At 51.1% G+C, this 143,506-nt stretch overlaps 1 protein-coding gene across 1 annotated transcript; it reads right to left on the bottom strand.

The window, feature by feature from the left end:
• Window positions 1–74,087: 74,087 nt before the first annotated feature.
• SENP5 (SUMO specific peptidase 5) lies at window positions 74,088–135,640 on the bottom strand. The gene is made up of 10 exons (XM_048506172.1): window positions 135,403–135,640; window positions 113,497–115,040; window positions 107,630–107,735; window positions 106,740–106,887; window positions 98,661–98,708; window positions 92,961–93,038; window positions 84,398–84,535; window positions 81,875–81,958; window positions 74,806–74,856; window positions 74,088–74,694 (listed from the first exon to the last, which is right to left on the bottom strand). Exons 2-10 carry the CDS (start codon window positions 115,007–115,009, stop codon window positions 74,584–74,586), a joined length of 2,277 nt encoding a protein of 758 aa, XP_048362129.1. The 5' UTR covers window positions 115,010–115,040; window positions 135,403–135,640; the 3' UTR covers window positions 74,088–74,583.
• Between the last annotated feature and the right edge of the window lie 7,866 nt (window positions 135,641–143,506).

The following is a 143,506-nucleotide window of genomic DNA, read 5'->3' as shown; positions in this document are numbered from 1 at the left end:
CTAGCAGTGAGGCATGGATTGGGAAGAGTTCCCCCCCCCCCCAACACACACACACACACAAACACACCTATCATATAGGGAAGACACTTCCTATTTGTAACAGAGAATGGAGATTTGCAGTTCAGGTCAGATTATACTTATGAAAGATCAGAGATTCCATCTGAAATCTTGAGATACAGACAAAAAATTCCACCTGCCTTCCAATTTGATTTGTTTAATGGGTAGCTACGAAAAGCCTATTTGTTATTTAAGGGCGTATTCTTATTTACTTAGAACTGTCTGAGAAGCCTTCTGTCTTTTCTCAGGGAACGAATAATGTCTTTTTAAGCAAATCTCGGTTGCCTGCACGCATACCCACCCAGACACATCCGTGCAATTTAATAAGAAATAGCTGTCAGTGTCAGAATATATTTACCGTGTATTAGCTTTGAAGAACTGCAGGATGTGTTTCCCTCTTACTAAGTTCTACTTTATATAAAATGTAGCACATGAACTGCGAATATGTGGACAGCGAGCAGGCTGTATCAATGGATTTATCTTCACCTGGGGGGAAGAATTCGCTGACAGTGGCAAGAAACGCTCTCTAACAGGGGAGAAAAAACCTGACACCATCAAAGGAAAACCTTTGACAGCTGCCAAAGTATCCCAGCCTATTGCCTTCTTTGCATTATTTTTTTTAAAAGAGGAAACAAAAAAAAAACCCAAGTCTGCCGTTCTGCGGGCAGGGTAGCCTGCTGAAAATAGCAACTTGGAGCCGTTTCTTTAAAATATGTAGACTGTGTTTGGTGCTGAAGAGGGTGAGCTACAGAAGACATGTTAGAGAAATGGAAAGGGGCATTTGCGGGACTTGCGAGATGTCTCCGCTTAATATCGTGTGTATCGTCCAATAGAGGCCCAAGAAATTAATGGTAACCTCCTTCTCACAACAGGAGGAGCTGTAGCTCCATGGTAGAGCCTCTGCGTGGCAATGCAGAATATCCCAGGTTGAAATCCCGGCATCTCTAGTTAAAAGGAATCAGGTACTAGATATTAAGAACATAAGAACATAAGAACAAGCCAGCTGGATCAGACCAGAGTCCATCTAGTCCAGCTCTCTGCTACTCGCAGTGGCCCACCAGGTGCCTTTGGGAGCTCACATGCAGGATGTGAAAGCAATGGCCTTCTGCGGCTGTTGCTCCCGAGCACCTGGACTGTTAAGGCATTTGCAATCTCAGATCAAAGAGGATATTGTCAAACACCTTTACCTGAGACCTGGAGAGCTGCTACTAATCTCTGTAGACAATAATGACCCTAAGGACAGAAGGTCTTATTCACTGTAAGGTGGCTTCGTCGGTCCACATGTCTACCCTTGAATGATAAATTAGCCATTATCCAGTTATCAAGGTGAACGTTGTTTGTAGCATTTGGTGAACAGGGTGTTCCAGCATAATGCTTCAAAAACTTTACAGAATTCAAAGGATTGTACTCAGTAAATATTGGGGCACAGCAGGGGCTTGTTGTTAGGAGAAGGCAGCATGGTTAAGAGCAGGTGGACTCTAATCTGGAGAACTGGGTTTGATTTCCCACTCCTCCATATGAGCAGCAGACTCTTATCTGGTGAATCAGATTTGTTTCCCCACTCCTACATTCCTGCTGGGTGATTTCGGACTAGTCACAGTTCTCTCAGAACTCTATCAGCCCCACCTGTCTCACAAGGTGTCTGTTGTGGGAAGAGGAAGGGAAAGGAGTTTGCAAGCCATCTTGACATTACAGGAGAGTCACTACTATTACTACTACTACTACTAGTAGTAGTAGTAGTAGTAGTAGTAGTAGTAGTAGTAGTAGTAGTAGTAGTAGTTTTCCTCCTCCTCTTCTTCTTCTTCTGTAACAAGCCATTCCCACCCTTCCTCCTTCTACTGAGGAAGCTTTTTAATTCAGCGAAACAGTTTATCTAGCTAGCTTTTCTCTTTGCTGTTGTGTTTTGCATTTGTAATTGTAAACACATTGTTAAGTGTTATTTATTGCTATTGAGGTTTGGCACGTGTGAATGGATTTGTCATTTTGCTTTGGTTGATTGCAGGACTTCGGTCCTACGTTCACTTGGAAAGCACCAAGTGTCCAGGAGCATATTCTGTGTAATACATATCGTTTCGCAACGAGGGTGGCTGCATTTTAAGTTTCATGAAGTAGTCTTCATTTATTATTCAGAACAGATTATTTTGTCTAGCCTCTTCACAGCTCAGTGGGTTGTTTTTGCTTATCCTTGAATGATACGTAACCGTCACTTCTGTGGAGGTAAGCATTACAATTTACCAGCGACTCCAGAAGAGAGAAAAATGTCTCTCTCTCATAATACAAAGGAGGAGGGAAGGGAATGAAAGCATACATTAGGCAGTTTAGGATTTTAAAGTAAAGGGGAATTAGATGAAGTCATGGAAAATAGGTCTATTCCTGAATATTCACCACAATAGCAAAATAGAACCTCTGAGTTCAGAAGGTGTCTGGCTGAACATAATTTGCTGATGGAATGAAATAAAAAGGGATGTCTCTTTCATTTCCTGCTTGTAGACTCTCTAGATGTGTCTAGCTGGGAACAGTGTGCTGGATGGGATGTGAGGGGTAGGCAACTTTTTTCTAGCAATTTTTGGGTTCAGCTTTAAAAGGCCTGAACATTTTCAGGAAAGCCAGAAAGAAAAACAATACCCGGTCAAATTTATAACGATTGGTGTTATTATAGAAAGTTGTTATTTATGTTTTTAAGGTTTGTGTTTAAATGTTTTATGGAATTATTATATACTAGTAGTAAAGCCCGCTGTAGGGTAAGCAATGTAGCAGGCTTAGATAGGGCAGGAGGTGAAAACGGGACAGGGGACTGATGAGCGGGCTGGTAGGGATAAGCTGAAGGGTTAGGCTTAGGCTTAGGTTTAGGTTTAGGCCTTGCTCTGCCTGTAGATCCTCTGATCCATGGGCAGGGAAGCTTGCTGGGGGTGGGGGGGAGGCGGGCAGGGCTGCTCTGGGACTCAATTTGTGTCCTGTTCCCTTATTGGTGGAGAGTTTGTCGTCGGACATTCCATCCCTTAGCACTTGATTATTGGTAAGATATGAAAATATTGTTTGTCAAGCTGAGCCTGGCTTGTGCTGGGAAAGAGTGGGATTGTAAACTGAATAAAATAAAAAATACTCTTCAGAAACCCAAAGCCGAGAAATAAAATTCCCGCACAGTTGAATTCAGGGCTAAGATGACCCCATTTGCAAAGTTGGAAATGGATCGCAAGTGAGAAGACAGGACTGCCTGTGGGATCAGGAATCCTCAAACCCGCAGGCAGGTAGGAAAAAGCAGAAACTTGTTCTTTGGGGGGCAACAAACCCTGAAAAAAATGTCAGAATGACTGGGGGGTGGGGTCATTTGGATTTACTGAATGTTCAGCCCTAATGGGGGTTTACAGGTCCCTCACAATAGGAGTATCAGCCAGAGCAACATCATTTATAGGTTCAGCCATTGCTGGGGATACTCAGGGGACAAAATGTCCCTTCATAGGGTTGCCAGACAGCAACTGCAGAGACTGGGAGCAAGGTAACCATTGTGTAGATGGCATGACATCATTTCCAGAATGAGATCAGAAGCGACGTCACACTGGTAGAGAATCGAGCAGAAGCTCAGTGGTAAAACTATAGGGTGTGATATCACTTTCAGGTCTTTATGGAAGGCATGTCTACCCATTCCTTTCAATCATGGGGAACTGGCTCTCCAGAGGGCTGGTCTACCAGCCATTTAGAAGATGTGGTTGACCTGGCCTCCATAGAACCCATTGTTTCTTATTGGTTGATAGACCAGCCCTCCAAGTGATGGTGGTTTCCTGCTTTGCAAAGGGGAGGCCTGGGCATCCTTAGGCAAGTAGCGCCTGTGTCCCATGCCCTGAGTTGCCCCATCCTAAACACACCAGTGCTACAAAGTGGGGGTTGCCAGCTTCTACACAGGGCCTGGAGATGTACAAGAATTTCAACTGACCTTTGGACTATAGAGATAAGCTCCCCTAAAAAAAATGTCTGCTCTGGACGGTGGAGTCTGTTGCACTATGCCCTGCTGAGGCCCCTCTCTCTCCCCAAACCCCACCCTCCCCAAACTCTGCTCCCAGATCTCCTGGGATTCCCCAACCTGGAGTTGGCAACTGTATCTCGAGGAAATGGCAGCTCTGGAAGGCAAACACTATGGCACCCCATTCCCAATCCCCTCCTCAAACTCAACCCTCTCCAAATAGTAGTAGTAGTAGTAGTAGTAGTAGTAGTAGTAGTAGTAGTAGTAGTAGAAGAAGAAGAAGAAGAAGAAGAAGAAGAAGAAGAAGAAGAAGAAGAAGAAGAAGAAGAGGAGGAGGAGGAGGAGGAGGAGGAGGAGGAGGAGGAGGAGTTTGGATTTATATCCCTCCTTTCTCTCCTGTAGGAGACTCAAAGGGGCTGACAATCTCCTTGCCCTTCCCCCTCACAACAAACACCCTGTGAGGTGGGTGGGGCTGAGAGAGCTCCGTAGAGCTGTGACTAGCCCAAGGTCACCCGGCTGGCGTGTGTGGGAGTGTCCAGGCTAATCTGAATTCCCCAGATAAGCCTCCACAGCTCAGGTGGCAGAGTGGAGAATCAAACCCGGTTCCTCCAGATTAGATACACGAGCTCTTAACCTCCTACGCCACTGCTGCTCTCAAACACCCTGTGAAGTAGGTGGGGCTGAGAGGTAGGTGGGGCTTGGGAAATCCAAGGATTTCCCAAGCTGTAGTTGGCAACACTGTTGTCGGGGGTGATGGAAGAGGAAACAAATCCTCCTCGCCTGCAGACTGTGAAAAACCCTCAAGCTCCAAATCCTGCCTTCGCAGCATCCCTAAATACCACTGCTTTAGCCAGCGCACCGACTGCAAACATCCAGCGTTATTCGCGATGGAATAACCCAGTCTGTTTTTGTGTTTTCGTTTGAAATCCAGCTACAGCACTTGACTCCGCGGCTTCCCCCGGGTGATGAGTTTCACCGGCTGTGCAAAGGAGCAGAGTTACAGGTCCCTGTAGCGTCTTGACCATCTGGAAGGAATATGGAAATGAGACTCCGGCTTTCAGTGAATATTTCTCCCCCTCCCCTTTTCCCCTCTGGATAAATGGGCAGAGGGTTTTTCAAAAAAGCAGGTAGAACAGAAGGAGAAATACACTCCAAACGCACTAATGAACTGGAAAGATGAGGTCACAGACGCAACCCCACCGCTTTAATGCATGCGCTGCTGTCAAAGTCACCCCATTATTTATGAAGAGCTGGGCTGTTAAGTATTGGCCTTTGATTCTTCAGCTGGAAATAGAGGTTGGGGCTCTGATGCCGCTGTTGCCGAAGGCAGCCTCCCACATCTCCCCTGCTGACCCCAAGTATGGGTACCACGGGATCAATCCACCGCGACTGCTCCAGCCCCAGAAAGCAGCCGGTGAAATGCTGATGCGGAGGAGAGAGACCGCCAAGCACGCTGACATCTTTTGGAGCACCAGACGTTGACGAAGGACAAGGAAGGGAAGACCGCAGCTGCTTTCCATAGTAGCTGTGGGTGTGCCATAATGCCTAGTGCGGAAGTCCCCGATGTGGTGTCCATAGGCCACAGCCAGTGGTGGGATTCAGGTAATTTAACAACTGGTTGTTTAAAAGCACTCTTTTAACAACCGGTTCTGCCGAAGTGGTGCGAACCGGCTGAATCCCACCACTGGCCACATCATGCATGCTGACACCCACCAAATGCTTTTAGGAAGTGGGTGGGCCTAGGTAGTAGTAGTAGTAGTAGTAGTAGTAGTAGTAGTAGTAGTAGAAGAAGAAGAAGGAGGAGGAGGAGGAGGAGGAGGAGGAGGAGGAGGAGGAGTTTGGATTTAAATCCCCCCTTTCTCTCCTGCAGGAGACTCAAAGGAGCTTACAATCTCCTTGCCAGGCGGCAGAGCTGGGAATCAAACCCGGTTCCTCCAGATTAGATACACGAGCTCTTAACCTCCTACGCCACTGTGTAAGACTTTTGTACAGCAAGATTTCTGATTGGCAATGCAGATTAAAAGACTTCCTGTTAAATCCCCCTGGTGGGGTTTTACCATTGAGTTTCTAGTGATTCCTAGAGAGGTGTGACTCCTTTTCAATTTTCCCTAGAAGTGACTTTGCTCTGCGGTTATTGGCTGCTCATCCATATCCCCCACCCCACCCCCAAGTCTCCCATTGGTTGTCAGGCCCAGCCCAGGACATCACCTGATATCAGACCTAAACAAAAATGGAACCAGGAGCAAAGAGAAGGAGCAAGATACAGGAGGAAACGTTCCCTGCATGAAGCTGACATGTATAATAAATGAAAGCTCTTTGCATCCAGAAGCTATATTGGGTGACAGATGGGGACTTTCAGAGGGCTGGGTGGAGCTCCCAGGCAGTCAATCCCAATTAAGGATGCAGCGACTTTTGCACACATGTGCTAGCGTTGTGCTTACCATGTTCAGTTGTGATGATCAGATGTGAGTTGATTACCAGGTAATGAGTTCAGTCCAGCAGCAAATGACTTGAGCATCGATTGGACCGGTTTGCATCAGGTTATTTCTAAAACTCTGAATGCATTAAAAAAACCTGCTGATCCAAACAACAGTCACAAAGGGATAGTGTAGTAGTTAAGAGCAGGTGCACTCTGATCTGGAGAACCAGGTTTGATTCCCTGCTCTGCCGCTTGAGCTGTGGAGGCTTGCCTGGGGAACCAGATTAGCTTGCGCACTCCAGCACATGTCAGCTGGGTGACCTTGGGCTAGTCACAGTTCTTCGGAGCTCTCTCAACCCTACCCACCTCACAGGGTGTTTATGGGGGGTGGGGAGGAAAGGAGATTGTAAACCCCTTTGAGTTTCTATAGGAGAGAAAGTGGGGATATAAATCCAAACTCTTCTTCTAAACATCAAAATACAGATTTTTTTAAAAAAAAATTCATATCTCTGACGATTTATATGATTGGTGATATGTTTTAATATCTGTCTTGATTTTAAAAAAAAGACATTTCAACCTTGTTTGGGTCAAAGCACTGGCGTAGGAGGTTAAGAGCTCATATATCTAATCTGGAGGAACCGGGTTTGATTCCCAGCTCTGCCGCCTGAGCTGTGGAGGCTTATCTGGGGAATTCAGATTAGCCTGGGCACTCACACACATGCCAGCTGGGTGACCTTGGGCTAGTCACAGCTTCTTGGAGCTCTCTCAGCCCCACCTACCTCACAGGGTATTTGTTGTGAGGGGGGAAGGGCAAGGAGATTGTGAGCCCCTTTGAGTCTCCTGTAGGAGAGAAAGGGGGGATATAAATCCAAACTCTTCTTCTTCTAATGAGGCAAGACTCATAAATGGATCTTCCCAGCATTTTTCAAATGAAAAAAAAAACTTTTTGGAGGCTGGTTCAGAGTGGGATGCAGCGCTTTGGGGAAAGGGCATTTCACTCGTTCTCCATTCCTGCTTCTCCATGCAGTTTTGCCAACCAAAACCAAACCGTGTCTCCTTGGGATGCTATTATATCTAAAACGTTAAAAAGACAGGCTATATGTGCCTGTCTTTTTTCTCCTCCAAGGTAATTAACAGTCCAGAGTGGACGTCTATCTTGATTAGTGAAATTACGCAGTAGGATGCAGGATTAAATGTACTGGTCTCCATCACACATATACATCACTTGTGCGATTATTATTTCCATTTTTAAAATGCTAGGTCGGTCTTGACGGCCGTGACCTTTTTTATGTTGGCTCTGCCGGTAACGAATATTGCAAAAGCATTGAGCAGGCAGATGTGTGATGGCTGGGTGAACTAGTTAAAGCTTTTCTTGGAGAGACAATCAGTTTCTTTTCGCTCGTAAGTACTGGGCCATTACGTTTCTAGCTAGCAGAGGCTGCCCATCAAGGCCTTGTATTTTCCTGTTCCTAACACGAGGATACATTTGTCAGAGGGACCAGGAAGCTATTATTTAAAGTGCAGAGTCACAATTAGTTCTCACAAATATATCTATTATTGATATGGAATACTGAGATTAGCCTTGAGACCTGGAGGAAGGGCTGCCAGCTATCTCGTCAAAGCAGAGGTGAGATCCAGCAGGTTCTCACAGGTTCCCGAGAGTAGGTTACTAATTATTTGTGTGTGCCGAGAGGGGGTTACTAATTGGTGATTTTGCCACGTGATTTTTGTCTTAGTTACGGCCCTCCTCTCAGCAGTAGTGTGCAGAACTTGAAGCAGTCTAGCAGGAGGTGCACCGGTGTGCGTGGCAGCCTGTGCCTGCGTGCATTCGTTTCCCGCCCAAGGACCGGTGCAGCGGCTGCGTCCTTGCCACAGCCCCACCCAGGAATGCCCCACCCCCGGAATGCCCAGCCACGCCCCCGTCGTGCCCCGCCCAGCTCCATTGGCGCTACGCCACTGTTTGAATCCCACCACCATGGGAACCTGTTACTAAAATGTTTGGATCCCACCACTGCGTCAAAGGTATGATGTCTTTCCTGTGAGACCCGAATGTGATGTCACGCCCGTCTAGGATTCAGTGGAAACACTATGGTAAAACTTTATGGTTTTACAATAGTTTACATTGAATCCTGGCTTGACATCACTTCCCTGATGTCACACTATTGAGATAACCAGTAATTTTTTCAGCATTTTTCCTAACCAGGCTACTAAGGAACATGGGGAAACTCCACGGAGAATCTGCTGCAGTACACAAAATGGCAGGTACCACTGTAAAAGTGGCAAGAGCTCCTTGTAGCAGGCAGGAAAAAAAATCCATTTTGGTGGCAACGTTTGTGCTCTCCTGTGCTGTGGGAACACAAAATCTCAACATGGGGTTTTTTTTGTAACATTACTAGCGGGCCCGGCCATGCGTTGCTGTGGCTGAGTCTGGTGAAGTGGGAAAGAAAGAAAAGGGGAAGCGAATGGTTCGAACATGTGTCACTGCACAATGATTGCAAGGAAGGGGAGAGGCAAGGGGCCCCTCTCTCCCCTCCCTCTCTTCCGTTCCCTTGCATGGCAACCCTGCAGGTCCCTCCCTAACGTTCCCCTTCCTCTGCTAGTGTGGGTGGGCTATGTCCAGGTGGGCTAGTCCTGTCCCTTTCACTCCCTTCCCTTGCAGGTGAATTATCTAGCGTAAAACATGCTGGGAGGCATGAGCTACGTTGTGTTCAAATTTCAGAGCGTTTGGTCCAGCAAACCCCTGGACCCTCCCTCACCTTCCCCTTCCTCCGCTAGGGTGGGTGGGCCATATGCAGATGGCCTGCCCCATCCCTTTCACTCCATAAGACACTGGTTTTCAAGGAAGGCATGGTTGGTTCCCTTGTATCAGAGGGTGTTGCTTTGACGGCCAGCAGATGGCGCTGTTGCGGAATGGAACGGTGGTTCCAACTGTCACAGGTGTGGCATGTACACAATAACTGGCACAATTGTGATATATACACAACAGGAGGTGTGGAAACAGTATGGAAACCTGGCCACACGCGAATGTGACGTATGAAAATTTCAAAGCAATTGGTCTAGTAGTTTGGGAGATTACCTGTCAGCAGCAAAACGCACTGATAGATTTTTATATATATAGATAAAGAGGTTATATTGACAGGATAGTCCTGTTTAGATATTTGAAGGGATGTCATGTTAGTGAGGGAGCAAGCTTGTTATCTGCTGCTCCAGAGACTAGAACCAGGAGTCATGGGTTCAAGGTGCAGGAAAAGAGATTCCACCTAAACATCTGGAAAAACTTCCTGACAGTAAGGGCTGTTCGACAGTGGAATGCACTACCTCAGAGTGTGGTGGAGTCTCCTTCTTTGGAGGTTGATTCTATGATATTTATGCTGTACAGAATCTACCCTTGTGATGCAGGTGAGCCTGATTGAGTTCAGACAACTGTGGCCACCTAGCAGGCTTCATGTGGAGGAGCAGGGAAACAAAGCCAATTCTCCAGGTAAGAGTACACTGCTCATGAAGAGGAGAGGGGAATCAAGCCCCGGTTCTCCAAATCAGAGTCCACTGCTCTTAATCGCTGACTCTCTCAAGGGGCTTTCTTAAAAACACTGGTCTTTATCTAGCTCAGACTGACCTTTGTTCAACCCCAACCTCTCTGGTCCCAGGATAATCTCTGCAGGGCTTGCTTGGTGTGTAACTAGCTGACCAGGTGCTATAAACAGCTCCTTGGAAGTCATCAACCCAGCTGGCCCAGAGGGCTTAGCAATGAGGTCACTCGCACTCCCGTGTCACTTAGCAACCCGAACTTTCTCCTCCCCACCTCCTCGTCCCTTTCCAAGGGCTGCCTCTCGGATTGGGGAATAGTAACATGCAGAACTTCGTCATGCACAAATAACTCTGGTAAATTGAAGAGATTTGGGGGAAGAATTTATTGGCCACGGATGACGGCCAGCGGGCAGTTCTCGTCTAGGTAGGACGTGCGCGAATCGAACATCGTTTGTCCGTATCCACAGGCAGGGCAAGCCGTGCAAACCCCAAAGAGGGCAATTTAGGATCCTACTCTTGACTGTTTTACTTAAGCCGTGACGAAAACAAAGCCTAGGAAATTGGGTCTGGTGCTTAAATAAAATACATGTTGTGCCTTCAGAAATAGGAATGAAGAGCCAATACTTTGTTGGTTGCTGTTTCTGGAAGGGTATAACCCCAGAAAGGGGATATGATGTGTTTTCCTGTGTTATCGGCACTGGGGTTTTCAGCTTTCAGCTCGCAACTTCTAGGAGCAATTCAGGGGCAGAGGCTGGAGAGGGGCTACAGTACAAACGCCATGTTGAGTGTGGGGAAGTGATGTTACAGTGCCAAAAATATTCTAGGACTTCCTCTTCCTCTTCCTGCCCCAAGGGTGGGTGGGCCATGATCGGATGACATGACCCCTCCCCTCCTGAGGCTGGGCCTCTTCCCCCTCCGCCCTTCCCTTCCCCACCCCCCAGGATGGGTGATCTATGATCAGATGCTGGACCAGGACATCACCAGATGTAATGACATCACTTCCCCCTGCTCATCCAGAAGTGATGCCATGGCATCACACATTCCTTTTTTTCCCCCTTCTACTACTCCACAGAGAGAATCAGGAGCCATAGAATAATAAAGAAGAGGAGGAGGAGGAGGAGGAGGAGGAGGAGGAGGAGGAGGAGGAGGAGAAGAAGAAGAAGAAGAAGAAGAACAAGAAGAACAAGAAGAACAAGAAGAAGAAGAAGAAGAAGAAGAAGAAGAAGAAGAAGAAGAAGAAGAAGAAGAAGAAGAGTTTGCATTTATACCCCACCTTTCTCTCGGCTTACAAGCTTTTTTCCCTTCCTCTCCCCAAATAGACACCTCGTGAGGCAGGTGGGGCTGAGAGAGTTCTTGAGAAAACTGTGACTAGCCCAAGGTCACCCAGCAGGAATGTAAGAATGTGGAAACACATCTGCTTCAAGAAGAAGAATAACAGTTTGGATTTATAACCCCCCTTACTCTCCTGTTGGAGACTCAAAGTGGCTGACAATCTCCTTTCCCTTCCCCCCTCACAACAAACACCCTGTGAGGTGGGTGCGGCTGAGAGAACTTTGAAGAACTGTGACTAGCCCAAGGTCATCCTGCTGGCGTGTGTGGAAGTAGTGTACAGGCTAATCTGAATTCCCCCGATAAGCCTCTGCTACTCAGATGGAGGAGTAGGGAATCAAACCCGGTTCTCCAGATTAGAATCCATCTGCTCTTAACCACTACGCCGCGCTGGCTCTCGATGGTGGAACATTGCCAATGGGCAACTTGGTAAAACTAGTTGGCATGCGTTGGTGTGTGCCTTTGTGTGTTCTCACTTCCGTTGCCTGAGTGTAGCCTCCTATTTGGTGGAACAGCCCCTCCACTTACACGTCTTGGTACAAAAAATTATAATTTTAAAGAACTATCTCACTAATGATCAGAAGTTAAACTAAAACCACATGGGGGGGGGGGAAGGTTGCAGAGCACATTTTTCCGACTGCTCTTCAGGCTACCGGCTGCCAGAAAAACTTTGCGAACCAAATCTGCCCATCAGACGCGGGTGCCAAGTCTCTGTGACATCGAGAACGCAACAAATTCATATGTGCTGATAACATTTTCCTGCACGAGGTTTCGTCTCATTACTTCTCAGAGCCAAGGGTCCTGGAAATAGTCTTTTGTTTTGCTTCGTAATTTTTACAAAGTATCCTCATACTTCAAGCGTCTGGGGCTCCTGAATCTCCTGCTAGCTCCACGACAGGCAAGAAATTAGCTGAGTTTCCTAGAAACCAAAAGAAAATAAGGCAATTAAAAGGAATCTCAGGAATAGATACATTTACAGTGTAATTCGCTGTTTTTAGGGAAGAGGTTTTGGTTGCTGCCTCAGCAGTTTTTCGGAAGAGCCGAACCAAGTGTTGTGAAGACAGTACCAGAAGAATTGGGAAAAGCTAAGAAGAAGAAGAAGAAGAAGAAGAAGAAGAAGAAGAAGAAGAAGAAGAAGAAGAAGAAGAAGAAGAAGAAGAAGAAGAAGAAGAAGAAGAAGAAGAAGAAGAAGAAGAAGAAGAAGAAGAAGACAACGACGACGACGACGACGACGAGGAGCAGGAGGAGCAGGAGCAGGAGGAGGAGCAGGAGGAGTTTGGATTTATATCCCCCCTTTCTCTCCTGCAGGAGACTCAAAGGGGTTTACAATCTCCTTGCCCTTCCCCCCCTCACAACAAACACCCTGTGAGGTGGGTGGGGCTGAGAGACCTCCGAGAAGCTGTGACTAGCCCAAGGTCACCCAGCTGGCGTGTGTGGGAGTTTACAGGCCCTTGTGACTCCATGACTGTATTTTTGAGCTGCAATCCCCATATCGTTGAACATCATGCTATTGTAATTGGTCACCTCCTAGATCTGAAGTAAATGGTTACTACAGTGTAATATACAACCGTGTGTGGATCCTACCCAGGTTTTCCTGTCACACTTAACGCCACTTTTACACAGCTCACGCGCTTTGTGAATGTACTCTTTTTCACATGGTGAGATTGTTTTTGTAAACGCTTCCCCATGTGTGACTTTAAAAAAAAAGAAGAAATTCTGAAATTATACGTGACTGACAGGGTTTTTTTATTCCCCCATAAAAAAATCCACCACATGAGGCCGAGAAAGCGAAATTAAGGATGGGATTCCGTCTGCTTGTTTTGTTCCACACGGTGCTACTAAATGAACTTTTTATCACAGAGTGTCAATTGTTTCTGAGCCGAGAAAAAAAACGGCTTTCATGGTCAAGTCGAAGAGCAACGTCTGACATCTGGAAAGGTGATCACGAAAGCTACGGTCGAAACTCCAGGGAGGGCCGTTGCTACACTCCTGTGTAAAATGCCAGCTTCGTTTCAAAGGAGACCGTTGTGGAAAGGGACAGGAAATGGAAGCAAAGGTGTATTACCTCAGAAACATCCCTAGACCTGCTGAGGTACCAGACACCAACATCCTGCAGGTCTTTTGGAACGGGGCCTAGTCCCCTTTCCTTTACAACCGAAGTGACACATGAGCCTTAATGGCCTCAGAAGGTGCTCCGTTCTGTTCTCCTCACACAGGGCCGGTAATGGAGCCTTTTGTAGCTCTTGGCAGCGAAAAACAAAGTTTACTCATGGAGCAAAAATTTCTGCACGCTGTTCAGCGCCCGAGAAACCCGCTCGCGATTAATCAGCTAATGTTTTCGCAGGCCTTTTCTTCTCCGCCTCGTTTTTTTTTTTCGGGAGATGCGAAGCGCGATACCGGCGATAAAGTGTTATTTTGTGTGTTTTTTGATCGTTTTCATATTTACGCCGTCAAAGGAGCTGGAGCCGCTGTCTGGCTGATTGCATCACTGTTCGCCGAACGTTGCGGGCGCCTCGGAGGAGTGCCTCGAGGAGAGCGTGGCGCTCGCCAGACGTGCAAGTTCCCCACACCTGAGGTGGTTTCCTCTCAGATACCTACAGGAGTTTTATTAGTCCAGAAAATGGCACGTTCCCAGGTGGGTTCCCACCAGCAAAGCGAAATAGTTATTACAATCCTGGCAGAGGCTAGTCAATGACGTCGCAGGAATTTTTGGGAAAGTTGCTTGAAAAACATTTCCCAGAGAGACATAAGTGCATTGTTTAATGCTAGGCGAAAGTCCCTAAGCCAGTGGTGGCGAACCTATGGCACCGGTGCCAGAGGTGGCACTCAGAGCCCTCTCTGTGGGCACCCACAAACAGAGTTGTCATCCCCCCCATCTAGGCTGGTCTGGGCCACTGGGCTCGATTATTAGCATTAAACCTAATTTTGGGGAAGCAGTGTAGGTAACCCTGTTAAGCGCTGTTAAACCCCACTGCTTTTCATGTGAAGAACTAACGCGTGATCCTTTACCTGGGAGTAAGCTTGGTTGCTGGCAATGGGGCCTGCTTCCGAGTAAACCCTCCTCGGGTCGTGATTCACCCGTTGGAAGAGTTGCACGGTTGCTTCAAAGCAGAGCCACTGACTACCACCAAGCTTACTCCCGAGTAACGCCCGCCTTGGAGCCAATCGTTTTTTCTAAACTAAAACCTCAGTATTCAGGTTAAATTGCCGTGTTGGCGCTTTGCGACAAATAAGTGGTTTTTGGGTTGCAATTTGGGCACTTGGTCTCGAAAAGGTTCGCCATCACTGCCCTAAGCCAGAACGTTGTTTTTTAATCCTATATTTGCTATGGATCAGGGGTCCCTTAGGGGCCCACCAAGCACCGGTTGCATGCCCTGGTATTGTAAGTCACTACAGTGGCCACTCAATGTTGTTTCTGCCCCCACCCCCTGCTGGGATAAGTACCCCAGGGAGGGCAAATCCACCAGTGAGGGCTTGTGCCGCTTCTACGGCCCGATTGGGCGCCCCCTCCCCCCTTTGGATGGGGCTGAAAATGATTTTCAGGATGGTAGTCCTTGCCACAGCCCCGCCCAGGAATGCCCCGCCCCCAGAATGCCTGGTCACGCCCCCTTTGTGCCCCGCCCAGCCCCATTGGCACTATGCCACTGTTTGAATCCCACCCCCATGGGAACCTGTCACTAAAATTTTTGGATCCCACCACTGGCCAAGACTGAGAGTGTGTGACTGGTCTGGGGTCACCCAGCAAGTTCCCACGGCGCAGAGGGGATTTGAACTTGGTTTTCCCAGAACCTTAACCGCTACATCACACTGGCTCTCATAGTAGCACCTTAGAGACCAACTAGATTTTCAGAGCATAAGCTTTCAAGATCCAAAGCTCCTTTCATCAGACACCTGTCAGGGTTAGTATGACGGAATAAAACTATTCTTTTTTTCCCCTATTCCACCATTGTCCTTTGTTCTTTCGCTCCTTTAATGTCATAAGAGATTCTGAAAGTGTTTGAGCTGAGCCTGATTTCCTGACTTGGTGTGGTGTGCCGGGTATTTAGAACCGGAGAACAATTGGAACGAGTCAAAAGTTGTCAGAGCTCAATTCTTTTTTCACACGTTCATGTTGAATATCTGCAGCATGAAGGCCCCTTCCGCACGTGCAGAATAACGCACTTTCAGTCCACTGTCACAATTGTTTGCAAGTGGATTTTGCTCTTTCAAAGCTACAAAGTGCTTTGAAAGTGGATTGAAAGTGCATTATTCTGCATGTGCGGAAGGGCCCCCAAGTGACAACATACATGTGTTGGTGACCATTCCTAGCTGTTTCTCCCCCTCCAAAGCAGCCATTTTCTCCAGGAGAACGGATCTTGGTCAACTGGAGAGAAGTTGTCTTAGTGGGAGGCGCGCAGGCAGTGGTGAGATTCAAATAATTTAACAACTGGTTGGTTACAAGCACCATTTTAACAACCGGTTCTGCGGAATTGGTGCGAACCGGCTGAATCCCACCAGATGCCGCCTGGAGGTTGGCAACCCTATGAATAATTCTCTTGTTACATTCAGGCCAAATTCCCACTGAAAATTTAATCTAGATACAACCAAGTTTCCAAAGAATCGGCACCTTTTCATCCAGGTTCCAACATCCTCACTGCAGCAGGTTTCTAGTGAAGACTTCTAGGCCTGCCCCTTGGGAGAGGGGTGCCTGCTGTCAGGGGTGTAATTGTTAAGCTAGCAGCACCAAAATTTCAGAGTATCTTTGGGAGACCCTACTGATGCTACCACCCAGGTTTGGTGAAGTTAGGTTCATGGGGGCCAAAGTTATGAGCCCTCAAATGTGTAGCCCCCATTGGAAACAATGGGGCACCCCCTTTGGGAGTCCGTAACTTTGGACCCCCTGGACCAAACTTCACAAAACCCGGGTCGTATCAGTAGGAGACTCTCGTGATGATACCCCCCAGGTTTGGTGAATTTTCGTTCATGGGGGCCAAAGTTATGGCCCCTGGATATTTAGGGTGACTATCCCAGGATTAATCGCCAGTGGGAAATTGCCATCAGTTTGAATTAAACCCCACATTTATCCAAGTACTGGTCCTTGGTTTCACTTGCAAAATGAATGTAAAATGAATGCATGTTGGCTCTTTCTTACAAACGGATATACACACGTGACGTGCAGAATATGCATTTATGGTGACTTGCGGACAGGGCTAAAGTAGTTAAGTAAAGGTAAAGCAAGTCGGGCCTAAATGGGCAGGAAGCATGAATCATGCAGCACATTTAGAAAGAGGGACCGATCTTCGAAAGCCTGAGAAATCCTGAGTTAAAGGCACTGCTGTCGGCTGCCATCTGAAATATGCATATGACAAGCCCACCGTTTCCCTGAGAATTTGCTTAGGATTTCATTATTGAATCGTCGCAATATGGCACTTGCCACATTTCTTAATTAGCATCTCCTAAAAGATGAGCAGCGGAGGGGCAAACTAGGAGGGCAGAGAGCGTCTTGGCCAAACGAAGAAAGGAGAGGGGATGCGTGAGTCTGTGAATATTTTAAAGGGCTTAAAAATAAACTTAATCGTGAAGCTAAAAAACATTTTTCAAATGCCTGCCTGCCTCCTTCCCTCCCCAAAGGGTGATAAAGACCTCTTGACAGGGTGAGGTTCTGTTTATTTTGGTTTGTGTTGTGTTTGCTGCTTTGACCCCCTCAGCTGTTGGAAGGCGGCTTTGACAGCCGGCTTGTTTTTACTGGACTCTCTAGGAGTTTTCTCATCGCCGGACCGATCTGGGAGCAGTTCTGGCTGATTGCAGCCCAGGGCTCAGCCCGGCTCGCTCCAAAAGCCCTGCCTTTCACCATCGTCTGATTTCGAGCCTCCTAGGCCCAGGAGTTGGGAACGCTGCCACCCCTCGCAGCTGTTTCACATCAGCACTTTCTCCTCGTTTCACCACACAAAGGCAGAGCCGGGACGTTTTTGCTTTTCTTCTGCTGCTGAAATGTGAGTCTAATTAAATGATAACGAGGCTCTGACATTTTTCTAATTGTAATCCAAGCCCACGGAAAGCATCGTTCCGAACGCGATTCAACCCATCGATTAGGGAGAGGGGGAAGGCAGACATTTGCTTGGAAGGGCCCGGGAACCTGTGTCCTCCGTGCAAAAGGACAATAGAGCAGCTGTGCCCGTGGGTAGGGTTGCCAGTTTCCAGATGGGAGTGGAATTCTCCTAGAACATCTCCAGATGTTCATGGACTACAATTGCCATCAGCCCCTTGTAGTCCATGAACATCTGGAAAGAAGAAGAAGAAGAAGAAGAAGAAGAAGAAGAAGAAGAAGAAGAAGAAGAAGAAGAAGAAGAAGAAGAAGAAGAAGAAGAAGAAGAAGAAGAAGGAGGAGGAGGAGGAGGAGGAGGAGGAGGAGGAGGAGGAGGAGGAGGAGGAGGAGGAGGAGGTGGAGGAGGAGGAGGAAGAGGAGGAGGAAGAGGAGGAGGAGGAGGAGGAAGAGGAGGAGGAGGAGGAGGAGGAGGAGGAGGAGGAGAAGGAGGAGGAGGAGAAGAAGAAGTAGAAGAAGAAGAAGAAGAAGAAGAAGATGAAAAAGAAGAAGAAGAGGAGGAGGAGGAGGAGGAGGAGGAGGAGGAGGAGGAGGAGGAGGAGGAGGAGGAGGAGTTTGGATTTATATCCCCCCTTTCTGTCCTGTAGGAGACTCAAAGGGGCTTACAATCTCCTTGTCTTCCCCCCTCACAACAAACACCCTGTGAGGTGGATGGGGCTGAGAGAGCTCCGAGAAGCTGTGACTAGCCCATGGTCACCCAGCTGGCGTGTGTGGGAGTGCACAGGCTAATCTGAATTCCCCAGATAAGCCTCCACAACTCAAGCGGCAGAGCTGGGAATCAAACCCGGTTCCTCCAGATCAGAGTGCACCTGCTCTTAGCCACTGCTCTTAGCCACTACGCCACTGCTGCTCCAAACCTACTCTTAGCCACAGCCGCAGGTTGCAGACCCCTGTCCTAGAATTACAATGGATCTCCAGACGACAGGCCTCCTGAAAAAAAGGGCAGCGAAAGGAAGTGAACTCTATGGCACAACAGCCCTGCTGAGGCCACTTCCCTTCCCAAACCCTGCCCTCCCCAGGCTTCGCCCCCAAATCTCCAGGAATTCACCCCTAAATCTCCACAATAACTCGACATGGTACATTAAACTGAGACAGAGTTGTTGGCTCACCACCCCATCCAAGAGGCCAGGGTGCCCTCCCACTCCCAGAGAGACTTCAAGGGGCATGGAGAAGCTTCAAAAGCATAAAAGTCCCCCTGTCACCAAGAAGTCCCCATTGGGCTCAATAGACTCATGGCACCAAAAAGGGTGTTGTGAGTGTCTATTCCTGGTTGCTGGTGTAATGTGGTGAACAGCTAGGAGGGAGCCAACTAACTTCGACTCCTCCCCCAGCCGTGTCCCCAATCCACACTCACAATGGTGGTGGCGGCAGCAGTACCGTGTCCGGCGCTACATCCCAGCTCCAGGGAGGGCTGTGGCAGTCGCATGCTGACAGTTTCGCGCTTCTGCCGGGGCAAGGGCCTCAGGAGGCCAGATCCACCAGCATGGTTGTGTCCTGCTTTCATGAGCAGATCCCCCCCCCCCCTTTGGATGGGGCCATCAATCACTTAACAAGGGCCTTTTATATCCTTGTGGTCTGCCTCTCTTTAAACTCATAAGAACATAAGAACATAAGAACAAGCCAGCTGGATCAGACCAGAGTCCATCTAGTCCAGCACTCTGCTACTCGCAGTGGCCCACCAGGTGCCTTTGGGAGCTCACGTGCAGAGGTGAAAGCAATGGCCTTCTGCTGCTCCTGAGCACCTGTCTGCTGAGGCATTTGCAACCTCAGATCAAGGAGGATCAAGATTGGTAGCCATAGACCGACTTCTCCTCCATAAATCTGTCCAAGCCCTTTTTAAAGCTATCCAGGTCAGTGGCCATCATCACTCACATTTCTTTGGGTTGGATTCTCGATCGTGCCCTTATTTTGGCTTCTTCGGAAGTCACCAACTCTCAGATCAGAGAATCTCCACAGTTTCCGAAACCTGGCAAAGTACACCTTTTCAGAAGGGAATTAGGGTGTGTTACGCTTCCTTCAGGTTTTCCAACTTCTCCTGCTCACACAACAACTTTTCTGGCCAAAATTGAAAAGGCTGGGTTTTTTTTTAAAAAAAAAATCATGCTGCAGATCTCTCGATAATGCAATAGACCCGTGGTGGCGAACCTTTGGCACTCCAGATGTTATGGACTACAATTCCCATCAGCCCTTGCCAGCATGGATGCTGGCAAGGGCCGATGGGAATTGTAGTCTATAACATCTGGAGTGCCAAAGGTTCGCCACCACGGCAATAGACCCACGAAACTGACAGGGTCTGTTGCATTATCAATAGACCCAAGACAGCACCACAATAAAACAAAAAAAATCTGTCAGGCAACCTCCTCAGAGGCTGCTTGGATGGACACAGAAAGGAAGTGGTGGGTGGGCAAAATGGAGCAGCAGATCAACATGGCCGGGGATGCTTCACAGCAAGAGATTCCCCTGTAAACAGAAAACCACAGGAAAACCGCACAGCGAAGCAGACGTGCCGCAACCAGTTAGTGCACAAAAGGCCAAGAGCTAAAACAGATGAGATTAAGATCATGTCTGTCAATCCGAACATTGCAAAATTCAGGATGGTGCAGCTTTGCTTTGCCCAAAGCTGTGCAAGGAAGCCCGAAGGGTTTAACCCTTCGGCCTCCACTTGATTCTGCCACTCAAAAACAAACAACCAGGCTCCCTGCTTTGTTATGAACATTTTAAGGGGGGGAGGGAGTATTCCTGCTCAAGGCCAGGTATTTTCTCCTTTAAAATGCAGGTATCACCGATCAGAAGAGCTCATATCACAGAGCAGAAACAAGTGACTGGATTCAAGTCCAGTACCACCTTAAAGACCAACATGATTTGGGGGGGCATAAACATTTGAGAATCAAAGCTCTCTCAGACGTTCTCCCCGCCCCACTTTGCATGTTTGCACCGGATGGACATTTACCTCCACAACATGGCAGACACCTTGTGCATAATCAGTCCCTTCAGCGGTAGTTTGCCATTGTGTTCCTCTGTGTAGCAACCCTGGTTTCCTTGATGGTCTCCCATCTAAGAACTAACCAGGGCTGAACCGGCAGCAGTGGCGTAGTGGCTAAGAGCAAGTGCATTCTGATCCGGATGAACCGGGTTTGATTCCCAGCTCTGCCACTTGAGTTGTGGAGGCTTATCTGGGGAATTCAGATTAGCCTGTGCACTCCCACACACGCCAGCTGGGTGACCTTGGGCTAGTCACAGCTTCTCGGAGCTCTCTCAGCCCCACCCACCTCACAGGGTGTTTGTTGGGGGGGGAAGGGCAAGGAGATTGTCAGCCCCTTTGAGTCTCCTTACAGGAGAGAAAGGGGGGATAGAAATCCAAACTACTACTACTACTACTACCACCACCACCACCACCACCACCACCACTACTACTACTACTACTCTTCTTCCCCTCCTCCTCCTCCTCCTCTTCTTCTTCTTCTTCCCCTCCTCCTCCTCCTCCTCCTCATCTTCTTCTTCTCCTTCTCCTCCTTCTCCTCTTCTTTTTCTTCTTCTTCTCCTCCTCCTCCTCTTCTTCTTTTTCTTCTCCTCCTCCTTTTCCTTTTTCTTCTTCTTCTCCTCCTCCTCTTCTTTTTCTTCTCCTCCTCCTTTTCCTTTTTCTTCTCCTCCTCCTCCTCCTCTTCTTCTTCTTCTCCTCCTCCTCTTATTATTATTATTCTTTTCCTCCTCCTCCTCCTCCTCCTTCTCCTCCTTCTCCTCCTCCTCCTCCTCCTCCTCCTCCTCCTCCTCCTCCTCTTCTTCTTCTTCTTCTTCTTCTTCTTCTTCTTCTTCATCTTCTTCTTCTTCTTCTTCTTCTTCTTCTTCTTCTTCTTCTTCTTCTTCTTCTTCTTCTTCTTCTTCTTCTTCTTCTTCTTCTTCTTCTTCTTAGCATTCAAGATCACATGAGATTGGGCTAGCCTGGGCTAGCCAGACCAGCAGATAACATGAAAGTCATTGACTTGAGATCCTTGGGAAATGCTGCCAGTCTGAGTAGACAATACCCACCTTGAGAGACCGAAGGTCTGACTCAGCAGACAGCCACTTCCTATGTAGATGGGCTGATGGATTCATCCACTGAAAAGCAGCTGAAAAGCAGCTTCCATTTTGATGCTCAGCAGAGGCGTACCTGGGGTAAATGGCGCCCAGAGACAAATTGTCTCCAGGACCCCCCCAGGCTCTGCCCCTCCGCCCCGCCCTGCCCCGCCCCACCCCAGACTCTGCCCCCCAGGCTCTGCCCCCACTGCCCTTGACCCCACCCATGTCACCATGGACATGGGCAAGGTCTAGGGTACCCCCCTCCCCCCCAGACTCCCCCTGACAGCTGGGCTCCCAGCCGGCAGCCGGCAGTCTCTTCTGACCTCCCCTCCGGGCAGGCCAGAAGAAACTGCAGTCCTGTCCTCGGAGACCTTCTTTTGTAAGCACTGAGGTTGGGGGGGAGGCTTGGGGAGCAGAAAGGGGTGGGACTTCCTGCTCCCCAAGCCCCACCCCCAGCCTCAGTGCTTATAAAAGAAGGTCTCCGAGGACAGGACTGCAGTTTCTTCTGGCCTGCCCGGAGGGGAGGTCAGAAGAAACTGCAGGCTGCCTGCTGGGAGCTCAGCTGGCAGGGCGGGAAGGGAGGGGGGAGTCCAGGGCAGGGGTGAGGGCGCTTGGAGGCAGCAGGAAGTCCTGTTGTCTTGTCGTTTTTGCGTGCCTTGGGGTCTAGGCACGCAAAAATGACAAGACAGCAGGACTTCCTGGTCACGTGGGGGGACTGATTTTGCGGGGGGGCCCACGTGACCAGAAGAGTGGTGCCCAGGGACAAGGGGTACCCCTTGTCCTTAGGCAGATACGCTACTGATGCTCAGAAAAGGAACAAGCTAGCCTGCCACATTCATCCTCTACCTTGGACCATCAATCATAATAATTATTGTTCAATTAAAAATAATTTATGGCTTTCTATTTCATCATTTCACCCAACGCTGCTCATTGATATGCTGAGGGCTATATTATATCTTTTCAATAAAGCAGTAAAAACTTGAGTTTGGTTACATGCATTTCATTTTCTCCCAGATTCCTTTTTTTTTTTTTTTTTTTTGTGGGGGAGGAGAATAGTCTCTCTACATATTCCGACGGTTTCTGGAATTTCTTGACAGGAAGCGGAGAGCAACATGAAAAGGTGTCTCGATCCCCCCCACTTCCACACCTATATCTGTTAATGCACGATCTCGGAGGGGAAATTAGCACTTCCCATTATATGGACTTCATGCACTCCTGGAAGGTTTTCATTCCACAGAAGAAAACGGCTGCCCTGGGACACGCATCCACCTCCCGGTTCCTCTCTTTCTCGGTATTTAAAGGCAACCTTATGCCTTTTGACACGAAGCCAGCTGACATTGTTAAACCTGAGAACTGTTCTGCCTGCAGAACCATGAAAAGGGACGGTAAACCATTCCGTTCATACCCACTGGGGGCCTAAGGCTATAAGAACAGTTCCTTGCAACTAGTTTTGATTGGGCCTTCTCGACATATGCCAGGGAAAAAAAGCCTTCTATGTGACTGCAATGCCTTGTTTTGTTATCCACTGCAGTGTAATTCTGTCTGACAAGGTACAACCAGTGGTGGGATTCAAAGAATTTTACAACTGGTTGTTTACAAGCACCATTTTAACAACCGGCTCTGCCAAAGTGGTGTGAACCTGCTGAATCCCACCACTGGGTACAACCAAAAATACCAGACCAGAGGCGCATGGGGGTCAAAGAAAGAAAGAAAGAAAGAAAGAAAGAAAGAAAGAAAGAAAGAAAGAAAGAAAGAAAGAAAGAAAGAAAGAATCTGGAACTCAGAAACAAAGACAGGATTCAAAGAGAAATCAGCTGCTCAGCATGATAGATCCATTCTTTGATTATTTAATACACTGAGGAACATCGTATTAAAAATTAATACAAGTACCAATAAAGGAAACCATAGGAAAGAGGCTCTGACTTAGAAGAGGCCACCCCTCCACCGCTCTTCTCCCAAACAGGAGATATTGCTTCCTTGCTGTGATTTGTTACAAAATAGGTTTGTTTTGTTTTTCCAGGACTGCTGTCTTATATGCAAATGTATGGAAATGTAACGGAGGACTCATTAAAATTCATACCATTGATCTGCCATTCCTAATCAGCAGGCAGCCCTGGTGGAGATATCTTTTTTTTCAATTCTCACCATAGTTGTGTTTGTTTTAACAGTCCGCCGTTTTCCCTACTAACTGCGCACACTTGCTAATGCCGAGCTCGGAAAGGGGACCTCTTTCAAGCTGTGCTCTGGCTACTCCCAAACCAAGGTGAACTGCCAAAATATATACTGGTTACGATATCCCTCGGCTGGCGCTGGCGTGGGTGGCCCAACAGCCAAGACAGGAAACGCTCCAAGATGCCAAACCAGCTGTGACCAGTGACTTTAACTAAGGTGGTGAGATACATCTTACTAATGATTTATCCCTCCTGCCAAGAACCCCTTCTTTCCTTAACAGCGTGATCCTTCCTCCTTCTGGTCATTGCTAGAGACAGTTAAGCAAATACTGCATCCCGTGGTGGCGTTTGCAAACTGTTAGCGGGCAACATTGCGAAGAATATATTTCTTTGCACTGCAAACTGTTCGGCTTTGAAGAGAGCTACCTGTGGAGTCAAGTTTCCATTCTTGGAAAGGATCTGCCCTATTTGCTTACATGCTGATATTATAGGAGAGGAGGTGGTAGAAGCACGCTGCCTAAGAAAATGTACCGTGAACCAAGAAGACCCTTCTCCCAAATAAGCTGCCCCCTTCCATCTGCAATATGGTGGCAATAATTCTCTCATGGGTTTATTTGAAGTATCCCTATGCACATACCATCAAGACACAGCCCATGTATGTGTCGGTCTATGATTCATTCAATGACAGACTCCGGGTTTCATCAATCAAAAGTCTTTATTGGAACCACTGAACCACTGAACATTGAACCACTGGCGTAGGAGGTTAAGAGCTCGTGTATCTAATCTGGAGGAACCGGGTTTGATTCCCAGCTCTGCCGCCTGAGCTGTGGAGGCTTATCTGGGGAATTCAGATTAGCCTGTACACTCCCACACACGCCAGCTGGGTGACCTTGGGCTAGTCACAGCTTCTCAGAGCTCTCTCAGCCCCACCTACCTCACAGGGTATTTGTTGTGAGGGGGAAGGGGAAGGAGATTGTAAGCCCCTTTGAGTCTCCGACAGGAGAGAAAGGGGGGATATAAATCCAAACTCCTCCTCTTCCTCTTCCTCTTCCTCTTCCTCTTCCTCTCCCTCTTCTTCTTCTTCTTCTTCTTCTTCTTCTTCTTCTTCTTCTTCTTCTTCTTCTTCTTCTTCTTCTTCTTCTTCTTCTTCTTCTTCTTCTTCTTCTTCTTCTTCTTCTTCTTCTGCAAAGCCAGTTCTGACCTGCTCCCCCAAATACCCATAGAATTACTACCTCTGTCGTTCAATCCCTCCCCTGCCCCCAACTACACAAAGTAAAAGCGGGAAAATTAGAGGAAAGTGAAAGTCCATACCCAAGGTCTAGGGAAAGATAGAGAGCCATCTGGCTACACCTCCCTTCGAGGAGAAGGCCAGAGATGCCACTGTTATCTACTTTGCAAGCACAGCGAGAAAGAAGAAATGAATGGAGAGATTCAGTAACCCAAAGAGGCCCCAGACATTAAGCACCCACTGGCAGTATGGAGACCCGAGCAAAGGGGTTTCAAGGCAGGTGAGGAGCAGAGATGGTCTGCCTTCCTTGGAGGTCTTCCATCCTCCATGAACCCCGCTTGCCATCTGAGATCCAACAAGAGCTGGGCTTGCTCCTGGGTTGTGGGGAGGTGGGTGGGGGAGGAAGAAGAAGAAGAAGAAGAAGAAGAAGAAGAAGAAGAAGAAGAAGAAGAAGAAGAAGAAGAAGAAGAAGAAGAAGAAGAAGAAGAAGAAGAAGAAGAAGAAGAAGAAGAGGAAGAAGAAGAAGAAGAAGAAGAAGAAGAAGAAGAAGAAGAAGAAGAGGAGGAGGAGGAGGAGGAGGAGGAGGAGGAGGAGGAGGAGGAGTTTGGATTTATATCCCCCCTTTCTCTCCTGTAGGAGACTCAAAGAGGCTGACAATCTCCTTGCCCTTCCCCCCTCACAACAAACACCCTGTGAGGTAGGTGGGGCTGAGAGAGCTCTGAGAAGCTGTGACTAGCCCAAGGTCACCCAGCTGGCGTGTGTGGGAGTGCACAGGCTAATCTGAATTCCCCAGATAAGCCTCCACAGCTCAGGCGGCAGACAGGGAATCAAACCCGGTTCCTCCAGATTAGATACACGAGCTCTTAACCTCCTACGCCACTGCTGAGATGGAATGTTGCCCACCACTTTGTGAGTCTTCCTCACCAATTGGTGGAGAGTTCATCGTTGCGACATTGCATCGCTTAGGTGATTATAGGTCAGGATTGAGGTCCCTTCCCTTCTCAAATCCCTCCCTCCTCAGGCTCCGCCTCCATAATCTCCTGGTATTTCCCATCCCTGAGCTGCAGGGGCAGAGTGAGGGGGTTCCACCCCGGAAAGCCACACCACGCCCCCGCCTCGCCACCATCCGGGGCGTCGTGCCCCCTGCGTCCAGTGGATGCTACGCCACTGCTGAGCTGGCAACCCTGTCCCCACTGGGTTTTCAAGAACTGGATTAAGCAAATTAGGGTAAAACGAGACAAGATGCAGGACTTTTACAACTGCCTTGGTTGTGTTTGTTACTCTCGTGCAAAACCTCCCTAACGGCCCTCTCCCCTTAGAAGGTAGAAGGTAGAAAGAGAGAGAGAATGTTCCAAAGGAATAAAAAAAACGAGTACCCAGCTACAGAAAACGGTGGGGAAGGAGACGGGGGGGGGGGGGGGAGAGAGAGAGAGAGAGAGAGAGAGAGAGAGAGAGAGAGAGAGAACACCTCCTGTGTTGGTAACTGCATATTTGACGTTTTGTTTCCTGAGCTTTTCCAATATGTTTTTCATTTGCAGTAACATTTTTTGCCAGAAAGCATGTTTGAATTGCTACAGAAAGGAAATGTAAAAGGTTAAAGGGAACAAATTCACTTGAAAATTGGAACAAATAATGTAGTTTTTTTAAAAAAGAGCTGGGACAGCAACCCCCATCCAATTCTTTTTTAAAACTGCATTCTTAACACACACAAACACACACACACACATACACAGTGAGGAGGGGGGAGAGAGACTTTCTTTTTTTCCCCCCAGTGTAGTTTTTAGTTTGACTTTTGGTTAAGGCGAGCAGAAAATCAGTGGGTGTTCCACCATCTTAGAGAAGTGGACGAGGAATCAGTCAATAACTACCAGCCAAGAACCTTTGAACATCAGTACTGGAGAGGAGGCCGTATCTTCTATGCTCTGTTGGTTGACACACACACACACACACACACACACACACACACTGGCCAGGGCAAGGCAACAGGTCGGCCACTGTGTGAGACAGGAGGGTGGCCTATCAGATGTATCACTCCTCTGATCCAACAGGCCTCTCGGGTTGTTGTTGTCATATTGAGAGGCCACAATCATACACCCAGTTGGCGTATGAATGGCCATCATATGACGTCCTAGACGTATCAGAAAGCTCAGATTTCTCTGAAGAAAATGCGGCTTTCTGAGGAAAAAGAGAAAGAAGAGTTTGGATTCACACCCTGCCTTTCTCTCTTGTGAGGAGCCTCAAAACTTCTTACGGACTCCTTGTCCCTTTCCCTCTCTGCAACAGATACCTTTTGAGATAGGTGGGGCTGAGTGAGTTGTAAAAGGACTGTGACTAGCCCAGCGGTGGCGAACCTATGGCACGGGTGCCGGAGGTGGCACTCAGAGCCCTCTCTGTGGGCACGCACAAACAGAGTCGTCCCCCTCACACACACACACATCTAGGCTGGCCTGGGCCGCTGGGCTCGATTATTAGCATTAAACCGAAGACCTAGTTTTGGGGAAGCAGTGTAGGGAACCCTGTGAAGCGCTGTTGAACCCCACTGATTTTCATGCAAAGAACTAAAGTGCAATCCTTTACCTGGGAGTAAGCTGGGTTGCTGGCAATGGGGCTTGCTTCTGAGTAAACCCTTCTATGGTCGTGATTCATCCGTTGGAAGAGTTGCACGGTTGCTTCAAAGCAAAGCCACCAACGACCACCAAGCTTACTCCCGAGTAGCGCCCGTCTTGGAGCCAACCGTTTTTTCTAAACGAAAACCTCAGCATTCGGGTTAAATGGCCGTGTTGGCACTTTGCGATAAATAAGTGGGTTTTGGGTTGCAATTTGGGCACACGGTCTCGAAAAGGTTCGCCATCACTGGACTAGCTCAAGGTCACCCCAGGGACGTAGGTGTAGATTTTTTTATGGGCGGGGTTTGGGGTGGGGCAGCTCTCCGAGGTCGGGGATGGCAGACTCCCCTGCCCCTCCCCTCGGGGCAGAGGCATAGAGGGAGAATGGAGCCTGGTGCAAAATCTGAGCGCCCCCCTCCCCCGGGCAGCCGCTGTGATGCTGGAATCCACCCCCAAACAGCATCACTTTCAATGGCATTTAAACTAGAGAGCCCAAATTCTCCTTTTAAATCCACCTTAAAGGGAGAATCTGGGGCCCCTAGTTAAACAACATTGAAAGTGATGCTGTTTGGGGGTGGATTATCCCCCACCCTGAAACAGCATCACTTTCAATGTGGCGTAGTGGTTATGAGCAGGTGCATTCTAATCTGGAGGAACCGGGTTTGATTCCCTGCTCTGCCACTTGAGCTGTGGAGGCTTATCTGGGGAATTCAGATTAGCCTGTGCAATCCCACACATGCCAGCTGGGTGACCTTGGGCTAGTCACAGCTTCTCGGAGCTCTCTCAGCCCCACCTACCTCACAGGGTGTTTGTTGTGAGGGGGGAAGGGCAAGGAGATTGTAAGCCCCTTTGAGTCTCCTACAGGAGAGAAAGGGAGGATATAAATCTGAACTCCTTCTTCTTCTAAACTGACGACCTCAGATTCTCCCTTTAAATCCATGCCGAAGGGGGTGGATTTAAAAGGAGAATCTGGGGAAATTTGGGGGGTGCCTGCTGTCAGGGGTGCAATGGTTAAGCTAGAAGCACCAAACTTTCAGGGTATCTTTAGCAGTCTCTCCTAATGATATCACCCATGTTTTGTGAAGTTTGGTACAGGGGGTCCAAGGTTATGGACCCTCAAAGGTGTAGCCCCATCTCCTATTAGCTCCCATTGGAAACAATGGGGGATGGGGCACCCCCTTTGGGAGTCCATAGCTTTGGACTCAGACCAAACTTCACAAAACCTGGGTGGTATCAATAAGGGACTCTCCTGATAGTATATCCCAGGTTTGGTGAAGTTTGGTTCAGGGTGTCCAAAGTTATGGACACTCAAAAATGTAGTCCCCATCTTCTATTAGCTCCCATTGGAAAAAATGGAGGATGGGGGTATCCCCTTTGGGAATCCATAACTTTGGACCCCCCTGAACCAAAAATCACCAAACCCGGGTAGTATCATCAGGAGAGTCCCCCAAACAATCCCTGAAAGTTTGATGCTGCTAGCTCAAACAATGCGCCCCCTGTAGGCCAAAAACCGAAAAAGCACTAACATGTTTTAAAAACCCACAAATGGAGGGGCGGAGCTTCGGACATGAATGGGCGGGTTCAGACCCGAGAACCCCCCCCCCCATTACCTACGTCCATGGGTCACCCAGCAGGCTACATGCGGAGGAGTGGGGAAACAAACCCAGTTCACCAGATTAGAGTCCATCTGCACTTAACCACTACACCATGCTGGCACCTCCGCCCCCCTCCAGTTGTCAACCAATCACAAAGAGGCAGTGAGCAAATGGTTCCAGCAAGCAACAATAACAGGTTGGGATCTCTCGTAGGGCTACCAGCTCCAGGACAGGAAATACCAGGACATTTTATGGGAGGAGTCTGAGAAAGGCGGGGTTTGGGGAGGGGAGAGACCTCACCAGAGTGCATGCCGTAGAGTCCCCCTTCGAGAGCAACCATTTTCTCCAGGGGGACTGATCTCTGGGCCTTTCCCCACTTACCTTAAGCCCCGTGCTACTCTCTTCAAGTAGCGCAGGGTCCTCGGGCACTCCCCACGACAGGGGCGACCACGGCAAAGCCGCCCCGCCGCTGCCGCGGTCGCACCCCCTCAGTGCGCTGCATCCCTGGCACTGGAGAAAACGGCGCCTTTTGATGACCCTGAGCAGAGCGCGGGATTGTGGGGACGCCCCGGCGCGCACCAGGAATGCCACGCACTGAGAGCAGCGCGCCACATAGGGGGGATCGCTTCAAGTGGGGAAAGGCCCTCTGTCATCTGGAGATTAATTGTAACACTGGGGAATCTCCAGGCCCCACCTGGAGGTTGGCAACTGACTACTTCCCATTGGTATAGTCTTGGCAAAACTAAACGCAATGTGAGGAATTGATAAGCTTGGATTTCTCGTGCTGTTGGGAAGCTGATTATTCTGAATCTCTGGGAATGGTCCCAATCCCTTGTGTCGAAATCCGACATTTTGCCGTACTCAAAAGAATAAACTCAGAACGGAACGCAAAACAAGAAATTTAATGCCAAAAAAAGAGAGATTATACCCACAATGTGTTGATTTGCATAAGTAAGCGTATAATTTGAGTTTTCTGGATGATACATTTGGAGGGTTCTACTCAACCTCCCTTCCACCCCCCTGGAAAGGGCAGATTTTGCTAACCACTCAATGGATGTGTTTCTCTTCAATTATTCATCTCCAGTCAAGAGGAGGGAACTTGCCCTCATTACAGGATTTAGCATTTTTCAAGGTGCTCATAGACTGCTCCTTAGGAGAGATGTCTTCATAACTTGCTTAGAAGGACAATCTGGTAGTTTTTTCTTTCTTAAAAAAAATTATTATGAAAACTTAGGCTGACAAGCAAAAAAAGAAGGGGAAAACCCACCAAAAAAACACGTTGAACAACAGGGCTCCTAGTCTCAGTGGCATAGGAGGTTAAGAGCTTGTGTATCTAATCTGGAGGAACCGGGTTTGATTCCCAGCTCTGCCGCCTGAGCTGTGGAGGCTTATCTGGGGAATTCAGATTAGCCTGTACACTCCCACCCGCGCCAGCTGGGTGACCTGGGGCTAGTCACAGCTTCTCGGAGCTCTCTCAGCCCCACCCACCTCACAGGGTGTTTGTTGTGAGGGGGGAAGGGCAAGGAGATTGTAAGCCCCTTTGAGTCTCCTATAGGAGAGAAAGAGGGGATATAAATCCAAACTCTTCTTCTTCATCATCTGCTCCAAGTATTAACGTACTTAAGGAATTATTGCTTGCTCTCTAATTACCTTTATAAAATTAATTCTTCATTATTATTGCTAATAAGTTTCACACTTTTCTCTGTTACATTTTTTATTTAAAAAAAACAACCTTCTATTCCTCAGTTCCATAAATCATCGGCTCTTTTTTTCCTGTTTCACACAAAATGTTGAACGAGGGTTCCCAATTATTTTTCTCTCTAAATCAAAAAAGTAAGTTTAGCCGTCTCTGCCAACTCCGGCAACTTCACAAGCCGTTCTTCTGCGGTGGGCATAGATGCAGTTTTCCAATTTGGTGCATATAATATTCTCACTGCTTCTGGCAACTTTTTCTTGATCCACGCCAGACCAGAGTTTTCCGCGGAGTTGTGCCGCCCTGCTAGAGACAACAGGAACTCCGCAAGAGCTGATTTGATTTGCCCTCGCAGGCGCACCAATTTCAAGCTGTTGAAACACTTAGTAAGACCGTGTTCAGCTTGTTCGTTTCTGGACAACACATTTTACAGAGGTGCAACCTGTGGATCGTTTCATGCATCCGAGTTATAAAACTGCACTCTCTGGCCGGTGGGTAATATTGTGTTCGCCAGCGGTTCCCATTTCCCAGGGAGTGCTCTATGGTACTTGTCCCGCACCAAGCAATTTGGAGGGGGCTGAATCAATCAGTTTTTATGAATTGGGTTTCCCCATATATTAAGCTTCGGGGGGGGGGGGGGGGCAGCATAGCTTCAATCAAACCACTGTCCCAAAGTTTTTTGGGGACACTATACACATATATATACTATATATACACTATATATACACTATATATACTATATAAATATAAATATAAATATAAATTATATATATATATATAATTTTATATATATAATATATAAAGTATATATATAATTTTTATTGTATCATTTGAATATTCCATTTTGTATTAATACTCTTCTTCATTCGTTTTCAAACAATACATTTTCCCCCTTTTCCCCTCCCCCCTGTATTTTTTTCATAGTTTTATCAAACAGCAGTAAGTTCATTCTTTGTAACCTCTTCTCCCATATCTCCTCATTGACTCCAGCTTCTTTCATCCAGTCCACATATATTGTCCATAACCTCAAGATTTCGCTCTGTTTATCTTGCCACAGTTTATTTTTTCTTATTATTTCGAAAATGTCCAGTGTCACTTGTTCCCAGATATATTCCAACCATTTCTGGATTGGCCATTTTTTCTTTTCTTTCCAGACTAAAGCTATTGTTGCATGTGCTGCTTTGATCATTACTTTATACATATAGCTATATTTTTTATCTACCCTTCTATCCTCCATTACACCCATGAACATTAAATCATTATTTATCCCAATATTAACCTTCACCAGTTTCTCGATATATAACATTACGGTTGTCCAAAATTTTTTCACTTCTATACATTCCGTCCATATGTGGCTATAATATGCCTCCTGGTCTCCGCAGTGCCAGCATTTAGGACTAAGTCCTTTAATCATATATGCTAGTTGTTTTGGTGTTCTATACCATTTCAATATCACTTTTCTTTCCACTGTCCCAAAGTTTTTGAACTGTAAGCAGGGGCGTACTGCCCAGGGGGACATATGGGGTCAAAATTCCCAGGCTGTGGCCATTTAGTCACGTGGAGGGGGTGGAAAATCACCCCCCCCCCACGCCCCTGCTCCTTCCATCCCCGGGTCCATACACTGACTTCAAGACCTGGTGCAAAAAAATGTTTTTTGGTCATGGTGAGGGAGGAAAACTCATATTTTGCACTAAGCTACATTTTCCCTAGATCAGCTGTTCTCAACCTGTGGGTCGCAACCCCTTTGGGGGTTGAACGACCCTTTCACAGGGGTCACCTAAGACCATCGGAAAACACACATTTCCGATGGTCTTAGGAAACAAGACACCATAATTTTATGGTTGGGGGTCACCGCAACATGAGGAACTGTATTAAAGGGTCATGGCATTAGGAAGGTTGAGAACCACTGCCCTAGATACACCTCTGGCTGTAAGTGGACTCCCAACTGGGATAATTTTTCTGACCTGTTCATACAATGAACATGCATGAAGCAGACTTCTACTGAATCAGACGATGAGTCCATTATCCAGATAATGGATGATGAGTCCATTATGCAATCTACTCAACAGGTAGGAGCTCTCCTGGGCCTTGAGTGGAGGTCTAGCCCACCACCCAGTGCCAGATCTTTTTAAACGGGTGAGACTGAGGATTGAACTTGGGACCTTCCGCATGCCAAGGAGATAAATGCTCTATGGATGAGCCACGGCCACTCTTCAAACACACATGAAGTAGCTGCCTTACAGTGAATCTTGGTCCATCAAAATCAATATTGCCTACTCTGACTGGCAGTGGCTTTCCAGAGTCTTTCACATCACTTACTGGTCCTTTTAAGTGGAGATGCTGGGGAGTGAACCGTGGAATCATAGAGTTGGAAGAGACCTCCAGGGCTATCAAGTCCAATCCTCCTGCCATGCAGGAACACACAATCAAAGCACACCCGACATATGTTCATCCAGCCTCTCTTTAAAAACCTCCAAAGAAGGAGACTCCCCCACTCTCCAAGGCAGTGAATTTCACTGTCAAACACCCCTGACAGTCAGGAAGTTCTTCCTAATGTTTAGGTGGAATCTCTCTTCCTGCACCTTGAATCCATTACTCCACGTCCTAGTTTTTAAGGCAGCCGAAAACAAGCTTGCTCCCTCTTCGACATGGCATCCCTTCAAATATTTAAACATGGCTATCATGTCCCCCCCTTACTCTTTGCTTCTCCAGACCAAACATCCCCAGCTCCCTAAGTCTCTCCTCATAGGGCATGGATTCCAGACCTATTGCCATTTTGGTTGCCCTCTTCTGGACACGTTCCACCTTGTCAATATCTGGGATTTGGGACCTTCAGCATGGAATAGTGGTTAAGATTGGCAGACTCCGATATGGTGATCTCCCAGTGGTGGGTTAAAATTGAAGCCAAACTTAATGAGTTGGGCATTTCCTTGGAGGACCTGCTAATGTTAACAGAGCAGGAGGTCTATGGGGCTATCAAGAAGAGATTTTTTGATAGAGAGTTTCAACAGATGCTAGAGGAAGCTAATAAAACCTGTTCCCCGGTCTCTCTGGGAATACCTGTGGATAGATTAAATGTAGCCCGGCACCTTTATCTCCTGGTTGAGGCCCGGTTGGTTTAGAGCAATCACCTTAGCTAGGTGTAATGCCCTGCCTTCTTCCTTTAGCCTTGGACGCCACCTTGGAATCCCACATAAAGAAAGGAAATGCCCGTGTGGCATGGGTTCTGTGGAAACAGTATCTCATATGCTGTTGGATTGTCCTTTTTATGAGATAGATAGGAAGAAGCACATAATCCCCCTCCTGCATGGAAGTGAAGGCATTACAGATAAGCAGAAGGTTATATATCTTTTAAACAGCCACAACTACGAGCTGTTGGAAGCGGTGGCTAAATTTTTAAATGGTGTTATTTTAACTCGTCAGAAGTTGTAAAGGCTGTTGTTATCTTGCAATGTTAATGTGAAACTATTTATATGCCATTAAAGGTATTCGAAATCGATATGGTGAGCTGGATTTGTTTCCCTGCTCCTACATAGAAAGCCATCTGGGTGACCTTGGAGTACTATCAGGCCTTGAACGGAATGACCCAAGGTAGCCTGATCTCATGAAACCTTGGAAGGTCTCTGGAAGTCCAAGTTCACCATGCAGACACAAGCAGTGGAAAACCGCCTCAGAACGCCTCTCGCTCGAAAACCCTACGGAGGTCGCTCTACGCTGGCTGCAACGGGACGGCACTTTCTTTTCCCGTCGATAATTTTTAGTTTTATCCACTAAAGAAATTTGGGGGGAAGGGGAAGAAGAAGAGTTAAGAATCGAAAACAAGTAAACCTAACAGTCATATCAGTCTTCGCAACTGAAAGTAATTATAATGAGCACATAATCTCATATAATCAGAACCTGATATAATCTGTATTAAAAGTTAGTACGAGATGGATCGGCGTTTATAATCTTATTACTAAGAATACACTCAAATTAACTGGTAAACGAGATAAAAGCAATTTTAATTGTTAATCTTATTAGGAAGCCTCACTGATTTATACTACAATCTTATTTAATTAACTTAACAGTTGAGTACATGTACCTATATATACATAAAAAGAACAGTCACAACAGCTTAAGAAATCTTTGTTCTAGTCTGGTTATTAGAATGTTGTGTTGATGAGAGTCGGAGTGGTGCAGTGGTTAAGAGCAGGTAGATTCTAATCTGGGAAACCGGGTTTGATTCCCGACTCCTCCACCTGAGTGGCAGAGGCTTATCTGGTGAACCAAATGTGTTTCCGCACTCCTACATTCCTGCTGGGTGACCTTGGGCTAGTCACAATTCTTCGGAACTCTCCAAGCCCCACCTGCCTCACAAGGTGTCTGTTGTGGGGAGAGGAAGGGAAAGGAGCTTTCCAGCCACCTTGAGCCTCCTAACAGGAGAGAAAGGTGGGATTTAAATCCAAAATCATCATCTTCTTCATATATGCTTGGCTTACAATTATCTGTTAATGTATATATGTATATATGTGTATATCTGTATATATGTGTGTGTGTGTATGTAAAGCAATATTAAATATTGTTGAGCATTATGAATAGTAACATCCTAAATAATGAAGCAGATACATTACTAAATCTTTCCATCATATAACACTTAGAATACAACTCCCATTTCTCTTTAAATTAATTTTCTGATCTTCTTTCAATTCATTTTCTGACCTTCTTGAGCTGTTGTAATTGTCAATTTGGCCATAAATATTCTCTCACTTTACCCAAGTTTTCTTGATCAGGAAACCTCTCCATTTCCCAAGTGAGTGCAACTAGAACCCTGGCTGCCATCAAACCTGGCCACGCTTTCCTCCGTCACCAATATTATCAGGAGATGAATCAGAGGTGGGATCCAGCAGGTTCTCACAGGTTCCCGAGAGTAGGTTACAAATTATTTGTGCGTGCCGAGAGGGGGTTACTAATTGGTGATTTTGCCACATGATTTTTGCCTTAGTTACACCCCTCCTCTCAGCAGTAGCGCGCAGAACTTGAAGCAGTCTATCTTCGTGCATTCATTTCCCGCCCAAGGACCGGCACAGCGGCTGCGTCCTTGCCACAGCCCCACCCAGGAATGCCCTGCCCCCGGAATGCACGGCCATGCCCCTGTCGTGCCCCGCCCAGCCCCATTGGCGCTACGCCACAGTTTGAATCACACCACCATGGGAACCTGTTACTAAAATTTTTGGATCCCACCACTGAGATGAACTGCCTCTCGAATGTATTGGGAGAATTCCCGATGAACCACTGCTGTTGATAGGCCCCTGGGGAACAGAACCGAACTGCATAACCGGCACTGCTCCAAATCAGGCTGTAGCTACGACGATGCCAACAGGCATAGGTTTCCTGTGAGGAGACCCATGCCAGGTTTGCAGCGGTGCACCACCAAACACTGTTGGGGCCGGGGTGTTGTGTGGTTTCTGGGCTATATGGCCATGTTCTACTAGCATTTGACGTTTCTCCTGCATCTGTGGCTGGCATCTTCAGAGGATCCACAGATGCAGGCGAAACGTCAGGAGAGAATGCTGCTAGAACACGGCCATACAGCCCGGAAACCCCACAACACCCCAACGATTCCGGCAGTGGAAACCTTCGACAATACACCGTAGGGGCCTCTTGGCTCAATTCACTCCAGGACTCTTTAAACATCCTAGTCTACTCCCAGCTAATATATTTTACTTCTGTTCTCCTCCAAACAAACATTTCCTTTTTCCTTGTTGGATTACCTGTTTCACCTCCTATTGTTGAAACGGCTCCAACTGAAACTCCTGTAAGCCACATGCAGCTCGGACTCAGATAATAGTTATTACATGAACAGACTGAGGCTGGAAAGCTGGGCGCAACCATAACAAAAGCAGGGCACGGAGCGCGGGTCAGTTCTGGTAGCTCTGGATTTGTGTTATCTAAATATCCTTTCAGCTGGGATCTCAACAGAGCGGTAGCCATTTGTACCTGAGTATGAAAGCAGGTCAGCTTGTTTCTGCTTGGGAGCATTAAAAAAAATCCACTCCAGCAATGCTAGTGTTGTTAGATTTAGTTTAGAGTCCTAGATCTGCCCAGTAGTGTGTGTGAGTGCAGTTTATAGAAACTTCCCAAGAGATAAATGTAAAAGGTAAACTTACATTTATTCAAGCATCTCCAGTTCACAGCTTTGTTCCAGGAAAAAGGTAGATAGAAAGAAACCCTAGTCCAGTGGTTCCCAAACTTCTTTGGCCTACCGCCCCCTTTCCAGAAAAAATATTACTTAGCACCCCCTGGAAATTTTTTAAAAAATTTTTTAATAGCAATTAAACAGAAAGATATATGTATTAATGTTTCTACCTGTGGCCATCGCTTGTAGTCGTGCCCGCGAGGTCAGCGCAAGAACGAGACGAGACGCGGTGATAACATCTGGTGGAGAGCGCCAGCAGCGGGAGCGCGGGTGTCCGTGTTCCTAGCGACTCTGCCGCGTGCTGGTTCTTGGCACCTTTTATTATGATTCTAGCGGGGGCGTGTAGAAGGGCGGAACGGGGGGGATTCCGGGAGAGCGGGAGAGCGGGAGACTGAGAGATCATCATGTGATGCATGATCTCACCTGGCTGCTACGTGCGGAGAGGAGCATCAGCGTCTGGGCCTAATCCTCACCTGGGCGCAAGACCATTGTCCCTTTGTCTCACACCCGGGTGGTTGTAGAGCCAGGTAGTTCATGACCCTGCGGACTCATCGGGGGATGAGGGGTGGGGGAGCGGGTGCTTACCAGAAGGCCGTGAGGAGCGCCGGTGTTCCAGCTTCTACATTTCACGGTGCTGCTGGGTCAGCAGTTCATCCCTACATCTCCTCCTTTTTTACATTTAGAAGCGGAGGTCGAACAGTTAGGGGGCTTATTTAAGGGGACGCTCGCCTCCTCCACCGCTTGGCTGCTGGCCGAGCTGCTTGTGCAACATGAGAACTCTATGGCGATGCAAGGGAAAAGTCGAGGGGTTTTCTACACATGTTACAGGGCAAATATTAGATGACACATTGAATGAAACAAGATCCCGGACGATGAGGCACAATACAATCAAGCCAATGCAGAGCTGTACAATAGCACTTCAACCATCTCCTGCAGTAGCCAGCTCCAGAGGGTTGGCTGACCACCAGTGGGGCAAAACGCCATACCTTCAGATTAGATACAACATCTTGCAGTTCACGCGACTTTCATATGAATCAAATGGGAATTATCAGAAAGATTAAAAACAACACATATCATGTACATTCTCACAACCTTGGTGATGTAATAACAACAAATAATCAATAGCTGCAATGCATTGGCTAAAAGTCGCTTGACGAAGTTCCTGCTGCTCGGAGGCCAGGGCATCCAGAGCAATGGATGTGGAGTCGATGGACTTCGCAAGGGCACAGGCCAGCCGGCCAATGGTCCTGGCGTTGTAAGAAGCGAGTCCGGGGACTCCCACTAGGGAGGTCGTGAGGGAGCATTTATAACTCCGGCCTGAGAGAGGGCAACCGCGATCGCCCTCGCAAAGAAGGGCTTCCGAGGGGCAGAGTGGGAGCGGGCGGGCGGCGATGCTCGGCTCCCGGGTGGAGCCTGAGGCAGGACGATGGTGAGGCTGGCTAAGGCAACAGGAGAGTCCCGCAGAAAGCCGAAAGCAGGGATGTAGCTGAGTTCTCTCCCCGCAAGTCCAGGAAACCAACCCTTTGGGGAGCAAGATATTTCCGTGATACCGGGAGAATGTCCTCCCGTGGTGCATGCAGTTCGCGAAGCTGGGCCGAAGCCGCAGAAATTCGGGCCCGGGTCGGTTTCTCGCCTTGCCGCGACCGGGCAATGCGAAGCGCAGGTGTTTGACTCAGATGATTAGCGACAGTCTTGCGTGACAAGGGAGAGAACGCCGGTCCGGGAGGGTCAATTTACGCACGGGTCCCCAGTCAGCGCTCATAGAGTAATTTTGATGGGACGAAGCGATTCATAAAGGGGCTTAAGCCAGACTCCACTCAGGGAAGTCTCCAGGGGCTTTGCAACGGGGAGCAGGCAGGAGCTTAGCAGGCTCCCCGATCTCAGGGTACTCGGCCCAGGCAGAAGCGATCTGGAAATGATTGGCAGCGGGCAGCAAAATTGCTCCCAGGATGTTGGTTTGGTCAAAAGCTCATCAGGGGGTGGTCACCGCCACTGGCAGGAGGCAGCAGAGCAGGCAAAGGATGGTGGCCGCCGAGTTGGCAGTGATGATTGCAAAGAGGGCGGCACAGAGATTCTCGGGCGCCTCGCGGGTGGCCTTGCTGGCGCATGAGCAGCTGCTTTGAGCTATTGGTGGTCGCCTGACATTCCCCCAGGTCATCCGGGTCTTTTGACCATCTGGGCCGGGTGGCGGCGCTTTCCGCTGAGGCCGCTGGCTGCTGGATCCTCCAGGAGGAGATGCTGCCCATCTCTGGGATGGGGTTGGTTTCTTCCCCTGGCTGATTCCATGGGCTTTGGCCTGTCATGGCGAAGTCGGGATCCAGCAGGAGATCTGTAGAGAAGAAGGACTGAAACACACCCCCTTCCCCAGGTTATAGGAGGGGGCCGGGTCCTGCCAGGCTTGGAGAGCCGATGGCGGGAGGTCAGGATCAAGTTTTTGTTGGATTTTAGTGTTTGATATAAGAAGACTATATACAAAGGCTTATCCTGCAGCCTGCGTAGGGGTTGCTTTTTAATGCGCTCTGTTGGGGGCCGCCCACTCCTCTTTCTTTAAATTGTTTGACAGGAAGGGCAGAGAGTAGGCGATCCTGATGGAAGCTGGCTTCAGAGCGTCATCAGGGTGCGTCAAAGCGAGGGTCCGAGCCTCGGGGGAGGAGGGGGCAAGCGGACCCTGGGGGAATTGTGGGTATGCATGCTAATTTGCAACACAAAAGGGACTTTGGGAGCGCTTTTGGGGGTGACGAATACATCAGGGAGGTAAGGCGATTAGGCAATGGGGTGGATTTCCACACACAACGACAAGGGGGGTTTTCTTTGCAAGGGGATTCGAATGTGAATTTCAGAAGGCACAATCAGGGTCAGTGCCCTATGTGATGGGTTTATCCATCCCAGACTAAGGTCGTTTTGACCTGACTCATGAGGTCCCTTCCCCAGAGGTTAACATGGATGTCCAGAACGATGGGGCGGGCAGTGAGCTGCCGCTCAAGTCCTGGGCTGTGGACCGTGAGCGGGCGGATGCTCCGTCTCGCGGTTTGTTTTCCCCCCACCCCCCAGATGTGCGGACAGGTCTCGGTTGGCCATTGGTCAGGCCACTCGGCTGCCCTGATGACAGTCACATCAGCGCCGGTGTCCACCAGGCCCTTGAACAGACACCCCTCTATAGTGAGCTCCAGGTACGGGCGGGAGTTTCCGATGGGTGTTTCCACCGCTGCGATGGTGGAAAAGCTGTGCCCCTGATGGCTGCCGGGGCTCGTGGCCTTTATTGCATTGATGGCGGAGGCGCATGGGGCAGGAGGATCAGCCGCGCAGCTGGTTCCGCTTCTGCAGTCTCCTATGGATGTTTGTCCAGACTTGGAGGTGGATGGGTCCCTGGTGCGCGGGAGTCAACGACTCCGGGGATGATGAACAACCCCTGCTCAGCTGCGGAGGCCTTTTGCAGCGCCAGCCCAATGGTCCCCGGTGGGATGGGGTCGCTATACGGGGTTGGGGCAACGGTGACCCTCGTGGGGGAACTTAAAGGAGATGGGCTGGGTGCATGTGAGCGAGATGCCACGAGAGGGGGGTGGTTGGGGTGTGGGTCTTGGTGTTCGGGGCTGCTCTAGTACTCTCCCCCTTGGTCCTGGGCTGGGGAGATGCCCGGGCTGAAGTTTCCTCGACGTGGGCAATCGCTTTTCCAGTGGGAAGCCTTTCTGGCACCGGGGGCATCGGGTTTTTGGCGGCCTTGGGGGTCTTCGTCTCCTGGGGGGGATCCTCCTCCATCGGGATTGTAGGCCCCCCCGCCGGGCTGCCTACACTCCCTCCCGAGCTGTCCTGATCTGCCGCAATTGGAAGCAATCATCCTGGGGCTGTCTCCCTGGCGTGTGTGGAGAGTGCTGCGGCGGCGAGACTAGCTTGGCGGGCGTGAGGATCCGATGTCCTGGCAAAGCCTTAAGCATATCGGGCCAGTTCAGGATCTTTTGCCTAGGCCCGTGATTGCTCTGGCGGCACTCAGTGCGGAGGCTGCTTCTCCTTGGCGCAGGCACATGAGGAGCTCGCTTTGGGCCTCCTCACTATCTACCTGCCTCTTTGAGAGCCTCCCCGGAGCCTGTTCACAAATTCTGCCGTGAGGGCTCTTGGGGTTTTTGCTGGATGGCGGAGAAGCTTTGGGTCATTTCGGCCGGCATTGGGAACTCTTGATGAACGCTTTGTAGGCTTATTCAGAGGCTGCACCGCAGGGTAGCCTCTGGCAGGACAATCTGATCGCTAGCTGGCGAAGGCATCGAAGTCAGAAAGCTGGGCGCTGGCGGGTGTAGGCGCCACCGGTATGCGGCCCCCCGAGCGAAACATTTCTGGCGGAACTGGCTTTCCCAGATCACATATTGTGTAGGGCGCAAAATCATGCGAAAGCAGGTCTTCCAGTCATCCGGAACCATCAGGTGATTTCTTGCGACTGCTTCTAGCATGCCTCGGAGCATAGGGGCTGGTGATCTTTACCGCCTCGCGACGCTTTAAGCGGAGCTCAGTGAGGATGTTATAACCTAAAGGGTGGTACTCGACAACCCGCCGACACGCCACCCTCCCCCTCGGCATCCGGTGGAAGTGAACGGGGCATAGGGCGAGGATATCGGCATCGCCTTCCGGTCAGGGTTTCCTTTTTTCGCAGGTCGCGGGCTAATACGCCTCTAAGCGAGGGTTTTTTGAAACCTGCACCATTACGTGGCTGGACGGAGGTGCGGTGGCTTCCAGAAAACGAAGGCGGAGCAGTGGGGAGGTAGCGGTCGAGCCGCAGGAGAATTTGAAGGCTGAGCGGGGCTAAGGGGGGCAGAAGGAGGACAGGCGTCCAATTTAGGAGGATAGAGAAAATTCCGGGGGTGAAACCGAAGCTGAAGGGTCGAAAGGAGGGCGACATCTACAGCAAGGGAGCCATAGACTCCGCAGGCTGATGGCCACATAACACCGTCTCCATCGCCAGTAGCAGTGACATCGGCGCTCGAGGCTCTGTGCTAAGAGTGCTCCCGATGTTTTCCCCAATCCTTAAGATTCACCGTCCCCCCCTCCGGGTACCATGGACATTGAGCTTCAATCTCGAACTCAACCCTGCGCAGCTCCCCTCTCTTTATGGAGACTCCTGCCGCATTTCGCTAACGCTTTTAGTCTGCTAACGCGTTTGTCATAAGCCCTGCTTTTGCAAAGCGCCCCATACTTACCGGTAAGTTTCGCCGATCTAGAGCGTCCTAGAACTCGGGTCCCTGGATGCGCCGAGATCCAATGAGGACGGGCGATACCGACAGGTCGGAGTCCTCCTGGATGCCGCCTTGATCCAGCGGACGTCCGGTACCGCGGCCCTTTCCCAGGCGCATCGGTAAAAGCAGAGGTGGTTAAGAGGTTCGAGGATTCCCGGGTTTGGCCTGGCACCAGCTTGTAGCTCGTGCCCGCTGAGGTCAGCAATGAGACGAAGAGCAGAAGACAGCGGTGATAACATCTGGTGGAGAGCCAGCAGCGGGAGCTCAGGTGTCCGTGTTCCTAAGCTTAGCTCATGCCGCGTGCTGGTTCTTAGCACCTTTATTATTATGATTCCTAGCTGGGCGCAGAAGGGCGGAACGGGGGGGATTCCGGGAGAGTGGGAGAGCGGGAGACTGAGAGATCATCATGTGATGCATGATCTCACCTGGCTGCTACGTGCGGAGAGGAGCATCAGCATCTGGGCCTAATCCTCACCTGGGGGCAAGACCATTGTCCCTTTGTCCGGGACACCCGGTGGTTGTGAGCCAGGTAGTTCATGACCCGTGACTCATCGGGGGATGAGGGGTGGGGGAGCGGTGCGACCAGAAGGCCGTAGGAGCGCTGGTGTTCCAGCGCTCTACTTATGGTGCTGCTGGGTCAGCAGTTCATCCCTACACATCACCGCCCCCCTGGATCGCTGCAGCACCCACCAGGGGGCGGTGGCGCCCACTTTGGGAATCACTGCCCTAGTCTAAAGAGATTACTTTCCCTACGACAAGTGGGCACAACTAATGCGCCATCACGTGTGTGCAGGTGAGAGGATGCTACAGTGGGAAAGCCCCACTGTGGCAGGCTGCCATTGACTATGCGCTCAGGTCAAAGGCTAGAACAGAAGTGAAACCAGCATGGGGAAGAAAGGAAGTTAGTGGGAGGTCTCCTGGCCCAGACGAGGAGGGCAAACAAGAGAGGCAACATCACAGTTAGAGCGATATACACAGCACCCCCCAGTGTCCAGGCATGCAGAAGTTGCTTGTTCCAACAAGTGTAACCTCAGCTTGTGGGTTCTGTGGGGCAGAACTTGGAAAGCGTTTGCAAAGACTACATTTTAAACAAAATGGGATATAAATGCAAACTTCTTCTTCTTCTTCCTTGACTTCTACCCTGGAAGTGTGGGAATTTCACTGAAATGTCTACGTCTGTTTAAGGTGGTACAAAAGGTCTTGCTTTCTCACAGCAACAGATGCATGGAGCTGCCCTACCAGGACTGGAAGATTGACACAAGTTCCTTAAGGCCGGAGAGTTGTCCAGATCTGCCCAAAAACTCATAGGAAACTTTTTCCTTTTTTTTAAACTTCCCTGTTTTCTCTCATGAGAAAACGTTACGGCAAAATCATCACAGAGGTGAGGTGTTTAAGAGCACCGGTCATGACATAGTGATGTTAATGGGGCTGGTGGATCACTAAATCTTCCCCCCAAAGTTGTCTTTGTGTCTACTGAAATCCAGAACAGCTGCACCAGGCTGTTAAGGCAAGTATTTATTGCTTAATACTTTCTCCAGAGAGCTCCATTGTCTGGACGTTGTTCTTGTTCCATAAAAGGCTCTGCCACTCACCGGTCACAAAAACCAAACAGGGAAACAAATCAGACATAAAATAAAATTAGCGGCTTGTGACATAGAAGCATTCCATGCAGTTGGCGAACTTAATAGGGTCAATAGCGTCGATAGGATCATGCGCACACACCAAATTAGTATCCGGTATATGCCAGGTGCTGTCCTGCACTAATATTTAGAATTCTTCAGGTCACTGAGTTGTGGCTGCATCTTCCAGTGGTAACACAACACCAAACCCAGAACAAGAAGAAGTAGAAGTAGAAGTAGAAGTAGAAGAAAAGAAAAAGAAGAAGAAGAAGAAGAAGAAGAAGAAGAAGAAGAAGAAGAAGAAGAAGAAGAAGAAGAAGAAGAAGAAGAAGAAGAAGAAGAAGAAGAAGAAGAAGAAGAAGAAGAAGAAGAAGAAGAAGAAGAAGAAGAAGATTGCATTTATACCCCACCTTTCTCTCGGCTTACAAGCTTCTTTCCCTTCCTCTCCCCAAATAGACACCCCGTGAGGCAGGTGGGGCTGAGAGAGTTCTTGAGAAAACTGTGACTAGCCCAAGGAGAAGAGGAGGAGGAGTTTGGATTTATATTCCCCCCTTTCTCTCCTGCAGGAGACTCAAAGGGGCTTACAATCTCCTTGCCCTTCCCCCCTCACAACAAACACCCTGTGAGGTAGGTGGGGCTGAGAGAGCTCCAAGAAGCTGTGATTAGCCCAAGGTCACCCAGCTGGCGTGTGTGGGAGTGCACAGGCTAATCTGAATTCCCCAGATCAGCCTCCACAGCTCAGGCGGCAGAGCGGGGAATCAAACCCGGTTCCTCCAGATTAGGTACATGAGCTCTTAACCTCCTGCGCCACTGCTGCTCCTTTATGGCAAATACCATCCCCTGCTTCTTGATGCTCTTCCATGAAGCCACCTTGAGCAGATTCTAGAAAGGGAGGAATGTACATATTTTAAGAAATCCCATTGTCTTCAAGATATCCCCATCCTTACACTACTCCTTTCTGTAACAGCCTGGGTCACCCAGATCCTAATCCTAGAATCTGACCACTGTACCACACTTCACTCTCATGAAACTTGGGAGTCGGGATTCCTGCCTTTATCCGATCATTAAAACAGCACCTTCTCTCTTACATAAGAACATAAGAACGAGCCTGCTGGATCAGACCAGAGTCCATCTAGTCCAGCACTCTGCTACTCGCAGTGGCCCACCAGGTGCCTCTGGGAGCTCACATGCAGGATGTGAAAGCAATGGCCTGCTGCTGCTGCTGCTGCTGCTCCTGAGCACCTGGTCTGCTAAGGCATTTGCAACCTCAGATCAAGGAGGATCAGGCTTGGTAGCCATAGATCGACTTCTCCTCCATAAATCTGTCCAAGCCCTTTTTAAAGCTATCCAGGTTAGTAGCCATCACCACCTCCTGTGGCAACATATTCCAAACACCAATCACACTCTTCTGTATTTCAGTCTCCCCAACATTTCTGGGAACCTATCTTAGACTGAAGAACAAGCCCTCACAGTCTAGATTTTGGTATGGTTTCATCAAGAAGAAGAAGAAGAGTTGGATTTATATCCCCCCCCCCCTTTCTCTCCCGTAAGGAGAGTCAAAGGGGCTTACAAACTCCTTTCCCTTCCCCACTCACAACAAACACCCTGTGAGGTAGGTGGGGCTGAGAGAGCTCCGAAGAACTGTGACTATCCCAAGGTCACCCAGCTGGCATGTGTTGGAGTGTAATAGGCGAATCTGAATTCCCCAGATAAGCCTCCACAGCTCAAGCGGCAGAGCGGGGAATCAAACCTGGTTCCTCCAGATCAGAGTACGCCTATTCTTAACCACGATGCCACTGCTGCTCCTGTGGCATAGAGTGATAAGCTGTCAAAAGCTCTACTCATGACTGGAATTGGATCCTGACAGAAGCCAGTTTCAGATAGCTGGCTCACCTTCCAGCCTTCCGAGGTTGGTAAAATGAGGACCCAGCTTGCTGAGGGTACAGTGTAGACAACTGGGGAAGGCAATTGCAAAGATCCCCTCAAAACATAGGTCCTTTCCACACAGACCTAAATCGTTTGCAAAATGTTTTCAGTCCCTTCCTTTTGTCCGCACTCAGACCTCCTTGAAATGATTCTTGGTCACCATTAGGTGATTTTCTTCCTCTTTTTTGAGTTCTGTTTTGAGTTGATGCTTCAATGCTTCATTGCTTCATGCTGCGTTCTATATTCCCGGTATACGCAATACTTTGAAGCTTTGCCCACCAAAAGTAAAAGAACAAACAGAGAAATGCTGAAAATAAACAAGCGAGGGAGAATGGAGCGAGCTCAGAAAACGGCAGCGCGGAGGAAGCTCACAGAAGCCCAGAAACACAGACACGAAATCAATAGATTGCACAGCAACCGAAGACGTTTTCAAAACGTTTCAACCAGAGAATTGTTTTAAAAGGGGATTCGTTTTAAAACGTTTGGAGGCTGGAAATAAAACGTTTGGAGGGTAAAAACTTGCCAGAACTCCAATGGCAAGAGTTTCTCTGAGCACTCAAAAATGTGTTAAATGAATTCTTGGTCATCCCACCTAGGTACAGCCTGCATGGCGAATAGCACCTTTTTTCGAGACTGAGTGCCCAAACTGCAACCCGAAACCCACTTATTTATCGCAAAGTGCCAACATGGCAATTTGTACAACCTGGAATACTTCGAGGTTTTTAGTATAGAAAAAACGGTTGGCTCCGAGGCATGCATTACTTGTGAGTAAGCTTGGTGGTAGTTGGTGGCTTTGCTTTGAAGCAACTGTGCAACACTTCGAACGGGTAAATCATGACCCTAGGAGGGTTTACTCAGAAGCAAGCCCCATTGCCAGCAACCGAGCTTACTCCCAGGTAAAGGATCACGCTTTCGTTCTTTGCATGAAAATCAGCAGGGTTTAAAACAGCGCTTAACAGGGTTACCTACACTGCTTCCCCAAAACTAGATCTTAGGTTTATTGCTAATAATCTCCCTGAATAATTACACTATTATCACATGACGAACTCTGTGCACACATGCCCACAGAGAGGGCTCTGAGTGCCACCTCTAGCACCCGTGCCATAGGTTCGCCACCACTGTCCTAGTAAGTGTGACGTGGCACCAACTTGTGGGTCAATAATAACCCGCTGCTTGCACCTTTATGTTTACCGCTGAACTGGCAATAGACCGTGGTGGCCCAAGAAAACATAGCAGAAACTCACATTTCTTTTTTAAAAGGGGCCGGGAGATTGGGGCGAGTAAAGCGACCGAAAGACTCTACTCCGATCAAAGCAACTTGGCCGCTTGGGACAACCTTTCAGTGGGCCAGGGTGTGCAAAGACGGGGCATTTGTGGGCCTCAACTAAGTATGACATCATTGTGTGATCCGTCTCTGAGAGAAGAGAAACCCACAGTCGGAAAAGGACCTCAACACCGATAAGTACCCAGAAATCTCCATCCACAGGGATTTCCCCCTGCCTTTTTATTCTTCCCAAGGAGCCGCGCAGCACAAACTTTCTCGATTTCTGTCGTTTCATTTTATCTAAACAAACCAAAAACCCCTTTGTTCGGCATGGCTTTTTTCTTTATCAGGTCATTCTGTTTACTGTCACTGTTGCGCTGAGGTTGGCACGCCGGCTGCTTACGTCAAGATACCCTTGAGTGATTCAGGGATGGTGAACAGCTGCCAATAAGACGGCCAGACAAACCCCTGGTTTCAGATGGCTGTGAGAGCAGCACATAGCAGCTTCCCGTTCAAATCTCCCAGTCCAAGATGGTTGCCAGCCTGCAGGCAAGGGTTTCGACAGAAGGTAGTTCTGGTCGCCGCATCTCAAAAAGGATATTGAGGAGATAGAAAAAGGGCAGAGAAGGGCAACAAGGATGATTGAGGGACTGGAGCACCTTCCCTATGAGGAGAGGCTGCAGCGTTTGGGACTCTTTAGTTTGGAGAGGAGGCGGCTGAGGGGGGATATGATTGAAGTCTATAAAATTATGCATGGGGTAGAAAATGTGGACAGAGAGAAAATTATTCTCTCTTTCTCACAATACTAGAACCAGGGGGCATCCATTGAAAATGCTGGGGGGAAGAATTAGGACTAATAAAAGGAAACACTTCTTCACGCAACTTGTGGTTGGTGTTTGGAATATGCTGCCACAGGGGGTGGTGATGGCCACTAACCTGGATAGCTTTAGAAAGGGCTTGCACAGATTTATGGAGGAGAAGTCGATTTATGGCTACCAATCTTGATCCTCCTTGATCTCAGATTGCAAATGCCTGAGCAGACCAGGTGCTCAGGAGCAGCAGCAGCAGCAGAAGGCCCTTGCTTTCACATCCTGCACGTGGGCTCCCAAAGGCACCTGGTGGGCCATGCAAGTAGCAGAGTGCTGGACTAGATGGACTCTGGTCTGATCCAGCAGGCTAGTTCTTATGTTCTTATGTTCTTAAGGTACTGAGACACGAGTGGAGTGACAGGCCAAAGTCTCTATCCTGGAAAGCCAATTCTTATGTAGCAAAGTGAAAATGAAATTGATTAGCTGTGCGTGTTTTAAAGAAACGTCTCACTTTGGCAGCTGGCTCCTGCCACACCACAAGATCTTCACTGTGTGCTGCATTTTTGTGGGAGCCATTTTGTGGCTGTGCCCACCACACTGTCAGAATTCCAAAGGTGGCCACAGGCCCAGAAAGGTTCCAAGAAACACCCAACTTTTCCCAAATACTTAGAAAATGCACAGGTTTATTTTTTTGCAGTTTGATACTCCAGGGCCCCTTCCGCACACGCAAAATAATGTTTGCAAGTGGATTTTGCCATTCCGCACAGCTTCAAAGAGCACTGAAAGCAGTTTGAAAGTGCATTATTCCGCATGTGCGGAAGGAGCCATCATCTGCAAACTTTCCTACGTGATCTAGAGCCGTGGTCTTCAACCCACGGATCCGGACTCTCCAGCGGGTTGTGGAGGCCACCTGGGTTGTGCTGTCACATTGTCACTGACCGAAGGCAACCGTGTTGGGTTATCTAGGAAAGAGACATTCAGAGGTGGTTGGCCATTGCCTGCCTCTACAATAGCAAATTAACTTCCTGGGTCGTCTCCCTTCCAAATACTAACCAGGACTGATCCCGCTTAGCTTCCAAGATTTGACAAGATCAGTCTGGCTGAGCTGCCAAGGTCAGGGGGCTGTTTTTAAAAGATCCCTCTGCTAGCGGCCATTTGGGCATTATGAGGTTATGGTACAGGCAGGTTTATATTCCTGCCTTTACACATAAACTCTCTGTCTCCTTGTCTCTATTCTGCCTAGCTAGACCATTCAGAGCCAGCGTGGTGTAGTGGTCAAGAGCGGCAGGCTCTAACCAAAAGTCCAGAGTTGCAAAATTAAAGCAAGGTGCCATAAGGGAACTATAATGATTTTGCTTTGGGGTGGTGTGGGGGAGTGGTTGTTAGGGTTCAAGTCAGGGACATCTGAAATCAGGATGGATGGATTGATCCGGGTGACAGAGATCACAAGTGATAGAGCATTTAAATTTTGCTCTACATCAAAAGTGGATACTTACTTAATTCACTCTGCATGCTAAATGGCTGCTATAACCATAAGAACATATTGATTTAAGAAGCGAAGAGAGCTTTTATGCATCCTCAGAGAGAATGCGATGTGTTTCTTAAATGTTTAACTTTGTAGCAGTAGTCTTTTACCACACACAAAAAAGATATAGGCAATAAACAGCTTAGAAGAGAGGAAGAAGAAGAAGAGTTTGGGTTTATACCCCTCCGTTCTCTCCTTTAAGGAGACTCAAGGTGGCTTTCAAGCTCCTTTCCTTTCCTCTCCCCACAACAGAATCCTTGTGAGGTAGGTGGGGCTGAGAGAGTTCTGAGAGAACTGTGACCGCCCCAAGGTCACCCAGCAGGAACGTAAGAGTGCGGAAACACATCTGGTTCACCCGATAAGCCTCTGCCACTCAGGGGGTGGAGTGGGGAATCAAACCCAGTTCTCCAGATCAGAATCCACCTGCTCTTAACCACTACATAAGAACATAAGAACAAGCCAGCTGGATCAGACCAAAGTCCATCTAGTCCAGCTCTCTGCTACTCGCAGTGGCCCACCAGGTGCCTTTGGGAGCTCACATGTAGGATGTGAACGCAATGGCCTTCTGCGGCTGTTGCTCCCGATCACCTGGTCTGTTAAGGCATTTGCAATCTAAGATCAAAGAGGATCAAGATTGGTAGCCATAAATCGACTTCTCCTCCATAAATCTGTCCAAGCCCCTTTTAAAGCTATCCAGGTTAGTGGCCATCACCACCTCCTGTGGCAGCATATTCCAAACACCAATCACACGTTGCGTGAAGAAGTGTTTCCTTTTATTAGTCCTAATTCTTCCCCCCAGCATTTTCAATGAATGCCCCCTGGTTCTAGTATTGTGAGAAAGAGAGAAAAATTTCTCTCTGTCAACATTTTCTACCCCATGCATAATTTTGTAGACTTCAATCATATCCCCCCTCAGTCGTCTCCTCTCCAAACTAAAGAGTCCCAAACGCTGCAGCCTCTCCTCATAGGGAAGGTGCTCCAGTCCCTCAATCATCCTTGTTGCCCTTCTCTGCACTTTTTCTATCTCCTCAATATCCTTTTTTGAGATGCGGCGACCAGAACTGGACACAGTACTCCAAGTGCGGTCGCGCTTTATATAAGGGCATGACAATCTTTGCAGTTTTATTCTCAATTCCTTTTCTAATGATCCCCAGCATAGAGTTTGCCTTTTTCACAGCTGCCATGCATTGAGTTGACATTCCCATGGAACTATCAACTAAGATGCCTTTCCTGGTCTGTGACTGATAGCACTGACCCCTGTAGCGTGTATGTGAAGTTTGGATTTTTTGCCCCTATGTGCATCACTTTACATTTTGCTACATTGAACTGCATTTGCCATTTCTGAGCCCACTCACCTAATTTATCAAGGTCCGCTTGGAGCTCTTCGCAATCCTTTGTGGTTCTCACCACCCTACATAATTTGGTATCATCTGCAAACTTGGCCACCACGCTACCCACCCCTACTTCCAGGTCATTTATGAATAGGTTAAAGAGCACTGGTCCCAAAACGGATCCTTGGGGGACACCACTCCCTACATCTCTCCATTGTGAGAATTTCCCATTTACACCCACTCTTTGTTTCCTGTTTCTCAACCAGTTTTAATCCATAGGAGGACTTCCCCTCTTATTCCTTCATTGCTGAGTTTTCTCAACAGTCTCTGGTGAGGAACTTTGTCAAAAGCCTTTTGGAAATCCAAGTAGACAATGTCCACCGGTTCACCCCTGTCCACATGCCTGTTTACACCCTCAAAGAACTCTAGTAAATTTGTAAGACAGGATTTGCCTCTGCAAAAGCCATGCTGACTCTTTCTCATCAGGTCTTGCTTTTCTACATGTTTTATAATTTTATCTTTAATGACAGATTCTACTAATTTACCAGGAACAGATGTCAAACTGACTGGCCTGTAATTTCCCGGGTCCCCCCTAGATCCTTTCTTAAAGATTGGTGTGACATTGGCCATCTTCCAGTCTTCAGGGATGGAGCCTGATTTCAGGGATAAGTTGCATATTAAAGTGAGAAGATCAGCAATTTCATGCTTGAGCTCTTTAAGAACTCTTGGGTGAATGCAATCTGGGCCAGGGGATTTGGTAGCATTTAGTTTATCAATGGCTGCCAGAACTTCTTCCTTGTCTACCACTATCTTCGTTAGTTCCTCGGATTCGCCTCCTAAGAAGCTTGGTTCAGGTGCAGGAATTTTCCTCACCTCCTCTTGGGTGAAGACAGATGCAAAGAATTCATTCAGCTTCTCTGCAATCTCCCTGCCATCTTTTAGCACACCCTTTGTTCCTTTGTCATCTAACGGGCCTGCCGCTTCCCTTGCTGGCTTCCTGCTTTTGATGTACTTGAAGAACTGTTTGTTGCTGGTCTTGATGTTCGCTGGCTTATAATGGGATGCTTCCGCCTTCATATAGGGTGCTGGTGGTTGGATCCCACTTCTGTTCCTCAAGCGGTAAGGAGCCCTGGGGCGCAAAGAGTACAGTACAGCTGTCAAAGCTCTTCTGATGACCCAAGTTTGATCCCGACAGAACTTGGCTTCAGGTAGCCGGTTTAAGGTAGACTCAACCTTCTGTCCTTCTGAGGTTGGTGAAATGAGTACCCAGGTTGTAAAATGGGGAAGAGAATGACAAACCATGCAGTAAACATAGGCTGCCTAGTAAATGTCATGGTGGGGCATCATCCATTGGACAGTAAAAATGCAGTGTTTGCACTTTCCCTTTAAGGAACTTTCCCTTAGTGCAAGAGGAGAGCTGTAAAGGACGCTTTATGCCCGAGGAGCTGGGATCATTTTCATTTAGATGTTTGAAGGGATGTCGTGTTGGTCAGGGAGCAAGCTTGTTTTCTGCGGCTCCAGAGACTAGGACCAGGAGTCACGGGTTCAAGGTGAAGGAAAAGAGATTCCACCTAAATATCAGGAAAAACTTCCTGACAGTAAGGCCTGTTTGACAGTGGAATGCACTTCCTCGGAGGATGGTGGAGTCTCCTTCTTTGGAGGTTTTTAAAGAGAGCCTGGATGGCCATCTGTTAGGAGTGCTTTGATGGTGTGTTCCTGCAAGGTTCCTGCATAGGTTCCTGCAAGGTTGGACAGGATGGCCTTGGGGTCTCTTCCAACTCTATGATTCTATGAGTCATCATAGGTTACACCCAGTGGTGGGATCCAAAAATTTTAACAACAGGTTCCGATGGTGGTGGGATTCAAACAGTGGCGCCGCTGCACACACGCCCCTCCAGTCCCTATTGGGCAGGGAGGTTGCTTAAGTAACCCCTTCTCGGCACTTCTAGAGAAGTGGTGAGAACTGGTTGGATCCCACCTCTGGTTACACCTAGACACAGTGTGTTAACAGGCTTCTCTCTGTGATACGCCTCTGAAGATGCCAGCCACAGATGCAGGCGAAACAAGATCTACCAGACCATGGCCACACAGCCCGGAAAACCCACAACCAGTTGAATCAGGCCGTGAAAGCCTTTGACAATACTTCATGAAACCTTCACAATGGTCTTGAAACCTTCATAGCCTTCACAAATTAGGACTAATAAAAGGAAACGCTTCTTCATGCAACGTGTGATCGGTGTTTGGGATATGCTGCCACAGGAGGTGGTGATGGCCACTAACCTGGATAGCTTTAAAAGGGGCTTGGACAGATTTATGGAGGAGAAGTCGATCTCTGGCTACCAATCTTGATCCTCCTTGATCTGAGATTGCAAATGCCTTAGCAGACCAGGTGCTCGGGAGCAGCAGCAGCAGCAGCAGGCCATTGCTTTCACATCCTGCGTGTAAGCTCCCAAAGGCACCTGGTGGGCCACTGCGAGTAGCAGACTGCTGGAGTAGATTGCTCTGATCCAGCAGGCTAGTTCTTATGTTCTTATGTTCTTAAGTTTGTGATTCAAGATCCTTCAACGGGGGGGGGGGGGACGACTAGATATTCAATGCAAAACTCACACCAAGCTCTGCTCCCTCCCTTTAGAAAGGAGACTCTTTTCTTCCCAGTGGGAGAGGGGGAAATCTTTCTAAAATCTAAAGGAACATCCACTGATGTATCCTCTACAGCTGATTTTGCACCAAAGCCTCGCTCAGAAGATATTGAACTGAAAGAAAGCCACCACAGTATCAAAGAGAAACCGGGGTGGGGGTGGGGGATGCATTTAGAACCCTCCCAGACATATTTTTTTCCCTTTGTTGCTCAACTGATAGCCAACCAGACCCAGGATCCTTCTACCTGAGCTAGAATGATGCTGTTTTCTGGCAAGCCGGAGAATGCGCTTGATGCAGCTGCAGGAAGAACCGAAATGATTTAAAGGCCCACCAAAATTGCAAGCAGCTGGAAAGGCCCATTAGAAGGAGAAAAGAAACACACCATTATAGCGTAATCTCTTTTATTAGGGCCAACTAAAACGTTGCAGATTCAGAGTTTCCACTATGCCTCAACGGGCTGGATGTTAAACCAACACTAGACTGGGGGGGGGGGGGGGGAATGAAGCGGAGCCGGCAGGAGAAAAAAGAAATTTTATTCAGCCCGGTGGATATTGAGCTTTTTATCACAGGGACACACCCATAAGATGCCTTTCCTGATGTGCCGTTCGTTTTCTGTCCACTAGGGGGCAGTAGTCTCAACGTCGAGCCAACCACCTGTGCAAGGCAGGTAGAGTTTCGGGCTAGGCAACAGCGCCACCATGTGAGGCACTGAAGGATTGCCGCCATTTCTCCTAGGCCTAGGGCAGTGATGGCGAACCTTTTTGAGACCGAGTGCCCAAATTGCAACCCAAAACCCACTTACTTATCACAAAGTGCCAACATGGCAATTTAACCTGAATACTGAGGTTTTAGTTTAGAAAAAATGGTTGGCTCCGAGGCGCACATTACTCGGGAGTAAGCTTGGTGAAGCAACCGTGCAACACTTCGAATGGGTGAATCATGACCCTAGGAGGGTTTACTCAGAAGCAAGCCCCGTTGCCAGCAACCGAGCTTACTCCCAGGTAAAGGATCGTGCACAGACTAGCCTAGATGTGTGTGTGGTGGGGTGATTTTCCACCCCCTCACGATGAACTCTGTGCACGCGTCCCCACAGAAAGGGCTCTGAGTGCCACCTCTGGCACCCGTGCCATAGGTTCGCCATCACTGGCCTAGGGGGACCCTGCGATTCCTCACGCTGAAGTGAAAAACAAGAATCGATCTCCCAAAGCTAGCTGTGTAAACTCTGGTTCGGAGTGGGAGGGCAGACCGAGAGATTGCAGCGGAGGAAACGTGACTAAAATTTGCATTTGCGTCCAGTCAAGGACTGGTCCCCTTAATCCCCCTTTCCCACACTTGTCAGTACCACTCAGGGCAGAGAGTTCCAAGACATTTTCGCAGATGAATAATTTAAATAAAAAATGTGTTTCTTGTAATTCGACTCTCACTTGACCTTCAACAGAACATTTGGGGTGCATTTATTTCTATAAGAACAGACAGGTGGATTTCAAAGGCGATGCACCCGACAGCCGTTTTATCGTTGAGAGAGTGGAAACACAGATCGGTCCTGCGAAATGTAGCCCTTTTCTTGTACCTATCTACTCTGCACTCATGTGCTCTATTTTTACTGTTCCTGTAGAAGAAGAAGAAGAGTTTGGATTTATATCCCCCCTTTCTCTCCTGCAGGGGACTCAAAGGGGCTTACAATCTCCTTGCCCTTCCCCCCTCACAACAAACACCCTGTGAGGTAGGTGGGGCTGAGAGAGCTCCGAGAAGCTGTGACTAGCCCAAGGTCACCCAGCTGGCGTGTGTGGGAGTGCACAGGCTAATCTGAATTCCCCAGATAAGCCTCCACAGCTCAGGCGGCAGAGCTGGGAATCAAACCCGGTTCCTCCAGATTAGATACACGATCTCTTAACCTCCTACGCCACTGCTGCTCTTAAGACTTACAAAGCCTTTAACTTGCAAACGGCCAACTGGCAGTCCAGGGCTTGGATTCTACAGGCAACATGTGCCAGAATAGGGTAGACAGATACAGCTGGAAAACACATACACACACCTGAGAAATTAGGGGGGTTGGGACAGGTGCGCCAGCATCAAACCAGCCTGGGACATCCCTTCCAGGGAAAAACTGAACGTTTTAGTATTGCCTCTTGCCCAAAACTCCATGGTTAACCATAGAGTTTTGGGTGGATCCCAGAGTGTCTCCCCGATATAATGACAACACTTCTGTTTTGTTTGCCGGAAGTGCCGCTCTGCACTGGCACAGTACCAGAGGAGAGTTATCAGACTCCTGTAGGAGGTGGAAAAATAGAGATTATCTCATCTTCCTTCCATATTTCTGTTCTTTGTTTCTCTTCTTCTTTTCCTTCAGTACCTGCTAGACATTCTCCACCTTTTTGATCTCCCCCTGTTGTTTTCTTTGGCCTGATCAGTGGTGGCAAACCTATGGCACAGGTGCCAGAGGTGGCACTCAGAGCCCTCTCTGTGGGCACATGCAAACAGAGTCGTCGTCCCCCCCTCACACACACACATCTAGGCTGGCCTGGGCCGCTGGGCTCGATTATTAGCTTTAAACCTAAGACCTACTTTTGGGGAAGCAGTGTAGGTAACCCTGTTAAGCGCTGTTAAACCCCACTGATTTTCATGCGAAGAACTAAAGCGTGATCCTTTACTTGGGATTAAGCTTGGTTGCTGGCAATGGGGCTTGCTCCTGAGTAAACCCTCCTAGGGTCGTGATTCACCCGTTGGAAGAGTTGCACGGTTGCTTCAAAGCAAAGCCACCAACTACCACCCAGCTTACTCCCGAGTAACGCATGCCTTGCAGCCAACCATTTTTTCTAAACGAAAACCTCAGTATTCAGGTTAAATTGTCGTGTTGGCACTTTGCAATAGATAAATAAGTTTTGGGTTGCAGTTTGGACACTTGGTCTTGAAAGGGTTCGCCATCACTGATATAGGTGATAATTCCCCCTATATTAGAGATGAATGCTGTAGATTATCTTAGGGTGCCCCTCATATTAGATTAGCATTTATGGTTTTAATTATGGTCCAAACTTATTTTCTATTGTATCGGTTATTGATGGTTGTGTTGGAAGCCACCCCGAGCCCAGCTTTGCCAGGAAAGGGGAAGGTTTGAATCAAATAACTAATCATCCGTGGAGCTTCCCCCTGGATCGAACCCCTTTGCTTGGGCCCGTTTGTGCTTGTGGAGGTCTTAGAGAAGGGCTTTTACCCCCATCGTTCTCTCTTCTATTCCCTCTCAGCCATTTCTGGGTCATTACTGTTGGATTTAGTTGAATATGGCTCAGCCCAGCCCTGTGTGTGAGTGCAGTAAAGGAGCTCGTCCAAGCAAATATATGCAAAAAGGAAAAACTTATGTTTATTTCAAGTAACTTCGGATCACAGGCATTGTTCCAGGTGAAAAGTAGATTGACGGTAGCCCTGGTCTAAAGAGATAACTTCCCTATAACAAGTGGGCATTCTAAAATGCCATCACATATGTGTGAGTGTGATATGTTTCTGTTGGAAAGTCCCAGCAGGAGCAGGTAGCCATTACCGTTTTGCTCTATACAAAGGAGGAGGAGGAGGAGGGGGAGGAAGAGGAGAAGAAGAAGAGGAGGAGGAGGAGGAGTTTGGATTTATATCCCACCTTTCTCTCCTGTAAGGAGACTCAAGGCGGCTTACAAACTCCTTTCCCTTCCTCTCCCCACAACAGACACCCTGTGAGGTAGGTGGGGCTGAGAGAGTCCTGAGAGAACTGTGACTAGCCCAAGGTCACCCAGCAGGAATGTAGGAGTGCGGAAACACATTTGGTTCACCAGATAAGCCTCTGCCACTCAGGTGGAGGAGTGGGGAATCAAACCCGGTTTCCCAGATTAGAATCTACCTGCTCTTAACTGGCTCCAACAAAGGGAACATTGTATTGTCAAATGCTTTCACGGTTGGAATCACTAGGGTTTTGTGGGTTTTCCGGGTTGTATGGCAGTGTTCCAGTAGCATTTTTTCCTGACGTTTCGTCTGCATCTGTGGCTGGCATCTTCAGAGGATGCTCTACAACCCGGAAAAACCACAACACCGAAGAGAACATTGTTCATGTGTTATGAGCAAAAGAGGAACCTTCTCTTAGGAGGCGGACCGGCCATTTTCCATAGCAGCCCCACATCGATAATTATTTGTAGTGTGGTCCTTTACAGCCAAAGCTGGCGTTAATCTTAGTTTTAGCACATATGTTTTAATAGGAGTATTATCTCTGGCTGTAGGAGCAGCAGTGGCGTAGGAGGTTAAGAGCTCGTGTATCTAATCTGGAGAAACCGGGTTTGATTCCCCGCTCTGCCACCTGAGCTGTGGAGGCTTATCTGGGGAATTCAGATTAGCCTGTACACTCCCACACACGCCAGCTGGGTGACCTTGGGCTAGTCACAGCTTCTCGGAGCTCTCTCAGCCCCACCCACCTCGTAAGGTGTTTGTTGTGAGGGGGGGAAGGGCAAGGAGATTGTCAGCCCCTTTGAGTCTCCTGCAGGAGAGAAAGGGGGGATATAAATCCAAACTCTTCTTCTTCTTCTTTTTGTTCCCCTGCCCTTTGAACGGGGACAGATGAGAAACAGGAACGCACCACCATATTCTTTATTCAGATGCGTGGCTGCAGTCTGGGGAGGTGGTTGCTTATGAGCAAGCATTCAAAGCCCGCTCTGAGTTGCAAATTGCCAGTGTGCTAAAATATTGTGTCACAATATTTTGACTTGTTTATCACGGAGCCGCTATTACTGGCTGATCACCCTGTCTGCTGATTGCTTAATGAGAGGGGACAGGGTGGGATGTGATGGAAATTCTCAGTCTTGTCAGAGGAGACTGTCTCTGCTCTACTTCCTGCTTCAGGTTTAAGTGGAACATCCAATGTTTATGGTGGGGGGGGGGGGGGTTGCCCTGATAAGTTAAATGGAATTTCTGTCCCTGGAGCAGCATATCCCTGAAGGAATAGTCACTAGAGGCCACCACCAGGCAAGGACCATCGTCTTCGTGCTTTGGGATGGTGGACTTAGCAAGGTAAGGTGGATGGATTTCTCCTCCTGCCATGAGAGCCAGTGTGGTGTAGTGATTAAGAGCAGGTGGGATTCTAATCTGGAGAACCGGGTTTGATTTCCCCACTCCTCCACATGAGCAGCAGACTCTTATCTGGTGAGCTGGATTTGTTTCCCTGCTCCTACACATTCTACACATGAAACCTGCCGGGTGACCTTGGGCCAGTCGCAGTTCTCTCAGAACTCTCTCGGCCCCACATGCCTCACAAGGAGTCTGTTTGGGGGACAGTAAGGGGAGGAGTTTGTAAGCCCCTCTGAGCCTGCTGACAGTTGTGAAAAGTGGAGTATAAATCCAAACTCTTCCTCCTTCTCTTCTTCCGCTCTGAACATTGAAGTTCTGCTACCTGGGATTCCAACTCATCCTCCGGTCTGGTTTCTAGAATTTCACGGGGCATTATGTGTCCACCTGATCTCCAGAACAATGCGGACTAGAAACCTGGGTTCCATTTAAAAGACGGGGAAAAGTAGAAACGGTTACAGCCAGAGGTGGGATCCAGCAGGTTCTCACAGGTTGGCGAGAGTAGGTTACTAATTATTTGTGTGTGCCAAGAGGGGGTTACTCATTGGTGATTTTGCCACGTGATTTTTGTCTTAGGCCGTTTCCGCACGAAGGCGGAAGCGGCCAGGTCGGCGTTTACGACGCCGACCCGACGATGCTGGGACCGTCCACACGGACGGTCCTGGAAACAGCCGGGCAGCCGGCCCCGCGGAAGCGCCATGCCTGGCCGACCCGGTGATAATGTCCTGTCGCCCGCTGCCGCCAGGAAGTCTGGGGACACGCCTCCCTGGCTCCTGCACGCCTGCTCCAGTGGCGCGAGGGTAGGGGCGGAAGTGTCCTCTGCAGGAAACCTTTGGCGACGCCAACCGGAGGCTTTCCGAGAGGACAAGGTAAGTCTGCCAGGTGGGGGAGGCGTCGTGGAAGTCGCTGCCGTTCGCTTTCGCGCAGCAGCTTCACGGGCGGCAGTTTTACCCCAACAAGAGCGCTTCCAAGGCTCTGGGGAAACGCCGGCTTCACAGCATGAGGGCGGCGCAGCTGCAATGCAGTCTGGCCGCCCTCTGTGCGGTAATGGCGGCCTGGAGACAGCCGTTTTTACCGCCTCCAGGCCGCCATTTTCGATTGCCCGTCTTGATGAAAAAACGGTCAGCCCCTTAGTTACGCCCTCCTCCACTCCTCAGCAGTAGCATAGCCGCAGGAACCTTGGAAGCAGCTCTAGCAGGAGAGGTGCTGTGGCAGCCTGGGCGCCTGCGTGCATTGTTTCCTCGCCTAAGCGACCCGCTGCGAGCTGCTGCATCCCTGCTGCCACAGTCCCGCCCAGCAATGCCCCGCCCCCAGAATGCCTGGCCACACCCCCATCGTGCCCCGCCCATCCCCATCGGCGCTATGCTATGCCACTGTTTGAATCCCACCACCCTGGGAACCTGTTACTAAAACTTTTGGATCCCACCACTGGTTACAGCCAGTCAAATAGCGTTTGCATGGAATCATGGATATGCCAAGCCAGGCTTACACTAAAAGGTTGGTTATGGAAGAGAAGGCACCAAGAAAGAAAAATATATTGGGGTGTTTTGGGAGGGAGGGAGGGAGGGAGGGAGGAGAGGAGAGGCCCGGCCCCCCATTCTCATTCTCAAAAAGAACCGAGCATGTTTTGTGTATATTTAAGACAAAGGGTTGTTCAATGGATTTGACAGATGGCAAGAGGCTTTTTAAAAACAGACTCGCATATTCCAGGTTTCACGAGCGAACATTCTGGTTGCTAATATGACAGGTTACAAACATCAGAAGATTTTGCTGTTAATTAGCCATTTGACAAATACCATATTCCCAAAATTACACACAGGGCATTTTTTTTACAGCACTTGGGCGACACCTGGTGGCCACAGTGGGTTTTTCTTCCTCGCTGTCTCATATTGTTCGTGACATTTAATTGTTCGTATTTAAGATTTTTAAATATGTATGTTCAGGGAGATTTGAGGTCTTCTGTTGCAGCAATCTCCGCATGCATGCATCAGACAGCAAGAATTTCTCCCAGTGTACACAATCCAGTGAAATAGGAACAAGGGAACACAAACCGATTTTTTAATTCAAACCGGAACACCAAAAGGAGATCCCATGATGTGGTAATGCAGGGGTACAAAGACCGCTAGGAGACATAGCAGGATGGAATGAACTCTTTCTGGGTCCCTGCAGAGTTGCTCATGGGTCCAACCAAGCCAAGTAGAAGAAGAGCTTGGAAGAAGAGTTTGGATTTATACCCCACCATTCTCTCCTGTAAGGAGACTCAAGGTGGCTTACAAGCTCTTTTCCCTTCCTCTCCCCACAACAGACAGCTTGTGAGGTAGGTAGCACTGAGAAAACTGTGACTAGCCCAAGGTCACCCAGCAGGAAACACACCTGGTTCACCAGGTAAGCCTCTGCCACTCAGGTGGAGGAGTGAGGAATCAAGCCCGGCTCTCCAGATTAGAATATGCCTGTGTAACCCACATGCTCAGAATGGGTTGACCCAGAAAGGGGTGGAGACTCAAAGCAGCAGAAGGCTGCAGAGCTCATGTAGTTTGGAGGAGACAAGGCTACCAGACTCGGACCTTGATTTGTATAAGCCCTTAACACCTTGTTAAGAGTTTTTATGTTTGTAATGGGTGAGAGTTCTCCTGGAAACCTACATCATGTTGAATCCTGTTCATCAAGCCCTTGGAGTCTTCAGGAGCCAACCCACTTGCAAAGAAGAATTGGACTTGGCAGTATCAGTAGACTGTAAATATAAGTTGGTTTTCTTCTTCCTGTCTTAAAACCAGGGGGCATTCATTGAAAATGCTGGGGGGAAGAATTAGGACTAATAAAAGGAAACACTTCTTCACGCAACGTGTGATTGGTGTTTGGAATATGCTGCCACAGGAGGTGGTGATGGCCACTAACCTGGATAGCTTTAAAAGGGGCTTGGACAGATTTATGGAGAAGTCAATTTATGGCTACCAATCTTGATCCTCCTTGATCTCAGATTGCAAATGCCTTAACAGACCAGGTGATCTGGAGCAACAGCCGCAGAAGGCCATTGCTTTCACCTCCTGCATGTGAGCTCCCAAAGGCACCTGGTGGGCCACTGCGAGTAGCAGAGAGCTGGACTAGATGGACTCTGGTCTGATCCAGCTGGCTTGTTCTTATGTTCTTAAGGACTTGAAAATGCAACCTGAACAGGACCTTGAAGTGTGATGTTAAATGTTGATGTTATATGTTAAGAAAGTAAACCATTTTGTTTTTTTAAATTTGTTGTTGCAAACTCATTCCAAGTTCTGCCCCACAGAACCCACAGATAGAGGTTACACCTGCTCTTACCCACTCTACCACGCTGGCTGCTAGACTAATGGTACATACCACTCCCCTAAGCGTAGTAGGACCCCTGACCACAGAACAACAAACCTGGGCTCTGAGATCTACTTTACAGCTTCATCAGAACGTTCATTATCTGCAGCTCTGAGCTCCTACCTCCTCTTGAAGAGAAAAGGAGACACCCCTCTCACCCCTCCCTTTTCACTTAGTACCTGCCATCGCTGTTCTAGGTCTGTATCGGTGCAGTCCCAACCCAACTTTTGAAGTGTGCTGGAGGACATTATGGTGAAGGGATGAATATGTATTTTTAGGAGGGTTAGGGTGAGGGATGGTTTTCAAGTAGATGTTATGACAGTTTTCGGATCGTTTTGTGTGTTTTATAAACTGTTCCCCACTCAAGGACTTCAGCGGTGGGCGGGAAACAAGTGTACAGATAGTGAGGTGCTGAGTGGTTTCTGGGCTGTATGGCCGTGTTCTAGCAGCATTCTCTCCTGACGTTTCGCCTGCATCCGTGGCTGGCATCTTCAGAGGATGAAGACCCCTCCCCCCCCCCACCCACCCCCTCCCCCCCCCCCCCCCCCCCCCACCCCCCCCTTCCCCCCCCCCCCCGTCCCCTCCCCACCTCCCCCCCCCCCCTCTCCTCGCCCCCCCCCGCCCCACCCCCCCCCCGCCCCGCTCCGCGCCCCCCCCACCCCCCACCCCCCCCCACCCCCCCCCACCCCCCACCCCCCCCCCCACCCCCACCACTACCACCCCCACCCCCACCACCCCCCCCCCCCCACCCCCCCCCCCCACACCACCCCCCCCCCCCCCCCAACCCCCACCCCCCCCCACCCCCCCCCCCCCCCACCCCCCCCCCCCCCCACCCCCCCCCCCCCCCACCCCCCCCCCCCCCCACCCCCCCCCCCCCCCACCCCCCCCCCCCCCCACCCCCCCCCCCCCCCACCCCCCCCCCCCCCCACCCCCCCCCCCCCCCACCCCCCCCCCCCCCCACCCCCCCCCCCCCCCACCCCCCCCCCCCCCCACCCCCCCCCCCCCCCACCCCCCCCCCCCCCCACCCCCCCCCCCCCCCACCCCCCCCCCCCCCCACCCCCCCCCCCCCCCACCCCCCCCCCCCCCCACCCCCCCCCCCCCCCACCCCCCCCCCCCCCCACCCCCCCCCCCCCCCACCCCCCCCCCCCCCCACCCCCCCCCCCCCCCACCCCCCCCCCCCCCCACCCCCCCCCCCCCCCACCCCCCCCCCCCCCCACCCCCCCCCCCCCCCACCCCCCCCCCCCCCCACCCCCCCCCCCCCCCACCCCCCCCCCCCCCCACCCCCCCCCCCCCCCACCCCCCCCCCCCCCCACCCCCCCCCCCCCCCACCCCCCCCCCCCCCCACCCCCCCCCCCCCCCACCCCCCCCCCCCCCCACCCCCCCCCCCCCCCACCCCCCCCCCCCCCCACCCCCCCCCCCCCCCACCCCCCCCCCCCCCCACCCCCCCCCCCCCCCACCCCCCCCCCCCCCCACCCCCCCCCCCCCCCACCCCCCCCCCCCCCCACCCCCCCCCCCCCCCACCCCCCCCCCCCCCCACCCCCCCCCCCCCCCACCCCCCCCCCCCCCCACCCCCCCCCCCCCCCACCCCCCCCCCCCCCCACCCCCCCCCCCCCCCACCCCCCCCCCCCCCCACCCCCCCCCCCCCCCACCCCCCCCCCCCCCCACCCCCCCCCCCCCCCACCCCCCCCCCCCCCCACCCCCCCCCCCCCCCACCCCCCCCCCCCCCCACCCCCCCCCCCCCCCACCCCCCCCCCCCCCCACCCCCCCCCCCCCCCACCCCCCCCCCCCCCCACCCCCCCCCCCCCCCACCCCCCCCCCCCCCCACCCCCCCCCCCCCCCACCCCCCCCCCCCCCCACCCCCCCCCCCCCCCACCCCCCCCCCCCCCCACCCCCCCCCCCCCCCACCCCCCCCCCCCCCCACCCCCCCCCCCCCCCACCCCCCCCCCCCCCCACCCCCCCCCCCCCCCACCCCCCCCCCCCCCCACCCCCCCCCCCCCCCACCCCCCCCCCCCCCCACCCCCCCCCCCCCCCACCCCCCCCCCCCCCCACCCCCCCCCCCCCCCACCCCCCCCCCCCCCCACCCCCCCCCCCCCCCACCCCCCCCCCCCCCCACCCCCCCCCCCCCCCACCCCCCCCCCCCCCCACCCCCCCCCCCCCCCACCCCCCCCCCCCCCCACCCCCCCCCCCCCCCACCCCCCCCCCCCCCCACCCCCCCCCCCCCCCACCCCCCCCCCCCCCCACCCCCCCCCCCCCCCACCCCCCCCCCCCCCCACCCCCCCCCCCCCCCACCCCCCCCCCCCCCCACCCCCCCCCCCCCCCACCCCCCCCCCCCCCCACCCCCCCCCCCCCCCACCCCCCCCCCCCCCCACCCCCCCCCCCCCCCACCCCCCCCCCCCCCCACCCCCCCCCCCCCCCACCCCCCCCCCCCCCCACCCCCCCCCCCCCCCACCCCCCCCCCCCCCCACCCCCCCCCCCCCCCACCCCCCCCCCCCCCCACCCCCCCCCCCCCCCACCCCCCCCCCCCCCCACCCCCCCCCCCCCCCACCCCCCCCCCCCCCCACCCCCCCCCCCCCCCACCCCCCCCCCCCCCCACCCCCCCCCCCCCCCACCCCCCCCCCCCCCCACCCCCCCCCCCCCCCACCCCCCCCCCCCCCCACCCCCCCCCCCCCCCACCCCCCCCCCCCCCCACCCCCCCCCCCCCCCACCCCCCCCCCCCCCCACCCCCCCCCCCCCCCACCCCCCCCCCCCCCCACCCCCCCCCCCCCCCACCCCCCCCCCCCCCCACCCCCCCCCCCCCCCACCCCCCCCCCCCCCCACCCCCCCCCCCCCCCACCCCCCCCCCCCCCCACCCCCCCCCCCCCCCACCCCCCCCCCCCCCCACCCCCCCCCCCCCCCACCCCCCCCCCCCCCCACCCCCCCCCCCCCCCACCCCCCCCCCCCCCCACCCCCCCCCCCCCCCACCCCCCCCCCCCCCCACCCCCCCCCCCCCCCACCCCCCCCCCCCCCCACCCCCCCCCCCCCCCACCCCCCCCCCCCCCCACCCCCCCCCCCCCCCACCCCCCCCCCCCCCCACCCCCCCCCCCCCCCACCCCCCCCCCCCCCCACCCCCCCCCCCCCCCACCCCCCCCCCCCCCCACCCCCCCCCCCCCCCACCCCCCCCCCCCCCCACCCCCCCCCCCCCCCACCCCCCCCCCCCCCCACCCCCCCCCCCCCCCACCCCCCCCCCCCCCCACCCCCCCCCCCCCCCACCCCCCCCCCCCCCCACCCCCCCCCCCCCCCACCCCCCCCCCCCCCCACCCCCCCCCCCCCCCACCCCCCCCCCCCCCCACCCCCCCCCCCCCCCACCCCCCCCCCCCCCCACCCCCCCCCCCCCCCACCCCCCCCCCCCCCCACCCCCCCCCCCCCCCACCCCCCCCCCCCCCCACCCCCCCCCCCCCCCACCCCCCCCCCCCCCCACCCCCCCCCCCCCCCACCCCCCCCCCCCCCCACCCCCCCCCCCCCCCACCCCCCCCCCCCCCCACCCCCCCCCCCCCCCACCCCCCCCCCCCCCCACCCCCCCCCCCCCCCACCCCCCCCCCCCCCCACCCCCCCCCCCCCCCACCCCCCCCCCCCCCCACCCCCCCCCCCCCCCACCCCCCCCCCCCCCCACCCCCCCCCCCCCCCACCCCCCCCCCCCCCCACCCCCCCCCCCCCCCACCCCCCCCCCCCCCCACCCCCCCCCCCCCCCACCCCCCCCCCCCCCCACCCCCCCCCCCCCCCACCCCCCCCCCCCCCCACCCCCCCCCCCCCCCACCCCCCCCCCCCCCCACCCCCCCCCCCCCCCACCCCCCCCCCCCCCCACCCCCCCCCCCCCCCACCCCCCCCCCCCCCCACCCCCCCCCCCCCCCACCCCCCCCCCCCCCCACCCCCCCCCCCCCCCACCCCCCCCCCCCCCCACCCCCCCCCCCCCCCACCCCCCCCCCCCCCCACCCCCCCCCCCCCCCACCCCCCCCCCCCCCCACCCCCCCCCCCCCCCACCCCCCCCCCCCCCCACCCCCCCCCCCCCCCACCCCCCCCCCCCCCCACCCCCCCCCCCCCCCACCCCCCCCCCCCCCCACCCCCCCCCCCCCCCACCCCCCCCCCCCCCCACCCCCCCCCCCCCCCACCCCCCCCCCCCCCCACCCCCCCCCCCCCCCACCCCCCCCCCCCCCCACCCCCCCCCCCCCCCACCCCCCCCCCCCCCCACCCCCCCCCCCCCCCACCCCCCCCCCCCCCCACCCCCCCCCCCCCCCACCCCCCCCCCCCCCCACCCCCCCCCCCCCCCACCCCCCCCCCCCCCCACCCCCCCCCCCCCCCACCCCCCCCCCCCCCCACCCCCCCCCCCCCCCACCCCCCCCCCCCCCCACCCCCCCCCCCCCCCACCCCCCCCCCCCCCCACCCCCCCCCCCCCCCACCCCCCCCCCCCCCCACCCCCCCCCCCCCCCACCCCCCCCCCCCCCCACCCCCCCCCCCCCCCACCCCCCCCCCCCCCCACCCCCCCCCCCCCCCACCCCCCCCCCCCCCCACCCCCCCCCCCCCCCACCCCCCCCCCCCCCCACCCCCCCCCCCCCCCACCCCCCCCCCCCCCCACCCCCCCCCCCCCCCACCCCCCCCCCCCCCCACCCCCCCCCCCCCCCACCCCCCCCCCCCCCCACCCCCCCCCCCCCCCACCCCCCCCCCCCCCCACCCCCCCCCCCCCCCACCCCCCCCCCCCCCCACCCCCCCCCCCCCCCACCCCCCCCCCCCCCCACCCCCCCCCCCCCCCACCCCCCCCCCCCCCCACCCCCCCCCCCCCCCACCCCCCCCCCCCCCCACCCCCCCCCCCCCCCACCCCCCCCCCCCCCCACCCCCCCCCCCCCCCACCCCCCCCCCCCCCCACCCCCCCCCCCCCCCACCCCCCCCCCCCCCCACCCCCCCCCCCCCCCACCCCCCCCCCCCCCCACCCCCCCCCCCCCCCACCCCCCCCCCCCCCCACCCCCCCCCCCCCCCACCCCCCCCCCCCCCCACCCCCCCCCCCCCCCACCCCCCCCCCCCCCCACCCCCCCCCCCCCCCACCCCCCCCCCCCCCCACCCCCCCCCCCCCCCACCCCCCCCCCCCCCCACCCCCCCCCCCCCCCACCCCCCCCCCCCCCCACCCCCCCCCCCCCCCACCCCCCCCCCCCCCCACCCCCCCCCCCCCCCACCCCCCCCCCCCCCCACCCCCCCCCCCCCCCACCCCCCCCCCCCCCCACCCCCCCCCCCCCCCACCCCCCCCCCCCCCCACCCCCCCCCCCCCCCACCCCCCCCCCCCCCCACCCCCCCCCCCCCCCACCCCCCCCCCCCCCCACCCCCCCCCCCCCCCACCCCCCCCCCCCCCCACCCCCCCCCCCCCCCACCCCCCCCCCCCCCCACCCCCCCCCCCCCCCACCCCCCCCCCCCCCCACCCCCCCCCCCCCCCACCCCCCCCCCCCCCCACCCCCCCCCCCCCCCACCCCCCCCCCCCCCCACCCCCCCCCCCCCCCACCCCCCCCCCCCCCCACCCCCCCCCCCCCCCACCCCCCCCCCCCCCCACCCCCCCCCCCCCCCACCCCCCCCCCCCCCCACCCCCCCCCCCCCCCACCCCCCCCCCCCCCCACCCCCCCCCCCCCCCACCCCCCCCCCCCCCCACCCCCCCCCCCCCCCACCCCCCCCCCCCCCCACCCCCCCCCCCCCCCACCCCCCCCCCCCCCCACCCCCCCCCCCCCCCACCCCCCCCCCCCCCCACCCCCCCCCCCCCCCACCCCCCCCCCCCCCCACCCCCCCCCCCCCCCACCCCCCCCCCCCCCCACCCCCCCCCCCCCCCACCCCCCCCCCCCCCCACCCCCCCCCCCCCCCACCCCCCCCCCCCCCCACCCCCCCCCCCCCCCACCCCCCCCCCCCCCCACCCCCCCCCCCCCCCACCCCCCCCCCCCCCCACCCCCCCCCCCCCCCACCCCCCCCCCCCCCCACCCCCCCCCCCCCCCACCCCCCCCCCCCCCCACCCCCCCCCCCCCCCACCCCCCCCCCCCCCCACCCCCCCCCCCCCCCACCCCCCCCCCCCCCCACCCCCCCCCCCCCCCACCCCCCCCCCCCCCCACCCCCCCCCCCCCCCACCCCCCCCCCCCCCCACCCCCCCCCCCCCCCACCCCCCCCCCCCCCCACCCCCCCCCCCCCCCACCCCCCCCCCCCCCCACCCCCCCCCCCCCCCACCCCCCCCCCCCCCCACCCCCCCCCCCCCCCACCCCCCCCCCCCCCCACCCCCCCCCCCCCCCACCCCCCCCCCCCCCCACCCCCCCCCCCCCCCACCCCCCCCCCCCCCCACCCCCCCCCCCCCCCACCCCCCCCCCCCCCCACCCCCCCCCCCCCCCACCCCCCCCCCCCCCCACCCCCCCCCCCCCCCACCCCCCCCCCCCCCCACCCCCCCCCCCCCCCACCCCCCCCCCCCCCCACCCCCCCCCCCCCCCACCCCCCCCCCCCCCCACCCCCCCCCCCCCCCACCCCCCCCCCCCCCCACCCCCCCCCCCCCCCACCCCCCCCCCCCCCCACCCCCCCCCCCCCCCACCCCCCCCCCCCCCCACCCCCCCCCCCCCCCACCCCCCCCCCCCCCCACCCCCCCCCCCCCCCACCCCCCCCCCCCCCCACCCCCCCCCCCCCCCACCCCCCCCCCCCCCCACCCCCCCCCCCCCCCACCCCCCCCCCCCCCCACCCCCCCCCCCCCCCACCCCCCCCCCCCCCCACCCCCCCCCCCCCCCACCCCCCCCCCCCCCCACCCCCCCCCCCCCCCACCCCCCCCCCCCCCCACCCCCCCCCCCCCCCACCCCCCCCCCCCCCCACCCCCCCCCCCCCCCACCCCCCCCCCCCCCCACCCCCCCCCCCCCCCACCCCCCCCCCCCCCCACCCCCCCCCCCCCCCACCCCCCCCCCCCCCCACCCCCCCCCCCCCCCACCCCCCCCCCCCCCCACCCCCCCCCCCCCCCACCCCCCCCCCCCCCCACCCCCCCCCCCCCCCACCCCCCCCCCCCCCCACCCCCCCCCCCCCCCACCCCCCCCCCCCCCCACCCCCCCCCCCCCCCACCCCCCCCCCCCCCCACCCCCCCCCCCCCCCACCCCCCCCCCCCCCCACCCCCCCCCCCCCCCACCCCCCCCCCCCCCCACCCCCCCCCCCCCCCACCCCCCCCCCCCCCCACCCCCCCCCCCCCCCACCCCCCCCCCCCCCCACCCCCCCCCCCCCCCACCCCCCCCCCCCCCCACCCCCCCCCCCCCCCACCCCCCCCCCCCCCCACCCCCCCCCCCCCCCACCCCCCCCCCCCCCCACCCCCCCCCCCCCCCACCCCCCCCCCCCCCCACCCCCCCCCCCCCCCACCCCCCCCCCCCCCCACCCCCCCCCCCCCCCACCCCCCCCCCCCCCCACCCCCCCCCCCCCCCACCCCCCCCCCCCCCCACCCCCCCCCCCCCCCACCCCCCCCCCCCCCCACCCCCCCCCCCCCCCACCCCCCCCCCCCCCCACCCCCCCCCCCCCCCACCCCCCCCCCCCCCCACCCCCCCCCCCCCCCACCCCCCCCCCCCCCCACCCCCCCCCCCCCCCACCCCCCCCCCCCCCCACCCCCCCCCCCCCCCACCCCCCCCCCCCCCCACCCCCCCCCCCCCCCACCCCCCCCCCCCCCCACCCCCCCCCCCCCCCACCCCCCCCCCCCCCCACCCCCCCCCCCCCCCACCCCCCCCCCCCCCCACCCCCCCCCCCCCCCACCCCCCCCCCCCCCCACCCCCCCCCCCCCCCACCCCCCCCCCCCCCCACCCCCCCCCCCCCCCACCCCCCCCCCCCCCCACCCCCCCCCCCCCCCACCCCCCCCCCCCCCCACCCCCCCCCCCCCCCACCCCCCCCCCCCCCCACCCCCCCCCCCCCCCACCCCCCCCCCCCCCCACCCCCCCCCCCCCCCACCCCCCCCCCCCCCCACCCCCCCCCCCCCCCACCCCCCCCCCCCCCCACCCCCCCCCCCCCCCACCCCCCCCCCCCCCCACCCCCCCCCCCCCCCACCCCCCCCCCCCCCCACCCCCCCCCCCCCCCACCCCCCCCCCCCCCCACCCCCCCCCCCCCCCACCCCCCCCCCCCCCCACCCCCCCCCCCCCCCACCCCCCCCCCCCCCCACCCCCCCCCCCCCCCACCCCCCCCCCCCCCCACCCCCCCCCCCCCCCACCCCCCCCCCCCCCCACCCCCCCCCCCCCCCACCCCCCCCCCCCCCCACCCCCCCCCCCCCCCACCCCCCCCCCCCCCCACCCCCCCCCCCCCCCACCCCCCCCCCCCCCCACCCCCCCCCCCCCCCACCCCCCCCCCCCCCCACCCCCCCCCCCCCCCACCCCCCCCCCCCCCCACCCCCCCCCCCCCCCACCCCCCCCCCCCCCCACCCCCCCCCCCCCCCACCCCCCCCCCCCCCCACCCCCCCCCCCCCCCACCCCCCCCCCCCCCCACCCCCCCCCCCCCCCACCCCCCCCCCCCCCCACCCCCCCCCCCCCCCACCCCCCCCCCCCCCCACCCCCCCCCCCCCCCACCCCCCCCCCCCCCCACCCCCCCCCCCCCCCACCCCCCCCCCCCCCCACCCCCCCCCCCCCCCACCCCCCCCCCCCCCCACCCCCCCCCCCCCCCACCCCCCCCCCCCCCCACCCCCCCCCCCCCCCACCCCCCCCCCCCCCCACCCCCCCCCCCCCCCACCCCCCCCCCCCCCCACCCCCCCCCCCCCCCACCCCCCCCCCCCCCCACCCCCCCCCCCCCCCACCCCCCCCCCCCCCCACCCCCCCCCCCCCCCACCCCCCCCCCCCCCCACCCCCCCCCCCCCCCACCCCCCCCCCCCCCCACCCCCCCCCCCCCCCACCCCCCCCCCCCCCCACCCCCCCCCCCCCCCACCCCCCCCCCCCCCCACCCCCCCCCCCCCCCACCCCCCCCCCCCCCCACCCCCCCCCCCCCCCACCCCCCCCCCCCCCCACCCCCCCCCCCCCCCACCCCCCCCCCCCCCCACCCCCCCCCCCCCCCACCCCCCCCCCCCCCCACCCCCCCCCCCCCCCACCCCCCCCCCCCCCCACCCCCCCCCCCCCCCACCCCCCCCCCCCCCCACCCCCCCCCCCCCCCACCCCCCCCCCCCCCCACCCCCCCCCCCCCCCACCCCCCCCCCCCCCCACCCCCCCCCCCCCCCACCCCCCCCCCCCCCCACCCCCCCCCCCCCCCACCCCCCCCCCCCCCCACCCCCCCCCCCCCCCACCCCCCCCCCCCCCCACCCCCCCCCCCCCCCACCCCCCCCCCCCCCCACCCCCCCCCCCCCCCACCCCCCCCCCCCCCCACCCCCCCCCCCCCCCACCCCCCCCCCCCCCCACCCCCCCCCCCCCCCACCCCCCCCCCCCCCCACCCCCCCCCCCCCCCACCCCCCCCCCCCCCCACCCCCCCCCCCCCCCACCCCCCCCCCCCCCCACCCCCCCCCCCCCCCACCCCCCCCCCCCCCCACCCCCCCCCCCCCCCACCCCCCCCCCCCCCCACCCCCCCCCCCCCCCACCCCCCCCCCCCCCCACCCCCCCCCCCCCCCACCCCCCCCCCCCCCCACCCCCCCCCCCCCCCACCCCCCCCCCCCCCCACCCCCCCCCCCCCCCACCCCCCCCCCCCCCCACCCCCCCCCCCCCCCACCCCCCCCCCCCCCCACCCCCCCCCCCCCCCACCCCCCCCCCCCCCCACCCCCCCCCCCCCCCACCCCCCCCCCCCCCCACCCCCCCCCCCCCCCACCCCCCCCCCCCCCCACCCCCCCCCCCCCCCACCCCCCCCCCCCCCCACCCCCCCCCCCCCCCACCCCCCCCCCCCCCCACCCCCCCCCCCCCCCACCCCCCCCCCCCCCCACCCCCCCCCCCCCCCACCCCCCCCCCCCCCCACCCCCCCCCCCCCCCACCCCCCCCCCCCCCCACCCCCCCCCCCCCCCACCCCCCCCCCCCCCCACCCCCCCCCCCCCCCACCCCCCCCCCCCCCCACCCCCCCCCCCCCCCACCCCCCCCCCCCCCCACCCCCCCCCCCCCCCACCCCCCCCCCCCCCCACCCCCCCCCCCCCCCACCCCCCCCCCCCCCCACCCCCCCCCCCCCCCACCCCCCCCCCCCCCCACCCCCCCCCCCCCCCACCCCCCCCCCCCCCCACCCCCCCCCCCCCCCACCCCCCCCCCCCCCCACCCCCCCCCCCCCCCACCCCCCCCCCCCCCCACCCCCCCCCCCCCCCACCCCCCCCCCCCCCCACCCCCCCCCCCCCCCACCCCCCCCCCCCCCCACCCCCCCCCCCCCCCACCCCCCCCCCCCCCCACCCCCCCCCCCCCCCACCCCCCCCCCCCCCCACCCCCCCCCCCCCCCACCCCCCCCCCCCCCCACCCCCCCCCCCCCCCACCCCCCCCCCCCCCCACCCCCCCCCCCCCCCACCCCCCCCCCCCCCCACCCCCCCCCCCCCCCACCCCCCCCCCCCCCCACCCCCCCCCCCCCCCACCCCCCCCCCCCCCCAAAAGAAGAAGAAGAAAGAAGAAGAAGAAGAAGAAGAAGAAGAAGAAGAAGAAGAAGGAAGGAAGGAAGAGAAGAAGAAGGAAAGGAAAGAGAGAAGAAGAAGAAGAAGAAGAAGAAGATTGCATTTATACCCCACCTTTCTCTCGGCTTACAAGCTTCTTTCCCTTCCTCTCCCCAAATAGACACCCCGTGAGGCAGGTGGGGCTGAGAGAGTTCTTGAGAAAACTGTGACTAGCCCAAGGAGAAGAGGAGGAGGAGTTTGGATTTATATTCCCCCCTTTCTCTCCTGCAGGAGACTCAAAGGGGCTTACAATCTCCTTGCCCTTCCCCCCTCACAACAAACACCCTGTGAGGTGGGTGGGGCTGAGAGAGCTCCGAGAAGCTGTCACTAGCCCAAGGTCACCCAGCTGGCGTGTGTGGGAGTGTACAGGCTAATCTGAATTCCCCAGATAAGCCTCCACAGCTCAGGCGGCAGAGCTGGGAATCAAACCCGGTTCCTATAGATTAGATACACGAGCTCTTAACCACTAAGAGCTCCCATGGCAGTCATGCAAGGACTCCAGACAGGTAGCGCTGGAAAAAGTGATCACATCTGCAATACTGACAGACTGTTAGACCCATGGATCTGTTCTGCGGGCAGTGGTGATTTCCTCTGGCAGAAGAAAGCTTCCCCTCACCTTCGGCTAGAGAAGAAAGCCTTGGCCAGTGGGGCAGACCCATGGGATTTAGGGCAAAAAAACAAATTGTGTTACAAGCAAAAATAATGCCTTCCACTAGATGTTTGGAGTAGCTAATGCTCAATCTCAAGAACCCCCTTTCCAATTTTTAGAAGATCCTCCATCCAACTTGCAGCAAATCCCTGCTCTTACAATCAGACATACCTTCAACAGATGCCAAACTCGCACCCGTTACTCCCAAACCATGCATCCCCCCACTGCCCAGCAACATTTCAGCAGGTTTTAAAAGAGAGGTTTCTAAAGACAGGCTGAATGGCCATCTGTCCGGAGTGCTTTGATTGTGTGTTCCTGCATGGTAGGAGACTTGGACTTGATGGGGTCTCTTCCAACTCTACAATTCTGATTCAGCCCTGTTTTTCCTTTATAAAAAAAGGGATGTTCAAACAGACGATCACACATTTCACCGGTGAATGATGGAATCTATGTACACACACAAGCTCATCCGAAAGATTAATTCCAGGCAAAGAAGTATGCCTGGTACAAGTGACCCCCTTCTTTGGACGTTTTTAAAGAGAGGCTCAATGGCCATCTGCCAGGAGTGCTTTGATTGTGTGTTCCTGCATGGCAGGAGACTTGGACTTGATGGCCCTTGGGGGTCTCTTCCAACTCTATGGTTCTATTATTCATTTTAACCCTGCCGGGGAGGGGAGAAGGAAACAGGCCAAAGCATGAGAGGAAGTGGAAGGACTATATGAACTTCAGTTAAGACTAATCTGGAGGCAAGGACTGGCACTAGCAACAGGACTGGAAACACACCATAAGCCCAAGAGGACAAGCAGAAAGAAGAAACCCTGTTACTACCAGGTTGCCCGCAAGTCACCAGAGAGTAGGCCCTACAAGGAAGACCATCAAACCCAACTTTAACGAACATCTCCATATTTTATTAGTATGGATGTGTGTCTCGTACAAGGGATCACTTTCAAACTGTAGGAAGATGGTGATGTAGCAGACGCCCAATGAAAGAGTGAAATGACTTCAATTTTCTTTTAATAGGATTTCCCACAAACTAAAGATGTAGGCCCGTTTCCAACACATCCCTTTTCGTCCAACCTTCATGAGAATACAGAATGGAAAAACAGCCACAACGGGGGAGAGGAGGAATGAGGTTTAAAGGGAAACCAAAAGAGAGGTCATAGCTGCTGCTGTTACGGCATTGGGGTTGGGGGCGGGGGGGGGGGTTGTACATTCAAAGCATTATTATTGCCTCAGAAAAAAATGGATCATGCACATTTTTATGTTCAGACAAAAAAAGTTTTAACCTGCATTATTCTGGTCATCTCTAGCTACGCTTCAAAGGTGCACCAATTCTACAGTTTATATTTTTTTCTCTTTTTAGTCGCATGCTTTGCCTATGCGCATGCGTTAGATAATAAATATTAAATACAGGAAGGAACGTTAGGGGGGAAAAAAGAACTAAACTGACACTGGGAATATCTTGTGGCAGGGCTTTGCCAGTTAAGGAGAATGTCAGAAAACAAACAAAAAAAGAAGTCTGAGGTAATTACGTTGGCCACACCGTTCAGCCCAAGACGCGCTTGAAATGGAAGTTTTTGCAAAAAAAAAAAAATTCAAGTACACAAGTATCAGCTGGGGCTCTACGAAATGCCAAAGGAGTCGTGGTGTTTCGTCGCTGTAGGTTTGCCACTTTCACTTCTCTTTTCCTTCCCCGTTAGTTCAGTCTATTAGCCGGCATTCGCAGAGCTCCTTGTATATCCTTTTCCGCACTCGAGGCATGTCTTCCTGGGAGAACTGAAAAGGCTGGTCTAAGGCGAGGCACTTGCAGTACTGTGAAAAGATGGGAGAACACAAGTTTCGTACAGCTGGAACCAGGCGTTTCACAGGCAAAAACCTCTTTTGAAAAGGGGAGGGGGATAGAGGTTTCCCCCTACTCCTTACCTGGAGGACAAAAACTCCGCAGTCACTATCATTCTTCTGTTGTGGAATGCACTAGAAGAAAGGAAAAACACAAAGTTAGTAAAGAATGGCTAGCACCTTCCACTAAGGAATTCCATTCTGAACAGGTTTTCATGGCTAGCACCTTCCACTAAGGAATTCCATCCTGAACAGGTTTTCATGGCTAGCACCTTCCACTAAGGAATTCCATTCTGAACAGGTTTTCATATTTCTTACCGTCCACTAAAGAATTCCATCCTGAACAGGGTTTCATAGCTGCTTGCCGTCCACTTTAAAGATTCCATCCTGAACAAGTTTTTCATGGCTAGCACCTTCCACTAAGGAATTCCATCCTGAACACGTTTTCATGGCTAGCACCTTCCACTAAGGAATTCCATTCTGAACAGGTTTTCATGGCTAGCACCGTCCACGAAGGAATTCCATCCTAAACAGGTTTTCATGGCTAGCACCGTCCACTAAGGAATTCCATCCTGAACACGTTTTCATGGCTAGCACCCAGCCTGCTAAGAATTCCATCTCAAGGGCGGTTTTCTGCTTCTTGCAGATCACTAAAATTCCATCTGAACGAAGTTTTCATAGCTGCTCACCGTCCACTAAGGAATTCCATCCTAAACAGGTTTTCATGGCTAGCACCGTCCACTAAGGAATTCCATCCTGAACACGTTTTCATGGCTAGCACCTTCCACTAAGGAATTCCATCCTGAACAGGTTTTCATGGCTAGCACCGTCCACTAAGGAATTCCATCCTGAACAGGTTTTCATGGCTAGCACCGTCCACTAAGGAATTCCATCCTGAACAAGTTTTCATGGCTAGCACCTTCCACTAAGGAATTCCATCCTGAACAGGTTTTCATGGCTAGCACCATCCATAAGGAATTCCATCTGAACAGGTTTTTCATAGTAGCATCCGCGAAATTCCATCCTGAACAGGTTTTCATGGCTGCTTTGCGTCCACCTAGGAATTCCATTCTGAACAGGTTTTCATGGCTAGCACCGTCCACGAAGGAATTCCATCCTAAACAGGTTTTCATGGCTAGCACCGTCCACTAAGGAATTCCATCCTGAACATCGCCATGGCTAGCACCCGTCCACTAAGAATTCCATCTGAACAGGTTTTCATAAGCTGCTTTTAGATCCGCAGGAATTCCATCCTGAACGGGTTTTCATGGCTGGTACATCCACTAAAATTCCATCCTGAACATGTGTTTTCCTTGAAAGTACTTGCCGTCCACTAAAAAAAGTTTCATCCTGAACGGTTTTCATGGCTAGCACCATCCACTAAAGTTTCCATCCTGAACAGGTTTTTCATGGCTGGCGTCCACTAAAATTCCATCTGAACAGGTTTTCACTTAAGCTGCTTTTAGATCACTAAGGAATTCCATCCTGAACAGGTTTTTTCATAGGCTAGTACCGTTCAATTGGCGAACAATTCCATCCTGAAATTTAAGTTTTCATGGCTAGCACCGGGTCTAATTAAGGAATTCCATCATCCGAACAAGTTTTCATGGCTAGCACCTTCCACCTTTCAAGGGAATTCCATCCTGAACAAGTTTTCATGAAGCTAGCACCTTCCACCTTTCAAGGGGAATTCCATCCTGAAACAGTTTTCATGGCTAGCATCAGCCCACTAAGGAATTCCATCCTGAACAGGTTTTCATGGCTAGCAATCATTCAATTAAAGGAATTCCATCCTGAACAGGTTTTCGCTGCTAGTATCAGTCTAATTAAGGAATTCCATCCTGAACAGGTTTTCATGGCTAGCACCGTCCACTAAGGAATTCCATCCTGAACAGGTTTTCATGGCTAGCACCGTCCACTAAGGAATTCCATCCTGAACAGGTTTTCATGGCTAGCACCGTCCACTAAGGAATTCCATCCTGAACAGGTTTTCATGGCTAGCACCGTCCACTAAGGAATTCCATCCTGAACAGGTTTTCATGGCTAGTACCGTCCACTAAGGAATTCCATCCTAAACAGGTTTTCATGGCTAGCGACTTTCACAAAGGAAGCAAATGAGATATATAAATAAATCTCTCACTCTCCCCAACTAAGACAGCCTAACACAATGTCTCTGAATCAATCGGTAACTTGCCCAATTATTACGCCTCTTCCCAGTGGAATCCTCTATTTTTAATGTTTATTTGGAGTTTCTAGTTGAGCCAACTGAGAGTGAAGACTGGCAATTCTATGCCCTACCCTAGAAACACTGTTGAGAAAGGATGAGTCATTGCCTACTACGCTGAGAGGCAGGGAGACAGCCCCTCATGGGTTTTTTAAAAAGGGACAGGGTTTGTTCCAGTCCCGGAGGTGGGGAAGTTTCTCCCCCTTTCACAGAGACCAAGCCCCTCTTCAAAACAGCAGCGGTGCCCCTAAGTAGTCTTTTTCTCCTCCCAACAAACATTAGCTCATTTTAATGTGAACCCAGTGCACAGGGCGAACAAGGCAAGGTTATGCCACAGTGTCCAAGGCTGTAATGGCTGAAACCATCTGGCTATTGCGAGTTTTCTGGGCTGCGTGGCTGTGGTCTGGTAGTTTTAGGTCCTACCATTTCACCAGCATCTATGGCTGGCATCTTCAAAGATACGTCACGGTCTTAGATGCAAGCAAAACAGTAGGAGCTAACACGACCAGACCCCGGCCACACAGCCCGGAAAACCCACAACAATAAGGCGATACTGCATGGCTCAGGTCTGTGTTTTCAAAGGCCTGCAGCCCCTTGCTGGAGATTGGCCAGAGCCATTTAACCCAATGACGTAGTTCTAATAACAGAAAACCAATTACAGCGTCCAAACCCAATTGCAAAATTTCCATGACTGAAAGTACAGTTTCCCCTCAATTATTGTAAGCAAATATTTGAACGCTGCTATCTGCTTGACAGAGGAATAATTTATTTTGTGCCTGCATGCGGTGTGTGCGAGACGGGGCATGCCGGCACAGAGAAACATTTATTTTGCTGCTCCGTTATATGGGGTCCCTCATTTCTAGCGGTCATCTCCCCAACAAATCCCGAGAGCTACAAGGCGTTCCACGTTCCAGTTGTGCAGATAAACTGGTCATCTGTGCAGAGTTACTGGTCATCTGAACAAAACCCACTGTGTATTACTATTACTACTACAGTGCCCTCCACGTCAGGCAATCCAAACAGGAGGAGGAGGAGGAGGAGGAGGAGGAGGAGGATTATATCCCAGCTTTCTCTCCTGTAAGGAGACTCAAAGGGGCTTACAATCTCCTTTTCCTTCCCCCCTCCCCCACACAAACACCCTGTGAGGTAGGTGGGGCTGAGAGAGCTCCGAATAACTGTGACTAGCTCAAGGTCACCCAGCCAACAGGTGTTGAAATGCACAAGCTAATCTGGTTCACCAGATAAGCCTCCACAGCTCAAATGGCAGAGTGGGGAATCAAACCCAGTTCTCCAGATTAGAGTGCACTGCTCTTAACCACTACACCACGCTGGCTCTTACCATGCTCACTCCAGCTCGGAAAGACCTTCCCCAACTGCCTGTCTCTTTTCTAGGCTCAGGTCATGAAAACCTTCTGCTACTTCAAAGGTCTCCTCTCCTTGAATTAAGATGAAAGTTAATTATATGCTCCTTGCAACAATCCCAGATCAGCCATGAAGTTCACAGAGTCACACTCAGGCTACCCTATATGGGCTTGGGACCTGCATACCTTAAGGAGCAGCAGTGGCGTAGGAGGTTAAGAGCTCGTGTATCTAATCTGGAGGAACCGGATTTGATTCCCAGCTCTGCCGCCTGAGCTGTGGAGGCTTATCTGGGGAATTCAGATTAGCCTGTACACTCCCACACACGCCAGCTGGGTGACCTTGGGCTAGTCACAGCTTCTCGGAGCTCTCTCAGCCCCACCTACCGCACAGGGTGTTTGTTGTTGTGAGGGGGGAAGGGCAAGGAGATCGTAAGCCCCTTTGAGTCTCCTGCAGGAGAGAAAGGGGCGATATAAATCCAAACTCTTCTTCTTCTTAAAGACCACCTACTTCCATATGAACCTGCCCACCCAACTCTGGCCATCTTCCAATGCCCCTGCCACCTGAGGCTAGAGGGGAAGCAACCTGTGAAACGGCCTTCATGGTTATGGCACCAAACCTGTGGAATTCACTCCCCAGGGACATTCATCCACCACCACCACCACCACCAGCACCACCACCCCCCCCCCCCGCTGCCCACCGCCACCATTAATGGCTTCCACCAGCGGGTGAAGACTTCTCTGGTGTCCCCTCACTGAATCTCCTCCTTGCTATTTTTAATTGATATCAAACGGGCAACGTTTTGCTTTTAAAAGTTCAGTTTTCATCTATTATTCTCCACGTTGAGTGTGCCAACTGGGTGGAAAGGTCCAATTTAAAACTTGTTAAAATAACATAACTTCTAGAGGGCTACTGTATGAATAAGACTGGGACAGGTAGAACACAGCTTGCTACCCTGGAAAAATCGAGAACATAAGAACCTAAGATCATAAGAACAAGCCAGCTGGATCAGACCAGAGTCCATCTGGTCCAGCTCTCTGCTACTCGCAGTGGCCCACCAGGTGCCTTTGGGAGCTCACATGCAGGAGGTGAAAGCAATGGCCTTCTGCTGCTGCTGTTGCTCCCGAGCACCTGGACTGTTAAGGCATTTGCAATCTCAGATCAAAGAGGATCAAGATTGGTAGCCATAGATAGACTTCTCCTCCATAAATCTGTCCAAGCCCCTTTTACAGCTATCCGGGTTAGTGGCCATCACCATCTCCTGTGGCAGCATATTCCCAACACCAATCACACGTTGCATGAAGAAGTGTTTCCTTTTATTAGTCCTAATTCTTCCCCCCAGCATTTTCAATGTATGCCCCCTGGTTCTAGTATTGTGAGAAGGGGAAGGAGAGGAGAAAAATGCATGACACAGGTAGTAGGTAGATGAGCAGTTCTTTGATGATATCTGCTTTGTACTTATTTCGAAAATGGTTATTGCTTTCGCTATATTATCCGAATGACTTTGGGTCCGTTCAGTGGAATAAGAAGATCTGCGGGACAAGAGTTGAAATGCAAGAATTCAAATCTCAATTAAGTGAAGGTGGTTTGTTGGATGAAGACCTTTAGAACATAAGAACAAGCCAGCTGGATCAGACCAGAGTCCATCTAGTCCAGCTCTCTGCTATTCGCAGTGGCCCACCAGGTGCCTTTGGGAGCTCACATGCAGGATGTGAATGCAATGGCCTTCTGCAGCTGTTGCTCCCGATCACCTGGTCTTTTAAGGCATTTGCAATCTCAAATCAAAGAGGATCAAGATTGGTAGCCATAAAGATTTCTTTCCTAAAGATTCTCCCCCTGGCAGCCCAGAGGAAACATTCCACTTCCCAAAGGTAATCAGATAAGTAAAATCGATTAAAAACCAGAGTCTGGGAAACCCATAAAGAAGCTTAGTACCACTGCCACGCATATTCCAGGCAGCCACGGAGGACTGGGTAGAGGAGGGGAAAGGAAGGGAGAGGAGGAAGTATTTTGGGGTTTCCTCATCTGAAACATAAGCACCAATTCCTGACATAAGCGCCAGATCACTCCCACCCCAGAGCACATACAGCTGCAACCCATCTCAGCTGCTGCAAGGCAGAAATATCTGCAGAACTCTGCCACATTCACACCTTTCTGGGTTTTTTCCCAGGGTATACCTGAAAATTTAATGTGCACCACTGTCCCTGAAACTCTGGCACACAGGAGACGAAAAAGAAATGACTTCCTCCTAAATCTCTGCAGGCTTCTCAACAGCTACACCAGTTGTAAGCTCTCCACCTGTTATCAGCACAGCCTCACAATCCTCCTCACCAGATAAGCCTCCACAGCTCAAATGGCAGAGTGGGGAATCAAACCCAGTCCTCCAGAGCAGCAGTGGCATAGGAGGTTAAGAGCTCGTGTATCTAATCTGGAGGAACCGGGTTTGATTCCCAGCTCTGCCGCTTGAGCTGTGGAGGCTTATCTGGGGAATTCAGATTAGCCTGTGCACTCCCACACACGCCAGCTGGGTGACCTTGGGCTAGTCACAGCTTCTCGGAGCTCTCTCAGCCCCACCTACCTCACAGGGTGTTTGTTGTGAGGGGGGAAGGGCAAGGAGATTGTAAACCCCTTTGAGTCTCCTGCAGGAGAGAAAGGGAGGATAGAAATCCAAACTCTTCTTCTGTAAAAACCACCGCATATTTGTGTTAAACCCCAGCTGCATTCTAGATCTCATAGTAACCTTCCCCTCCATATAATCTTTGACCCCTGAATAAGTCACCAGTGGAGAAGGGACACATAGCGGGAGGATTAAGAAGAACCACCCCCCCCCCCCCCCACCCAAGCAATAAAGCTTCAAGACTCTCCTTGAACGGCTGGAGACTCCGCCCGATATTCAACGACCTGTTTTATGCCTTCGGAGTTATTACAGGAAAGGGTTTTGCGAGCCACCAAAAAACCCCTCTCTGTCTGCAGTTCATGAAAATTGTTCCCTTTTATCACCACCTGATGACATTTGGTCGTAAGTACCGATCACACTGGGAGTAATATTATGGACTCCTTTGCCCAGGAGGGGAAAAAACACGCTTTCAAAGCTGCAGGTCAAAACTACTACACTCTGTGTAACAAGACAGAGGCTCTCCCTTCTTAGAATTTCTGGGGAATTTTCTTAGGCAACCTGAAAAATATGCAGAAACATCTCCCTTAGCTTGGGGGAGGGGGGCAGCTGCATTATCTGACTGACAGGCACAAGAGCCTTCAGTTTCGCAAAGCGAAGGAGCAGATAGCTGACTTCATGCTTGGCAGAGGAAATGCGTGGAACGCTCTGAATTGACCCACTTTTCAATACACAGCTGACATGTCGGCAGAACGGCCCTGGAAGCAGGTAGCCCACGCTCGGAGAGATTTCTCACACAAGACACAAATGCATTGTGACACACAGAGCCTACGGCAACCCTGATACACCCTGTGGCTTTCCCCAGTTTCCCAGAACGTTCTCAGAGAAGCGGCCCAGATATAATAACTCAGCCCCTTTTACAGAGGCGGCGCCCTAAATCCACCCGTAGTGCCTACCTTTGTAACAGCAGTCTGCCAACCCTGAAGAAACTCAGGCTGATTCTTCTCTTTAGCTTCTGTCAGCAAGTATTTCCGAATGTTCTTTAGGAAGATTTATTTTTTAAAAAAGAAAGAAAGAAAAGAGCATCAGTTACTGTTCTCGCACCAAAGACCTTCAAAGGGAGAATCCAACGTGAAAATACAGAAATAGAATTCATCAAGTTCTGAGGCTATCTCTTCACAAAGTCTGAGCAACGGCTTGGGGTTCCTCACTCACTGTAGGCACCAACAGTTCAGCATCACACACCTCTTCCAGATGCTGGTTTGTTCAGTTGTAATGTTTACACAGTCTCTGCACAGCCTTGATTGGATCAGCTCAGTTCACAGTGCACTCACCTTGAATAGAACTGATTTTTCCTACTCTTCCTGTCTATCAACAGCTGGGAGTAGTCCTCAATTACTCTGAATAGGCTGGTTTCTCAGATGGGCTTTGGTTTTAACTGTCCTCTTTGTAACACCCTTCTGTTGATTGTGCCTTCAAGCATACATTTATATCCACTTATATTTCATATATCTAGTGAAGTTAACTCGTGACTCCCAAAAATCTATGCAGGAATAAACTGTTAAGTGTTTGAGGTACCCTTGACTCCTGTTTCATTTTGCCTCTTTACCAACAATTTTCTTTCAGCGCCTTGAGGAGAGGTACCTAGGTTTGATTGATTAATTTACAGTCATAGACCAATATTAAAACATTGAATGAAACATCCCAAATTCCAGAATGATAAAACCACTCAAGGAAACCAACATCACTCACAATTTGTAAATTTGCTATCCAATGCAATAAAAAGTCAATATAATTAAGCATTACAACTTAGGCGTGAGATTAATTTAAATCCAAAAATACATCTCACATAGTAACAAGTTTTTATTTCAAAATGCAATAGGGCCCAGTTTGCCATGAGTTTTAATCACACGGGCACAGATAATTTGCCACATGCCTTGAGATATTAGGGCTTTCGTCAACTAACAATTTTGCTAAGCAAGCTTTATCTTGCTTAGTGAGCAGCAGTGGCGTAGTGGCTAAGAGCAGGTGCGCTATGAACTGGAGGAACCGGGTTTGATTCTCCGCTCTGCCACTTGAGCTGCGAAGGCTTATCTGGGGAATTCAGATTAGCCTATGCACTCCCAACACACGCCAGCTGGGCGACCTTGGGCTAGTCACAGTTCTTCTGAGCTCTCTCAGCCCCACCCACCTCACAAGGTGTTTGTTGTGAGGGGGGAAGGGCAAGGAGATTGTAAACCCCCTTGAGTCTCCTATAGGAGAGAAAGGGGGATATAAATCCAAACTCTTCTTCTTCTTATCTGAACAAGCTGGAAATTTGTCAGAGGAGAAGGAGAAACCCAGCTACAGTGACCAGGGTAACAAGGCTGAGAAACCTGGCATTAAATCTCCCATTTGGTCAGGATTTGCACATTTTGAGTTCAGGAGGCCCGCCGTGTGGTACTCTAAGCACAGCCTTCTTGACAGGCCAAGCGCTCTAAAAAGGGTGTAGTTCATGCCCAGAATCAGAACAACAGTAGGGGTGAATTAAGACACTGGATTCTTATCTCATTAAAGATGCTAATTTGCTGCCTCGAAGCATTTCTCCTCTTCTCTATTAAAGCTGGTTCCATTTTGCACTATACCTTTGCTTTCAGGTTCTCTTCTTCACAGCAGCCTCCCTCAGCCTTTTGACTGGGCTATAAGGGTTCAGGGATCTTACAGAAACACAGAGGTGGAGGGAACCTCAAGGGTCATCTAGTCTAGCCCCCTGCACAATGCAGGAAATTCACAACTATCTACCAGCCCCACGACCCTAAGAAGAAGAAGAGTTTGGATATATTCTTGACCTTTCCCTCCTGTAAGGAGACTCAAGGTGGCTTGCAAGAGGCCATTTAACCTCCGATTGATAACCTCCACATTTCCATTCCTACTTGTACCTCTGGAAAGCTTATACCTTTAAGTGCTCAGGGACTCAAATACTGCTGGGACGGGAGGAGGGCACTATGCGACAACAGGCTTTCGATTCTAATAATTTAGGCTACAGAGTTCTCACAACGAGGAGAAGGAGTAGTTTGGATTTATATCCCCCCTTTCTCTCCTGTAGGAGACTCAAAGGGGCTTACAATCTCCTTGCCCTTCCCCCCTCACAACAAACACCCTGTGAGGTGGGTGGGGCTGAGAGAGCTCAGAAGAGCTGTGTCTAGCCCAAGGTCACCCAGCTGGCGTGTGTGGGAGTGCACAGGCCAATCTGAATTCCCAGAGAAGCCTCCACAGCTCAAGCAGCAGAGCGGGGAATCAAACCCGGTTCCTCCAGATTAGAATGCACCTGCTCTTAACCACTACACCATTGCTACACTGCATCCAGAAAGGAAGGTCCAAAAATTCAGAGAATCAAAGATATGCACAGTTTGTAACTGACAGGCCTATGAAAGAAGGGACCGACTCTTGCTTGAGCAAAGACGAGACAAAAAAGTGTTTTAGAAGAACGGGCTTCTTACCTCTACGCAGAACTTAAAATGAATGCCTTGAGAGTCATAAAACGAAATAATTCGGTTAGGGAGATTCACAGTAATGAGGGACCAGTGGACTTCAAGATGAATGGGGATTAACAGGAGGGTCTTTTTGAAGAGGTCCACCTGGCAGAGGGAAAAAACAGAAGTCACTAAAAGAACTAGCCCACTACATGAATCGTGCAACAGGATTTGTACGAGGAGGGATGAGAGAAAGGAAAATCGGTTTCTTCCCACATTTTTACAAAACGGGATTTTTTTTCCCTCCCATACACATTCTAAGCCCTGTGTTTAGCACAGTTGATGGTCACGATGCTATGAGGTACGTCCCCTCCACCCCCTCCGCTGCCACACCATGAGCAGCACAGCAACTGGAAGAGAGGAACTAGTGTTATAAGAACATAAGAACATAAGAACTAGCCAGCTGGATCAGACCAGAGTCCATCTAGTCCAGCACTCTGCTACTCGCAGTGGCCCACCAGGTGCCTTTGGGAGCTCACGTGCAGGATGTGAAAGCAAGGGCCTGCTGCTGCTGCTGCTCCCGAACACCTGGTCTGCTGAGGCATTTGCAATCTCAGATCAAGGAGGATCAAGATTGGTAGCCATAGATTGACTTCTCCATCAATCTGTCCAAGCCCTTTTTAAAGCTATCCGGGTTAGTGGCCATCACCACCTCCTGTGGCAGCATATTCCAAACACCAATCACATGTTGCGTGAAGAAGTGTTTCCTTTTATTAGTCCTAATTCTTCCCCCCAGCATTTTCAATGAATGCCCCCTGGTTCTAGTATTGTGAGAAAGAGAGAAAAATTTCTCCCTGTCAACATTTTCTACCCCATGCACCTGGACTGTTAAGGCATTTGCAATCTCAGATCAAGAGGATCAAGATTGGTAGCCATAAATCGACTTCTCATCCATAAATCTGTCCTAATTCCCCCCCCCCCCCAGCATTTTCAATGTATGCCCCTGGGGGGGGGGTCTCCAAGACTGCGCACAGTCTGCCCAGCCAAGTGCGCGACGAAAGCTTTTCAACCTGAAACTCTTGTCTCTGTCGCTGGGCCGCACCAGGCGGCACCAACCAAACAAACACAAAAGTCGCACAACAAGTTAATCGAAGCCTGTGGATAAGGTGGTGGGGAAAAGATGTTTTTTATTCTGGGGTAAGAGGAACAAGCACACCCACTTTAAGTTTAATTAAAATCCAGTCGGGCGAAACACGCATTTGCAGCTGAGTTCAGAATCCCTGACACAAAAGCAGGGAAAGCCACAAAGCGGTGTTCTAGCGTGCAAGATAAGTAACAAAATCCAATTTAATTTCCCATTCCAAGTGGCAGAACCGTACCTTCCGATTGACGAAGCCCTGTTTTAACAAGCGCTGACAAAACGAGGATTGGGGTTTTTTTTTAATCTCGAAAGAATTTGAAGAGGGTCGGCCTCGGCCAGCTATTGAGGCGGTCACAATTTTGTAGAAGCGGAAGTACCGGAGGACGGAGCATCCTCCCTGCGTTTTGGCATGCCTTAAGCCCAGGGATGCAGAAGTGATGGAGCTGTTCAGATGTATCCGGGGCTCCAGCAAGGCCTTTCTTTAAGCCAAGGCTACATCAGGGCTGGCTTGTGGTTTAAGAAGCCGCCTAAAAACCTACCGAAGTTCTCTCAAAGGCAACAGGACGTCATGAACAATCTAATCTTGAAAATGGAATGAGAGAGGGGTTTTTTGGATTGATATCCTCCCTTTCTCTCCTGTAAGGAGACTCAAAGGGGCTTACAATCTCCTTTCCCTCACCCACCCACCCCCCACAACAAACACCCCGTGAAGTGGGTGGGGCTGAGAGAGCTGCAAAGAACTGTGACTAGCCCAAGAATTAGGACTAATAAAAGGAAACACTTCTTCACGCAAACAGGTGATTGGTGTTTGGAATATGCTGCCACAGGTGGTGATGGCCACTCACCTGGATAGCTTTAAAAAGGGCTTGGACAGATTTATGGAGGAGAAGTCGATCTATGGCTACCAATCTTGATCCTCCTTGATCTGAGATTGCAAATGCCTTAACAGACCAGGTGCTCAGGAGCAGCAGCAGCAGCAGCAGCAACAGCAGGCCCTTGCTTTCACCTCCTGCAGGTGAGCTCCCAAAGGCACCTGGTGGGCCACTGCGAGTAGCAGAGAGCTGGACTAGATGGACTCTGGTCTGATCCAGCTGGCTTGTTCTTATGTTCTTATGTCACCCAGCTGGCATGTGTTGGAGTGCACAGGCTAATCTGAATTCCCCAGATAAGCCTCCACAACTCAAGCGGCAGAATGGGGAGTCAAACCCGGTTCTCCAGATTAGAGTGCACCTGCTCTTAACTACTACGCCACGTACGTTAGTTGAAGCTATAAAGCAAGTGAAATTAAACAAGGCACCCGGACTACCAGAGCTACGTTATAAAGTTTGCAGGCATTGATGAAGCCACTCTTGGGCCCCTTCCGCACATGCAGAATAATGCCCTTTCAATCCACTGTCACACAGGCAGGCTTTGCAGCGCCCTCTGAAGATCCCCAAGAAGACCCCCACCACCCCCATCACCACTCCAGGGAGCCCACTCCACAGACCTGGAGCCCTGATGGAAAAGGCCCGGACTCCAGTCGACGTGAGACGGGCCGAACGAAGTGATGGTTCAGCCAACAGATGGCCGCCTGAGAACCATAGTTGGTGCACAGGGATGCAGCTGGCCTCTACCCGGACCAGGGCCTTTACAGCTCTGGCCCCTGCCTGGTGGAACACCTTACCACCAACTATCCGGGCCCTGCGGGATCTTGGAGAGTTCTCCCAAGCACGCCCTGTAAGACCCAATGTGTTCCTGACCGGGCTTTGGGGCTAAGATTGAGCACCCCTTTCCCTACTTTACTTAATCTCCAAATGGGCCCTTAATACTTATGGGGGCCCTCCGCTCTCTCATCTTGTTTCTTTCCAGGGTGGGTTTATGAAGTTTTTCTGCTGGACGCCAATGTAATTTTGTTTATTTGTGGTTTTAATGGGGTTTAAATGTAATTGTTGTTTTATTACTGCTGTTCCACCACTCCAGAGTCCTTCGGGAGTGGGCGGCATATAAAACCCGAATTATTTTATAAATGAAAACATAAAAAAGAGCCAAGGAAGGAAGGAATAGCGGAAGGGAAGAAGCAATGGGCTTTAGGGAAGGAAGGAGGAGGTAAGAGGAAGGAAGGAAGGACGGCAAGGAGGAAGGAAGGAAGGGAGAAGGAAAGGAAGGGAGGAAGGAAGGAAGGAAGGAAGGAAGGAAGGAAGGAAGGAAGGAAGGAAGGAAGGAAGGAAGGAAGGAAGAAAGGAAGGGCAGGAGGGCGAGGCGGGGCAGGGGGCAGGCGGGCTGGGAAGGAAGGAAGGAAGGAAGGAAGGAAGGAAGGAAGGAAGGAAGGAAGGATGAGAGGAAAGGATGCCGAAGGAAGGAAGGAAGGAAGGAAGGAAGGAAGGAAGGAAGGAAGGAAGGAAGGAAGGAAGGAAGGAAGGAAGGAAGGAAGGAAGGAAGGAAGGAAGGAAGGAAGGAAGGAAATGGTCCTGCAAACATCCTTAGAGACTAACAGCCCCACCCAAGGGGAGGGGGCAAATCTGCCAGTGGGAGCGGCATGCGGTTGCTCTGGCATATTTGCCCTCCCCGGGCCACTTGCCCTGGCAAAGGGGCAAATCTGTTGGCACGTAGCCGGCGTGGCCCTCCTGGGCATCCCTGTGCTCCCACAGCCACCACCTGCAGTGTGGGGATGGTCTAGGACCGTGGTGGCAAACCTTTGGCACTCCAGATGTTATGGACTACAATTCCCATCAGCCCCTGCCAGCATGGCCAATTGGGAACTGATGGGAATTGTAGTCCATAACATCTGGAGTGCCAAAGGTTCGCCACCACTGGTCTAGGAGCTTGGCCATTAGTCGGCTCCCTCCCAGATGCTGCCGCTGTTACGTCAGCGGCCTAGGATTGGGACTGACGCCACCAGAAAGCTGGCGTGAAGATCCATTAAGTCCCAGTGGGACCTTCCGACAGCAGGGCCGCTTTTCACATTGCAAGCCTTCCCACGCCACTGGCAAGCCTCCTTGGGGTCACGGCTCAAGTAGCGGCAAACCAGGCCCCCGGCCCCTGGGATGGGGCTGTAATACCCACAACGCACCATTGTAATGAGTTGAATTACATTAGCCCGGGCCAGCCTAGCTTCCTTCCTCCAAAGATTCCAATGCTTCCCAGCTTCTCTAGCGAAATGTCAGATACTGCCACACTGTGGAATACATTATTGTATCAGACACAATGGCGACACACTGACTGAAACACCCACCGCAACAATTCCCAGGAGAGTGGGAGTTTTGCACGCTGTGCTGTAGAGAGTGTCTTAACCTACTGCATCTGTGTATGGTTCTCCAGTTGCACAGTGGCAGATAGGAAGGCGCTCCAAAGGGTGATCACTACTGCACAGAGGATTATCATAAGAACATAAGAACATAAGAACAAGCCAGCTGGATCAGACCAGAGTCCATCTAGTCCAGCTCTCTGCTACTCGCAGTGGCCCACCAGGTGCTCTTTCTTTGGGAGCTCACCTGCAGGAGGTGAAAGCAAGGGCCTTTCATGCGGCTGTTGCTCCCCGAAAGCTAACCTGGACTCGTTACAGAGCATTTGCAATCTCAGATCAAAGAGGATCAAGATTGGTAGCCATAGATCGACTTCTCCTCCGTAAATCTGTCCAAGCCCCTTTTAAAGTTATCCAGGTTAGTGGCCGTCACCATCTCCTGTGGCAGCATATTCCAAACACCAATCACACGTTGCGTGAAGAAGTGTTTCCTTTTATTAGTCCTAATTCTTCCCCCCAGCATTTTCAATGAAATGCCCCTGGTTCTAGTGCATTGTGAGAGGAAATTTCTCCCTGTCAACATTTTCAACCCCATGCATAATTTTATAGACTTCAATCATATCCCCCCTCAGACGTCTCCTCTCCTCTTATCGGCTGCCCTCTCCCCTCCTTGGAAGAACTCTATAATGCCCGAAGCCTAAAGAAAGCCCAAAATATTCTGAGAGACCCGTCTCATCCAGCACACTCTCTTTTTGAACTGTTGCCATCCGGCAGACGATACAGGTCTATCAAAACTAGGACAAAGAGGCTTAGAGACAGCTTTTACTCTAGAGCTGTGGCTATGCTGAACTCCGTGGCTTCGTGTTGATGTGTTTGGGGCTGTGTAGGGATGGGTGGAGGAAGGGGAAAGTGAGGATGGGGCATGAGCCTGAAATTGTATGCATCGAGGAATGCTGCTGTAAATTTCGTTGTGCGTGCACAATGACCATAAAATGCTTATGCTTAATGCTTTTGTGCTGCATCCGAACGAACGGAATCTTGCAAGGAGGTTCGCCCCATGTTTCAACCCAGCTGAAGACGCCTGACCTATCTGGATTGTTCAGGAGAAGAGTTTGGAGGTATACCCCACTTCTGTAAGGAGTCTCAAAGCAGCTTAAAAACTCCTTCCTGATGAAATCAAGGCATACCAATCTCAGAGAGAAGGTGTCCATGCTCATTAAACGAAGTGGATTCAATCCAGCATATTCTTCTGAACTGTCAATTCTAGTCTTCTCTACGTAGTATTTATATTACTCCGCTTCTTAAAACAAAACCTAGCCTACCTGCAACATACACAGTACCTTATTTACTAAAATGATCGGTCCCCTGAAATAACTCTCAAGGTGGCAACTTTCTTAGCATAAGTAATAAACAACAAATGTTACCAAAAACCTGAGCTTAGGTACTCATATAAGTTACAAATACACGGGCTTACGTGTGATTTAATAAAATGACAAACGTCAGCCGTTCCCTAATGTAAATGGACTTTAACTGTCTGACGTTAAACAATATGTCATATATTCGATGTTTTGTATATATAATATTTTATCTTGCTCACCAACAAATATGTCAATTCCTTTCACCCAGGGATACCCAGCCTATTATATTACAGCGCTCACAAATCCCATACACAGGAGAGCCTATATGCTGGCTAGATTTAACATCATGCCATCTCCGCTACATAGAGGAAGACTTAAAGGTCTTCCAAGCGATAAGAGGTTCTGTCCCTGTAGCATAGGACAGCTGGATTCCATCCCACACATTCTCCTGAACTGCTTATTATACCAAGAACTCCGATCCAGCCTGTTATCCCAAGCTATAGACCCTATGATTGATTATACTGAATCAGATAAAGTAGTTACGCTTTTAAATTGTCAGGATTTTCATTGTTGCCTTATAGTGGCAAAGTTTTTGTCAGAAGTTTGTAAACTGAATGTATGACAAACGCGACGTTTTTCACTATTCACTTTTTAACTGGAACTGTATTTTTATACTATCGTGTATATGCCAATAAAGGCTTATTGAACTGAATATAATATTTTATTACAACCTGGATATTAAGACTATTTTGTACTTATGTACAGAATTATTGTTTGTAGAGATTTTAACTTATGCCTAATAAAGGTTTTGCTGTGCCGTGCTGGAAAAACTCCTTCCCTTCCCTACAACGGAACGTTGTGAAGTACATGGGACTGAGAGTTTGCAGAGAACTTGGACTGGCCCAAGGTCACCCAACAGGCTTCATGTGAAGGAGCAAGGAAACAAATCCAGGTCGCCAGATAAGAGTGCACCGCTCATCTGGAGGAGTAGAGAATCGAACCTGGCTCTCACGATGAAGAGCCCACTGTTGCTGCTCTTAACGGCTACAACCCTGCTGGTGCAACAGGCTAGGAGCAGCAGTGGCGTAGGAGGTTAAGAGCTCGTGCATCAATCTGGAGGAACCGGGTTTGATTCCCCGCTCTGCCGCCTGAGCTGTGGAGGCTTATCTGGGGAATTCAGATTAGCCTGTGCACTCCCACTCACGCCAGATGGGTGACCTTGGGCTAGTCACAGCTTCTCAGAGCTCTCTCAGCCCCACCTACCCCACAGGGTGTTTGTCGTGAGGGGGGAAGGGAAAGGAGATTGTCAGCCCCTTTGAGTCTCCTGCAGGAGAGAAATGGGGGATATAAATCCAAACTCTTCTTCTTGTTGTTCATTCTGTTCTTGGTAGAATGGGTGTATATATTATGTGTCATGTTTGGGCGGGACTAGCGTGTGTAGAGGAAGCATGAAACTGCCGTAAACCAGAGTAAGACCACGTATTCACTGTTTTCCAGGAGAAGGCAGCTCCCCAAGGATTCCAGAAGGATCTACCACGGCCGATTGTTTGAACTGGAGATGCCAGGCCTGGAGCCAGATACCTTTTGCATGCAAAACACAACCTCACTCCACAACTATGCCTCTTCAGTTATTATTCAAGAGGAGCGACATTATGCAAAACTTCATCCTGCATATTCATACAGGTTGCAGAAGTCAGCTGTTCTCGCCAAAAACTACAGCATGCACGACACGATTAACCCTGTAGAACAGGAGACGGGTTGCGTGGAGTGAATCCGGAATGTGTCTACAAGACCTCGGGGCAAAAGGAGTAGATCTCGCATCCCTCACTGGGCCGCCAACAAAGAGGGAGGCTGCCACTAACTCCAAATGTTTTGAGCACCGTGAACAGGCATATCTAGGGAAAATGTAGCCTGGTGCAGAGCTGCTTCCCATCGCCTTCAGAGAGTGGGTTATTCTCGAATTAATGCACCTACCAAAACAACTTTGACTTCAATAAAGGTACAAAAAAAAGTTGTTTGGTCGTGGTGGGGGAGGGTGGTCACCGCATATTAAGAGGGTGATCAGGGAATTCCGAATTTTGCACCAGGCTACGGCGTTTCCCTAGATCATCGTGTAGGAAAGTGACCTTCCAGATCTCCAGGGCTATGGGACTACAATTCCCATCAGCCTTTGCCAGCATGGCCAATTGGCAGGGGCTGATGGGAATTGTAGTCCATAACATCTGGAGTGCCAAAGGTTCGCCACCACTGCCCTAGATATGCCTGTTCACGGTGCTGAAAAAACATTATCGGCTAGTGGTAAGCCTCCCTTGTTGGCGGCCCAGTGAGGGATGCGGGATCTATGGACCCGGGGACCCCGGTGTATGGACCCGGGGAGGAGGGGGGTGGGGGTGATTTTCTGCCCCACCCCCACGACTAAATGGCTGCAGTCCAGGGATATTTGACCCCATATGTCCCCCTGGGCGGCACACCCCTGCCACAGTGGTTTTAAGGCTTCCACAGAAAAAGAGCAACACATTTAAAGAAGCTACCAACTTGGGCCTTCTTGAAGAAGAACCGGTTTTTACACCGTGCCTTTATCTACGTTTCAGGAGTTCCAAAGCAGTTTACAAACTCCTTTCCCTTCTTCTCCCCATAGCAGATCCCTTGTGAGGTAGGTGGGGGCTTAGAGAGTTCTGAGAGAACCGAGACTGGCCCAAGGTCACCGGCAGATTCGTGGGGAGGAACAGACAAGCGAGTTCTCCAACTTAAGAGTCCACCACTCTTAACCACTCTGCACCATGCTGGAGACGTCGCTGGTTTCAAATTCATTCACAAAAGCGCTTCCCAATATTTATTGTGTGGTAGAATTGGCAGCACCAAGAAGCCTACCTTTTTAGTCCATCGTTTAACCCCGTTATATCCTTTGGTTACCAGCTGTCTATGAAAAAAGCTGTTGAAGAAATGAACCTGTGGAGACAAGGCAAGAAGAGAGTTTACCGATCAAACAAGACAGAAAGTGACTCAAGCACGCATTCAGGGTCTTCAGGACTGAGAAACGTCCGAAAGGAATGCCCGCATTAGAGTCAGGTGACAATTTTATTGCAACTTTTGCTTCCCCACCCCTCAACATTGTCCCACTCCCACTCCCCACCCCTCAATACTCCCACTCCCCACCCCTCAACACTCCCCACTCCCCAACACTCCCCACCCCTCAACACTCCCCACCTCAACATCGTCATTCCACCCTCCCTCCCCGAAAAAGCTCAGAGGGGTGAACACTGTCCCCCTCCCTTCCATTTTATCCTTGCAGTGAGCAGCTTAGTCAGACAAATGGTTAGTCAGCAAATCTCATGAGTTAGTGGAGTTTCAACCCAGGTTGCTGGCGGTCCTAAGTCCAACATGCTGAACTCTCCAGTACGCTAGTTCTGCATTTTGGCAGACATGCCTAGATGAATCCAAGTACACAGAGAGAGAACTATAAGCAGTGGAGCCAACCAGTGACCAAGCGCAAGAGGTCAGCTGCCTTTCTTTCGGAAGATCAAGGCTACTTGCTACAGTACGCTGAGACACTGAGTCAATCTCACGCTTTTAACGGAAGAGAAACCCAGTCCCAATTAAAATGTAATGCCTTGTTATCTTATTATCGAGCAGCAGTGGCGTAGTGGTTAAGAGCAGGTGCATTCTAATCTGGAGGAACCGAAGTTTATTCCCGGCTTCTGAAGTCAGCTTTGGGGCAGGCTGACATCTGGAGAATTCAGATTAGCCTGTGCACTCCCATTATCATCACGCCCAGCTGGAGGTGACCTTGGGCTAGTCACAGCCGGGAGTTTCTCAGCCCCACCCACCTCACAGGGTGTTTGTTGTGAGGGTGGAAGGGCAAGGAGATTGTAAACCCCTTTGAGTCTCATCACAGGAGAGAAAGGGGGGATATAAATCCAAACTCTTCTTCCTCTTCTTTGTGCTATGCAAGTATATGCTTGAGGAGGGGTTCAGAGGGAGATGGAATCCTACAGTTGGAAGGGGCCATACTGGCTATGTAGTACAACCACCACCACCCCCTCCCCTCAAGGCAGGGTCAGCCTGAAGCATCCCTGATAAGTGTTTGTCCAGCTGATGCTTAAATACTGCCAGTGAGGGTGAGCTAACAACCCTCCTCGACAGCCAGCAAGGCCCCTGGCCAGCACAAGCCCCTGAGAGGTCTGGGTTTTGAGTGTGTGGGGTGGGCTTTCCAAATTGTTACCCCCTCCCATGATTCCACAAGAGTTCCCCAGCTTGTTGTTCATAGGATTCTCACCCACACAGCCCGCCGAGCGAGGCTAACAACAGTGGTCTGCTGGAGTAGGATCTCGTTCATAAAAGTCAATACTGCAATGACCGTTTATGGCACCCGAGGCCAAAGACCAAACAGATGGTCCTGTTTGCTTAGTGCAGGGGTCTGCAACCTGTGGCTCTCCAGATGTTAATGGATTACAATTCCCATCAGCCCCTGCCAGCATGGCCAACTGGACTGCTGGGAATTGTAGTCCATGAACATCTGGAGAGCCACAGGTTGCAGACCCCTGCCCTAGTGCAAGGAAAAGGCCACCAGCTAGTGCCACAAACCCACCAGAGATGTGGGAAGAAGAACATAAGAACATGAAGAACATGAAGAACATGAAGAACATGAAGAAGAAGAACATGAAGAAGAAGAAGAAGAAGAAGAGGAGGAGGAGAGTGAGGAGGAGGAGGAGGAGGAGTTTGGATTTATATCCCCCCTTTCTCTCCTGTAGGAGACTCAAAGGGGCTTACAATCTCCTTGCCCTTCCCCCCTCCACAACAACAAACACCCTGTGAGGTAGGTGGGGCTGAGAGAGCTCCAAGAAGCTGTGACTAGCCCAAGGTCACCCAGCTGGCGTGTGTGGGAGTGCACAGGCTAATCTGAATTCCCCACATAAGCCTCCACACCTCAGGCGGCAGAGCTGGGAATCAAACCCGGTTCCTCCAGATTAGATACACGAGCTCTTAACCTCCTATGCCACTGCTGCTCCTTACATGTGAGGAGTGCTTTACATGTGAGTTGATGGAAGACTGTCTAACACACTCATGCGAGATCAGCCATGAGCATCTGGAGCTGTGAATCAGTAACAAGGTGATCAAGGTTGCATGTGAGGGTCCAAGAAACCAAGAACAAGAGTTTGGATTTCGACCCCCCCCCCTTTTCTCTCCTGTAAGGAGACTCAAGGTGGCTTACAAACTCCTTCCCCTTCCTCTCCCCACAACAGACCCCTTGTGAGGTAGGTGGGGCTGAGAGGAGTCCTGATAAGACTGTGACCTGTCCAAGGTCACTCCAGCAGGGAATGTAGGAGTGCGGAGACACATCTGGTTCACCAGATAAGCCTCTGCCACTCAGGCGGAGGAGTGGGGAATCAGACCCCGTTCTCCAGATTAGAATCCACCTGCTCTTGACCACTATGCCGAACAGTCACATTTCCAAATTCAAAGTGTTAACCCGAAATGGTGGTGGGGGGGGGGGAGTTTCTGTCCCTTTTAGTTGGGAAATTAATGAAAGCAGACCTTTGGCTTAGCAAGGGGACGGGCAGGATAGGAACTTTGTTGCCAACTTGAGAGTTGCTCAAGCAAGAAATCCGCAGGAGAGCAAATAAAGTTTGTCCATTTTATTAAAGAGAAACACCAAACAAGTTGTGGAGGATTATTAGCCTGTGCACTCCCACTCACGCCAGCTGGGTGGACCTTTTGGGCGTCACTGAGAGCTCTCTCAGCCCCACCCACCTCACAGGGTGTTTGTTGTGAGGGGGGAAGGGCAAGGAGATTGTCAGCCCCTTTGAGTCTCCTACAGGAGAGAAAGGGGGGATATAAATCCAAACTCATCTTCTACAAGCACACAATAAACACAGCAGCAGAACACACACACACACAGTCCTAAACTGTATACAGAGTTGAGGGGATAGATTGGGGATAGAGGAATCTGTGGAGGAAGGGTTACTCAACCTGTTCCTGGAGGCGGAGGCCAGGAAAGCAGAGTGCCCGTGCCCACACTGAGCTCCAAGAAGGAGAGGGAGAAAGCAGATGGCAAGCAGCACAACTGAACCCAAAGGCAGACTCAGAAGTCCTGGGCCTTGGGTGTTGGGCAAGGGGCTAATTTATACTGAAGGTTGGGCCCTCTGGTGGTGCAAAGAGACCCTTAACCTCCCAAGACAAAGAGAAACCTTGCCTTTGCAGGAAAAGACAAAACAGAGACATAAAACTTAAGTTCTGGGACATTAAACTAATGGGTTGAGCACTTGGCTTAAGTGGCTAAGCGGGGAGCGCCCAAAAAGGGGGTAGGCTGCTGATTAAATTACAGCTGACAATGTAAATGAGGCAGGTCTTTGGAGAGAGGAAGAAATCAGGATTAGAGCTGAGCTGACAGGAAACAGCTTGGAGCAAATATATTAGCAGGTTCTTTGTCTTCAGTAAGGTCAAAAGGCCAAGGCTGGAGATGGGAATGCTTTCCACAGCAGAAGGCCCGGTTTCACCTTAATCCCTTCAGGAAGTGTGTGAGCCGGGTATTTTGCAAAGCAGATATGGGCAAGGGCAAGATGAGGCAAGGTTTTCTGTCCCTGTGGATGCATCAGCCGGCTCAGAGAATAGGCTCAGCACTGCTGGGCACCCCAAGAGTTGGCAGGAAGGACAGAGCTGGAAAACCCACCACGGGTCGATCTGGTAACAAAAGGACTTCCTTCCACAAACACCAAACAAGAAGCGAAATCTTGCACGGACACTGCGGCCCCTTTTATCCCCAGCAAGGAAAACGTTAAAACTCTTGATTCTGTATTCCCCAAGAATAAAATTTGCCGGGGCCAGGGGAAGAGGGCAAGTCAGATCTGATTAATGTATTGTCGGTTAGTTTTCACGTCTAGACATTGTTGGCTTTGGTTTAGCATCGCATTCTAGTGGCCAGCTTGCTTGCATCTGTGGCTGGCATCCTCTGGATCCTTCAGATCCTCTGAAGATGCCAGCCACAGATGCAGGCGAAACGTCATGAGAGAATGCTGCTAGAACACGGCCATACAGCCCAGAAACCACACAGCACCCCAGATCTGATTACTTTGTCAAAGCATGATGAGTTATTAGCTGTAATGGGCAGTTTAAGAGCATTATCCCAGAAAGCTTTAGCCAAGAAGCTTGGTTTGAACACCGGCATTTAACAGCAGGCACAAATACAGTACATTTAATTGTGGTGGGACAGTTCTCCTGGGACGAGGGCATCAACTCAGATTTTATGTACACAAGCTGATGGTTAGAAAACCAACAAAAAATCAGATAGCGGGGCTGGCTGCTTGAAAACTAAGCCATCCAACATGACCACTGACCTTTTCAAATGAAAGGCTTCCAGTATCAAACATTTGTTTTACATTTATGAAAATACTTATATCTCACTTTACCCTGTAGTTCAAAGAGGCTTACAAAACCAGATAAACATGTTTTGGTTTAAGAACCAAAAATAAAATAGCAAACCCCCTCCCTCAGAAGATAACTGCCATTTCAAACTCCCTCAAAAGTCTTTGAAAATAAGCAGGAGTTACAGTGCTCCTGAAGATCTCCAAGGAGGGCCAATAAGGGAGCCCGTTCCATAGGGCAGAGTCACAATGCAAAAGGCCTGGGCAGTGGTCGATACCAATGGGGCCACCTGAAGTGGTGGGATAGCAGACAGGTGGCTGACTGAGGACTATAGTAGGTGCCCAGAGGTGTATGGAAGGAGGCGGTCCTGCAAATATGTGAATCGCAGACTGGGAGGGGCTTTAAAGGTCATACCAGCTTAAGGCTCTTGAGCTTTTTCACTGAAAAACTGTGCCATAACAGAGAGTACCTGGATCAGCCCTTGCTCTCTACCACATTGGCCTGTTTGCTATCATAAACTGAGTCAATGCACTGTTCCTTCTATGGTGGCACCGGTGGCTCATGTCTGTGGCTCACGTCTTGAATGCGCAAAGGAAGCTGGGCTGATCCATAAGGAAGCATTTGAGGCTAAGAGGAAGAAGAGTTTGGATGTATACCCCCATCCTTTCTCTCCTGTGATGAGACTCAAAGGGGTTTACAATCTCCTTTCCCTTCCCCCCTCCCCCCACCACAAACACCCTGTGAGGTAGGTGGGGCTGAGAGAGCACCGAAGAGCTGTGACTAGCCCAAGGTCACCCAGTTGGCCTGTGTTGGAGTGCACAGGCTAATTAAATCCTCAGATAAGCCTCCAAAGCTCAAGTGGCAGAGCAGGGAATCAAACCTGGTTCTCCAGATTAGAGTGCACCTGCTCTTAACCACTAAGCGAGAACATACTGCCTCGGGTGATATACATGTATTTTCAATGAAGGCAAATATCACACTCAGATGAACAAGGGACCCACAACATTGTTATTTGTACTCTACAAGACAGCTGATATGTAAAAGGAATGAATGACCAGCATAGTGTAATATGCTAGGAATCGGCTCTGCGCATTTGCAAAAAGTGGAAAACTTTTTTCATATCAACTTTCTTCATTCTATCAAGTCAGATTTTTACACCACTTCTCCCTAATCCATCCAGGCCGATTTGTGTATTTAAAAAGTGCTTACTTTTTCAGGAACGGCGTCCATTATTAGCTCGCCGTACATGTTGATGATCTGAAATTGTTCAGGCAAGAATATGTTATCGGAGAAACATCACAAGAAAGGTTCAGTAGGCAGCTCACAACAGTCGCTCATTAGCTCTGCCGTGCCAAAGAGGGTATTTGTACCTGGGTTTCAACTGAGACCAACCACTATATCATGCTAGCTCCAACTATTCATAAGCAGGGTAGTTATAACCTCAGCCAATTTTAGATTGACCTTTCTCCACAAAAAGGTTTCAGGAGATCTGTGAATTAATCCGCCACGTTTTCCTGGACCTTCTTTGTGTTGGAATGTTCTGTTGGGGCCCCCCCGCCCTTTCCATTCTCTCTTAGCATTAAAGAATTTTATTTAAGCGCCGCCTTCATCAAAAACCATTATTCTCTGCACTGTTGAACACAGAACTGTGATAAAAGAGCATTTATATCGCCTCTAATGGCTACCACAAGACTTGCCTTTTTCTGCAGTTGCACCCACTATTCTCTTTCTTGTTCAGTGCTGCCACGGGAGGAGGAGGAGGAGGAGGAAGTAGAAGAAGTAGAAGAAGAAGAAGTAGAAGAAGAAGAAGAAGAAGTAGAAGAAGAAGAGGAGGAGGAGGAGGAGGAGGAGGAGGAGGAAGAAGAGGAGGAGGAGGAGGAAGAGGAGTTTGGATTTATATCCCCCCTTTCCCTCCTGTAGGAGACTCAAAGGGGCTGACAATCTTCTTGCCTTTCCCCCCTCACAACAAACACCCTGTGAGGTGGGTGGGGCTGAGAGAGCTCCGAGAAGCTGTGACTAGCCCAAGGTCACCCAGCTGGTGTGTGTGGGAGTGTACAGGCTAATCTGAATTCCCCAGATAAGCCTCCGCAGCTCAGGCCGCAGAGCTGGGAATCAAACCTGGTTCCTCCGGATTAGATACACGAGCTCTTAACCTCCTACGCCACTGCTGCTGGCGGGCACAACTGTAGAAAAAGGCAAGTCTTGCTGATAGCCATTAGAGGCAATACAAATGCTCTTTTGCCACCATTCTATGCTTAACAGGGCCCAAAACAATGGTTTTGACGAAGGAGGCCCTTAAATTAGGTTCTGTAATGCTAAAAAAGAATCTGGACTTTTTAAAACGTGGAAGCACGCTGCTTTAACTTCTGTTGAAGAACGCAGAAACCGCACTTAGATCTTCTGCTAGAAACAAGTATGGCAGGAACCGAATAAACCAAGTGCTTTAGCAGATGGTACCCTCGCTAGCACCCTGATCTGGACGGGTCAGGCTAGTCCAGGGGTCTGCAACCTGCGGCTCTCCAGATGTTCATGAACTAAAATTCCCATCAGCCCCTGTCAGCATGGCCAATTGGCATGCTGATGGGAATTGTAGTTCATTAATATCTGGAGAGCCGAAGGTTGCAGGCCCCTGGGCTAGCCTGATCTTTTCAGAATTAGCAGAAATTACATCCTCCTTTCTGCCAGAAGGATACAAAGTCTGGATCTAACCTCCCAGTGTGTAGCAGTTTGCATATTTTGTCGAAGGCTTTCACCGTCGGAATCACTAGGATGTTGTGGGTTTTCTGGGTTGTATGTCCGTGTTCTACTGGAACCCGGCCATACAACCCGGAAAACCCACCACATCCTAATTTACGTGTAACTGCTGGAATCCCGGAGATAAAGACAAGTTGATATAACAGGAGATGTTTGCTCAAACACTGTAGGATTTAAATATCATTTCCTTAAGTACGCACACCAAGCTCACATCTCCTGAGAATTTCACTTCTCATTTCTAGAAACAGACGCAAGCCCCCCGTAATGCAGCAGATGAACATAATAAAGACGTTATAATTATCGCTTTGCAGTTTTGTCTTGTTTCACTTTTTTGCGATTGGCTTCGTATTTGCGGGTTTCATTCTCTCATTCTGTTGAGCAAAAAATGTTGACACAGTAGGGCTTAATCCTAATAGGATTACATTTCAGTTCTAAGACTTTGATCTTCACTCTCTCATTTCTCCATGTAGTTAAAAATGGATCCCATTGGGTTCGGATCAAGCCATTTTCTCACACTGCGACCACAGAAGTGATCTGGACTGCGAAATAAAATTTATTTATTTATTTATTTATTGTTTCAATTTATAAACCGCCCCATCCCCTGGGGGCCCTGGGCGGTGAACAACATTCACATATACAATTAATTAAATCGATAACAACAATATAATACTAAAATCCATTAAAAGCTACTTAAAAACAGCGGTTAGCATCATAATAGGTGCCCTATTATGGCCAATTCAATTAAGATCACCCCAGTAAAAAGAAAAGGGAGGGGTCAGGTTCCTCTCTGGGAGGATAATAGGTGGTAAAGTGCAACAGATGGTATGTGCAAGAAGATGCAGGGGGGGAAGGAGAGGGGGAGGAAGAAGCGGGGCTTCACTCAGCCACTGGACACTCCAGCAAGCGTCTCGTGGAACAACCTCGGTCTTACAGGCCCTGCGGAATTCATCAAGGTCCTCAAGCAGGGCCCGGACAGCTGGAGGAAGAGTGTTCCACTCAGGCTGGGGCCAGGGTCAGCAGCGTCCTGGCCCGTGTGGAGGCCAGCCGCTATCATCGAGGGGCCAGGGAATCCGCTAGTAAATTGGCCGGTTCTGCTGATCGCAGAGGCCGCAGTAGGGCATATGGGGTAATGCGGTCTCAGATACGAGGGTGGCCCCAGGTCAGCGTAAGGCGCTTAAAGGTTAAAACCCACACCTTGAAGATGATTCGAATTCCACTGGAAGCCAGTGCAGCTGGCGAGCACAGGTTGGAATATGATCACAGAAGGCTTCCCCTGTGAGCAAACGCCGCTGCATGCGTTGACCAGTTTCAGTTTCCGAATCAGGCGCAAGGGGAGGCCCGCGTAGAGCGAAAGTTAAGCACCAGTCAAGCCCTGGAGGTGACCGCTGCATGTATCACAGTGGCCAGGTCTGCCTGAGAGAGTGAAGGGGCCAGCCGCCGGGCCTGCCGAAGATGGAAAATGCAGTCTCGGGTTACAAGGGCCACCTGGCCCCCCCATTGAAAGAGATCGAATCCAGGTGGACCCCCCAGACTGCGGACAGAGGGGGCCGGCGCCAAAATGGTCTCCCCTCCCACTCCGGCTGCTTGAAATCCCCTGCCTCCCCCCTGCGGCTCCAGCCAAAGGATCTCCTCGGCTCTCGATGGATTCAGTTTCAGCCTGCTCTGCTGTAACCAACCAGCCGCAATCAGCTTCCAAACAATGCTGTAGAGCTGCAGGGCCGGACAGCTCCCTCCATCAACAGAATGAGCTGAGTGTCATCAGCCTGCATTCGGTGACAAAATCAGCCCAAAGCTCCGCACTTCCAGCTGAGCAAGTGGTCGCATATAGATGTTAAATAATAGCGGGACAGTGCAGGCCCTGAGGCAATCCCCACATTGAAGTGGGCACCTCCGAGAGGCTTCGGTCCCCGCACTACAACTTGCTGGCAACGGGTCCCGAGAAACGAGGCAATCCATTGAAGGACAGTGCGCCAGTGATCCCGGAAACGCCAGGCGGTGGGGTCAAAAGGTCGTGGATCGACCACATCAAACGCCCAAGTGTAAGATCTAACAAAACCAGCAGCGCCGATCCGCCTTCTGGTCAAGCCGCATACGGAGCTGGTATCTGTGGACGGGCGACGAACCGGGGCTCTCCTCGGCCACTCGTGCTCCAGCACGGAAGCCGGACTGGAAGTAGGGTCAAAGGCACGATGCAAGTCATCCAGGAAGCTCCTGAAGCTGCTCCAACACCACTTCTCTCAATTACCTTCCCCAGAAACGAAAAGATTCGAGACGGGCGGTAATTGGCCAGATCCCCTGGATCTAACGATGGTCTTTTCAAGAGTATGGACCACTGCCTCCTTCAACCCATCCGAAAACTCCTTGCCTGGCAAGGGAGCTATGGCTGATGATATTCAACAGATGGGGGGTCGTAGCTTCGCTCGGCAGGTTTTAATAAGCCAGGAGGCACGGATCCAGAGGGCAAGGTAGTAGTGTCTAACAGTGTTGCCAGTGGCCCCTGTCAACAGCTACCTCATAGAGCAGGGAGAACTGGGCCAAACAAGGGCCGAAGACGGCAAGGGAGCCTCCAGTTCACTCATTGTAGTCAAAGTGGAGGGAAGATCCTGGCGGAGCCGACGGCAGATTTTTTTGTCTGCAAAGAAGCCTCATAAATGCCTTCACAGCTAATAGCCAATTGATGATTTTACAGAGCTCTTCCGATAAGGGGAGGTCAGGGACCGAATTATACCGAAACAATTGTGCTGGGCGTGAGCCAGCAGATGCGCAGAGAGGAGGAGAAGGAAGTTCTTCGCCCTTCGCCGCCATCTCCATAGGCTTTCATAAGCGCCCTATAAGATGCCTGGCATGTTCGCGCCGCTCTATCACGAGATTTCCTCCACACTCCGCTTCAAGCCGCCTGGAGTGCCCGGTTTCATGTGGGCATGGAGCTCCTCCGGTGATACCATGGAGCCTCTAACACGGGACGCAGAGGGCCGGGCAACAACATCGTGATGGCATCGGCGCCGGGAATACCAGTCATCCCACCTCGCTCATCGAGTGTGCCGGGCAGGGGCAGGATCCCGCAGAGCATTCAGGAAGCCAAGTGGATCCATAAGTCTCCGCTGGCGTGGCATAAATCAGCCTCGTCGCCTAGACGGGAGCTGCTGCTGGTGGTCCACCAACCTCGCTTCAGGGCGTAATGGTCGACCATGGGCACTCTATCGGACAGAGTGACACGCACCATATCAATCCCTAGCCCGAAGACCACCCAGCCTGTGACCGGGTTTATGGGTGGGGCCAGAATTTACTAAGGAGAGGCTCCAGTGTCGCCATGGATGACACTCAGGTCCCAAGAAAGCAGCTGCACATCGAGGCGGTGCTCGAGCATGGACATTGAAGTCAGCTCCAAGACTATAAAGTCTAGGGTACCGCAATGCCCAGTTCTGCCACCACCTCCAGCAGTCCGCAGAAGGCTGTTCTCCCCGCGCTTTGCCAGGCTTAACCGGGTACACCAGGAGAACAGCCAACCCTCTCCAAGGCCAACCACTCAAAACCCAATACATATCCATGCCAGAGAGATCTCCGACTGGGCAGCCCTGAAAGGGATAGGAATCATCGGATGAACATTGTTAACCCCACCGCCCCGGCCTCGGGTTCGCGAGGGATCCGGTGGAGGCATCGCTGAACCTGGGCTGACCTCTGCCCAAGGCGACGGTCTCACCTTCACAAGACTCCAGGTCTCGGTGACACAAGCCAGGTCCATCTGCTGGCCTCCGAGAAAATCTCGGAGTATAGCGGTTTTATTATTAATGGACCTGGCATTTATCAACACCAGGGACGAAGCGGAGTATTCCTGGACCCTGCCATCCTCGTTCTTCGAGATAGGTCGGAGGTCAGAAGGCGAACGAGCATTCCCATATCTCGTCCGCCTTCTATAATCTGGCCACCGCCTACCGCTATATTTACCCCGCCCCATTACCACCGGGATTCCCAGTCCCAAAGCAGGCGCCCCCATTTCCTACTAATCTCCCTCCCTCTAAGCAGCCCGACAAACTCCCACAAAAATGGGTCCAGTCTCACTAATACTAACTAACTAACTTGAATCACGTAACCAGCGCCACCAGCAGTCACCCAATGATTTTACTCGGTTTAAATTTTTACCCCAATTTAGGTAACCCAAAAAGGAATTAAAAAGCACTTGGGTAGGCTGGGCTGCAACCCTAGCCGTTTTAGAACTGCCAACTGCAAGCCTTGATAAATCCCGTGCCAGGTTGCCCTAGCACAGTGATGGCGAACCTTTTTGAGACCGAGTGCCCAAATTGCAACCCAAACCCCACTTATTTATCGCAAAGGGCCAACCCGGCAATTTAACCTGAATGCTGAGGTTTTAGTTTAGAAAAAACTGGTTGGCTCCCTCTTCCTACACCCCACCCGCTTGAGCAGGGGCCAGCCTGCTCTAGCCTCCAGCAAGTCCCGCGCACACCGCTCTGTGCCCTCCTCTCTAGCATCTCTGGCCTCCCTCTGCGCCCCCCCCCCAGGCAGCAGCCACCCGGAGCACAGGCACCAGGCCCGCCAGCCAAGTCCTCCCTGCTCACTGTGGTGTGCGCACATCATGCTCAGAGGCCCAGTGTGTGTGTGGGGGGGGGGGTGATTTTTCGCCCCCCACATGATGAACTCTGTGTGTGTGTGCCCACAGAGAGGGCTCCGAGTGCCACCTCTGGCACCCGTGCCATAGGTTCGCCATCGCTGCCTTAGCACCTAGAAAGGTGCAGGAGATGGTGTAAGGCTTTTTCCAGGATTGCCCCCAGGCACTGGAATAGCCTTCCTTTGAGGATTCAGCATGCACCTACCTTTTATGGGTTTAGGTGCACGGCGAAGACCTACCTCTTCACCCAGGCATTTGGTTATACTCCTGGAAACTCCCTCTACATCTGCTGGTCGGGAGGATGTTATTTTAATGTGATTTTTATTGCTGTTTTGTTACACTTTATTAGAACATAAGAAAGAGCCTGCTGGATCAGACCAGAGTCCATCTAGTCCAGCACTCTGCTACTCACAGTGGCCCACCAGGTGCCTTTGGGAGCTCACGTGCAGGATGTGAAAGCAATGGCCTTCTGCTGCTGCTGCTCCCGAGCACCTGGTCTGCTAAGGCATTTGCAATCTGAGATCAAGGAGGATCAAGATTGGGAGCCATAGATCGATTTCTCCTGCATAAATCTGTCCAAGCCCCTTTTAAAGCTATCCAGGTTAGTGGCCATCACCACCTCCTGTGGCAGCATATTCCAAACACCAATCACACGTTGTGTGAAGAAATGTTTCCTTTTATTAGTCCTAATTCTTCCCCCAGAATGATGTTTTCATTGTTTTATTGTTACTTTATATATTGTCGAAGGCTTTCACGGCTGGAATCACTTGGGTGCTGTGTGGTTTCCGGGCTGTATGGCCATGTTCTAGCAGCATTCTCCCCTGACCTCTGAAGATGCCAGCCACAGATGCAAGCGAAACGTCAGGAGAGAATGCTGCTACAACACGGCCATACAGCCCGGAAACCACACAGCACCCAAATTTTATATATTGTTATTTTATTGTTATTCATGATGTTTTTATTGTGGGGTTTTATTGGGTTTTTTTTTTTACCTTTGTTAAGACACCCAGATGGGCTAGCATCAGGCGGGGTGTAAATATCATCAATAAATGGCAACGTTTAAAACCTAGCCTAAAATGACGGCAGGAAAAACCCACTAATTGCATATCCAATGCAAGAAAGGAAATTGGGTGGGAAAAATGGAAAAATACAGGAGAGTGAGGCCGAATCGCAGCCATATGCCTGATAGAACATCTCTGTCTTACAGGCCATGTAGAACAGCCTCAGATCCCTGGTCTCGCTAGACAAGTGGGGACCAGGCAGCAGTGGGATTCAAATAATTTAACTAGTTGTTTACAAGCACCATATTAACAACCGGTTCTGCCGAAGTGGTGCAAACCGGCTGAATCCCACCACTGGGAACAGGGTAGAAAAGGAAAACCCCGCCTCTCTCTGGCCACTGTTCTTTGCTGAAGCTATAACTGGCCAACATGGTCACACATAATGCTGAAGGCTTTATTTAGTAAGGGCCTGGCTCCTAAATCTCCGAACTGGCTTCGAGAACCAAAGGTTCGTCGAGGCCGCTGAACAGGAATGGTTAGAAAAGGCACACCCAGGAACGCCCTGCCATCCGAGAAGTCTCTTCTCCTTGACTGGTAGTTATAAGGTGAGCATCTCAACTGGGGATTCCGTAAAGCTGAGGAATGTCCATAATACAGAGCACTCTTCTAAACTCTATGATTCAATTTATGCAATAATGTCGTAAGTGGTACATGGGGTACAAAGACTGAGCAATAATTTCCACTGTCTCCAGGAAACACTCAGTGAAGCCAATCAGCCAGCCAAGTCACTGTATCACAAAAGTGAAACACTAAACGCATGCTCTCTCTCTCTCTCTCTCTCTCTCTCTCTCTCTCTCTCTCTCTCTCTCTCTCTCTAGCAGCTTACAAAGACCCCGTGCGCTCTCTCACCTGGTCATTGAGCCAGTTCTGACCTTCCAGAGTTGTCAGATCGTCCATATCTAGCATGTGCTTATTATAGAAGACCCGGAAACTGCAAGTGGAAGATTTGGGATGCCTCGTTTTATAGTTCATGGTTTCCTTGCTGATGAATTGCTTTCTGAAACAGAATTCAAGCAGCTAAGACAGAGACGGGCAAGTTATCGCCAGCACACCCAAGAGGCACCAGTGGACATAAGAACATAAGAACAAGCCAGCTGGATCAGACCAGAGTCCATCTAGTCCAGCTCTCTGCTACTCGCAGTGGCCCACCAGGTGCCTTTGGGAGCTCACATGCAGGAGGTGAAAGCAAGGGCCTTCTGCTGCTGCTGCTCCTGAGCACCTGGTCTGTTAAGGCATTTGCATTCTCAGATCAAAGAGGATCAAGATTGGTAGCCATAAATCGACCTCTCCTCCATAAGTCTGTCCAAGCCCCTTTTAAAGCTATCCAGGTTAGTGGCCATCACCACCTCCTGTGGCAGCATATTCCAAACACCAATCACACGTTGTGTGAAGAAGTGTTTCCTTTTATTAGTCCTAATTCTTCCCCCCAGCATTTTCAATGGATTCCCCCTCGTTTTAGTATTGTGAGAAAGAGAGAAAAATTTCTCTCGGCTGACATTTTCTACCCCATGCATAATTTTATAGATGTCAATCATATCCCCCCTCAGACTTCTCCTCTCCAAACTAAAGAGTCCCAAACGCTGCAGCCTCTCCTCATAAGGAAGGTGCTCCAGTCCCTCAATCATCCTCATTGCCTTGGGACAGGGACAGAAGCACACGGCTACTGCAATGTCGGGATTAAAGGAGGTATAGAAACGTGGAGTGTTCATCTTACCACATATGCATATGTGGCTACCAACCTGTGGGTGAAATCTTCGTTGAAGACTTCCTTTAATCTTCCCATGACGTCCTTTTCGAAAAGCGGAAATAAGCTGCCGTATTTCTTCATCACTTCATCTAGGAATCCTTTAAAACACAGCAAAGTTAAAAGATGCAGGTGACCCGTCCTGTTTCAAGGCGGCCGACGTGCCGACAGGTCAGTTCCCGCAACCTGCCTCCCCGTGTCAGGAAAAAGAAAGAACGGTGCAAAGTGAATGAGCAGGATCAACAGGATGACAAGCAATGCAGAGAAATGAGGAGACGGGGCTGGAGAACCTGCTTTGAAATGAAGAGGAGTTTGGATGAATACCCCACCTTTCTCTCCTGTAAGGAGACTCAAGGTGGCTTACAAACTCCTTGTCCCTTCCTCGCCCCACAACAGACCCCTTGTGAGGGTAGGTGGGGCTGAGAGAGTTCTGAGAGAAATAACATTGGTCTTACCCGTGAAGGGGACTTCTCCATTGAGCAATTGATGACATCTGGGTATTTGTCAGCTACCATTCAGGAAGGCAGGGGTTAAAGAAAAAACCTCCCAGGCTCCTCTCTGTGCTGTGGCTCCACCCCTTCTCCTGGGCTCCAGTTCTGGCTTCTCCATAAAGCAGTATCCAGCTGAAAAAAATTCTGTAAAACTTGACATTGCAACGTTCAAACTCGCACCCAATACAAGAGCAAAAAGCCGTAGTAACCAGTAAAAGGAAGTCTTGTTGAGCGCTAAGGGAACAAGGGGCTCCTGCAACAATATGTCCAACACAAAGAGGACCTCCTGGCCCGTTGACCAGAACAACAAACTGTTTGTTTATACTTATAACTATATATATAAGAAAGGAGAAAAAAATTCTAACTAATCTTGGAGCAGGATAACGACCAATGGGAGGGCAGATGTCATCAATTGCTCAATGGAGAAGTCCCCTTCACGGGTAAGACCAATGTTATTTCTCCATTGAGCAAGATGACATCTGGGTGAACTCCCCTAGCAGTGACAGACTCGGTTAAAGAGTGGGGTCAAAATCCTCTCCAATGACATGTTGAAGGACTCTGCGTCCATAACCTGCATTGGCAGCGCTGAAGACGTTCAGCCTGTGGTGCCTGACAAAGGTGGATAAGGAGGACCATGTTACGGCTCGGCAAATTTCAGCCACAGGTACATTATTGTTAGATAATGGTGGCTCTGAGAGCCACCATGCCTGCTCTTCCTAAGGCAGGGAACAAACTGGAGCCCAGGAGAAGGGGCGGAGCCACAGCACAGAGAGGAGCCTGGGAAGTTTTTTCTTTAACCCCTGCCTTCCTGAATGGTAGCTGACAAATACCCAGATGTCATCAATTGCTCAATGGAGAACTGTGGCTGGCCCAAGGTCACCCAGCAGGCTTCGTGCGGAGAAGTGGGGAATCGAACCTGGTTCTCCAGTTTACAGTCCACAGTTCAGGTGTAGGAACGGGGGAAACAAATCTGGTTCACCAGATTAGAGGCCACCGCTCATGTGGAGAACCAGGGAATCAAACCAGGTTCTCCAGATTAGAGTCCACCTGTTCCTAACCACTACACCGTGCTGGCTCTCAAATGAACCCAGGAAGTGGCTGTTGTAGGCTTTCCAGGTTGTGTGACCCATGACCACATAAGGCCAGAAAGTCTTGAGAACCCACAACAGCCAGTTAATTCTGCCCACGAACACCTTGTCAACCTGGAAGTAACCTGTTTGTGACACATGAACCGTGCACTGCAAGAGCAAGCTTGTGATGGGATATATCTAATTGTTTTTTTTAATTCACTTTGACCCCGCCCCTTGGTGATGTTAAGAGCCAGAGGCCCATGGAAGGGAACACGCAGGCCTAATAAATAGACGTTCTTGATCTGAAAGAGTTTCAGATGAAAAACAGAACATTATTTCTGAGTGTGCTGAAGCTCCCATCTAGATATACCAGCCTCAGCAAAATGCATGGATGTCATGCAGCTATTGTGCTGGGGGGGGGGGCAGCATCTGGTCAAGGCCCATCCACCCTGGGGACAGGGGGAGGGAGGGGGGTTATCATTTGGTTGTGGCAAGCCCACTTTGGGGAGGGGGAGGAGTTAGGGAGGGAGCCCAGCATCTGGTTGTGGCCCACCCACCCTGGGGGGAGAGAAGGGGTTGGGGAGAGGGACCATCATGTGATCATGGCCCACCCACCTTGGGGGATGTAGGAGGGAAAAACAGAGGGTCCGTCATCTGGTCATAGCCCACCCACCCTGGGGGGAGGGAAGAGGCTGGGGAGAAGGACCATCATGTGGTCATGACCCACCCACCTTGGGGGAGTGGAGAGGGAAAAGTAGAGGGCCCGTCGTCACGGCCCACCCACCCAAGGGGAAGTGGAGGAAGGGGTAGGGGGTCATGGCCCACCCACCCTGGGGGGAGGGAAAGGGTTGGGGAGAGGGACCATCATGTGATCATGGCCCACCCACCTTGGGGGATGTAGGAGGGAAAAACAGAGGGCCTGTCATCTGGTCATGGCCCACCCACCCTGGGGGGAGGGAAGGGGTTGGGTAGTGGGACCATCATGTGGTCATGGCCCATCTACCCCGGGGGACGTGGGGAGGGAAAAATAGAGGGCCCGTCATCTGGTCATGGCCCACCCACCCTGGGGGACGTGGAGGGCGGGTGATTGCACTATATTTCTAGGCAGACACAGTAGATTCCAATCAGCAGACCATTCACTAGCTTGGGAGAAGCACAGAGATTTCGGACATATGCACAAAAATTCATATGCCAACACAAATGAGGAAGTTCATATGATTGGAAGCACAAGCTAATTGCAATCTGACTGTACCCTTTAAAGACTTGCTGGGAATTACTGGGGGGGGGGGGGAGCATATAGAATGAATTAATTGCAAGAACGAAGCTTTCATGCTCCACGTGCAGTCGTCCCAAGAGCTGGTTACGCTGCAGCTCATTCAGCTGAACGCGACAGTCAAAAGATGCAGGATAAAAAATTTCCCAGTTCATGACATTGAAAAACGTGAGAGGCATTGCATAGAACAACAAAAATGGTTTACATATCACTGTTATCAAACATGGCCCAAGAACAGTTCTTAGCATGAAATCTTTCCAACTAAGACCCAGAACACCTCCCGGACTCCAGGCTAAAGTTAGGGCATTAGAACTAGCCTGCTGGATCAGACCGGAGTCCATCTAGTCCAGCTCTCTGCTACTCGCAGTGGCCCACCAGGTGCCTTTGGGAGCTCACATGCAGGAGGTGAAAGCAAGGGCCTTCTGCTGCTGCTGCTGCTGCTGCTGCTCCTGAGCACCTGGTCTGCTAAGGCATTTGCAATCTCAGATCAAGGCATAAGTTGGCACATACCAAGTGGTATTCAACAACTTTCCAAGCGGATCCTCCATCAGTCGGTTATCATGCACATGGACTGGCTATGGCCGCAACCCCCCCCCCCCACACACACACACAAGACCTTTACCTTGTTAAAGCGATTCAATTTTCCAAAAATAAACCCCCATGAATTAAACATGTTTGACACCGAAGAATCTCGACATTTTCGGCACGACCCACCAACGAACTTTGAGCGCTGTGGTACCAATTTTAATAAATTAACAAGGGGCAACTCAAAGAGCTGGTGGCACGGCTAAGTCTGGAAAAGCAGAAGACCAGTTCTCCTCCGTAAAACGGTGAAAGCAGATCTGCAGGCCAAAATCTGCCACTGTGGTCACATTCTTCCCTCTCTAGTTCCCTGAAGCAGCGAATGTTTCTGGATTTTGGAAGCAGAAAGACAGGATGAGGGGAGAAGGTGAGAAACCTAAAAGCAGGGAGGGGAGCTAGGCATGCTACATATTATGGTCTCTGTACAAAACCACCTGCAAGAGACCTGTACTTTCTGCAGCAAATATGTGAAGTATGAAGACCAGATGTGGCACGTACATCTCCAAACAGCCTAAACATGATTCCAGAAAACATGGGTCACTCAGGTTCTCCAAAAGCAGTTACGATTGCATGCATTCTTCCACACTTTCTCAGGCCTTCTGCTCACAACACAACTTGCACCAAACATGCCAATATGTTCTCACGCCAGCTCTGAAACATGTATGAGAAAACACAACCAAACAAGAAGAAAAAGGAGAGTTTGGATCTATATCCCCCTTTCTCTCCTGTAAGGAGACTCAAAGGGGCTTCCAATCTCCTTTCCCTTCCCCCCCAACAAATGCCCTGTGGGGTTGAGAGCGCTCCGAAGAACTGTGACTAGCCCAAGTCACCCAGCTGGCATGTGCTGGAGTTCACAGGCTAATCTGGTTCCCCAGATAGGCCTCCACAGCTCAAGCGGCAGAGTGGGGAATCAAACCGGGTTCTCCAGATCAGGTTGCACCTGCTCTTAACCACTACGCCACACGGGCTATCAAGCAATCTAGCATCAGAAACAATTCACACCACAGAAGATGGTGGTTTCATTTGCGCTGCTGGGCTTGGACAAAATCACCCAGATGGCATCCTGAGGAGGAAAGAGTCTGGTCGAAAAGTTGACAATTCAAGGAGCGACTCCAAGCTTCCCAGGAATGCAAACACGTGGCAAAAAAAGTCACACTGGATCATGCAGAAGACTTGCTAGCAAGCCACGTCTACCTAGGAAGAAAGGATCAATTGGTGGAATACAGGCAAGCCACGTAACTGACTCCCTCCACAACTGCTTTTACACACAAGAATCCTACAATGCAAGACGTCAGCACCAGACTCAGATGTATTCAAGCAATCATGCACCATTATTTGAGCAGGAATATCAATATCTTTTGAGCAAGGCACAAGAGTTCCTGCTCACCCTTGTACTGTGGGATTATTCCCCGAAAGCTCTGTACTGCCCATTATCTGAACCAACTTCCTGACCATAAACTCAGATGGGCATTCTGAAGAGCAAGAGGCAATTCCTTTCCATCGTCTTTACTTCAAGGCTGGTTCTCAAACATCCCTTGGCATGATCGACACTGTTCTTTCTGCCCGACTTACACTGACTCCCTTGAACACATCTTGCTCTCCTGCCCGAAGTGCAGCCCCTTTAGGCCCAACTTCTCTGCCTTAAACCTCGGCTGGGTTTTCAGTTGGATTCTCGGATCTTCCTATCAATGCAAAGATGATTTTCCCGCTCAACAATCCCAAGGCTGAAATAACAGAAATCGCAGCCAAAATTTTGCTGCGCGTTTTGAACTAGGTTTCCCTGGCTGCTGACCATATTACTTTTACTGGATTTACTCCTTACTTTCCTTGTGTTAGAATATGCCTAATAAAGGTCTCTGAAATCTGAAATCTCAATGGTGCATCAATAGATTTCAGACAAAGAAACAAACATGTGAAGTAACAAAAAAAACCCGCCACATCCTTTTTTTAACAACCCCCTATCGCAGTATAGAAGTACTAACTTAATGAGGATCAGGAAAGCGTCCCCCCAAATAACTATTTCCTCCGTCTCTCTAGCCACACAGCCACATCATGAACACCTCAGATGCACCACCAGCTGTGATGAGTCACAATGATCAACGTTTCCCTGGGTAACCACAAAGAAGCCTGCACAACTTCTAAGACACTCCGCTGAAGAACAATCAGCAAGACAATGTTGGCTGCCCGGGTAGTTGACCCAAACCCGAGCTATGCTCCTCTTAAAAGCTGCCACCGTCACCCGCACGCGGCTTGGTGAGTCACAAGTTAAGGCCAGACGAGAAGAAATGAGGACAACCCAGTTGAATTAGCTCCGCAAGCCGACTGCTTCGTACCCCATTTTCGTTCCCTGCGAACAAACGCGGCCGAGTGCAGCAACCCAGACAAGAGCAATTGTGGGAACGTCTTTAAGCAAAATCTGTAATAAGCATGAAATGAGCATATATACCACAGAGCCACACCGCCAATTGCTCGTCGCTGACGCAAGAAGCCCTCTGGCTGCTTCTCTTGCCACCCTTTTGGGTCCCTGATTTTCGTCCTGTGCTTTCTCTCCGGGGTTCTTCGAGAGGGCTTTTACAGTACAGGTGATCTGACAGCTCTGAGCCACGTTGGTCCGTCCCTACGGGCCCTTCTACTTCCATCTGGCTACTAGTGTCCTCGTTCTGAACCGGCTCCACAGAAACGGGCCCGTTAGCAAAACTGTCCGGCGTCCCCGAATCCGCCTTGGAGGGCTCCAGAACGATCTCGTCAGCACCCATCACCGAATTCAAATCGCCATCCTCCTGACCCGAAACGGAGATCTCTTTCTCCGTCATGGAGATGAAAATGTCACCAGGGCAACCATCTAACGTGGGGGCCTCCCCCACCTCCTCCTTGTGCGCTGCAGCCTCCACCCCACAACAGGCCACTCTATGCAACGGAGGCACGCAGATCTCGGTAATGCCATTTTGGTCTCTGGCGGCAAGCTCCTTATAACGGACCTCGCCGCATTGCGACGGTGCCCCCCGCGCGAGGGGCGTCTCCGGCGGATGTGTGCGACTCTCCTCGACTAATGGTCCTGGCATGTGATTGTTCATATCTGACCAACTGGGCACGTTCCAGGGGGAGGGGTTTTTCAACCTCCAAGAGGGAAACAAGGAACAGGATCCCCCCGTGAAGGTTTTTTGGTGGAAGTCCTCTTGTCGATCTCTGGTGACTTTATCCGCCCAGCTGAGCCTGTTCTTACTCGACTTGCAACCTTTGCCTCGCCAAAACTTAGAACGACGTTTTATAACTCCAATCCGAAACTTGACCATAGAAAGTTTCTTATACATCATAAATAGAGATCTGCTTTTTAAAGTACACGGCTTAAAGGTAGGCCTTCCTCTAGGAGTCAAGAGGCCGCAAGTTCTATTCCGCTTCAGCCCTCGGCCGCAGCGCCGCCTCTTCGAGTTATTTAGAACGACAACTGCATCGCGTGCACCGTTATTGCTCTCCGCTGCGCCGTCAGCAAGGTGGCCGTCCGTTACGGCTGCGCTGCTGACCTCGGGGCAGTATTGCTTGCCTTGACAAATCTGTGAGTCCGTTAGCCGACCGCTCAGTTCGTTCAGGAGAAGTTTTCTGAGAAAGGGCTTACAGCCTAGACTCTCTGCGACGGTAATTGGGTCTCCAGCTTTGCACCAAGGAAAAGAACTCCTGCACACTGCCTCCAGGGAGGTACCGTTTTCGCCATGTACACTCGGCCCGGTTTCGGCATTTAGGAAACCTTCCGGAGCCAACTTCCGCGCAAACTCCTTCGTCCTGCACGGTTTCGTTCGCCTCCAGCGGCCCAACGTCCAAGAGCCGGGCCTCTTCCTTTTAAGCAGAGGAAGATGCTTCCTTTGGAAGCAGTACCGCCTCAGCCCCCAAAACCCCACTATCCATTTTCGGCAACAAGACAGCAACCAACTTCTCCGCTGTAAGCTTCTTCTATGCTCTCTCATTTTTCTGCTGCATTGTGATCCTCAAGGTCAGCTGCAACAACAACAAAAAAAGATTTATGTATTAAAATTAGGAGAACACGCAATTTTTAAGTCAAGACGATCCCCCAGCAAAGAGGTGGATAAAAATAAATTATTTTTTTCCTCAGCATTTAAAAAAAAAAACATTACATTTGATTTTTTTAACATTTGAATTGGGTTTTTAAAAAATATTAATCATGAAATAAAGATTAGTTTTTACTTACACAGCATGAAACTGTATATGCATGCATTATTTTTTTAAAAAAAATGAATTCCATTAATCTTGGGTGCTGTGTGGTTTCCAGGCTGTATGGCCATGTTCCAGCAGCATTCTCTCCTGACGTTTCGCCTGCATCTGTGGCTGGCATCTTCAGAGGATCTGATGTTGGGAAAGCAAGTGGAGTATATTTATCTGTTGGAGTGACCAGGGTGTGTGAAGAAACAATGTATGTGAGTAACAAAGAAGGCAACCAGGTCAATTGCTATCTCCATTGTTACTCCCATGCTATAGACTTCATTGTTACTCATACTTCTATTCAGATGCCCTCACTATTGACCTGGTTGCCTTTTTTGTTACTCAGAGGCATTGTTTCTTCACCCACCCTGGTCACTCCAACAGATATATATACTCCACTTGTTTCCCAACATCAGATCCTCTGAAGATGCCAGCCACAGATGCAGGCAAAACGTCAGGAGAGAATGCTGCTAGAACAAGGCCATACAGCCCGGAAACCACACAGCACCCAAGTGATTCCGGCCGTGAAAGCCTTTGACAATACAATTCCATTAATCCATTTACAACAGTGGTTCTCAACCTTCCTAATGCCGCGACCCTTTAATACAGTTCCTCATGTTGTGGTGTCCCCCAACCCTAACATTTATCCATTTTACAGATGGAGAACACTGATGCAGAGACTCTTAGGCGACCCCTGTGAAAGGGTCGTTCGACCCCCAAAGGGGTCCCGACCCCCAGGTTGAGAACCACTGATTTACAATGTGATGTTCGTCCAGAGGTTTCCATAAGATTCTTTTGAGTAATTTTTGCTATCTAGAACAGGGGTCGGCAACCTGTGGCTCTCCAGATGTTCATGGACTACAATTCCCATCAGCCCCTGCCACCATGGCCAATTGGCCATGCTGAAGGTATTATCATAGATGCTTGGTTCTGCGGTTCTCAGACCCAAGCATCTTTGTGTCTACAGAGGTAAGATGCCTCTTCTTCAAATAAAAAATGTTATAAAGTTGAGAGAAGAGCCATAATCCCATTGTCCCTTTGCAAAAATCTATGCATAAAGAATCAACCCCTCACCTCTTCACTGCTAAGTTTCAAGAAGTTCAATGAATAGAAATGGAACAGATCTGCACAAGGAACCAAATATGAGGATGGAGGGACAAGCAGAAATGAAAATGAAACCTTTTGAGCAGAATACTCCACAGATCTTGGGACATTTGTGTACATAGCCTGATCATATCATTCTCTCATGGAGGGGAAAAAATCTATAATGGCACCGGGCTGTAAAAGAGACTCAGTCTGGAAATATTTTAATGAACTTCCTCTATCTATGGGTAAGGCAGGCATGCATGCAAAATGCAACCACCACAACAAAAGAAACACAAGGCTGGGTGGCCCGAATGAATGCGGGGATAATTATGAAATTATTGTGTGGCGAACTATCCATATATTTCTAACATTTAATCTGGGAAATTATTATTCTAATCTAAACAATGGGACAGGTTGTAAATATTAAGATATTAAGATACCAGCAAAAAAGGAGTCTTTCTGTAAAAAACCATGATTTAAGAACATAAGAACACGCCAGCTGGATCAGACCAGAGTCCATCCAGTCCAGCATTCTGCTACTCGCAGTGGCCCACCAGGTGCCTTTGGGAGCTCCCGTGCAGGATGTGAAAGCAATGGCCTTCTGCTGCTGCTGCTGCTCCTGAGCACCTGGTCTGCTAAGGCATTTGCAATCTCAGATCAAGGAGGATCAAGATTGGTAGCCACAGATCGACTTCTCCTCCATAAATCTGTCCAAGCCCTTTTTAAAGCTATCCAGGTTAGTGGCCATTTAACTCCGGTTTTCCTGGCTAGCGATTTAAATTGTGATTCAAATCAATTTGTGATTCAAATCAATTTAAATCAATTCCCCCCTTACAGCAGCACAGCTGCGTAAAATCACAGATCTTGACAGGCAAGAGGTTGCGGAAGGGGGACACAGTCAGATGCCACCCATCTACAGCTTCTTCCTTTACCCTTCCACATGCCACGCTTGAGCAGGTCAGAACAGACATCATTCACTCTGTAAGTGCTATGCAAGAAGTTGAGTGTCTCACGTTCTAGTATCGGCTAGTTCCAAGGGACCCTAGCAAGGCTGGGATGCAATTGGGAGGTTCTGGTTTAGCCCCTGACCTGTAATTCATCACTCCCCTCTTTGCTGTTCCAGCCCCCGGCACTTTCCCCAGTTCTACTGTTTCTCCGAAAATAAGACATCCCCTGAGAATAAGACCTAGTAGAGGTTTTGCTGAAGTGCTAAATATAAAGCATCCCCCGAAAGTAAGACGTAGCAAAGTTTCTGTTTGGAAGCATGCCCGTCGAACAGAACACCAGAGCATGCAGCTGCGGAGCGGAAAAATAAGACATCCCCTGAAAATAAGACATAGCGCATCTTGGGGAGCAAAAATTAATATAAGATACTGTCTTATTTTCGGAGAAACACGGTACATACTCGTCTTGCAACAGCATTACAGGATTCTGGTGCGCAACATACTGTACGGTCCACAGAAAGTCGATAGGGCACAAGGATGCTGGGAAATCACCTACTTTTCTTCCCAGACAGTTAGGAGCACAAGCCAACTCAAGAGCTTCTCCTCGAGCCCCAATTTGCAAGGAGACCTGAAGGCAAGCAACCGATTTCACCATCAGCCCTACCCGTAATAAAGGGAGAGCGACAACCTAGCTAGCTGGGTCTCCTGTCAAGTCCGCCAAGAGGATGGGAGGCACTCTGAACACTCAGAAGGCACAATACAAGCGCTTACAATGACGTAGTGGCTAAGAGAAGGTGCACACTGATCTGGAGGAACCGGGTTTGATTCCCAGCTCTGCTGCTTGAGTTGTGTAGGCTTATCTGGGGAATTCAGATTAGCCTGTACACTCCCACACATGCCAGCTGGGTGACCTTGGGCTAGTCACAGCTTCTCCGAGCTCTCTCAGCCCCACCTACCTTACAGGGTGTTTGTTGTGAGGGGGGAAGGGCAAGGAGATTGTCAGCCCCTTTGAGTCTCCTGCAGGAGAGAAAGGGAGGATATAAATCCAAACTTATTCTTCTTCTTACACAGCTTATTAAAATCTCACATTCATGACACTGCAGCAAGATAGAACGTGCTGTACTGGAACCCGCTTGGTCTGTTCAACTAAATCCCAAGAGAGTGACACATGAGAAAGCCACAAACCCAGAGGAAAGAGCCATGACGGAAACTCAAGTTCAAAAAGAGAGAAGGTGAAATTCAAGAATTTAAAAACAAGTCCCTGATAAACGCGTCAGCCCCACAACATGCTAAAAAACATGCCGGTTTGTTGCAAATGGCACAAAAAAATTCTTTTAACTGAGATCTGCCACAGAGCCACCATGCCTATCTTTTACGCAAGCTGTACAAAGAAGGGTAGAACATCCTCGCGCTTAATTTGTTTTATATATTTAAAACATTTATTAGCCATCTTTCTGTGTTGCAGAGTTCAAGGTGGCTTAAAGTGTAAATGAAACAGGTGTCGAAATATACACAGAAGACCACTGTTCAGAAATCTCAATTAGGAGTGCCAATAAATAAAAACTAAATTAGTCAAACGCAGTCCTAAAAGTAACTGTCTTCAATTACGGGGTAGTGACATCACTGGAAGACTGAATTAACTTTGTGGATACGGCTTGGAAAAACCCCACTCAGACTTCACAAATTCGCTTTATTCTCGCACACGGCACCTCTTCATCACCCTGGTTCCTAAGTTTTGCATCAACTTTTTCGATGCCCACTGTGGAGCTTCAGAAAGAGAATGTCAAACTTCCCCTCCATCTTCAGGAAACGAATGCAGAATTGGAAGTCACAGCAGGAAGTTAGAAGGATAATTTTAACACATGGTAATTGTTTCGTTGTGGTTCAGAGTATTCGCTGCCACTTTGGCTTTCCTACCCTGGGGGCTGCTGGTCTTTGTCCGGCCAACTGACCGCTAGGAGCTGGAATATTGATACCATGGCGACACGCCTAACGCAAGTGCACGAAGAAAATGAAGGCTGCCTTGGTTACAACTATAGACACAGTTTGTTGTAAAAAATGACCTTTGCAGGCCACAATGACTGCCAGCATCAAAAAGGCAAGCTCTATGCTGGGGATGATTAGGAAAGGAGTTGATAATAAAACTGCAAGGATTGTCATGCCCTTATATAAAGCCGTGGTGCGACCGCACTTGGAGTACTGTGTTCAGTTCTGGTTGCCACATCTCAAAAAGGACATCGAAGAGACAGAAAAAGTGCACAGAAGGGCAATGAGGATGATTGAGGGACTGGAGCACCTTCCTTATGAGGAGAGGCTGCAGCATTTGGGACTTTTTAGTCTGGGGAGGAGACATCTGAGGGGGATATGATTGAAGTCTATAAAATTATGCATGGGGTGGAAAATGTCAACAGAGAGAAATTTTTCTCTCTTTCTCACAATACTAAAACCAGGGGGCACACATTGAAAATGCTGGGGGGAAGAATTAGGACTAATAAAAGGAAACACTTCTTCACGCAACGTGTGATTGGTGTTTGGAATATGCTGCCACAGGAGGTGGTGATGGCCACTAACCCGGATAGTTTTAAAAGGGGCTTGGACAGATTTATGGAGGAGAAGTCAATCTATGGCTACCAATCTTGATCCTCCTTGATCTGAGATTGCAAATGCCTTAGCAGACCAGGTGCTCGGGAGCAGCAGCAGCAGCAGAAGGCCACTGCTTTCACATCCTGCATGGGAGCTCCCAAAGGCATCTGGTGGGGCACTGCGAGTAGCAGAATGCTGGACTAGGTGGAATCTGGTCTGATCCAGCAGGCTCTTTCTCATGTTCTTATTTTTCTCTTGCAAAAGGCTGGGAAGCAGCGTGGAGCTCTCAGTAGTCATGATCATACCTGTGCCCAGAGAGCTTAATGATACAAGTTGAAAAGCAAAAGCAAAAGCAAGAAAAGAGGGAGAGAGAAACAGACAGGCTGTAAGATACACACGTGGTGGAAAGTGCTGTGAAGTCACCGCTGACTTACGGCAACCCCGTAGGGTTTTCAAAGCAAGGGACCATCACTCCATACTGTGCCACAGAAAGAAACGCATCTGACTGTATCATGCCTCTGAAGATGCCAACCACAGATCCAGGCAAAATCTTAGGAGCAAAACCTACCAGACCACGGCTATAAAGGCGAGGAAACCCACAACAGCCAGTTCGGAGGTCATCTGCCACCACCTGCCTCTGTGTGAGATGAGAACTTGAAGAGAACTATGGCTGGTCTGAGGTCACACTGCAGGCTCCATGTGGAGGAGTAGGGAATCAAACCCATTTCTCCAGATTAGAGTCTACCTGCTCTTAACCACTACACCATACTAGTTGGAGAAGCAGTGGAGTAGCAGTTAAGAGCAGGTGCACTCTGATCTGGAGGAACCGGGTTTGATTGCCCGCTCTGCCGCTTGAGCTGTGGAGGCTTATCTGGGGAATTCAGATTAGCCTGTGCACTCCCACCATCTGGGTGACCATGGGCTAGTCACAGTTCTTCTGAGCTGTCTCAGCCCTACCTACCTCATAGGGTGTTTGTTGGGGGGGGAGGGAAAGGAGATTGTAAGCCCCTTTGAGTCTCCTTTAGGAGAGAAAGGGGGGATGCAAATCCCACTCTTCTTCTTGGAGCAATCAATCCGGCTGCAAAAGCATTGCCGACAAACACAGAAATCCATCTCTGCTCTTCCGACAGCTCAGAGAAAGAGCTTCTTCACATCATCTAACTAAACAAGTAGTGATTCAGGACAGGTGACATTTTTAGAAGCTTGGTAACTTCAAAAGGAAACTCTAGGACCACCGCTCAGTTATGCCAGAATATACACAAGAAGAAAGCGTCAGTTCAATTAAAGTAAAGGGAGACACCGCCCTCGCCCAACCTGTTTTAAAACTCATTATTCTTGCAGACAATTTTTGTGTTCCTTGGGAAACCACAGAAACCCCACCGCCACCGCATGCAAATAAGCTACCAGTACAATAAAAACACAAAGGTCAGAAACCATCTCCGTTAAATAAGCCTATTAATTTTCTTCCCCAAACTTTTTCTGCTTTGATCCTATTAAATTAGGAGCCGGCAAGAGAAAGCTCGTATCACGCAGAGAAGATTTTTGATGCGGCACCTGGATTTTGGCTACAGATTTGGACGCTGAAGAAGGCCCTCGCTGCAGTCTGTCCAGCCGCAGTACAAATATGGCATTCCGCTTCCGAGACTGTTTTCGAAAGGACAGGGCGTGCCAATTCTAAGACAGCCAACGCTGGCTATCGTTTTAGGACACCCACCAAGAACTCTCCAAATACACATAGGAAAGAAAGCTCAACTCATTTGCCTGTTTTCATTACCCAAAGAACACAGAGAAGCACAAGCACAAGAGACTCTCATTGCGTGCAAAACCTCTGCATATTATTATTATTATTATTATTATTATTATTATTATTATTATTATTATTATTATTATTATTATTATTATTATTTATATTTATAAACCGCCCTCCCCCGAAGGGCTCAGGGCGGCAAACAAACAAATAGATAGAGCACAAATAAAATCAAATTTTTAAATAGTTATTAAATATGGCTCTGTATGTTAAAATCAACCCCCATTAAAATGCAGCTCACGGAAGCCTTCCCAGAGCTTAAAAAGTTTTGGCGACAAAAAAAACCCCTTTTTACTAGGGGCAAAGCACCAGAAGCCGCTGCTGCTAAATGGAAGCAAATCTGTCCATTTAATTGACACTTTTTGCCAGGTTAAGAATTCGTATGTAAACAGCAGACATTTTGTGTGTGCCAGACTGCATATTTCTGCAAGCTGGACATTTTATGCCAATACCAACATTTGCTAGCTTACCACATCATTGGCAAGAGACAGCAGCTGCATAAGCACGGCTTTCAAAGGAGACGTGGGCAACTTACTCAGCACCAGAGGACTGGGAAAGTGTGGCCTGAAGACCGAAATTAATCTAAGCACTTTCACAACGTGTAGCGATCCGGTTACGAAACAGGAAATTTTAAAGAGCTGCCGAACTCACTGCCCAGCACAAATCGTAGGGCAGTGATGGCAAACCCAAATGGCAACCCAAGACCCACTTATTAATCGCAAAGTGCCAACGTGGCAATTTAACCTGAATACTGAGGTTTTAGTTTAGAAAAAGCGGTTGGCTCAGAGGCGTGCGTTACTCGGGAGTAAGCTTGGTGGTAGTCGGTGGCTTTGCTTTGAAGCAACCATGCAACTCTTCCAACGGGTGAATCAAGACCCTAGGAGGGTTTACTCAGAAGCAAGCCCCATTGCTAGCAACTGAGCTTACTCCCAGGTAAAGGATCGTACTTTAGTTCTTTGAATGAAAATCAGTGATGTTTAGCAGTGCTTAACAGGGTCACCTACACTGCTTCCTCCAAACTAGGTATTAGGTTTAATGCTAATAATCGAGCCCAGCAGCCCAGGCAAGCCTAGATGGGTGGGGGGGGGGGGACTGTTTGTGCGTGCCCACAGAGAGGGCTCTGAGTGCCATCCCTGGCACCTGTGCCATAGGTTCGCCACCACTATCGTAGGGCAATGGAGTTTAGCAGCTGCTTAAAAATTTAAAGACGTTTAAGGGGAAAAAGCAGGGGGAAAATCAATTTATTTCAGCTTTTTCCAGCTCCATTCAAACAGTGCCTTTTATCAGTTCGGCTAATCTGAATGCACGCCCCTACCTACTAGCAAAAGATCTTTTCTGAAGATCTGATCAACCCAACACAGTCACTATTCTTATACAACAGGCTAAACATTCAACAAGTAAAGATTCCCAAACACTGACCTGAATTTATGTATTTTTATTTACAAAACACATAATTAAAACAATGAAAACGGGCTCACCAGGCCAGATCGGAAGAAGAAGAGTCTGGACTTATACTGCCCGCCTCTCTCCTATAGGGTGACTCAAAGGGACTTACAATCTCCTTTCCCTTCCCCACCTACCATAACAAACACCCTGTGAGGTAGGTGGAGCTGAGAGAGCTCCAAAGAACTGTGACTAGCCCAAGGTCACCCAGCAGGAATGTAGTAGTGTGGAAACACATCTGGGACTCTTTAGTTTGGAGAGGAGACGTCTGAGGGGGGATATGATTGAAGTCTATAAAATTATGCATGGGGTAGAAAATGTTGACAGAGAGAAATGTTTCTCTCTTTCTCACAATACTAGAACCAGGGGGCATTCATTGAAAATGCTGGGGGGAAGAATTAGGACTAATAAAAGGAAACACTTCTTCACGCAACGTGTGACTGGTGTTTGGAATATGCTGCCACAGGAGGTGGTGATGGCCACTAACCTGGTTAGCTTTAAAAGGATAGATTTATGGAGGAGAAGTTGATCTATGGCTACCAATCTTGATCCTCTTTGATCTGAGATTGCAAATGCCTGAGCAGACCAGGTGCTCAGGAGCAGCAGCAGCCGCAGAAGGCCATTGCTCTCACCTCCTGCAGGTGAGCTCCCAAAGGCACCTGATGGGTCACTGCAGGTAGCAGAGAGCTGGACTAGATGGACTCTGGTCTGATCCAGCTGGCTTGTTCTTATGTTCTTATATGGTTCACCAGATAGGCCTCCACAGCTCAAGTGGCAGAGCGGGGAATGAAACCCGATTCTCCAGATTAGAGTGCACCTGCTCTTAACCACTACACATGGCTCTGGTGGCGGAGTGGGGGGGGTTGCCTCAGCTGGCTCATAGGCTTGATAAGCCCCCTGCAGATGTGGCCCCGGGGCCGTGTGTTTGACACACCTGTGCTAGAGCACGTGGAGCCCACGTCACATGCAATTCACCCCACACCCTGAAGCGATTTAACAAAACACCAAGAGGAACACCTATTCGGTTTCTTGCTTCCATTGTGCGCTACCAGAATTCTTGCCCATCTCAAATGGAACTCAGAGATCTCCCCTTGAAGAATCAGCACGCTGTAGCCACCGTGGCAGTGACCCCAGCTAAGAAATGCAAAGCCCGGTGATACCAACAATGGTTACTTTAAGCTCATCGCGCAAGCTTTCGCTATTGCAGACTGTTCAGCCAGATATCCAATGCAGCGGGATGTTTCATTGCTTCAGTCAAGAAAGCTCTACAGAAACAAGTTATCAGTGCTCTTCAGATCTGTTCTTTCACACCCAGCACCACAGAGCTTCCTGTTCGTGCATTTCAAGGTAACTATATGAGCATTCCTTGCAAAGTCCTAATTTACCTTTCTTAAAAGACCTCATTTGTCAATTGGCCACATCTGCCACACACGCAGAATAATGCACTTTCAATCCACTTTCACAATGGTTTACAAGTGGATTTTGATATTCCGAACAGTAAAATCCCGCTGCAAAGTGCATTGAAAGTGGACTGAAAGGGCGTTATTCTGCGTGTGCGGAAGGGGCCTTAAACAGACTGGATCATCCCACTGTCCCAAGTCAAAACAATTTGACTATGTGCCAAGCTTCAGATGACTATCTTAGGCTGAAGAAGAAGAAGAAGAAGAAGAAGAAGAAGAAGAAGAAGAAGAAGAAGAAGAAGAAGAAGAAGAAGAAGAAGAAGAAGAAGAAGAAGAAGAAGAAGAAGAAGAAGGAGAAGAAGGAGAAGAAGAAGGAGAAGAAGAAGAAGAAGGAGAAGAAGAAGGAGAAGAAGGAGAAGGAGAAGGAGAAGGAGGAGGAGAAGAAGAGGAAGGAGAAGGAGAAGAAGAAGGAGGTGGAGGAGGAGGAGGAGGAGGAGGAGAGGAAGAAGAAGGAGGAGGAGAAGAAGAAGAGGAAGAAGAAGGAGAAGGAGAAGGAGAAGGAGAAGGAGAAGGAGAAGAAGAAGGAGAAGGAGGAGGAGGAGGAGGAGGAGGAGGAGGAGGAGAGGAAGAAGAAGGAGGAGGAGGAGGAGAAGGAGAAGGAGAAGAAGAAGGAGAAGGAGGAGAAGTAGAAGAAGAAGGAGGAGGAGGAGGAGGAGGAGAAGGAGAAGAAGGAGGAGGAGGAGGAGGAGGAGAAGAAGAAGAAGGAGAAGAAGAAGGAGGAGGAAGAGGAGGAGGAGGAGGAGGAGGAGAAGAAGAGGAAGAAGAAGAAGAAGGAGGAGGAGGAGGAGGAGAAGAAGAAAAAGAAGAAGAAGAAGAGGTGGATTTATATCCCCCCTTTCTCTCCTGCAGGAAAACCCAAAGGGGCTTACAATCTCCTTTCCCTTCCCCACTCACAACAAACACCCTGTGAGGTAGGTGGGGCTGAGAGAGCTCCGAGAAGCTGTGACTAGCCCAAGGTCACCCAGCTGGCGTGTGTGGGAGTGCCCAGGCTAATCTGAATTCCCCAGATCAGCCTCCACAGCTCAGGCGACAGAGCTGGGAATCAAACTCGGTTCCTCCGGATTAGATACACGAGCTCTTAACCTCCTACGCCACTGCTGCTCCAAGCTTGTGGCCAGCTTTATCTTCTTCCCGTGATCACCCGAACACGAGGTTTCTCTTCAGCGCACTCATGAACTTGCAGAAATCTAGCAGGGCACTCCTAAGGGGAGTTACTCAAGTCCAAGCCAATTCATTGCAATGAGCTTAGACTGGAGTAACTCTGCATAGGACAGTGCTGTTAAGTTTCCAAACTCTAACGGCCAAGAGACCTCCGTGCCTATTTTTGCTTATTTCTTCCGAAGAGACAACACGGCCTGCAAGAATGGATCAGGCAGAAAATATCCAACGGACGTTCACCCACTGAATGAAATGCCAAGCAAGTCACGATCTCTCCTCGAATAAGCTACCCATACGCTGAAAACTTAATTTGAGACTTCATGTGTTATGCATCCAGTCCCTGCGACCTCAAGTCCTTTTCCTCCAGATCCCTTAAAGCAGAGGTGTCCAACTCTGGTGCTTCAGACATTCATGGACTACAAGTCCTATCATCCCCTGCTGGCATGGCAGGGGCGATGGGTATTGTAGTCCATGAACGTCTGAAGCACCAGATTTGGACACCCCTGACTTATGGATCTAGTGCCATACAGTTTCTCCCTGCTGAAGCTCCTCCTGCTGAAGATAAGTTTTAAACCTTACCACCAGCTATTCGGGCCCTGCGGGACCTTGGAGAGTTCCGCAGGGCCTGTAAGACCGAATTGTTCCACCGGGCGTTTGGGGAGGCCGGCCGCTGAGGTCTGCCCCGCCCCTTCCTTTCTCCCTTCCCCCTTTACTTCCTGGGTTCTTCACTTCTCTGTTTTGTTTTTCCAGGGTGGATTTATGAAGTCTGTGTTTATGTTGGGACGCCACTGCAATGCATTGTTATTAATCTGTTTTAATGGGGGTTTATTGTAATTATTGTTTTTATCATGTTGTTCACCGCCCAGAACCCTTCGGGGGAAGGGCGGTATACAAGACTAATTATAAACAAACAAACAAACAAACATTGTTTACCCTACTCAGTTTTTTATCTTTTAGTATTTCCTTTTAATCGAAAATGTCTTTATTGTTTAAAGGGCAGAGCCTTTTAATGTTGGGCGACGTGTTAGCAGATCCCTTAAATCAGACTCCCACCCTCTGCCCTCCACCAAAACTCGGCTTCTCCATAATCACTTGTGGCTGCTAAATTCATATTTTTTAAAAACTCTTTTCTCATCCTTTCCAGCTGCTCTTCGGTAGAGTTGATCACTGACCCCTGCAGTGACGCGGCTTTCCTGGGAAAATATGAAGCAAAAAAAAAAAAACATGCCCAGCTCCCTAGACAGAGAACAGTCCACTTCAGCATATTTGAGTTATATTTAGTATATTTAGAGCTGGAAAATATCTCATGTTAATTTTATATCCAAAAAGCAAAAAAAAAACTTCAACTGAAATATCTGATCCAAGACATTCAATCTCCTTTCCCTCCCCCGCCCCCAACAACAAACACCCTGTGAGGTGGGTGGGGCTGAGAGAGCTCCGAAGAACTGTGACTAGCCCAAGGTCACCCAGCTGGCATGTGTTGGAGTGCACAAGCTAGTCCGATTCACCAGATCAGCCTCCACGGCTCAAGTGGCAGAGCGGGGAATCAAACCCGGCTCTCCAGATTAGAGTGCACCTGCTCTTAACCACTGCACCGCGCTTTCCTTCCCACCCACTTAGCACAGCCTCCAGATCAAGTCTGAACATCTCTCCCTTCCGAGCACTGCAGCCACCTGGCGCTTGTCACACTCGAGTTCCTTCCTGCCGCTTTGCTAACACAAGTCTTTCACATCCCACTGTCCTAACCAGATGGCTCTTCTCATTTAAACTCCCTCTGATCACTTCCTGAATGCGCCCGACTCAACACAAACCCGCTGTCCTTCCCGTCAAATGCTTCCGTGGGCTTGATTTCCCCTTACCTGTCTGAAACATTTCTACGCTGCCCTTCCACCCTGCTCCAACATTTCAATGCATCCTTGCATCCTCCATTTCATCCAGCGTGGTGAAGTGGTGAAGAGCAGGTGCATTCTAATCTGGAGAACCGGGTTTGATTCCTCCACCTGAGTGGCAGAGGCTTATCTGGTGAACCAGATGTGTTTCCACACTCCTGCATTCCTGCTGGGTGATCTTGAGCTAGATGCTCTGCCAGGCAAGGATGCATTGAAATGTGATCTTGAGGTGATCTTGAGCTAGATGCTCTGCCAGGCCCCAATTGGTTCAAATTTTAAAGCATCCAGACAGAATGTATCCTCTTGGCAATAGCCAGAAGTAGAGCTGTAGAATCATTTATGTTGCTGGCAGTGACCAGGAGGACAATCCTAAGCAGGGATCTAAAACCAGTGACTAAGTAGTTCAATTCTCCCATAAAATGTAGCTAATGCTGCCCTTCCACCCCGCTCTACCATTTCAATGCATCCTTGCCCGTGAACTTCACACCTGCAGGTTTGTAACCCTCAGATGTGTGAAGATCTCCTGTTTGCACAAAATGGCTGCAGCGTCTCTCCTAGTTGGCATCCAGCGCCAAACACCAGAACGCCCACACGGTGCCTCTTCTCCCATATGGTTCAAATTTCCCAACACCAACTTTCTCCTTTAAGACTTCGGCACAAACTCTTCAGCTCCTTTCTCACATGGAAAGTAAACCGAGGTGCATAAGAACATAAGAACTAGCCTGCTGGATCAGACCAGAGTCCATCTAGTCCAGCACTCTGCTACTTGCAGTGGCCCACCAGGTGCCTTTGGGAGCTCACATGCAGGAGGTGAAAGCAATGGCCTTCTGCTGCTGCTGCTCCCGAGCACCTGGTCTGCTAAGGCATTTGCAATCTCAGATCAAGGAGGATCAAGATTGGTAGCCAGAGATCGACTTCTCCTCCATAAATCTGTCCAAGCCCTTTTTAAAGCTATCCAAGTTAGTGGCCATCACCACCTCCTGTGGCAGCATATTCCAAACACCAATCACACGTTGCGTGAAGAAGTGTTTCTGTCAGTTCCTGCAGCTGCAAGTTAAACTAAGTTAAACTAAGTTAAAACTAAGTCGATGCATGCAGCGTTTCTCCTGACAACTCCTTCCCCATTTGCCTACCTGTCATCTCCCCCAAACAAGGACCACGTATTCCGTGAACTCCCATAAAATGTAGCTAACAGGGAACCAACCTGGGGCAGCTCCATGGTGCTAGTATGTACAGACAAGCAGGGACTTGCAGGAGGCATCCAATTTCCCACTCTATTTCCTCTTTCCTTTCCCTGAGAGTTCCCACGGTCCCTCCCATTTTTCTCTTTCCTGGTCTCCTTCCCACGCAACAGCCAACCTACATTTATCCGCCCCTCTGCCTTCAGCTGTCCCTCTGATCTCCTCAACGGCATCTATCCAGGAAAACTATGGCCCAGTTGAGTGGTGTCAGCCATTTGGGCAAGGCCCACTTACATGGTAGGAAACCCTCAAGTACCTCCCATTCTGTACCCACCCACCCCCACACACACTATTTCCTCTTTTCTCCCCCCGTTAGCCCCCAAGTCCTCCCCCCTTTTCCTGCCTCCTTCTCAGTCATTCACCTACCTACCTTTTATCCGCCTTCTATCCTCGGCTGTATTATTTCCTCAGCTGTATTATTTATTTACTTCGTTCATACCCCACCTTTCTCTTCAGTGGGGACTGGGGCAGCTGACACCATCCTCCTCTCCTCCATTTCATCCAGCGTGGTGAAGTGGTGAAGAGCAGGTGCATTCTAATCTGGAGAACCGGGTTTGATTCCTCCACCGGAGTGGCAGAGGCTTATCTGGTGAACCAGATGTGTTTCCACACTCCTGCATTCCGGCTGGGTGATCTTGAGCTAGTCACAGTTTTCTCAGAACTCTCTCAGCCCCACCTACCTCATAAGGCACAGGTATCAAATTCGCGGCCGTCCAGATGTTCATGAACTACAATTCCCATCAGCCCTTGCCAGTATAACCAATGTTCATGTTGGGAGGGACTGATGGGAATTGTAGTTCATGAACATCTGGAGGGCCGCAAGTTTGACACCCCTGTCATAAGGTGTCTGTTGTGGGGAGAGCCAATTGGCCATGCCAGCAGAGGCTGATGGGAATTGTAGTTCATGAACATCTGGAGGGCCGCAAGTTTGACACCCCTGTCATAAGGTGTCTGTTGTGGGGAGAGCCAATTGGCCATGCCAGCAGAGGCTGATGGGAATTGTAGTTCATGAACATCTGAAGCACTAGAGTTGGACACCCCTGCTATAGAGAAAATGGCTACTGTGGAGGGTGGACTCTATGGCATTATATCCGGCTGAGACCTCTCCCCTCCCCAAACTCTGCCCTCCCCAGACTCTACCACAAAATCTCCAGGAATTTCCAAACTGGGAGCTGGCAACCTCAGTCAGGTCTGGCCCCAATGAGTCCCAGTGAATGTGACAGCTGCAGCTGTTCTTTGATGAGAAAGTCTATCCACACTTTGATTACAACCAGTCTGGGCTCCTGCAATGCCACAAAATGACCTGGGCAGATAGGAGAGCTGGGCCAAAAGGAACACAACGCATTTCAGCAGAACTAAATGTAAGATACTACACTTAGGCAGAAAAAAATAAAACGCACAGATGTAGGATGGGGGACACCTGGCTTGACAATACTACACGTGAAAGGGATCTGGGAGTCTTCGTGGACGACAAACTGAACATGAGACAGCAATGTGATGCGGCACTCAAGAAAGCCAATACAATTCTGGGCTGCATCAAAAGGAGTATGAGTCCGCCCTTCTTCATTGCTCCTTACAGCTTTGTTATCTGCTGACTGAATATCGGCCAGTCCCCTCCCGGGGGGTTAATACCGGACATCATCTACTTATTTTAATAGTGGAAGATCACTGCTGCTAGTGTTTTAATGTTTAATTTATTTATTGTTTTAACTGAAACTATTTGTTGTATTTAAATGTTGATTGTTTTGTGAACTGCCCTGAGCCCTTCGGGGGTAGGGCGGTCTATTAAATTTAATAAATAATAATAATAATATATAATAATAGATCGAGGGATGTAAAAGTGCCACTCTATTCTGCATTGGTCAGATCTCATCTAGAATACTGTGTTCTGTTCTGGGCACCGCGATTCAAGAAGGATATTGACAAGCTCGAACAGGTCCAGAGGAGGGTAACCAAAATGGTAAAAGGTTTAGATTCCATGCTCTATGAGGAATGGCTCAGGGAGCTAAATATACTTAGTCTGGAGAAGAGAAGGTTAAGGGATGATGTGATAGCCATGTTGAAACAGTTGGAGGGATGTCATGTTGGTGAGGGAGCAAGCTTGTAATGGATTCAAGGTACAGGAAAAGAGATTCCACCTAAATATCAGAAGAACTTCCTGACAGCAAGGGCTGTTTGACAATGGAATATGCTGCCTCAGAGTGTGGTGGAGTCATGCTTTGGAGGTTTTTAAACAGAGGCTGGACGGCCATCTGTCAGGAGTGCTTTGACTGTGTGTTCCTGCATGGCAGAGGGTTGGACTGGATGGCCCTTGGGGTCTCTTCCAACTCTATGATTCTATGTGTTCTAGGTGGGGCTGCCCTCTCAGACTATTGGAAAATCAGTTAGTGCCAAACCTAGATGAATTGTCAATTGCTTGAACATTACGTATGCAGAAAGCACATTATGTCAGTACTAAAAGCCTCCTATTGGCTTCCCGGCATGATAAATACCTTGAAAGCGTGAAATAGGTCTGGATAAGGAAAGGAACGGCTGCTCCCACAAACATCTGCCTGTCAGTTATGATCTTTTCCATAAGCCCTGAGCCTCTTCAAAAGTGAGATGGGTATAACCAGATCCAAGACCTCTTCTGCTGTGATGTGTCCCTGCTGGAATTCCCCCGGCAGAGATCTGCCAAGCACCAAACTGTCTAGCATTAGCCACAAGATGTAAAGGCTACGCTCCCAAATCTTGTTCCCACAATATTGTGCAGATTTTAGTCTTAGACATCAGGGGTTGGTTTTTCCATCTGATTTTATTACTCGAAGTGAAATCGGAAGCCTTCCAGGACGAGTGCCATGGGTACAAATTGTTTAAATATGGATACACTAGCAGCATGATGCAGAGAGCAGAAAGAAATACTCTTGCATTCCTTCCACTCTAGGCCGCTCTGAAATGAAGAAGGAGAGGAGTGGATTTATACCCCACTTTTCTCTCCTGTAAGTAGACTCAAAGGTGGCTGACAAGCTCCTTTCCCTTCCTCTCCCCACAACAAGACACCTTGTGAAGTAGGTAGGGCTGAGAAGAGTTCCAAAGAACTGTGACTAGCCCAAGGTCACCCAACAGGAATGTAGGAATGTGGAAATGCATCTGGTTCACCAGATAAGCCTCTGCCACTCAGGTGGAAGAGTGGGGGATCAAACCCGGTCCTGCAGTTTAGAATCCACCTGTGAGCAGCAGTGGTGTAGGAGGTTAAGAGATCGTGTATCTAATCTGGAGGAACCGGGTTTGATTCCCAGCTCTGCCGCTTGAGCTGTGGAGGCTTATCTGGGGAATTCAGATTAGCCTGTACACTCCCACACAAGCCAGCTGGGTGACCTTGGGCTAGACACAGTTTCTTGGAGCTCTCTCAGCCCCACCCACCTCACAGGGTGTTTGTTGTGAGGGGGGAAGGGCAAGGAGATTGTAAGCCCCTTTGGGTTTTCCTGCAGGAGAGAAAGGGGGGATATAAATCCAAACTCTTCTTCTTCTCTTAACCACGACACCACGCTGACTCTTCTGACTTGTCTTCGTCTTCTGAAGAGCATTTCAGTTCAGCTCTACCCATATTTACACCAAAGTCAGTCCTGCATATGCAATAGGACTTCCAGATGTGTCACAGAACTTCAGTCCTCAAGACTCCTGAAAAGAATCACCCTCCACCACATTCACTTATCACTCTTTCCTCTGCACATTCTCCACCCATCTGCCAATACAGTCCTCTAAGTCACAACCATTAATAAGTAAAATAGCAACAGTGACTAAATCAGACATCATAGCTTGTTTGGATATGAAGTAGGAACAATCAAAAGCAACTGAGCTGTCATAAACAGCTTCATAAGTTTAAATATGTCCACAAGAACTACCGGGGATCTACTAAATTGTATGCTGGTACCAGCGGGATGTCGTGGTTAAGAGCAGGTGCACCCTAATCTGGAGGACTGGGTTTGATTCTCTGCCACTTGAGCTGTGGAGGCTTATCTGGTGAACCAGATCAGCTTGTGCACTCCAACACATGCCGGCTGGGTGACCTTGGGCTAGTCACAGTTCTTCGGAGCCCTCTCAGCCCCACCTACTTCGCAGGGTGTTTGTTGTAAGGGGGGGAGGGGAAAGGGAAAGATTGTAAGCCCCTTTGAGTTTCCTTATAGGAGTGAAGGGGGGGGGATATAAATCCAAACTACTATTCTTCCTTCTTGTAGCAGTTCTGCATCATTCAACAAGAGATTGTGACGTCCACTAACCAGGCCGCATTGCCTAACAAAGCTTCAGCAAAAATAGCAAGGGGTTCTAGCAAAGTTTTCCACCAAACTATGCATTCAGCTACAGAAGCCGCAACAAGACGTTTTCATGCTCCGTGAGGCAAACACACAAGCAAGTTAAGCACGAGCCATTTTAGTCAATGCAGCAAGCATTTCACACCTTGCGCAAGTCACAATAGATATTCAGAGGAATTTGACATTTTGCTTCATGCCTACTGAATCACACTACTTCTCTTCAACTGAGGCGAAGGGAGGAAGAGGAGACAACGGATGACAACCCATTCCTTGTTTTCCCTCACCAATACGAGCTGCACTCTCCTGTTTTCGGGATAGGCTCAGAAAGAAAGCAGACAAGGCAATTATGAGCAGATCACCAATTGCCACTCCTCACTTTGGAAAAAGCAACAATACAAGAAGAGATCCTTTCCAGAGTTCTTTGCTCAACCCACACTAGATGAATGAACTGAAGTGCACTATAGCATCAAAGTATAAAACATGCATGGGGGGCAAGGGAGAGTGATGGGAAATGCTACTTAAATCACATTCCAGAACAAATTATTTGAGTAGGATTTTGCCAGATCCTTCAAAGCATTATGTAAGTCTTTATCCAAACAGTGAACTTCTACAGAACAAAACTCATAATAATCTTTTAAGTACTAATAGGCTGCAATTCTCCCCAACAGGGATGCAGGACATTTACAACATTCTCATTTCCTCTATTTTGTCCACACAACCATGTGAGAAAGTTAGACTGATTGTGTCTGACTGGCCCAAGATGTGTTCATGCCAGATTGAGGACAAACCTTGGAAAGCCAGTGTGGTGAAGTGGTTAAGAGCAGTTGGACTCTGATCTGGAAAGCCAGGTTTGATTCCCCACTCCTCCACAAGAGCAGCAGACTCTTATCTGGTGGAGTGGATTTTTTTCCTGCTCCTTCACATGAAGCCTGCTGGGTGACATTTCCTAGTCACAGTTCTCTCTGAACTCTCTCAGCCTCACCTTCCTCATAAGAGATCTGTTGTGGGGAGAGGAAGAGAAGGAGTTGTAAGGTACCCTGAGACGCCTTACAGGAAAGAAAGGTGGGGTATAAATCCAAAGTACTCCTCTTCCCAGATCTAATTACACCATATATTGATTTCCTTCATTTAATACCCCACCTTTCTTGCCAAAGAGGCCCCAAGTTGGCTTGATTTTCCTCTTCTCTCATTACAGGCCCTAAGCAGAAAAGAACAGCTGGAAACCAGAAATGCAATTCTCAACTGAATCCACAATGTCACTCCTTTTACTATACCACACACTCCTTTTACTATACCACACTGTCCCTTCCAACCCTCTTCCTGGATGTCATTTCCTTCAGATTCATCCTCAAAGTTCATCTTTTCCACAAAACCTTTACACTAACCTCTGAATCTTCACCCCGACACTACCAAGCGTGAAAGCACATTTCCTGGCCTGAAAAGGCATTTTACCAATTGCAATCAACACCTCTGCTATTTCCTTCCATACAATGAAAAAAAAATGGCTTAGAAGTTCCTGGAGGGAGGTTAGCCTTCTTTACAATATCTTGCAGCACACTACCTGCAGGGAAAATAGGGTACAAGGAAACAGTTATTTTAAGCACCTTCTTTTGTCACTAAGGGAACCGTGAAACTGGGCTTCCATTCATTTCTCCTCTCCTCACCCCCATCTTACAACACCAGGCCACTCAACACAGCCAACATCTCAGCCCCACTGAGCACATCCCTACATGAAGATACCTAGTACTGATGAAGGCCCTTGATCAATCGAGTCCAGTATTGCCTATTATTCTGACTGGCAGCAGCTCTCAAGCAAAAGTCCTTCGCAATTACCTACTCCCCTGACTCTTTCTAATTTGCGGGAGGGAGGACTAAACCGGGGGCCTTCTCAATGCCACAGAGCCACGGCCCTCCCACACACAACTCCCCTGCAGGGACTGCACGCCTACCTCTCCCAGGGGCAGCTTCAACGCCTTTACAGGAAGGAGATCCCTCTCCCCTAAGGAATCCCCCTTAGTAACCCCCATTGCACGAGGAATCCCCTCCCCGTGCAGCTCCTAAGAAGAACAAGGGGCTGCAGGGCTTCCATATCCCCCCCCCCCCGAAATCCTCTGGCCATATTTACAGTCGAGGGCCTAACCAGATTAGCAGGAGGGGGTTGCAGAGCCTCCTCCCCCACCAAGACCCCCTCGGAGGAGGTGGAGGGAGAGAACAGGACCCCGCCCCCACCGCCGTACCTTTGTCGTTCGGCACATCCCGGCCGCAGAGAGAGGGCCCTTCCCCCCTCGGTCTCGCCTCCCACGTCCCACTCCGCACGGGCGGCCGGCAGCGTCTCCGCGACGCCTCACGTGGGTCGCGCAGCCCACCTGCACGGCAACGACCGGCCCAGGGGCTCTACGTCACTCTCCCGCGACGAGGCATCCAAGAGAAAGGCGGGGGAAGAAGGAGAAGGAGAAGAAAGGAGGCTGCTGGCGAGAGTTCGCCTTCTGCGCATGCGCTAACGGCGGAGCTGCCGAGTGGGAGGAAAAGGAGGAGACGGTTTTCGCCCAACGCGGGGGAAGGGAGGTGAGGAGAGGCAGTGTTGCGCGTGCGCAAAGGCGAACGGTTTGTTTGGGGTTCCCTTCCTAGTGCGCGTGCGTGCGTGATGCCCGGTTGCTAAGAGACGCGCCTGGCCTGCGCTTAAAGGAACAGCGCTATTATTGTTGTCATTATTGTTATTATTAATATCGATGTTGTTATTTATATTATTGTTGTTATTAATAATGTTGATGATGTTTTGTTGTAATTAATAGTAATACTACCGTTGCTTTTATTGTTGCTGCTATGATTATTAAAGGATCAACACACTATAAATATGACAGTAATTCAAATTAGCAATTCCATGAAGAGGATTCTGATTTTTATGACTCAAAATGTTTTGTTTTATTTGTGCATTAATCATTTATGTGTTATGGTATTTTTAATCTCTTTTTTTTTGCTTTGTTGGTTTTGGATTAAAGAAGAAGAGATTGGATTTATACTCCACTTTTCTCAGACGTAATGAGTTGTAGAGCGGCTTACAAATCTTTCCCTTCCTCTCCCCACAACAGACAACTTGGGAGGCAGGTGGGGCTGAGAGAGGTCTGAGAGAACTGTGACTGGCCCAAGGTCACCCAGCTGGCTTCATGTGCAGGAGTGGGACAACAAACCTGGTTGCCCAGATTAGAGCCCACTGCTCTTAACCACTACACTACGCTGCCTATTTGTATTCACTGCACTTCTTGACATGAGACAGGAGGCCAACTAGGCAAATCTAAAGGGATAGGTGAAGGAGATCCGTTGCTTAAAATATCATCATTAAAAAGTTTGCTAAAATAGTCATGCCAAATATCAGGGGTAATACAGGTAGGGGTAGGAGGCTTGCTTTGGTTAAAAGTATTTAGGACAGCCCAGAGTAGCTTGGAATTGTTAGAAGTTACTCCAGAGTGGAGATATTCCCATTGAGTGATGACATGTTCCATTTGGTTCTTCCTAATTAACTGGCAAAAGTTATTCCTACAATTTATGAGTAGGACCAGAGGTGGGATCCAGCAGGTTCTCACCAGTTCCCGAGAGTGGGTTACTAATTATTTGTGTGTGCTGAGAGGGGGTTACTAATTGGGTCTGCTTTTCCGTTAGAAATTCCATTAGGTCCAAAAATCATAAAGCCCTGTTGTTTCCTATGTGGCTGGTTAGCGAAGGTAGAAAACAGGATAATTCTCCCTGTCGGGCTGTTTTAAAAACATGTTTTAGAAATATGGTAAAGTTCCTTGTTTAAGGAAAGTATCCTTCTTTTGATTTCTAGAAACAAAATTAAGTATTTGAAAGTATTAAGTATTTGACAGGCAGTCAATGAAAGGAGAAGTAGTTGTTTCTGTTGGCAGTAGATAGGACTTGCTATAATGAGTTTAAATTATGGACAGAAAGATACCAGCTGGAAATTAGGAACTTTTTTTGCAGTAAGAGTTTTTTACAGTAACAGAGAAATTATTAATGCCCCGCCCCGGAATGCCCAGCCACGCTCCCGTCGTGCCTCGCCCAGCCCCATTGGCGCTACGCCACTGTTTGAATCCCACCACCATGGGAACCTGTTACTAAAATTTTTGGATCCCACCACTGAGTAGGACAAGGAGGTCCTGGTCTCCTGAAGCCCTAAAGTTCCGATATAAGGAGCAAATTTGACTATTGTGCTCCATGCACTCTCTATCAAACCAAGATGTTCTCTTTCTGTTTTTGCTGGGTTTCTTCACAGTGGATGTAGAAAGACCAGCCACAATTTGTTTAAGAAGATCTTCAAACCTGGTAATAGTCTCCTGGGGCGAATCAGCAGTGAGGACAGAGGATTTAAGGCTGGCTAAGCTAGGGGAAATGAGTAAGTTTTGAGTGGCTAAGGCCAGTTTGGGTGTCCAAACTAGTCTGGGGGGGCAGTTCATTTGGTGGTGAGGAAACTGCATGTCCGGCCTCTTGATGTGATAAAACAAGTCTAAGGGGAAGATGATCACCCAGCAGAAGATCTCCAATCTGGAAGGATGAAACAGATGGTCTCAACTTCAGGAAAGTGAGGTAGATTAGTGTGTGTGACTGGCCCAAACAAACTTCCATGTCAGACTGGGGATCGGAACACTTTTTACCACTATGCGATGCTGGCTCTCATCTGGTCTCATAATAGTGGAAGAAGAAGAAGAGGAGGAGGAGGAGGAGTTTGGATTTATATCCCCTCTTTCTCTCCTGCAGGAGACTCAAAGGGGTTTACAATCTGCTTGCCCTTCCCCCCTCACAACAAACACCCTGTGAGGTAGGTAGGGCTGAGAGAGCTCCGAGAAGCTATGACTAGCCCAAGGTCACCCAGCTGGCGTGTGTGGGAGTGTACAGGCTAATCTGAATTCCCCAGATAAGCCTCCACAGCTCAGGCAGCAGAGCTGGGAATCAAACCCGGTTCCTCCAGATTAGATACACGAGCTCTTAACCTCCAACGCCACTGCTGCTGGAGCAGACCAGTGGTCCTTCTACAATATCCTGTTGTTACCCATAATAAAATTAAAAGATGCACAATTTTATTTTATATTATTTTCTGTTCATTTAGCCATTAAAATGTTTAGATAGGTTTTTGAAGGTCCCCATCATGCACGTGACTGTTGGAGGCATCCAGGCCTGACTCATGACCCTCCGCTTTAATGGTCCTGCGGCTGAAACATAAAGGACTCATGTAACATCACAAAAAGGTGCAGGATTTGTGACTCTTTTTACCAACCGCACCCAGGAAGAACACCTTTAGCAGTGGCTGCCACCTTTTGTCTCCTGATGGGATCAAACCAATAAGGTCCAAGGCTCCACCCCTGAACTTGCCTTCCACCAATGAGAAAATAGGACCTTTTAGTATTTACCGTCCTCCCTTGTGTTTGAATTTTTCCCCTATAAATTGTGTTGCATGTGCCTTGTTTGGCGCGTTCGTTTTTAGTAAAGTGTTCCTGCTTCAAGATTCTTGTGTCTGTCCTTACTTCCATTGGGAATCCCTCTCTCCTTGCTGGGCCGGGTTTCGCTGCCGCCCCGTTGGTACTGTTTCAGTTCAGCAGCATTAATTGTTACTCTGGCAGCGGGTAACACCATCACACACAGCCTGTTATTGTAAGGGGCCAGCAATAGGACAGAGTGGCTGAAGGCTCATCTCGATACAGCCTCCTAGCGCTGGAATTAAAAGATTTACTGCCTCTGAATGTGGAGTTTCCCTTCAGTCCCCATGACTACTAACATAACCACTGATAGATCTGTCTTCCATAAATCTGTGTAATCCATTTTTAAAGCTGTCTACTCCTGCGGCCATCACCACATCCTCTAGCAGCAAATTCCACATTTTAATCACTCATTTACTTAATTGTTAATCATTTGTGTCCTGACTCAGATGCTAAACTCGGTTGGCCCTTGTCAGTACACGGTTGGAAGACCACCAGGGAAGGCTGCACAAGAGCAGGTGATGGCAAACCACATTTGAATGTCTCTTGCCTTGAAAACCCCAAGAGGGTTGGCCATGAATGAGTAGTGGCTTGACAGCATTTGACATATACTCTGTGTTTTTAATGCACAAGAAAAGAACGCAACAATAATCTGCCCTGCGTTTCAGTGAGAAAGGTGGACTTGAAATGGAATAAAAAAACTAAAAATCATTCAAAAATCTTTGCAGGCCCTTCTTGCTCACAACTAATTTAGCAATTTAGTCACATTCAGTAAATGCTAATAAATAATGCTAATTAAAAAGAGCTTACCCCACAAAACTTGACCAGCTATAATAGAATAAAGTAACTGGGGTGCTGTGTAGTTTCCAGGCTGCATGGCCGTGTTCTAGTAGCATTCTCTCCTGATGTTTCGCCTGCATCTGTGGCTGGCATCTTCAGAGGATCTGATAGTAGGAAAGGAAAGCAAGTGGAGTATATATATCTGTGAGTAAAGGTCAATAGGTGAGGGCATCTGAATAGGAGTGGCCTGGCAAGTGAGTAACAATGAAGTGTAGCATGTAACAATGGAGATAGCAAGGTCAATAGGTGAGGCATCTGAATAGAAGTAGTCTGGCCTTTGTTCCCTTTGACTGTTTATTGTCTATAGTCATCCTGTGTTTGTGTGGAGCTGATTAGTCACTGTCTTGACTCTAGTGTTTTTCAAAACTGGCAGCCAAATTCTGATCATTTTCATGGTTTCTTCCTTTCTGTTGAAATTGCACATGTGCTTGTGGATTTCAATGGCTTCTCTGTGTAATCTGACATAGTGGCTGTCAGGTTGGTCCAGAATTTCTGTGTTTTCAAATATTATTATGTGTTCTGCTATTGCTGATTTTTCTGGCTGAAATAGTCTGCAGTGCCTTTCATGTTCTTTGATTCATGTCTGAGCACTACGTTTGGTGGTTCCTATGTAGACTTGTCCAAAGCTACATGGTATGTGGTAGACTCCTGCAGAAGCTAGAGGATCCCTCTTATCCTTTGCTGAACGTAGCATTTGTTGAATTTTCTTTGTGGGTCTGTAGACTGTTTGTAGGTTATGCTTCTTCATCAGTTTTCCTATGCAGTCAGTGGTTCCCTTGATGTATGGTAAGAACACTTTCCCTCTAGATGGCTCTTTATCTTTGTTCATGTGGCTTGTAGCTCTTCTGATGTCTGTAGTAGAGTAACTATTAGCCTGTAGAGCCCAGTTTAGGTGGTTCAATTCAACTTGAAGGAGGTGGGTATATATACTCCACTTGCTTTCCTTTTCTACTATCAGATCCTCTGAAGTTGCCAGCCACAGATGCAGGCGAAACATCAGGAGAGAATGCTGCTAGAACACGGCCATACAGCCTGGATACCACACAGCACCCCAGTGATTCCGGCCATGAAAGCCTTCGACACACTGGCGTAATGCCCATTGGGCAAGGTGGGCAGCTGCCCGGGGCATCACCTTGTGGGGGGCATCAAAATGCTGGGTTCGCTTTTGGGTATTTTAGTGGTTTTCCATTTTTGGCCTGCAGGGGGCGCAGTTTTTAGGCTAGCGGCACCAAAATTTCAGCGTACCATCAGGAGACTGTCCTTATGCTACCCCCAAAGTTTGGTGAGGTTTGGTTCAAGGAGTCCAAAGTTATGGACTCCCAAAGGGGGTGCCCCATCCCCCATTGTTTCCAATGGGAGCTAATAGGAGATGGGGGCTACAGTTTTGAGGGTCCATAACTTTGGCCCCCCTGAACCAAACTGCACCAAACTTGGGGGGTATCATTAGGGCAGTCTCCTGATGAGACCCTGAAAGTTTTGAGAATGTGCCTTCAGAAATGTGCCCCCCCCCAGCCTGCAACCCCCATTGACAGCAATGCAGAAAACTTAATGCAGAACAAAGATTCTTGGGCAAATTTCTAGGATGTTCCTGCAGGGGGTGCATTTTTGGATGTATCGGCACCAAAATTTCAGGGTATCATCTGGAGATGATGGCACCCCCCAAGTTTGGTGCAATTTGGTTCAGGGGGGCCAAAGTTATGGACCCTCAAAACTGTAGCCCCCATCTCCTATTAGCTCCCATTGGAAACAATGAGGGATGGGGCACCCCCTTTGGGAGTCCATAACTTTGGACTCCTTGAACCAAACCTCACCAAACTTGGGGAGTAGCATAAGGACAGTCCCCCGATGATATGCTGAAATTTTGGTACTGATATGTCTAAAAATGCACCCCCTGCAGGCACCAATGTCCTGGTGCAAAAAGAAATTTGGTCGTGGTGGAGTGGCCGCCCATGGGCGGCGGGGGGGGGGGGGGGCATCCAACTCAGGTTTTGCCCAGGGCTACAGTTTTCCCAGGGCTGCCTCGTTAAGCCCCTGCTTCGACAATACAATAAAGTAACTTGACAGGGTTTGTACCTAATTGATTGAGATGCATTCCTAACTAAATGTAATTGTTACCAAAAATATGGACAGTGGTTGTATCTAGTTGATTAAAATGCATTCCTACTTCAGTGTAATCACTACAAGATATATGTAACCAGCTTGCTATATGTTACCACTGCTGTAATGGGACATTCTTCCCTTGAGCTCTTATTCATGGCTCCATACGCTTTGTAGATAACTAGGCTTACCCCAGACACCTTTGGGTCCCATGGGAAATGGCATTTTTTCTTTGCTCTGTAGGGCTTGACAGCCAGTCTCAGTCATTTTGATAGTCAAGATAGCAAATTTAGCAAACTGCTTCTTCAACAGCAATAGCAACAAATATCAGGAAAGTTAAAACAAGACCTAATCCGCAATATTTTGGCAGATGTTCAAAGTCTGGCTTTTCTTGGACTGGAAATGAACCTCAGCCTTTCATACCGTGCATTGCGTGTGGTGAAAAAAATGTCCAAAGAAGCCATGGTTCCTGGTGAGCTAAAAAGATATTTTACAGCTAAACACTCACATCTTCAAGGAAAGGATACAAATTATTTCAAAAAGTTATTAGAGCAAAAATGGGGGCGGGGGGGAGCCAATATTTTTTTAAAAAGGTAAACAGTTTTTGGAAATGCTCAAATGGCTTCTTAAGAGACATCTGAAATGGTTCCACAAAAAATGAAGTTGCATACTCTGTCAGAGGCAACTGTTTTGTCGGTGTGCAGAAATACGGTTAAAACGATGTTGAGAAATGATTCAGAACAAGGAATAAACAAATTGCGTCTTTCAAGTAATGCAGTTCATAGAAGAATTACAGTACTGTCAGCTGTCATAGAAGAAAATGTATGAACAAAGTTCAGAATTCGGATTTCACTTTGCAAGTAGACAAATCTACTGACATCAGTAACAAAGGACAGCTACTTGCATTTATTTGTTTTATTGGTTGTTCTGTTCCCCAAGCAAACTAAAAATCAGGTGCCTTGCACTTGGCCAGAACAGACTGTTAAGACCCACGGACAAATAAGTAACAGTTCAAAAACGGTTTAATAATGTTGAAAGCTTAGGACTCTGACTCTTCCCGTGAAGTCTATCTAAATAAAGAATACTTGCTGGAAACCTTTGGAGATGGTTTGAAGAATTTGCAGACATTAACTCTTTCCTTAACTGCTCTGTGGAGACGGGCCAGAATGTGTATAAATTTGTATTTGATTAAGTTATAGAACCAAGGATTTGCAAAGAATCAAAATGGGAGCTTCTGTGTAAGTGACCAGCAAGCCTGCAGTTTTGCAACAGGTCAAAAAGGCATGTTACCAGCAGCTTGCTGGTGACTATGCAAACAAGCAAGATAACATCTTTGACATCTTGGCACTGAGGGCCTACGTGACAGCAGACAGATGCAATTTTATTACCTTGTTTTTGGGTTAGAAATGAATGTGATTAGTTAAAGGCAAACGTGTTTTTCTATATAGCTAAATGAACAGATAAATGATAAGTGATTCACATGTATTTGTATTTTACTATAATTCTATTGTCTTAGAATCATTGTATAACTCTTGTAAACCATGTTTTAACATTTCAAACTGGGGAATTGTTAGAAACATTTCATGCTGGGAAAAGTAAGTTTTATGATCTAAAGGAATGTATGTAGATTCAAAACTGCCAATGCCCTGGGGACATAGATCTCTCTGGGAGAAACCTAGCAAAACGGGTTTTTCTTGGAGGAACAAGCTAGCTTTTATGGCAGTCCTTTGTATATGCGTAGAGGGCCACGAGCTCACAGCATGTAGCGTTTGAATTACAAAAAGAATGTGAATACGTAGAAATATAGGCTGCCTTCATGTGACCAGTTCTATCCAATTAGATTCTTAAGGTATATGAATCATAATACGTGGAACAAAAGGGGAGGACTATGTGACGTCTTTGCATCTACAAAAACTCAGGTTTTCATATGCTGGAC

The sequence above is a fragment of the Sphaerodactylus townsendi genome, linkage group LG08, assembly GCF_021028975.2.
Source record: "Sphaerodactylus townsendi isolate TG3544 linkage group LG08, MPM_Stown_v2.3, whole genome shotgun sequence".
Classification (NCBI taxonomy): Eukaryota; Metazoa; Chordata; class Lepidosauria; order Squamata; family Sphaerodactylidae; genus Sphaerodactylus; species Sphaerodactylus townsendi.
Note: the sequence above shows the minus strand (reverse complement) of the source record. Positions and strands in the feature narration are given on the sequence as shown.

Bases quoted from the DNA above. Each gene is read 5' to 3' on its own strand.
- SENP5 (XM_048506172.1), bottom strand. From the start codon at position 115,009: ATGAGAGAGCATAGAAGAAGCTTACAGCGGAGAAGTTGGTTGCTGTCT. The intron at 107,736-113,496 runs GTATATATGCTC...TGTGTTTTAAAG, and splicing joins ATTGGCGGTGTGGCTCTGTG to GATTCCTAGATGAAGTGATG. The intron at 74,857-81,874 runs GTAGGCACTACG...CCTTTCTTCTAG, and splicing joins GGCAGACTGCTGTTACAAAG to TGCATTCCACAACAGAAGAA.